The 144,179-nt window shown below is 42.8% G+C and overlaps 3 protein-coding genes across 10 annotated transcripts in view; 1 reads left to right on the top strand and 2 right to left on the bottom strand.

Annotated features, from left to right (window-relative positions):
- LOC132866826 (zinc finger protein 239-like) overlaps positions 1–15,717 on the bottom strand; it is a 23,128-nt gene extending 7,411 nt beyond the window's left edge. The window contains exons 1-3 of one of the 6 annotated variants that reach the window (XM_060899598.1): positions 15,425–15,511; positions 12,119–12,206; positions 957–1,392 (exon numbers count right to left, since the gene is read on the bottom strand). In XM_060899598.1, coding sequence (XP_060755581.1) covers positions 957–1,392; positions 12,119–12,206; positions 15,425–15,429 — 529 coding nt within the window. In that variant the 5' untranslated portion in view covers positions 15,430–15,511. Of the gene's footprint in view, positions 1–956; positions 1,393–11,899; positions 11,980–12,118; positions 12,207–15,424 lie in introns of those variants that run through there. The other 5 variants (XM_060899599.1, XM_060899602.1, XM_060899603.1 and 2 more) reach the window with 5 other exon arrangements.
- A 9,676-nt stretch (positions 15,718–25,393) lies between these two features.
- LOC132866478 (NACHT, LRR and PYD domains-containing protein 12-like) lies at positions 25,394–73,339 on the bottom strand. Of its 3 annotated transcripts, none has more exons than XM_060899267.1 (13): positions 73,162–73,339; positions 55,369–55,479; positions 54,208–54,267; positions 53,697–53,798; positions 46,382–46,516; positions 44,389–44,424; positions 41,669–43,481; positions 41,390–41,563; positions 33,738–33,911; positions 33,392–33,553; positions 33,136–33,312; positions 31,706–31,752; positions 25,394–26,304 (listed from the first exon to the last, which is right to left on the bottom strand). In XM_060899267.1, exons 1-13 carry the CDS (start codon positions 73,172–73,174, stop codon positions 25,757–25,759), a joined length of 3,552 nt encoding a protein of 1,183 aa, XP_060755250.1. In that variant the 5' UTR covers positions 73,175–73,339; the 3' UTR covers positions 25,394–25,756. The 3 variants fall into 3 exon arrangements, with proteins under 3 accessions (XP_060755250.1, XP_060755251.1, XP_060755252.1); XM_060899268.1 differs by having other exon boundaries at positions 44,389–44,421; XM_060899269.1 differs by having other exon boundaries at positions 53,718–53,798.
- A 42,277-nt stretch (positions 73,340–115,616) lies between these two features.
- Positions 115,617–143,283, top strand: LOC132866477 (CMRF35-like molecule 5). The gene is made up of 7 exons (XM_060899266.1): positions 115,617–115,730; positions 135,557–135,880; positions 137,363–137,461; positions 137,598–137,648; positions 139,914–140,012; positions 140,407–140,438; positions 140,521–143,283. The coding sequence occupies exons 1-7, from the start codon at positions 115,691–115,693 to the stop codon at positions 140,665–140,667; spliced, it is 792 nt and encodes a 263-aa protein (XP_060755249.1). The 5' UTR covers positions 115,617–115,690; the 3' UTR covers positions 140,668–143,283.
- The last annotated feature ends 896 nt before the right edge of the window (positions 143,284–144,179 follow it).

The following is a 144,179-nucleotide window of genomic DNA, read 5'->3' as shown; positions in this document are numbered from 1 at the left end:
GGGTACTGAACTGGCCAGCCTGCAGTCCAGATCTTTCACCCAGAGAAAACATTTGGCGCATCATAAAACGGAAGATACGACAAAAAAGACCTGAGACAGTTGAGCAACTAGAATCCTACATTAGACAAGAATGGGTTAACATTCCTCTCCCTAAACTTGAGCAACTTGTCTCCTCAGTCCCCAGACGTTTACAGACTGTTGTAAAGAGAAAAGGGGATGTCTCACAGTGGGAAACATGGCCTTGTCCCAACTTTTTTGAGATGTGTTGTTGTCATGAAATTTAAAATCACCTAATTTTTCTCTTTAAATGATACATTTTCTCAGTTTAAACATTTGATATGTCATCTATGTTCTATTCTGAATAAAATATGGAATTTTGAAACTTCCACATCATTGCATTCCGTTTTTATTTACAATTTGTACTTTGTCCCAACTTCTTTGGAATCGGGGTTGTAGAACAAAACAGTTTAACTTGCATGTTGAACTTTAAGGTGAAATTTCAAAATGTGTTTACATTAATACTATTGAGGTCAGAAATCACTGAAACACTGGGAAAATCTATCCTATAAATCATCATGGATCTAAAACCTCTCAGAGACCCTGAAAATGCACCTGAGAGCATCTATTTTCAAAAAATTTTCTGGGGGGGCATGCTCCCGGACCCCCCAGTTTCGCTTCATGCCTTTGCCGCTCACTTTTGCGCTGTTGGCGCTCAACTGTCTGTGTATTATCATGCCAGAATTTAGGGCTTTCATTTTTTTCTGGGGAAAACGCTGCACGCACACAGAAAACAGTGATTCAAATGTTATGTCACCAAATAGAACAAGGAAGTGAGGCACGAGTTATAAAACAAAACCCACTTATTTATATCCCTCTTAAAGGGTTAATCAGACCACATCTGGTCAGCATGATGGAGATACAGACAGGAGTCTGGCTGCAGAATTTATCCGACGTACCTGTCATGGTTACTTCGGTTTCCTCCAATAATGTGTCACATACTACTTCTTCCTCTTCGCTATTAGATAGTTCTATTGATTCACTTTTACAGTTTGACTGCAGCTCACCACAGAAACTCAGTTCTTCTTCAGTCAGCTCCTTTTTGATAATTGTTAAAGTGCTGCATTCGTCGTCGCACTGCTCGAGGGTGAACTCGTTCTCCTGTTCAGATTCACAATCCCATCCGTCTTTAGACGTCGAGAAATCTTCATGCTCATCGTTGTAGACAAATGCGTCGATATCCAACAGATCGGGTTCCGTTTTAATATCAAGTATCAAACTGTTCATGTCCTCCTGGGGTCTGTGGATCTCTCCAGCACCGTCTTCATGGTGCTGCATCAGCGTGGGCCGCATTGTAGGCAGAAACGAGTCAGGAAAAAAATCCTGGAATTCCTGCTGCAACACATGGAAAAGCATGATCATTAAAAAGGACATTTCTTTTTCTGTAGCCAGTTTGCTCCTCAAAATCACTCAAGGCACCAGAGTTCAGATTCATGCTCAAAAGTTACAGCCACCTGGAACAAGGAGATGAAGCAGGTGTGAACTTGCTGCTCAAGTCAATGGCTCGGTTCTTTCTGATGCTGTACGTGAACATCACTGTACAATCACCCTCAGCTCTCGAGTGTATGGTGGAGATTTAAGAAGTCTACACACCCCTGTTAAAATGGCAGGTTTTTGGGATGTAAAAGAAATTCAAGTAAGCTAAACTATTTCCCCCTTTATTGTGAAATTGCAACACGTAAAAATCGGTCTCCTATGGGTCCATGTGGCTGCTGCTTATATACAAGTTCTGAGCCCATGTCCATACTGTAAATATAGCATACAGTTGTGTTCAAAATAATAGCAGTGTGTTTAAAAACGTGAGTAAAGCTCAAAATCCTTAAAATAGTTTTTATTTCCATGCATTGGGAACACTGCACATTATATTCTACATCAAAACATGAAGAAAAATGTATCAATATTTTAATTACTTTACAGAAAATGAAGAAAAATGAACATTGGGCTGTTCAAAAAAATAGCAGTGTCTGCATTTTTCATTACAAACTCCAAATATTTACTGTATAAACTGAAAAAATCTTAAGGATTTAGTATTCCTGTGAATCACTAAACTAATATTTAGTTGTATAACCACGGTTTCTGAGAACTTCTGGCACCTGTGAACAGGTATTCCAGCCCAGGATGATTTGACAACATTCCACAATTCCTCTGCATTTCTTGGTTTTGCCTCAGAAACAGCATTTTTGATGTCACCCCACAAGTTTTCTATCGGATTAAGGTCCGGGGATTGGGCTGGCCGCTCCATAACCTTCATTTTGTTGGTCTTGAACCCTGATGCTGCTCGCTTACTGGTGTGTTTGGGGTCGTTGTCTTGTTGAAACACCCATTTCAAGGGCATTTCCTCTTCAGCATAAGGCAACATGACCTCCTCAAGTATTTTGATATATGCAAACTGATCCATGATCCCTGGTATGCGATAAATGGGCCCAACACCACAGTAAGAGAAACATTCCCATATCATGATGCTTGCTCCACCATGCTTCACTGTCTTCAGAGTGTACTGTGGCTTGAATTCAGTGTTTGGGGGTCGTCTGAAAAACTGTCTGCGGCTCTTGGACCCAAAAAGAACAATTTTACTTTCATCAGTCCACAAAATGTTTTTCCATTTCTCTTTAGGCCAGTCGATGTGTTCTTTGGCAAATAGTATCCTCTTCAGCACGTCTTTTTTTTAACAGTGGAACTTTGCGGGAGCTTCTTGCCGATAGATTAGCTTCACACAGGCGTCTTCTAATTGTCACAGTACTCACAGGTAACTTCAGACCGTCTTTGATCACCCTGGAGCTGATCATTGGCTGAGTCTTTGCCATTCTGGCTATTCTTCGATCCATTCGAATGGTAGTCTTCTGTTTTCTTCCACGTCTCTCTGGCTTTGCTGTCCATTTTAAAGCACTGGAGATCATTTTAGCCGAGCAGCCCATCATTTTCTGCACTTCTTTACAGTATACGTTTTACCTCTCCAATCAACGTTTTAATCAAAGCACGCTGTTCTTCTGAACAATGTCTGGAACGGCCCGTTTCTCAGGTTTTCAGAGAGAAATGGATGTACAACATGTGCCGGCTTCATCCTTAAATTAGGGCCACCTGACTGACATCTGTTTTTTCACAGAATGAATGATCTCACTAATTAAACTCCACACTGCTATTATTTTGAACACGTCCCTTTCACTTAATTATTTGATTACACAGACTCAGGAGCATGCATATCATGAATGTTGGGTCTGTTGGTTTTCTATGACTCTACTACACCTACTGGTAAATTATTTGCCATGTAGTAATAGAATTTCCACCAAAAACAGTGATTGATCTGGTTAGTCGTGTTGGACTGCTATTATTTTGAACACAAGTGTATATATTTACTCTATGAGGCAGTAGCCACAAAAATGAAGCGTAATTCAAAAATGAACAATTTAAAAGGTCACAGAAGTAAAATATACCAAGTGTCTGTACTTTATATTATTCTACTCTTACTGCTTACAGTTTTTGAAAACTGAAACCTCCGAACCGAGGCTGACCCTCACATGCTGTCGCCATGACCCAAACTCTTATTTCCCGGAAATGGCTCGGTGCTAGAGCTCAGTGGTCTCAATACTCTGACAACTTCCTGTAACAACTCAAAAGTGCGTCACATCTACAATCACACATGGGACCACTGGCCGAAGAAGGCGAGGAAAGGGGGACGACCTGGAAGAGATTTTAAAATAGGAACGCTTTTCCTTGGTAATAAACATAAGCATGCCTGAAAGCGATTTCTTTAGCCTAGTCCATTTATTTTGAATGGTGAACTGAATTGTATCCACTCACCGGCCATTTTAATTGGGCGGCACGGTGGTGTAGTGGTTAGCGCTGTTGCCTCACAGTAAGAAGGTTCTGGGTTTGAACCCAGCGGCCGGCGAGGGCCTTTCTGTGCGGAGTTTGCATGTTCTCCCCGTGTCTGCATGGGTTTCCTCCAGGTGCTCCAGTTTCCCCCAAAGACATGCAGTTAGGTTAACGTGGGGCGGCCTTGGGCTGAGGTGCCCTTGAGCGAGGTACCGAACCCCTGACTGCTCCCTGGGCGCTCTGGTGTGGCTGCCCACTGCTCTGGGTGTGTGTGTTCGTTCACTGCTTCAGATGGGTTCAAATGCAGAGATTGAATTTCACTGTGCTTGAAGTGTGCATGTGACAAATAAAGGTTGTTTCTTCTTCTTTAATCGGAACATGCATATGCGCGATTGTTACGCATTCTTACAACACGACGTAGTGGCCAACGCCTCTATATGAATCAGTAGCCACAAAAATTAAGTGACAAGCAACCGGGGGGAGAACCCAAATAATTCCAATACCCACCTTGCGCATGTGTACACCCTTTTAAAACTGCCAGTGTGACAGTGCTCCGAATCAACCAACCAATCACATTCAAACTCATGTTAAATACTAGTTAGTACACACCTACCATCCATAGAAGTAACTGATTAATCCCAAATTAAAGGGATTACAGCTGTTTCTATCAGATTTACCAAGAAGGAAATGTTACAGCTTTACAATCCCGTACTAAGGCTACATCTCCATGGGAACATCCAGCTGGAAAAACAAAGCAAGTACGAGATCTCACTGTGGAGAGGGTTACTAAAATAAAATCCATGGAAATGGATATGGAACAGTGTAAAGACAATTTAAAATAAATTTTAAAAAAAGTAGAGGAAACATGGCACAACAGGGAGATTCCTAAGAACAGGGCGTCCTTCTGAAATTGATCAGAAGACCAGGAGAAAACTGGTGAGGGAGGCTGCTGACTACAGCAACATTAAAAAAATGGCTGCACTTTCTGGCAAGTTCTGGTTGTTCCATGTGCGTGACAACAATCGCCCGAATTCTTCATATGTCTGGGCTGTGGGGCAAGATAGAAGCATTTAACCCAAAAAACGAGAACTGAGGAAACCTCACTATAGACCCCCTGCCACCCCACTTATGAGCTTGTCATCACACAGTTGTGGTCAGAAGTTTACATACAGTGACATGAATGTCATGGCAATATTTGGGCTTTCAGTAATTTCTCCGAACTGTTTATTTTCTGTGGCAGAATGTACAGCATACATTTTTCAATTTAAAAAAAAAAACTAGAATTTGGTGCACAAGTTAACTTTCTCTGGGTTTTCCGAAATCAACACAGGGTCAAAATATACATACAGCACACCTAATGTTTGGGTAAAATGTCTCTTCAAAAGAGTGTGAATGGTTTTTTTTTTAATTTATTTTTATTGTCAGATAGCATTGCATACATTTTGTATAAAAAAAAAAAAAAAAAAAAAATACATAACAGTCTGCCAGGGGTTACGGCATGGAAATAATAGTAAAAATAAAAATAAAAAAAAAATAAACAGAAACAGGAAAATAAATAAATTTACATGAATGCATTGTACAGCACAAAAAGGGAATAAGACTTCACAGCTTTCTTATTAAGAGAGCAAGAAATGGACGCTATATAATGATTTACATAAATGGAGAATTCAATAAAGGTTGGCTTTACATTTTGAAATTTTGACTTGTGTATATAATGTTTGGCTAAAATGATAATGAGGTTAATTAAGTAAAACTCAGAAGTGGCATTCCTGTCTTGAGTAACAAAACCAAAGAGTACATTTTCCCACTTCATAGCAAAATCAGGGTAGACAGAATCTATAATATATCTTGATAGTTTAGACCAAAATGTCTTTGTATGAGAGCATGACCAAAATAAGTGTACAAGTGTTTCTCTGTGACCCCTACAAAAGGTGCAGTTTACATCAATATCTTTAAGTTTCTGTAAATAGTGGTTGGTTGGGTAAAACCTATGTATCAACTTAAAAGAAAAATCTCTCTGACCTTATTAGTCAAGCAGAATTTATGTGGTAGCAGCCACACTTTATCCCAGCAAATGTCCCCTACATAACTGGACCAGAATGATAAAGAAGGTGGCGCAGTGGTGATTTCTTGTTGGAAAAGTTGACGGATTGTTTTGTTTGAATTCTTATGATTTGAAAAGCAACTTCTTCCAACATTAGTCTCAGCAACATCACGCACGACAGGGTCATATAACTGACCCTTAAAGCCTCTAAATAAAGAAATTATGCCCGCAGGGATGGCATCAAAAACAACAGAAAAGTCCTTCGGGGTGACAGGGATACCATATTTAAGAAGAAACTCAGAATAGGAATAAAGATGACCATCTTGATTGAAGAGTTGATTAACTAAAATGATAATCAAACCAATGCTTTAAAAAGAGTGATATTTTTAAATAAAATATGCTTATTGTTCCAAATATAAAATCTTTGTGGGCTAAAGTTGTGTTTATATATCAGTGACCAGGCCAACAGGATTTGTTTATGGTAAGAAGCAAGTTTTACAGGAATTTTATCAATATTATAATTGCACATTAGGACAAAGTTCAGACCCCCCAAAGAAGAAAAAATGTAATTGGGAATAAAGTTCCACAGTGATGTTGGATGCCTTAAAAAAAAAAAAACGCTTAACCCAATTTATTTTAAACGTGTAATTCAATGTGGAAAAATCTAGAAAGTTAAGGCCACCCTTACAGTATTCATTCATTATGACAGATTTTTTAACAAAGTGAGTACGGTTTTTCCAGACAAAGTCATATAAAATTGTCTATAGCTTTACATGTTTGTGTATCTACGCTCAAGGAGAGAGCAGCATACGTTAACCTGGAGAAGAGTGTGAATGGTTGGGTCAGTCCTGTGATGACCTGGTGACTTGTCCAGGGTGTACCCCGCTTCTCGTCTATAGTCAGCTGGGATAGGCTCCAGCTTGCCTGTGACCCTGTAGAACAGGATAAGCAGCTAGAGATAACGGATGGATGGTCTCTTTGCAAGATTCACTTTGATCAAACATTTTTTGTTTACCATGAACAAGCTTCTGGCAGGATTCTGGTTGGATATTTGATGACTCTTCATGGTAGAATTGTTAGAGTTTGATTTTTTTTTCTCGGCATGAACTCTGCTTATAAGCACGGTCCATATATTTTCAATAGGGTTGAAGTCAGGACTTGTTTTAAGCTTAATGTTAGCCTGCTTTATCCTCCACAACCAGCTCTGATGCGTGATTGGGTTCATTGTTCTGTTGCAACTCCCAAGTCGTGATGCTGCTACCACCATCACCAGCTGGTACAGTGTCCCTCTGTACATGGTGGTCATTGTGGCCAAACAACTCAATCTTTGTCTCATCTGACCATACAGCTTTCCTCCAGAAGGCTTTTTTTTCCCTTTGTCCGTGTGGTCAGCTTCAAACTTTAGTTAAGCTTAAAAAGGTGTCAATTTTGGAGCAGGGGGTTATTTCTTGGAAAGCAGCCTCTTAGTCCATGGTGAGATAAAACTCACTGAACTGTAGACAGTGATCCATCAGCTTCCTGTTCATGGCAGGGCTGTGCCATGGTGGTTCCCAGGTTGTTCCTGACCATCCAAACCAATTTCCTTTCAGTTGAGGGTGACAGTTTGGGTTTTCTTGAAGCAAAGTGGCTTTGCAAAGTGACTCCACCTCAATAACTTGCAGACAATTGTTTGAACTGATCTTGGAATTTGCAGTTGTTTAGAAATGGCTCCAAGAGACATTCTGGAGTTGTGTACATCTGCGATCCTCTTTCTCAGATCTGCACTGAGCTCCTTGGACTTTCCCATTTTACTGGGTGTTGGTCAATCCAATGAGTGCTGTAAACAAACCCTTTTTAAGAAGGCACAGAGAAGCTACCAGCTGTAGTCAATCATCATCACTAACAGGAAGTTAAGAGACCTCGGCCTTGGCAAGATAAGAGGCATTTTGGAAGTTTCAGCACCTCTGAATTAATAATCTAAGTGAGTGTATGTAAATTTGACCATGCATGGATAATTTTGACCCTGTGTTGATTTTGGAAAACCCAAAGAAAATTAAAACTTTTGCACCAAATTCTAGTGGTCCTTTTATTTATTTTTAAATTAAAGATGTATGCTTTATATTCTGCCACAGAAAAAGAACAGTTCAGAGAAATTACTGAAAGCCCAAATATTGCCATGACATTCATATCCAAGATGACACTCATGTCGCTGTATGTAAACTTCTGACCACAAATGTATGTTGCCATATGTAAAGGAATAAGTTGAATTATCTCCCCTTTGAAACATCGGACAGGGATTATTTTCCTTCATGTACATCTTCAGGTGGTATACTGCAACTATCAAAATCCATCAAACCGTTTAGGAGTCACCACGCTTACAAGACACATGGACAGACGGACGGGCAAATGGACAAGGTGATTCCTATATAACCCCCGAAACTTTGTTTGCAGGGGGTGTATTTAAAGGAGACATGCAGAACCATGGCATCACTTTCATTTATAAATGCCCTGAGACCTCAAGAATGGCACAGGAATAGTTAACAAATCTAATAATATTTTTTACGATTAAAATGACTTACAGGTAGCGGTCTGAGCAATGACCTTGACATCTGTGACATCACAGCAGGAAGTCTATTGGTCTCGTCGCCATTTCCGCTATACTAAAACACAGAGCGGACTGCAACTCCGATCCTCCATTTTGAGCTAATTTATCGCCATGCCACGTAGATGTGTTGCTGGTGGGTGCAGCAACACGACAGAAGGTGGATTTATGTTGCATTCACGGCCCAAGAATGTTCAAACTGCAAAGATTCGGACACGTTTTGCGAGAAGTTCACGGGCACATTGGGCGCCTACAAAGTGGTCTCTCCTCTGCTCTGTACATTTTACTGAAGACTCATACAAGACCTCTGATCTGTTGAGGAGCGTTGGCTACAAGTCCGTATTGAAAGAGACTGCAGTACCAACAATTAAAGAAAACTACAAGAAAAGGAAAGTATTTATTTTATTTAAAAGGAAAGCAAGTTCTGTTGCACCAGTTCTCCCGGAGTTTGAGCCAAAGGTTGTTGGTAAAACCCGGGACAGAACAGGACATACTATCGCTCGGGCAGTGACCTCCCCGTGGTTGTTGCTAAAACCAGTGACATCCTGTCCTGGGTTTTAGTAATTGCCTGAGCTAAGCAGTAATGGCGAAATACACAGTATGCAAAAAAATGGAGAATGAGTGGACCAGCCATCTGATTTCTCCGCTGGATATGCTCGCCTCAGCAGCAATCTCGCCCTTGCGTGGAAGAAGCAAATGAACGGAGAACTGAAAGTCAGACTGTTTCAAAACAATTGGCCACAAGGTTGGCCTTCAAGAAGCGAGAACAGACGGGCTACGCTCCGACTCTCATTTGGATACAAAACACGTTTGCCTGCATTTAGATTAATCCAGATAACTTGTATTGTGTGTTTAAGTTACCGGCGTGAGATTATTTAATTTGCTTCAGAATGTGATTGTCTCAGTTCATCTGATTATTTAATGAGCCTTTTACGTTTTATCAGTGAAAATACACGCCTGTACATGTATGTTGCATAAGTTATAACACCATCCTGTTTTAATGAGAGTCAACCCACAATCAATGAAGTCAAATCAGTTGAGCAAGTCGATAACGTTATTTCTTATTTTCACCATTTAAAAAAAAAAAAATTACTACTTGTCTATAGCTGTAAAAGGCCTCGGTCTTAAAACCGGTTCCTGCTGTGACATCACGCGATCAGGGCTGGCTGGCTCAGCGGGGCAGCTCCAATCACAACTTTGCGGTCAATTTTAACTTTTTTTTTTTTTATTCCCCATTTATGCAGCATACAAGAGACATGGATAGAGAGACTATCCACTCAAATTTATTTAAAAATGAAAAGGTTCTGCGTATATCCTTTAACCTCCTAAGGCCCAAGCTGTTTTTTTACATGCATTTTATTTCTCTTTGCTATTTGGGCTTATTAGAACCTGATTAGAATAAAAACTAAGCATCATCTTTTGATAAGATGTACTTTTAGAGAAAAAGTATGTCCACGTATGTGGATTCTTGTTCCGAATTTCCATAAAGTGCTGTCCACGCATGTGACCGCTAAGCCCTAGGAGGTTAAGAAAAGAAAAGGAAAAATCTCTCTCTCAACCAAATGGAATGCGTTATGGTCTGACATGAAAGATTTTGTTTAAAAAAAAAAACTCCCAACCAAAAAAACCCCAGAACATCAGCGATGCAGTAGCTCACACGGCCGTACCATGAGAAACCAGACTCCTTTAGAATTAGCCAAGTCGCTCTTCATGAGAACAATCAAAATCCATTGAAAACTGAGGGAGTAGCAGTTTGTGAATTGTGGATGGACTGCTGCCGCGTGATGGCAATAGCTCATCGGCTTATGGCTGTGCGCTAATAAACAAAACAAGCACACGCCACCAAAAGAACACCATCCTGAAACTGAAGCAGAAAGTGGCGATGTCATCATGCTTTGGAGCTGCTTTTCTTCAGTTCGACCTGTGGCTTTAATCAGGGAATCACAAACGGCTCCAAATACCAGTCAGTCAATATTAGCACAAAACTTGAAGGTTTCAATTTTAAAAACTTTTAGCATGCCAATGACCTGAAGCACACCTCAGGAACAGCTTCACTGAAACAAGATCAAGGTTTTGGATTGGCCAAGTCAGAGCGTAAATCCAACTGAAAATCTGTGGGGTGACCTGTGTACAGAGACGCCCAGCCAGTTTAACAGAGTGAGAATGCTTTGGCAAGGAAGAATGGGAAAATATTACAAGGTCAAGAAGTTCCAAATCGACTGACTCTTCGGCAGGGACCACACTGGGAGGTTGGCAGCAGAAGCGGGTAACGATGCTCAGACCCTAACAAGTCCGTGACTCAAATGAAGCTCGATCTTTCTGTACAGAAATGAAACTAGAGACCGGAGCTCAGCCTTTTACATCAACACCAGGATTTGAACCGATGTTGCAAAAGCTGCTCGTTTCCGAGACAGCACTCTAGACTGCTCAGCCATGGAGGATTACATCATGAACTGAGGTTACGGAACATGGCGCTTACATAGCCAGTACGCAGTGGTGCCACACCACGACTGTGGAATCGCTACCTGCGGCTGGCACACCAATTACATTCTTACACACGCTTGAACTCAGTTAAACACACATACAGACAGATGCCTTCAGCCAAAGGCTGAGCCAAAAAGGACTTTGGAAAAACAGATTCCAGTAAACCAGAGTTTTACCCTTTATAGCTTTGGGACTGGAGCATGAGGAAGCCAAAAAGAGATCGTAAGAGACACTGAAGCTCGATCAATTTGGCTCCAGGAGACACTGCTTTCAGGCACCCAGCCCCCATCAGAATGCTACTGCTTTGATTGATCAAAACACCTGAAGGGTTCCTACGATGCACTAAACGGACATTGATGAGCATTGTGTCACGCTCAGAAAGTTGAATCAAGTTCAGCTTGATATCCCATCAACACTCTGCTCCTACATGACTGGCGTAACGTTAGCGGCATCAACAGTTCCACCGCTGAACCACAGAACACCTGTTGCATCTTCCGGTACTCCCTGTGGTCCCGGTGATCCTGACCTTACTCCAAAACACTGACTACTGAGATAAGGTCTACAGGTGCTTCAATGAAGAACGAGTTTAGGAATAAGGACACTTATGCAACCAGGTCAATGATTTCCCCCCCAACATGATTTCTCTGTTTCTTTACATCACAGAAACCTGCCATTTTAACAGGGGTGTGCAGACTTTTTTTTTTAAATAGCCACTGAATATTCTACACTCTGGTCAAATGGTGTTGATTAATTTTCTGTAACAGCATCTCTAACAGTAGTGTAGCTGCAAATCACAGTTATATAGTAAATCTGCTCGTTCTAATATGCAGAGTGTCACTGGGGGTTAAATTACACAAATGTGATTTTGTATGCATTAATAATTTTCACTTAGTTTTGTATTCATATGTTGATACTCTCACCGTTTCCTGACTTTTTGGACACCCGACAGAGTGCATCACTCACATGGTGGACACTTCACATGATGTAAAGGTAATAAAGACTAATTAAAAAAAAAAAAAAAAAAATTACTTAATACATAGAAATGTATAAACCTTGATACAAAGTTCTCAATCAGGAGACATTTATGTAAAGAGTCTCCAGTGTCGAAGCTTTAAATCAGTAAGAGTGAAAGCACTAACTATTTTTTTTCTGATACACGAAGTCTTCAGGTCAGAGGAGTTTATACTCTGCAGGTTTGTGGTTTGACAGCTTGCGGTTTTTTTCTCCCTTTAACAACAAGAGAGAAAACAGCTCAGAAACTAACCTGATTATATACAACTATAAATGATTTTTTTTTAAAGTGACAGTCTTTAATAAATATGAAAATATAACTTGGGGAAACAACTGTAGTATAAAGAGGAATAGAACACTTGGGTATGCAGTTATAGAAAAATAATCAACATTGGGGTAGTAACAATGGCTCCACCTCATTACATCAAGTCAGCTTTGGTTTTATAATCAAGGGGAATGAAGAGTTTAGTAAATCAGAAAATCAGTGTTCCAATTCAGTACACCGAGATAAAACATGCTTATGGAGGAGATGGACAGGATCTTTTAAAAAAAAAAAAAAAACCGCTAGCATGTGCATCAAGCATGCTTACTTCTTATAGCTCATTCTCATCTGCGCGTCACATCAGCAGACACAAATTAACCCATCTGTGACACGGACATTGCGTCACAGCCCTAAAACAGATTCCTTGCCCTTGTACAGCATGTGTTCAGTTTGAGATTTTCCTGGGGCGATAAACAAAACCACTTCTTAACTCATATGAGCAACTTTTACTATATAAAAAGGAGGAAATTACAGCCTGTAGATGGATAATTTCACAAAAAAAAAAATCTATGATGTTTTAAAACGGTTTGACCTATCCCACTGAGCTGAGCTGTAAAATACTTCAGAAGCAAATAAACAGATGGGAAACTCATCAACATTCTGCTGAAAAGATCAGTGAAGCTCACAATAATCAGAATGATGTGATGAACATAACTAAATACCCCCCCGTCCCTGAAACCCAGTACGATGCCCCCCCCGTCCCTGAAACCCAGTACGATGCCCCCCCCCGTCCCTGAAACCCAGTACGATGCCCCCCCCGTCCCTGAAACCCAGTACGATGCCCCCCCCCGTCCCTGAAACCCAGTACGATGCCCCCCCGTCCCTGAAACCCAGTACGATGCCCCCCCGTCCCTGAAACCCAGTACGATGCCCCCCCGTCCCTGAAACCCAGTACGATGCCCCCCCCGTCCCTGAAACCCAGTACGATGCCCCCCCCGTCCCTGAAACCCAGTACGATGCCCCCCCGTCCCTGAAACCCAGTACGATGCCCCCCCCGTCCCTGAAACCCAGTACGATGCCCCCCCCGTCCCTGAAACCCAGTACGATGCCCCCCCCGTCCCTGAAACCCAGTACGATGCCCCCCCCGTCCCTGAAACCCAGTACGATGCCCCCCCCGTCCCTGAAACCCAGTACGATGCCCCCCCGTCCCTGAAACCCAGTACGATGCCCCCCCGTCCCTGAAACCCAGTACGATGCCCCCCCCGTCCCTGAAACCCAGTACGATGCCCCCCCCGTCCCTGAAACCCAGTACGATGCCCCCCCCGTCCCTGAAACCCAGTACGATGCCCCCCCCGTCCCTGAAACCCAGTACGATGCCCCCCCCGTCCCTGAAACCCAGTACGATGCCCCCCCCGTCCCTGAAACCCAGTACGATGCCCCCCCGTCCCTGAAACCCAGTACGATGCCCCCCCCGTCCCTGAAACCCAGTACGATTCCCCCCCCGTCCCTGAAACCCAGTACGATGCCCCCCCGTCCCTGAAACCCAGTACGATGCCCCCCCGTCCCTGAAACCCAGTACGATGCCCCCCCCGTCCCTGAAACCCAGTACGATGCCCCCCCCGTCCCTGAAACCCAGTACGATGCCCCCCCGTCCCTGAAACCCAGTACGATGCCCCCCCCGTCCCTGAAACCCAGTACGATGCCCCCCCCGTCCCTGAAACCCAGTACGATGCCCCCCCCGTCCCTGAAACCCAGTACGATGCCCCCCCCGTCCCTGAAACCCAGTACGATGCCCCCCCCGTCCCTGAAACCCAGTACGATGCCCCCCCCGTCCCTGAAACCCAGTACGATGCCCCCCCCGTCCCTGAAACCCAGTACGATGCCCCCCCCGTCCCTGAAACCCAGTACGATGCCCCCCCCGTCCCTGAAACCCAGTACGATGCCCCCCCCGTCCCTGAAACCCAGTACGATGCCCCCCCGTCCCTGAAACCCAGTACGATGCCCCCCCCGTCCCTGAAACCCAGTACGATGCCCCCCCGTCCCTGAAACCCAGTACGATGCCCCCCCCCGTCCCTGAAACCCAGTACGATGCCCCCCCCGTCCCTGAAACCCAGTACGATGCCCCCCCGTCCCTGAAACTCAGTACGATACCCCCCCGTCCCTGAAACTCAGTACGATACCCCCCGTCCCTGAAACTCAGTACAATATCCCCCCGTCCCTGAAACTCAGTACAATATCCCCCCGTCCCTGAAACTCAGTACAATACCCCCCATCCCTGAAACTCAGTACAATACCCCCCATCCCTGAAACTCAGTACAATATCCCCCCGTCCCTGAAACTCAGTACAATATCCCCCCGTCCCTGAAACTCAGTACAATACCCCCCCGTCCCTGAAACTCAGTACAATATCCCCCCGTCCCTGAAACTCAGTACAATATCCCCCCGTCCCTGAAACTCAGTACAATACCCCCCGTCCCTGAAACTCAGTACAATACCCCCCGTCCCTGAAACTCAGTACAATATCCCCCCGTCCCTGAAACTCAGTACAATATCCCCCCGTCCCTGAAACTCAGTACAATACCCCCCCGTCCCTGAAACTCAGTACAATATCCCCCCGTCCCTGAAACTCAGTACAATATCCCCCCGTCCCTGAAACTCAGTACAATACCCCCCATCCCTGAAACTCAGTACAATACCCCCCATCCCTGAAACTCAGTACAATATCCCCCCCGTCCCTGAAACTCAGTACAATATCCCCCCGTCCCTGAAACTCAGTACAATATCCCCCCGTCCCTGAAACTCAGTACAATATCCCCCCGTCCCTGAAACTCAGTACAATACCCCCCCCGTCCCTGAAACTCAGTACAATATCCCCCCGTCCCTGAAACTCAGTACAATATCCCCCCGTCCCTGAAACTCAGTACAATACCCCCCATCCCTGAAACTCAGTACAATATCCCCCATCCCTGAAACTCAGTACAATACCCCCCATCCCTGAAACTCAGTACAATACCCCCCATCCCTGAAACTCAGTACAATATCCCCCATCCCTGAAACTCAGTACAATACCCCCCATCCCTGAAACTCAGTACAATACCCCCCATCCCTGAAACTCAGTATAATAAAGCTCTGGATGGTCTCTTTGTCCCTGAATTAAAATGGGTTTCCAAACCTCATGCCCTTCTTCCTGCTTCAGCTGGACTGTGGGGTCCTGCAGGGACACATCCGCCACTGCACCCGGGCACAGCACGTCCATTACTCACACTGCACAGAGAAAACAAACAAACAAACAAACAAACAGCTCTCAGTAAAGCGGGGGACAGGAACACCCCAGCGGTCTGAGGAGCCGCCCGGAGCTGCAGGCAAAGTGTCACAGGTGCGAATCAATATATATATATATATATCTCTCTCTCTCTCTCTCTCTCTCTCTCTCTCTCTGCCCGGCTCCCTGATGGCGGCTCGCGCCGCTCCATTCGCCAAAACAACGCTTCCGCTTTTATGGCACTGTGACGTCATGTACAGAACGTTAGAGACTCCTTATTGGTTAGGCTGTGCGTCAATCAGAGATCTGGCCCAATCAGATCGCCCGTTCCTGACACCCAGGAGCCGCCGCTGTCCCTGAGATGGAGAGGTTTGATCACAGAAACATCTTTGGGACCAGATATTATTCCGAGATCAGACTCCACCAGAGCTGCCATTTTGGAGAAGCCCTGAGCCAGACATCTCCCCTTCACAGCGTGGCCCTGTCACTCAAAGTCACTCAGATCCTGACACGCCTATTTTTCCTGCTTACAGTACAACACATCGACTTCAGGAACTGACTCTTCTCTTTCTTGTTGCCTAATAAACTCCAGCCCTCAACAACTCTAATGATATATATATATATATATATATATATATATATATATATATATATACTACCGTTCAAAAGTTTAGGGTCACCCAGACAATTTAGTGTTTTCCATGAAAAGTCACACTTTTATTTCCCACCATAAGTTGTAAAATGAATAGAAAATATAGTCGAGACATTTTTCTGGCCATTTTGAGCATTTAATCGACCCCACAAATGTGATGCTCCAGAAACTCAATCTGCTCAAAGGAAGGTCAGTTTTATAGCTTCTCTAAAGAGCTCAACTGTTTTCAGCTGTGCTAACATGATTGTACAAGGGTTTTCTAATCATCCATTAGCCTTCTGAGGCAATGAGCAAACACATTGTACCATTAGAACACTGGAGTGAGAGTTGCTGGAAATGGGCCTCTATACACCTATGGAGATATTGCACCAAAAACCAGACATTTGCAGCTAGAATAGTCATTTACCGCATTAGCAATGTATAGAGTGGATTTCTGATTAGTTTAAAGTGATCTTCATTGAAAAGAACAGTGCTTTTCTTTCAAAAATAAGCACATTTCAGAGTGACCCCAAACTTTTGAACGGTAATATATATATATATATATATATATATATATATATATATATATATAGTGCTGAGCGTAAATGAGTACACCCCCTTTGAAAAGTAACATTTTAAACAATATCTCAGTGAACACAAACAATTTCCAAAATGTTAACAAGACAAAGTTTAATGTAGCATCTGTTTAACTTATAACATGAAAGTAAGGTTAATAACATAAACTTAGATTACACATTTTTCAGTTTTACTCAAATTTGGGTGGTGCAAAAATGAGTACACCCCACAACAAAAACTACTACATCTAGTACTTTTTATGGCCTCCATGATTTTTAATGACAGCACCAAGTCTTCTAGGCATGGAATGAACAAGTTGGCGGCATTTTGCAACATCAATCTTTTTCCATTCTTCAACAACGACCTCTTTTAGTGACTGGATGCTGGATGGAGAGTGATGCTCAACTTGTCTCTTCAGAATTCCCCAAAGAAAATAATGTCTTTACACCACAACGGTGAAGGCTACAAGATCATCAGCAAAGCTTTACTTATCAGTCAGAATACTGTAGCAAAAGTGGTACAAAAATTTAAGAAAGATGGAACTGCAACCATCTCACAGAGACGTCCAGGTCGTCCACGGAAGTTAACACCTCGACAGGAGCATCAATCGGCATGCAAGTTCACTGCAGTTATCTAAAGAAGTAGAAAGCCAAACTGGGGTGACTATTTCCCGTGACAATACGGCGTACGCTGCAGAGGAATGGCATGCGTGGATGCCGTCCACAAAAGAAGTCTCTCCTAAAGCCCAGGCACAAAAAAGCCCACCTAGAGTTTGCCAAGGCCCATGCTGACAAAGATGAAGACTACTGGGACTCCACACTCCGGAGTGATGAGACCAAGATAAATGTTTTTGGAACTGATGGCTTCAAAATTGTATGGCATCGCAAGGTGAGGAATACAAAGAAAATTGCATGGTGCCTACAGTGAAACATGGTGGTGGCAGCATCCTTATGTGGGGCTGCATGAGTGCTGCTGGTGTCGGGGAGCTACATTTCATTGATGGCATCATGAATTCACAGATGTATTGCTCTATACTGAAAGAGAAGATGCTACCATCACTCTGTGCCCTTGGTCGTTGTGCACTTTTCCAACATGACTAAACACACATCTAAGGCCACTGTTGGATTTCTGAAGACGAACAGGGTGAAAGTGATTCAGTGGCCAAGTACGTCTCCTGATCTGAACCCAATCGAACACCTATGGGGAATTCTGAAGAGACAAGTTGAGCATCACTCTCCATCCAGCATCCAGTCACTAAAAGAGGTCATTGTTGAAGAATGGAAAAAGATTGATGTTGCAAAATGTCGCCAACTTGTTCATTCCATGCCTAGAAGACTTGGTGCTGTCATTAAAAATCATGGAGGCCATAAAAAGTACTAGATGTAGTAGTTTTTGTTGTGGGGTGTACTCATTTTTGCACCACCCTAATTTGAGTAAAACTGAAAAATGTGTAATCTAAGTTATATTATTAACCTTACTTTCACGTTATAAGTTAAACAGATGTTATATTAAACTTTGTCTTGTCACCATTTTGGAAATTGTTTGTGTTCATTGAGATATTGTTTAAAATGTTACTTTTCAAAGGGGGTGTACTCATTTACGCTGAGCAATATATATATATATATCTATATATATATATATATATATCAGGGTGGTGTAGTGGTTAGCACTGTCACCTCAGAGCAAGAAGATCCTGGGTTCGAGCCCAGCAGCCAACAAGGACCTTTCTGTGTGGAGTTTGCGTGCTGTCTGTGCAGGTTTCCCCCACAGTCCAAAGACATGTAGGTTAGGTTAACTGGTGACTCTAAATTGAGTGTAGGTGTGAATGGTTGTCTGTGTCTATGTGTCAGCCCTGTGATGACCTGGAGACTTGTCCAGGGTATACCCCGCCTTTCGCCCGTAGTCAGCTGGGATAGGCTCCAGCTTGCCTGCAACCCTGTAGAACAGGATAAAGCGGCTAGAGATAATGAGATGAGATATTTTATTTATCAGGGTGGCACGGTGGTGTAGTGGTTAGCACTATCACCTCAGAGCAAAAAGGTCCTGGGTTCAAGCCCAGTGGCCAACAAGGGCCTTTCTGTGTGGAGTTTGCATGCTGTCTGTGTGGGTTTCCTCCCACAGTCTAAAGACATGCAGGTTAGGTTAACTAGTAGCTCTAAATTGACCGTAGATGTGAATGGTTGTCTGTGTCTATGTGGATAACCTGGTGACTTGTCCAGGGTGAACCCCACCTCTCGCCCATAGTTAGCTGGGATAGGCTCCAGCTTGCCTGTGACCCAGTAGGACAGGATAAATGGCTACAGATAGTGGATGGATGGATATTATTTACCAGCTTAAGGTCAGTCCGTATCATGAAATACCGTGACCGGGGTCTTGAAAATACTGACCTGGGCCTCAGTCAGTATTTTCAAGACCTCGGTCACGGTATTTCACAATACGGACCAACCTTAAGCTGGTAAATAATATATTTATTTTTTTCTTTACCAAATTCTAACAGAAAATGAGAGCGCCCGAAAGGGAAACCATATTTAGAACAAACCTGCTACTCAGCTTTCTCCTAAAATGTTTTCTTTTATTTCGTCTTCAACAGGGTAGTAAAACTCACTTTCGCTGTGAACACAGTCGTTATCGCTATCTATGCTGTAAAATTAATGCTATTATACTATGTTTGTTGTTGTTGTGAACAAATGAGTCGCCAAAGGTCCATAACCGGGGTCCAGAGCGTAGGATTCCGGACTGCTCGCGAGCCAATGAGAGTGCGCAATTTGATGGAAACCGGACTGCGAAAAAAAAGTTAAATAATATTGGCTGGCTTTTTTTTTTCCCGTGGTATATCAGATATATTCCATTCAGCTAGCATGATACTGAATGAGTCAAAGACAGGTGGCTGAATGGAATATATCTGATATACCACAGGGAAAAAAAAAAAAGCCAGCCATTATTATTTAAAATTTTTTATTGAATTTTTTTGCCATTTTTTATAATGGCTGGCAGGTTTTTTTCATGGTATATCAGATATATTCCATTCAGCTAGCATGATACTGAATAAGTCAAAGACAAGTGGCTGAATGGAATATATCTGATATACCATGAAAAAAACCTGCCAGCCATTATTATTATTATTATTATTATTATACATACACACTCTTCCAGTTTTTCGATGTCCATTGGTATGTTTTTCCCTTGTAGATATGCATGAAGACTCTCTAATGAAGTTTTGGTAGCCTTTCGGGTGTTCAACATGTCTTTCTCTTTCCTGGCGAACAAAGAAATGCTTCTGCGCATGCACATCAGAAAACTTTCTCAGTGGATATTTGCATCAGCTCCGACGTGTGACGTCATGTTGCCTTGACAATCATCTAAAAAAAAGTCTAAAGTCCTTCCCGTGCCATACGGCGCATCGGGCGGCGCCAATCTCCGTTTCTGCAGCCCTCAGCCTCTCACATAGCTAGGGTTACAGTGGGGGGCGAGTCCTCTGGTAACCACAAGAGTTTAACTCCCCTACTCGCATCTGTATTGCAGCATGCCTTGCCAGATGGTAGTAGGTACCATTTTTATGATGGTCTTTGGTATGACCTGACTGTGAATAGAACTCATGGTCTCCCAATCGAGAGGCAGACACGCTACCACTAAGCCACTAGCCAGTCCTTGGCAATTATACAATATCATAAAACATATTCAACGCTCATTCTCCATTGAGCAGAGTGACGTAATACACATCGGATAAGCGATATGCTAACAATATTGCATGCTATCGAAGCAAATGAATGAAACCCGCTAGAAGGGAATAGAACACGTTTTTATTCCATCAAAAAAGTGTCCTGTATGGATAATACTCAATGTTATTCACTATCCTTTGCTTTCATGTGTGTGGGAAGCCATAGCACAATGTTTAGAGAAGCAGCTTTGGGACCAAAAGGTTGCTGGTTCAATTCCCTGGGTCAGCAGGACTGACTGATGTGCCCTTGAACAAAGCATTTAATCCCCAACTGTTGTTCTGGATAAGTGTCTGTTAAATGCTTGTATTGTATTAGACAGACATCTAGTGGTCATTTACTGTAATAGTATTCTAAGGAACTGTCAGGTATTAGAGATAGACTACTGTACATTGGTATTGTGTCCATTTTTTCCTTTCTTTGAGAAACCATACAGCCACATGTGTTTATACCTGTCATGAACAAAAATAAACCATTTAGAGTGGCAATTCATCTGAAGTCTTTCAGATGAATTCACAAGTCACAGAAGGGCCCTCACCAGCCACGGGACTCAAACCCAGGACCTTCTTGCTGTGAGGCAACAGCGCTAACCACTACACCATCGTGCCGCCCACACAAAACTTACAACCACAAATCAGTAAGTTGGGACAGTGTATTGAAATTGATATTAAAAACAATGATTTGTAAATAATCTTCGACCTGTATTGCACTCAAAACAAAAAGCAGCACATTATTTGATGTTTTACCTCATTAACTTTTTTTTTTCAAAATAAACACATTTCAATTTAGACTCTTGCAACGCATTTCAATAAAGTTGTTACAGTAAAGCGTTTCCCACTTTATAATGTTCCCGTTCCTTCTCCCAACACTTCAGAGATGTTTATGGACTGAAGACTCCAAGTGATGAAGTGTTTCAGGTGTTATTTTTGTCCCGTTCTTCCTGTAAACAGGTCTTAAGGTGTGTGACACTTCAGGGTCGTCACTGTCATATTTTTCATTTCTAAATTCTCCACACATTCTCTATTGGGGACAGAGGAGACACGCCCTCTTCTTCCACAGCCACGCCTTTGTAATATGAGCAGAATGTGGTTTTGCATTGTCTTGTTGAAATCTCCCTGGGAAAGACGTCGTCTTGAAGGCAGCATACTCACTCATGGCGACCTCAGCCAAGTCACACGCCTGGAGCCCCAGTCCTGTCAATCAGCCATGCAGTTGGCTAGCTCAGCAGTACTGGCTGTACCCACATCCCTTTTCAGGGTTTCGATGAAGGTTGTGGGGGGGCAACCTTGACTTCTGCAACTGTGGAGAGGCTCCCACAGCACAAGCTCACCAGCAGGCAGATTATTGTGCCTGCAAACCAAAGTCTCTGCCAGTCCACCTTGTCAGAAATTCTGGGGAGGGTACTATATAAATCTTCATTTGGTACATAGCTCTGCCAGCTGATGTTCAGGGCCACACGTAACATTCAAGTGTAGGAGCCGTCAAGAGATCTTTCTCAGGTAGAGGTAAGGGACCAGCATTTGCATCCGTACAGGAGGACAGACTTGACGGTGGCCACAAAGAACCTACGCTTCAGCTCGTGAGAGACACCTGATTTCCAGATTTTACTCATATCATTCAGTGCCTGCCAGGCTAGTGCCTTGTGGACTTTGATATCCTGCTCAGTTGAATTAACCCACGAGCCTAGATAGTTGAAATTGTCTACTTGATCAAGCACCATCCCATCACTTGTGGAGAGAAGTGCTGGAGATGTAATATTGCAAGACATCGCCTTGGTCTTCTTGTCATTTAGAACAAGCCTGATGTGATTACACTCTTTCTCAATGCTAGCAAGCAATGTCTGTGCCTGTTGGACATCATTAGATAGCAATGCAACGTCGTTGGTGAAGTCCATGTCCGTGATTACCTTTTCCGGGTGTCTACGAGAGCGTCCAGGCATTAACGTGAACTTGAGGTCGGATTCTCTGCCACAAATAGCCTTCCGAAGAGCATAATCAAGCACTATCACAAACAGAAAAGGGGCAAGAGTATCTCCTTGCAGCACGCCCACTGTGATTTCAAATTCCTCTGTATCACCGTCTGGGGTCACAACCTTTGCTCGGGTACCTGTGTACATCGCTTCAACTGCCCTTAGTAGCCTCAATGGAATGGCATAGGCCTTGAAGATCTGGATCATTTTTCCTCGATGGATAGAATCAAAGGCCTTCCTGAAGTCTAGAAATGTGACCGTGACAGATAGGTTGTTCTTTCGGGCCTCCTCTAGGATTCTCTGCAGAGCCAAAATGTGGCTAACTGTCATTCTGTTTTCCCGGAATCCATTTTGGTTGTCCCGAAGATGGGGGTCAATGGGGTCATGGATGTGGTTTAGTATCATGCGGTTGTAGATCTTTGCAATGACCAAAGTTAAAGTTATGCTACGATAGTTATCCATGTTTGTTAGATTCCCGATTTTGGCACAGGTAGGATGTTGGAGAGGGACCACTACTCTGGTCTGGAGCCATGCATGAGCGCCTGGTTACAGAAGGAAAATATAATATCATCCAGGTCACAGGTCTTTATGACTTCAGGAGGGATATTGTCAGGACCTGCACTCTTTCCTAGTTTCAGAGAGATCTCAGCATGCTTTAGTTCATCTCTGGAAAATGGGCCACCTTCGATGTCTAGATTTGTTAAGACATCGACTATGTCCTTCTAGGGATCATCCACAACTGGTGCATTCCCCAACAGATTCTTAAAGTGGGAAAACCAAGTGGATATTTGCTCCTCCAGGCTAGCCCCTGCTACATGTTCATGCTCCGATTTTTTCCTGTGACCACTGATTTCATTTATGACCACCCAGGCTTCACTGAACTGCTTGTTGTCATTCGTGGTCTCCACCCTACTGGCCTTCTCCTCCAGGTCTTCAGCTTGCAGTTTATAAAGAGTTTTCCTGGCAAGGTCCAGTGCTTGCTATCCCTCTCCTGTTCCACAGGACTGCAAGAATCGGATTTTACTAGGATCTTCCTCAGACTGTCCCTGGCAGCTACCACCTCAGGATGCAAAGAAGTTTTTAGATTACGTGATTTCTCTTTACATGGAACACAGGTGTTGATAGCAGCCACATTTGCATCTATAAATCTCTGGTAAATCGCAGTAGGATCTTCAGCATCGTCTGCCAAAAGATGAAAGTGGTTTCTGACTTCAATGCTGTAGGCTTGCAGGTCAGGTTTCGCTGCAAAACACTTCCAATCATAGCAGACACTTTTGAATCTCTAAACGATGGTCAGAGCCCAGGCTATCAAAGCTGCTGTATGCCTCAGCATTGAGGATGAATTTCTTTCTAACAAGAATGTAATCCAGTTGACACTTAACTTCAGAGGTCGGATCCAAGAAAGTCCATCTCTTGCTGAGACATTTTTTGAAGCTGGTGTTCGCTGCAATTAGGTTGTACTCTACCAAAAGTTCAGCCAGATATTTACCATTTCTGTTTGTGGCATCATGGAATGGAAAACGCGCATCCTCAGGACCGAGTCTAGCATTGAAGTTGCTGAGGATGATGAGAAAGTTATGAGCAGGTGTGCCTTGAAAAGCTGCGCGCAGCACGTTGTCGAACTGCTCAGTCTCACTAGCTTCTGAGACGTTTGTGGGAGAGTAAGCAACTATCACTGTAGTAGCCGGGTTGCCCACAGACTGAGAGAGTAGAACCCGTGGGGACTATGAGTGAGTATCACATAATGCTTTCTTTGCCCTACTACTAAGAAGGAAGCCTACCCCTCCCACCACAGCTTGCACTTCATTTCTCCAAGCGGACGAAGTGACAAGAAAGTGGTCTTCAATACCGCAAAATTTGAGCTCAGCTTGGTGAACTAGTCGATGTTGCTGAATTCCTAGTATCTCAATGCCAAGCAAGTGTGCACAATATGAAGCTCCTTTGCTCTAGATTCTTCTTGGATTGTGCATGCATTGAAGGTAGCCATATAATACGTTTTCCTACAACGTAGTAGTACCTCAGTTTTAGTGCTGGGATCAGATGAGCCCCTTCCCAAGGGATTTGAGGGTCCATCGTCATATGGTCGTACTGGAGGCTGACCAGCACTAACATCGATGGCTGGAGTCTTGTCCACTCCCAGGACTGGAAGTATAGGATTTGTAGTTGTTGCACCTTCCATAGCGTGTAACTTTACAATGCGAAAAAAAGGGTAAGGTGATGGGGTCGCAACTCCACACACTACCACTATCCAACTGAGTGTTGGGATTTTTTTTATCAGGGTAGTCTCCCTTAGATCCGCCACGATTCTGTGACACTGGGGTGGTGCTAAGAGACACTGCAGAGATCCTCGGCCCATCTATACCGGTAGTTATGTTGTTTGTTTATTTATTGTCTTAATTCACTGTTTTTTTTTTTATTTATGTAGTGTATTTTTATTGTTTTACATTATTCATTTATGTATTTTTTATATTCACCGTATAATCACTCAGTTGATTGCTTTTATTTATTTTTTCTGTTATTCTGTTTTTCATTTAATTGTTTCTCATTTTTAGCCTTTGTAACAAATATGGTGTTTGATTATTGTTTTCATTGGGTGAGGTTTTTATATAAGCCCTTTCGGGTTTCATACCTCTCCTTCGCACATTTTAATCATAATTGTTTACATTATTTGAAATGATATGCTTGTTGCTTGTGCATAAATAAATAAATAAATCTTTACCCCTCAAACACTCGGCCTTTCCTGGATACTGATTTTGTACCAAATCATGATTACAGTCATCTGTTTCAAATCACATCATTATTTAATTGTTTTACCTTATTACTAGGCCTAAATTGCCCCATACCAACTTTTTTTTTTTTTTTTGGAATGTGTTGCAGGACTGAAACGCAGGAATGGATGTATATTAACAAATGAAATGAAGTTGACCAACAAAACATGAAATATCTCGCGTTCATTCTGTCTGCAATGAAATACAAATCAAAGTACATTTACAAATCACCGCTTTCTTTTTTATTTGCATTTTCCACACCATCACAACTTTTTCTGATTTGTATAAAACTCTTACAATTGTACAGTAAAAATCCATCCATCCATTCATTATCTGTAACTGCTTATCCTGTACAGGGTCACAGGCAAGCTGGAGCCTGTCCCAGCTGACTATGGGCGAGAGGTGGACTACACCCTGGACACGTCGCCAGGTCATCACAGCAATTGTAAAAAAATGTTTGGCCAAATCATTTTAATTTGTAAACAGCAATAATGGCAGACTTTCATTTTAAAAAAATCAGCTACACAGTACATTAAAAAAAAATTAACACTGTCGCTATACTTCACTCCTTTATTTTGCCCTTTAATCCAGCTGGCACAAAGTCACAGAGCCATTTTCCACGCCAAACGCCGGATACACTGGGTTCTTAAACACTGTGCAGATTGTGTGCATGTGTGCAAGTGTGTGCGCATCTGGCGAAACTCTGTAAAAGGACAGTCGTCCAGCAGGCCAGTCCAGATACACACCTATCCTGTCTGAGGCTGGCATGTTGATGTCAAGAGCCTCTGAACTGTGCTGGACAGTGTAGCGTTTGTTGGTACACGTGAGCACCCAGGAGACCTCGTTTAACCCAAGCTTCACCTGATTGTCCAACACTGGTATGTCTTCCGATTTCCTCCCAATACTAGAATACGTGATGCCAATGTCTGATGAGGAGCTTTCACAATAGACTTCCCAGTAACAGCGATGGTTCAGACTCTCGTTACACAGAACCTGTTCGTACATCTCAAATCTCTCAGGGTGATCTGGGTACTGCTGGGCTTGGGCCGTGTATGAGACCTTCCTGTTCACCTCAGACAGACACAGGTGTTTGTTGGCTGTGTTTGGGTCGAATGTGAGCTCACAGGCATCTGCAGAAATGGAAAACATTTATTTATTTTATAAAAGTATCATATTTGACCAGGTACAGCCCAGCATGAGCATTAGTCTAACTGTAATAAGTCTTTTTCATGACAAGAGATTTTTTTTTTTCTGGATCAGCAATAAATATAAATACAGTGCCTTGCAAAAGTATTCATACCCCTTGAACTTTTTCACATTTTTCCACCTTACAACCACGAACTTAAAAGTTTTTTATTGAGATTTTATGTGATAGACCAACACAGAGTAGCACAGAATTGTGAAGTGAAACAAAAATGATAAATGGTCTTCAACATTTTAAACAAATAAAAATCTGAAAAAATGTGATGTGCATTAGTATTCAGCCCCCTGCGTCAATACTTTGTAGAGCCACCTTTTGCTGCAATTACAGCTGCAAGTCTTTTGTGGTATGTCTCTACCAGCTTTGCACATCTAGACACTGACATTTTTGCCCATTCTTCTTTGCAAAATAGCTCAAGCTCAGCCAGATCAGATGGAGAGCGTCTGTGAACAGCAATTTTCAAGTCTTGCCACAGATGCTGAATGGGATTTAGGTCTGGACTTTGACTGGGCCATTCCAACACATGAACATTCTTTGATCTAAACCATTCCAATGTAGGCGGCACGGTGGTGTAGTGGTTAGCGCTGTTGCCTCACAGCAAGAAGGTCCTGGGTTCGAGCCCCGGGGCCGGCGAGGGCCTTTCTGTGTGGAGTTTGCATGTTCTCCCCGTGTCCGCGTGGGTTTCCTCCGGGTGCTCCGGTTTCCCCCACAGTCCAAAGACATGCAGGTTAGGTTAACTGGTGACTCTAAATTGACCGTAGGTGTGAATGGTTGTCTGTGTCTATGTGTCAGCCCTGTGATGACCTGGCGACTTGTCCAGGGTGTACCCCGCCTTTCGCCCGTAGTCAGCTGGGATAGGCTCCTGCGACCCTGTAGAAGGATAAAGCGGCTAGAGATAATGAGATGAGATTCCAATGTAGCTCTGGCTGTATGTTTAGGGTCATTGTCTTGCTGGAAGGTGAATCTCCTTCCCAGTCTCAAGTCTTTTCCAGCCTCCAACAGATTTTCTTCCAGGATTGCCTTGTATTTAGCTCCATCCATCTTCCCATCAACTCTGACCAGCTTCCCTGTCCCTGCTGAAGAAAAGCATCCCCATAGCATGATGCTGCCACCACGTTTCACAGTGGGGATGGTGTGTGCAGGGTGATGAGCAGTGTTAGTTTTCCGCCACACATAGCGCTTTGCATTTAGGCCAGAAAGTTCAACTTTGGTCTCATCTGACCAAAGCACCTTCTTCCACATGTTTGCTGTGTCCCCTACATGGCTTCTTATGCCTGTCTTTCAACAATGGCTTTCTTCTTGCCACTCTTCCAAAAAGGCCAGATTTGTGGAGTGTATGACTTCTAGTTGTCCTGTGCACAGATTCTCCCACCTGAGCTGTGGATTTCTGCAGCTCCTCCAGAGTGATCATGGGCCTCTTGGCTGCTTCTCTGACCAGTGCTCTCCTTGCTCGCTCTGTCAGTTTAGGTGGACGGCCATGTCTTGGTAGGTTTGCAGTTGTGCCATATTTTTCCATTTTTGAATGATGGCTTGAACAGTGCTTCTTGAGATGTTCAGAGCTTGGGATATTTTTTTATAACCTAACCCTGCTTTAAACTTCTCCAGAACTTTATCCCTGACCTGTCTGGTGGCTCTAATGATCACACATTATCGTTTCGATAGTAACAGCTCATTCTCAGGTACATGTACTCTATGGCACATGTACTGTATGGAAGACGCTCCACATAAACAGAATAAAAAAAGTATGTAATTGTTGGTATGGTGAAGGCTTCTGGAAGGAGACATTTATTTCATATTTATGGAAGGAGTCTCCAGTGTCAGGGCTTTGTAAAAGTCAGAGGTAAAGCTGGAACTTTTAAGTTTTCCAACATCTTCAGGACAGAGGAGCTCACTCTTTATGGTCAGATGAGAAGCTGCTTTTTTGTCTTCACAAATTCAGAAGAAAGAAAAGATCAAGTTTAGGGTGGTATAACAATAATGCTGCTCCTCCACACCACCATATTATTCACTATTTTACTGTCAGACAAGGTTTTATTCCTTACAGTAAGATTTTCCCCAGTATTTTTAATTGCAAAATCCTCAATGCATATTTTAATTTTTGTTGTTTTTTACTTAGATGAAAAAATACTTTATAATGCATGTGGCAGCACTGGCATGGTTGAGCATCAGCTCCTGATGGAGAGGATTTGGCAGGTAACACATGATGAATCTCACCTGTGTGTGATCACAGCGAGTTATTACATGCGTGCTAGAGATAGAATGCTGTGAACCAGATCGAGAGAGTGGGACAGAGATGACAAAAATCACACAACACACACCAGCGCATGGGCTTGGAAAGTGTTAATATACTTAAAGGTGGAGTACGAGATTTTTTTCAGGAATATTTTTTACCATATTGCTTGAAAAGCTCCTCACACCCATGTTGCAAACAGTACAATAGAAGGTTTGACCCAAAAACGAAATATTTTAATCCAGTCTACAGTGTAAAATAAAGGAAAAACGCCATCCAATCATATCGAGGTACCACCTCAAAATGATTGGATAGTGACACGTCAATCAGACTGAAGCCCGCGAACAGCCCGGCCCTTCTCTCTGTGTGTGTGTGTGTGTATTAGAGCCCTGCACTCCCACGGGAGTCCTGCGGAACTTGCGGGACCTGCCGCAAAGCACTGCGGTGCGGGACAAATTTTGAAAGCTCATTGCGGGCGCGGGCGGGACCGGAAGTGCACATACGCGTGCGCGGGCGGGAGCAGGAGTGCACATATGCGGTGCGGGTGGGAGCGGTGATAAGCTGCAGTCCCGCCAACTAAAAACGTGCTTGAAATAAAATTTATAAATTATTAATTTATATCTATCATATATAATTTATGCTGCATATTTTATTTGGTATTAATAAAAACATTTTAAGATGCCTAAATTTGTAGAGAAAGTCAGGTTGCCAGATTGCGTGAGAAATGGCATCTTAAACTTGCCATTGATCACCCTAAGGGGAAATTCTTTGATCACTCTAACGACTCGCAGTTCACACCCAGCTAGCAAGAAAATCATGAGTGAATTGATTTACTTGTTGCGTTAGTCTACAACTTTAATCAGAGAGACAGGTTACACAGTGACGGTAGGCTTGACTCAATGCTATCCCAGAAATCCTTCCTGTAATATGCAAATTTGGCTGTCCAATCAGAGGCAGCCAAATTTGCATATTACAGGAAGGATTTCTGGGATAGCATTGAGTCAAGCCTACCGTCACTGTGTAACCTGTCTCTCTGATTAAAGTTATTAGACTAACGCAAGCAGTAAATCAATTCACTTCTTTTACTAGCTCTGCTTTGCAAAAAACAAAACAAAACATTGGTACAAAGCAAGCCCATTCACTTTTTTATGCTGATCAAAGAATTACAATGGTTTCTCATGTGATAATTTGCGATTAAATATTTTAATTGTTAGACAGCACTAATTATTATTATTAGAGATATTACATGCTGAATTCAGAAACAAGGTAAACAATAACAAACGTGAGCTGTAGATATTTATGCTCAAATCCACTCAAAGTAGGGGGCGGGGCACCATCACGCTGTGTCAAGACAAGAACTTTCCTGAGAAATAAGGCGAACGTCTGCATCATGCGGGATTTGCGGGCGGGAGCGGGACAAAATATGGCAGGCGCGGGCGGGACTGAAAATCATAATTCTTTGCGGGCGTTGGCGGGAGTGGGACTGCACAATGCGGGCGCGGGCGGGACTGAAAAATCCGACCTGCGCAGACCTCTAGTGTGTATGTGTGAGAGAGCGAGCAGCCCCTCCCCCACCCGCGCGCTGAGCAGGGAGAGACAGAAATGCACAGAAAAAGGTCCCTCCAAACTTAACGAGACGCGGGGGGTGGGAGCATGGCGAGGGCGGGCTTGTTTCTTTTCAAAATATGGCTTGCGGGAACCGTTATTCCAAAATCTCGTACTGCACCTTTAAGTGAGGTGAAAAACCTCAAAATATTGGGACGGTTTTTTATTTTGCTTTTTCTGTTGAGTGTCCAAAGTTTGCCTGAAGCTCTGTCAAAGTCTACCTGTCTCCCCCGAGTCCTCCTTCCTACTTACCTTCAATGCAGTATAACGCACTAAAGTGATGTTTGAGGAAGTTATGCTATTGTCGGTTTGATTTCTCTGTTTGTTTGTCTGTTAGCAAGACAACTCAAAGTAGTGAACAGCTTTTGATGAAAAAGTGAGCCATGGGCCAAGGAACAATTGATTAGATTTTGGTGCAAATCCAGATATGTATGTGGATCCAGGAATTTTTTAAAGCTAGACGGCCTTTCGATTTCATAAAACCGGTGAAATTTAGTTGCGTCTGAAATGTGGTGATTGTGATATCTGTTTATTTCTGTAATATCTCACAAAATATCAGGCCATTCTGTGGCTGGGAAGTTATTTAATTTGAGGGGATTAAAGCAAATAATGTGCATGAAATCGCTCGCTTGGCGCAGTCAAGCAGACAGAGGAAGTCCGTGTGCGCATGCGCAGGTTTACCTTCTTCTTCTTCTTTTGGGTTTTACGGCAGCTGGCATCCACAGTGTTGCATTACTGCCATCTACAGGTTTCCCTTTGAGCGTGCACTGACAGTTCCATCATTCTGTCGCTAAACGAACAGCTGATCATACCGAGGTGCTCGCTGAGCGCCCATATTTATTAGTTTGGTCCTGCGTTTCCTTTCCTTCGTATAGAACATAACGTCTTTTCTTCTCGCTTTCTTTCCGTCACTGTAGTCGCTCTTTCACGTTTCATTCGCACACTCACGTCCTCCATTTTTCTCTCCTGTTTCAAATTTGTATCCCACAATGCCTTGCGTGAACGGGGAAAGCCCACCACGTGATGCTACGTCATGCATCTTGAATTGGGACATCGTGACGCAGGAAAAAAAACAGTGGAGAATTTAGGGACACGTGGCCCAAAATTCATTAATTGCTCCATTTAAACAAAAAAACCTAATACATTTGGAAGTCTGTGATTCGAATTCAGTAGCTTTTGGTTACTAACCAAAAATAATTGGGTGTTGGGGAAAAGTCTTTTTATGACCTACACTTGAAAAATCTGAAAGGCAGTCTAGCTTTAATGGATTCTTTCCCATTGTGCATTAGGGTTAAGGCGGAGGTTTGCGCTCTCCAAGTGCTTCTAGTTTTTGTTTGGAAACACTCTCCAATGATTAAAATGAGGCACTTGAATTTTTGACCAGATTCAGATGTCACTAATGCTATAAAAGGTGAAGGTAAGCCAGAGAGGGACCAAAAGAGAGAATGAGAGAGGAAAAGAAGCAAACATAAAAAAAAAAGGCACAGGAACTTACACTTTTTGATCCCTGCTTTGATATACTGCTCACTTTTTGGTTCCATGCTGTAGAAAGAGAAGAATTTTAGAGTTACAATCCAATCAAAGAAGCACATTATTAAATGTACAATTATTTGAAATACACTTCTAACAGTGTATTATATTTACACCGTATGGCCAAAAGAATGTGGACACAACCATCACACCCATATGTGGCTCTTCCCCAAACTGTTCCTCCAAAGTTGGAAGCACACAATTATATAGAAAGACCAGGGATGTGATTTGGGGCTGGTGAAATTATCTGAAAATTTTAGGCGGGGGTCTGGGGGCCACAGGCCCCCAGCTGGTCCAGGGCAGCGCCCTGGTGGGGGGACAAGGGGGGAAGCCCCCCAAAGCTCCTGGGTTTTGGGGTTTTCTGACTTAAAAATTGTACTAAAATGGCAAGCAAAACACACAAGAAAAAACTTGTCATGATTAACAAATTCAAGCCAATTTAATGGTCAACATGCAACTCTGACACACACACTCACTCTCACACACACTCACTCACTCACCCCCCCCAAGAACCAGCGCGTTGCAGGGCCCGCTAGCCCCGCGCCTTGGGACGTAATTCGCCCCGAGGCGAGCCGCGGCGCTCCGCTTAGGTTTCGTTTCTATCCCGGGCTCCAGCCCGACTTTGGACGCTCGTAGCTCGGGCAGGGGAGGTCACAGTATCCCCAAACTTGACAGCCAGAGACCTCTGCCCTCTCCCCAAAGAACGAAATCGCTGAACAAATGTCTCACAGTCTTATGTCCAACGTCTGTAGCAACCTCTTTCCCCAACCATTCCCAGCGGAACTTGTTTTTCACTATTCTGTCGATTTCTTTAACTCGATTTGCATCTTTACGCTCGATCACGGAGGCTGCCATCTTTCAACTCTTTGTTTGAAGCGAGCTTACGTACAGCTAACAAGCGCGTTCATTGGTTGTTACAGAGTGATGGGCCAATCACGTACCTCGTTTCATCTCAATGACGTAATTGCGTAAATGACGTAATTACGTCAATGAGATGAAACGAGGTACGTGATTGGCCCATCGCTCTGTAACAACCAATGAACGCGCTCGCTTCAAACAAAGAGTTGAAAGATGGCAGCTTCCGTGATCGAGGCATAAAGATGCAAATCCGAGGCTGCTATCTTTCAAACAAAGTTGGAACGAATAGGATACGAATGTGGATTTGAGGGAAAAATCGGAAACATTTTTTTTTTCAAGTTTTGAGGTGAAAAAAGCGGAATTCCGCGAATTCGCGGAAAAATCACATCCCTGAAAGACTTTACACTTTGGATTACAATTTCCCTTCAATGGAACGAAGAGACGAAAACTTGTTCCAGCATGACAAAGCGAGCTCCATGAAGACATGGTTGGAATGGGAGAGCTAGAGTGTACTCGAGAACTTCAAGAAAATCTTACACGAGTGTCTCCAGTTTGCAGCTTGAGTTTTTCAGTAGATCAGAGAGCAGCCTTTCTCCTTCATCTCCTGGATTATTGTAGCTCAGATCCAGATCGCTCAGGACTGATAACGAGTTTGAACTCAGAGCAGATGCCAGGAAAGAAAATCCTTCTTGTGTCACTATGCAACCAGACAACCTAAAACAAACAAAGGAAGAAATGAAAGCGACATCCTGACGAACACAGTTTCGCTTTAGAGTGTCATTTGGAAACCAACCTCAGTATCTGCAGTTTGCACTGTTCATTGCTGAGTCCTTCAGAAAGGAGTTTCACTCCTGAATCCTGCAGGTCATTGTTACTCAGGTCCAACTCTCGTAAAGTGTTGAGAACGGAGGACAGGAATGAGCAGCTCTTCTCTGTGAGGTTACACCAGCTCAACCTGGATTTAGAACACAGCCGAAAACAAACATTTCAGAATTTACATTCGCGTACAAAACTCTGAAAGCAGCTCACAAAACGATCAAGAGATTAACATTAACAGTTTGTGTGCCAAGTGGATGGCTTTTCCTATAATAATGGAATTCCAGTAAATAAATGATTTTTGTAGTTAAATCAATACTTGCCTCAGAATTTGCAGTTTAGAGAATGAATTTTCGCATCCAGCAAAGAGCTGCTCCAGTCCTGTGTCCTGCAGGTCGTTGTTGCTCAGGTCCAGTTCACTCAGAGAAGATGAAACTGATGCGAGGGCTGAAGCGAGTTCAGCACAGCTGCTCTGGGAGAAATGGCAACTCGCTAACCTGAGGACAGAGATTAAAGGTAGCATAAATGTACAGTCAAAACCAAAACTACCCATCAATCTATCAGTTATCAGACAGTAATTTGATTCTAAGTCATATTCTTAAAACACATATCCCATATAAGAGTGTCCTAATTAAACCTCTATCATGTACTAGTATGTGTTACAGCCTAAATAAAATAGTAGCGCATCTCAAAATATTGGAATATTGTGGAAAAGTTATTTTTTTGTAAATTAATTAAAAAAGGTAAACTTTCATATATTCTATATTTGTTACATGTAAAGTGAATTATTGTATCCACATTCACTAGATACGAGCGATCGCACGCTCTGATTGGCTACTCTACTACTAGGCTATCAACTCATATACCATGAGTAGAGAAAAACAAAATGACAGCGCGTGTTGCTGAACCAACCAAGGACGGTATTTAAAAAAAAAACAAAAAAAAAACACCCACCTCTACTCGAAAACAAAACCCCAAAGCTGATCAAATATTTAAAATAAACAGAAATGGCTAAAAGAATATACTTTTTTGTCCCCCCCCATAACACCTGTTCTACACTCCAGCCCAGTCGGTGGCGGTAATGCACCTTTACATTGCCAAACTGCCAAAAACCCTAAAGATGATCACCCAAAAAATAAAATAAAAAATTATGGAATCAAAGTATTTTATGGTAAGAACATACCTTTTTTTTCCCCCAATAATTATTATTGCATTTTTCACAAATTGCTCCTATCATTTTGCTGGTTTGTTTCCTTTCTAAGTTTAAATAATTTTGTTGATGTTTTGTATAAAGTTTTTATTTCTAAATTTTTTATTTACTGAAAAAGAATAACCTGGATGTCTCAGTACTCAACAACTACAGGCCCATATCCAATTTGCCATTCATTGGTAAAATAATTGAAAAAATTGTTTTTAATCAATTAACTGCCTTCCTGACATCAAATGGATGTTTTGATAAGTTTCAGTCAGGTTTTTGTGCCAATCATAGCACTGAAACAGCTCTTACTAAAGTCATGAATGACCTACGTCTTAATTCTGATGCTAGTAAAACATCAGTCTTGGTGCTTTTAGACTTAAGTGCTGCATTTGACACGGTAGATCATTCCATACTGTTACATCGACTGGAGCATTGGGTTGGATTTACTGGTATAGTAATCAACTGGTTAAAATCTTACCTACAACAAAGATTTTTTTATGTGGCCATTGGAGGCCACAGTTCATCACCCGTGTCCTTGAACTGTGGGGTTCCCCAGGGCTCAATCCTGGGACCATTACTATTCAACCTTTATATGCTCCCACTTGGACAAATTATTAAGAATAACTCAATAAACTTCCATAGCTATGCAGATGACACTCAGCTTTACTTAGCTATGTCACCTAATGACTATGCTCCTCTTGAGTCTCTTCATAGATGCATTGACCAAATTAACAAATGGATGTCTCACAATTTTCTTCAGCAGAACGCAGATAAAACTGAAGTAATTATATTTGGCAAAAAGGAGGAAAGGCTTAGGATTGCCACTGTTCTTGAAACTAATGCCGCTTTTCCACTACAAACGCGGCTGAGTCGGGCTGAGCCGTGCCGTGCTGAGTCGAGCTGAGCGGGGCTGTTGGAGTTGCATTTCGACTACAACTGCGCTGAACCGTGCTGGCTGGAAGTGGGTGGACACATTGGGTGAAGTTAGCGAAAGTGGGTGGACGTCACGTGATGTCGTTAAGCAGCGCAAACAGTGACATCAGTGAGCTTTTAAGCGGTAGTCTCACGACCCGGATAGTAAACAATAAACATGGAGGACATGGAGTCGTTAGTGTTGCTGGTCTTGGTGCTGTGGCTTGTTGTCACCGACAACGCCAACAGATACTGGCAAGAGCGTATAGATGAGGCGAGGTGCATAAGGCTTCATAATTCTCGTAATTCTCCTTCTTCCGGGTTTACGGTGTTTACAGATCCCAGCGTGCTCGCGGGGCGTGTGTGGGCATGTGAGGACACTCCTCCTCACCAATCAGTGCACAGGGGAGTGTCTGCTCACGCCCCTAGCCTCACTCGGCTCGCTTTGGCTCGCTTCAGCCCTACTCCAAAACGGTGCGAGTTTTAGGGGCTAAGCAGGACTGAAGCGAGCTGAGTCGTGCTGTTTTTTGGTAGTCGAAACGCGAGCCGTGTCGGGCTGAAGTGAGCTGAAGCGAGCTGAAGTGAGCTGAAAAAGGGTAGTGGAAAAGGGCCATAAGGGGCTTAAAGCAAAGGATACTGTCAAAAACCTTGGTGTCCTTATTGACAGTGAACTTAACTTCAACAGTCATATGAAAGTGGTAAAAAAGTCTGCATTCTATCACCTAAAAAAACATTTCTAAACTCAGGGGTCTCATGTCAAAGCATGATCTAGAAAAACTTATTCATGCTTTCATCTCCAGTAGGGTTGATTACTGCAATAGCCTTTTCACAGGTCTTCCAAAAAAGACCATCAAAGAGCTTCAACTAATCCAAAATGCAGCAGCAAGGGTTCTTACAAGAACAGAAAGGGTCGTCCATATCACTCCAATCCTAAGGTCTCTGCACTGGCTCCCAGTGAGCTATAGAATTGACTTTAAAGCATTACTTCTTCTATTTAAAACATTAAATGGGATGGGACCCAGCTACCTACTGGATATGTTTCAATTATATGCACCAACTAGGTCTCTAAGATCACAGGAGAAAACCTTGCTAGTAATACCAGCTGTCAAAACGAAGTGTGGTGAAGCAGCCTTTAGTTGCTATGCTGCTAAGCTTTGGAAGCAACTTCCAGATGAGATCAAAAATGCTCCTACTGTTGTTAGTTTTAAATCCAGGCTCAAGACGAAGCTGTTTTCAGATGCTTTCACTTGATTAATTTTTACCTAAAGTGTAATTAATTTCCTTTAACATAATTTCTTTTAATTTTGATTTTAATGATTTTACTTTAATTCTTTATTTTAATTTCTTTTTAATTTTGATTTTAATGATTTCACTTTTACTTTAATTCTTTGTTACTGTTCTTATGCTTTTATTTTTTGTGAAGCACATTGAATTGCCTGTGTGTATGAAATGCGCTATACAAATAAACTTGCCTAGCCTATCAAATTTGCAAAAAAATAAAAATGCTCAGTTTCTCAAAACCCAGTGAATGTGGAGAGAATAAAACAGCAGCGGTCTCAAAAGTAGCCGGTCACCGGAGGCAAATCACCGTCTGTTGCTTGTTATGCCGCCGGCTATTGTCAGTCGAGTCACAAAATTTAATATTAAATATTTCTGACGGCAAAAAAAAGTTGTGAACGTAAATTACATCCACTATGTCATGTACAGTGGTGCTTGAAAGTTTGTGAACCCTTTAGAATTTTCTATATTTCTGCATAAATATGACCTAAAACATCATCAGATTTTCACACAAGTCCTAAAAGTAGATAAAGAGAACCCAGTTAAACAAATGAGACAAAAATATTATACTTGGTCATTTATTTATTGAGGAAAATGATCCAATATTACATATCTGTGAGTGGCAAAAGTATATGAACCTCTAGGATTAGATGTTAATTTGAAGGTGAAATTAGAGTCAGGTGTTTTCAATCAATGGGACGACAATCAGGTGTGAGTGGGCACCCTGTTTTATTTAAAGAACAGGGATCTATCAAAGTCTGATCTTCACAACACATGTTTGTGGAAGTGTATCATAGCATGAACAAAGGAGATTTCTGAGCACCTCAGAAAAAGCGTTGTTGACGCTCATCAGGCTGGAAAAGGTTACAAAACCATCTCTAAAGAGTTTGGACTCCACCAATCCACAGTCAGACAGATTGTGTACAAATGGAGGAAATTCAAGACCATTGTTACCCTCCCCAGGAGTGGTCGACCAACAAAGATCACTCCAAGAGCAAGGCGTGTAATAGTCGGCGAGGTCACAAAGGACCCCAGGGTAACTTCTAAACAACTGAAGGCCTCTCTCACATTGGCTAATGTTAATGTTCATGAGTCCACCATCAGGAGAACACTGAACAACAATGGTGTGCATGGCAGGGTTGCAAGGAGAAAGTCACTGCTCTCCAAAAACAGCATTTATGCTCGTCTGCAGTTTGCTAAAGATCACATGGACAAGCCAGAAGGCTATTGGAAAAAATGTTTTGTGGACGGATGAGACCAAAATAGAACTTTTTGGTTTAAATGAGAAGTGTTATGTTTGGAGAAAGGAAAACACTGCATTCCAGCATAAGAACCTTATCCCATCTGTGAAACATGGTGGTGGTAGTATCATGGTTTGGGCCTGTTTTGCTGCATCTGGGCCAGGACGGCTTGCCATCATTGATGGAACAATGAATTCTGAATTATACCAGCGAATTCTAAAGGAAAATGTCAGGACATCTGTCCATGAACTGAATCTCAAGAGAAGGTGAGTCATGCAGCAAGACAACGACCCTAAGCACACAAGTCGTTCTACCAAAGAATGGTTAAAGAAGAATAAAGTGAATGTTTTGGAATGGCCAAGTCAAAGTCCTGACCTTAATCCAATGGAAATGTTGTGGAAGGACCTGAAGCAAGCAGTTCATGTGAGGAAACCCACCAAAATCCCAGAGTTGAAGCTGTTCTGTACGGAGGAACGGGCTAAAATTCCTCCAAGCCGGTGTGCAGGACTGATCAACAGTTACCGCAAACGTTTAGTTGCAGTTATTGCTGCACAAGGGGGTCACACCAGATACTGAAAGCAAAGGTTCACATACTTTTGCCACTCACAGATATGTAATATTGGATCATTTTCCTCAATAAATAAATGACCAAGTATAATATTTTTGTCTCATTTGTTTAACTGGGTTCTCTTTATCTACTTTTAGGACATGTGTGAAAATCTGATGATGTTTTAGGTCATATTTATGTAGAAATAGAGAAAATTCTAAAGGGTTCGCAAACTTTCAAGCACCACTGTATGTCCGTTGCCGCGTCAACTTTGTTTACATCCTTGACATGAGTGCAGCCATTATTGCCCCTTGTGCCATATGTAAGCCGTACTCTGATTGGCTTAGAGTGTTCCATGGACTGTGAATGGTTCATACCATCATGTGACTCACAAATGGCGATGAAGAGAGTTGCGAGCGGCTCCATGCTGGATGCGTGGCTAAAAAGGTCTAGAGGGAAAGGTAAGTACGTTTTGAACGCAAATTTATTCTGTCATTGTGTTGATATAGAAAAATAAATACGTCTTAGTCCACCGTTTCTCAGCCTTGCTTAAGACATTATAATTGCAGATCGTAAAGTTGACTCTGCGTTTGACAGCTGCTCGAAAAAACAAACTGCGTGCGTAACAACGCTAATCAAGCTTAAGCTAGACGACCCGCCTCAAATACCCGTCCCGGGTAAATGTTATCCCAATTTTAGATGACCTGTTCCAAACCATCCCGCCCCATGAAAAATTCTTACTTGCATCTCTCTCTCTCATATATATATATATATATATATATATATATATATATATATATATACACACACACACACACACACACACAATATTTGTTGTGCCTAACCCGCACTAAATAACTAGATTTATATAATTTCTATTCAGTAGGCCCCTACATGTATATGTAAATTCAAGAAATATTTTTATATCATATAATCTTACTTTCTTTGATTTATTTTGGTATGAATCTGGAGAAACTTGTCACCTTAGCTTAGTCAAAGTGCACATCAGACTTAAAATTATTATATCATCCATATGTGGATTTCAATTGGACTACTTTTTATGTGTTTGTTTGCAAATATTTCTGAAATTTGATAAAACGACTGAGGTATGGTTTCATATTTCAAGTTTCCAAATGGTATTGATTTTCACTGTTAAAAGTTTTTTTGTTAAATAAACTGTTAAAAGTTTATTTTCACTGTTAAAAGTTACCAGAGGCCACCATTTCTCAGTGCATTTCATAAAATTTTCCGTGCCAAAGGGGGGCGCACCCCCCTTTGAACCCCCCCGCACGCTTTGCGTGCATTATGTCTGCCGCTGGCAGACATTTTACCATTTTGCACCCTGCTGTAAGTTATTTGTACCCTGCTATTCTCCCAAACTTTGAAGCCCCTGAACAGTTATTCCATTCAATCTCATCATGATGGCTTATAGCCAACTCAGTGCTACGTGCCTCGTCAGCTATCAGCTCATGTACGACTCGATTTTGCGCAATAACTTAAATATTTCAAGGCTTTGTGGTTTTTTTATGATTATGGCTTATAGCTCATGAAAATCAGAAATCCAGTATATCAAATGATTAGAATATTTCATTTCATGTTTGAATAAAACAGTATAAATACCATGTATCTCGGTCTCGTTCAGTACACGCAACCACAATCATGGGGAAGACTGCAGACTTGACAGTTGTCCAGAAGATGATCATTGACACCTTCCACAAGGAGGGTAAGCCGCAGAAGGTCATTGCTGAAAAGGCTGGCTGGAAAAGGGATGAGCGCAGCCTTGAGAGGATTGTCAAGAAAACTTGATTCAAGAACTTGGGAGAGCTTCACAAGGAGTGAAACGAGGCTGGTGTCAGTGCATCAAGAGCCACAACGCACAGCCGTCTTCAGGAAAGGGACTACAACTATCATTCTTAATATGAAGCCCCTCCTGAACCAGAGACAACGTCAGAAGCTTCTTACCTGGGCTAAGGAGAGAAAGAACTGGACTGTTGCTCAGTGGACTTGATAAAACACAGTGGACCAACACCAGCAGATGACATGGCATCCCAAATCATCACAGACTGCAGAAAGTTCACACTGGACTTCAAACACCTTGGATTCTGTGCCTCTCCACTCTTCCTCCAGACTCTCAGAACTTGATTTCCAAATAAAATGATAAATTTACTGAAAAGAGGACTTTGGACCACTGAGCAACAGTCCAGTTCTTTCTCTCCTTAGCCCAGGTAAGACGATAATGACATTGTCTCTGGTTCAGGAGGGATTTGATATTAGGAATGCGACAGTTGTAATCCCTTTCCTTAAGACGTCTGTGCATGGTGGCTCTTGATGCACTGACACCAGCCTCAGGCCACTCCTTGTGAAGCTCTCCCAAGTTCTTGAATCAGGTTTCTTGACAATCTTCTCAAGCCTGAGCTCATCCCTTGTGCTTGTGCACATTTTCCAGCCAGACCTTTTCAGCAATGACCTTCCGTGGCTTACTCTCCTTGTGGACGGTGTCGATGATCGTCTTCCGGACCACTGTCAAGTCAGCAGTCTTCCCCATGATTGTGGTTGTGCGTACTGAACTAGACCGAGAGATATACAGGATTTATAAGGTTTTACTCAAACTTGAAATGAAATACTGTAATATTTTGAGATGCACTAGTATTTGGTGTCATGACAAACTTAGAGAAAAAAAAAAAGCAGTGAACATGACATTCAGTTTCAGTTTTATACAAAGATTTCTCATGTTGAATTTTGGACCTGACTGTCGTAACAGTGTTGTATTCTGGATGTAAACTAACGGACATGGCTGACCTCAGGACCTCCAGTTTACAGTGTGAACTCCTCAGTCCATCAGAAAGCAGCTTTGCTCCCTTCTCCACTCTGTAATTATCGCTCAGGTCCAGCTCTGTCAGAACGGAGTTTTCTGCCTCTAGAGCTGAAACCACGGTCTCCCAGCACATTTCCGTGAGCTCACAACCAGCAAGGCTGAAGCACAGCATGCATGCAATTAAGGTGCATTGTATGGATTATGATGAGAGTGATGGCAACATCAGGTGGAACCAACAAGTATTTGACAGGAATTTAACTCACCGAGCTTTTCTGCAGCACCTCACAGCCGGGATGAGTCTCCTGCAGGCATTATTCGACGAGTTGAATTTTTTCAGGTCGAGTTCTTCCAAAATGTCCTCAGACATTAGTATTAAGTAGGCCAGAGCTGAGCAATTTGATGGGGATAACTCTCTATCAGGAAACTTGTCTGTGTACAGATAGTTCTTGATTTGGTTGTACAGGGAGCTATCTTTCAATTCCATCAGACAGAAGAAGTGATTGATCGATGTCTCAGGGGGCAAACCATGATCGTTGTTCTGCTTTTGCCTGATGAACTGGATCACTTTGTTAATGCTCTTTTTGGTTACCTGTGTGTGTGTAAGAACACCTTGAAGGAGTTTCTGATTGGTCTCAGGTGAAATGCCTAACAAGAATCGAAGAAAGAGGTCCAAATGTCCATTCTCACACTCTGTGGCTTTATCAACAGCCTTCTTCAGTAAAACTTCCAGCTGAGTATCTTTAGGAGGGCGATCATTGAAGAAAAACTGTAACTCCTCCATGTTTTTGTTCAGGTAGGAGTTGAAAACATGGAGTGCAGCCAGAAACTCCTGAATGCTCAAATGTATGAAACAGTAAACCTTCCTCTCGTGAAGCACAGATTCTTTTTTGAAGATCTCAGCACACATGCCAGTGTACTCAGAATCTCCACTGACCTCAATACCACACTCCATCAGGTCATCTTCATAGAACAAGATGTTACCCTTCTTCAGCTGTTCAAATGCCAGCTTGGCCAGTTTCAGGATCATTTCTCTGTTCATTTCCAGAAGCTTCTTCAAATCTCGCTCTACTTTGCCATCATACTTCTGGCTTTTCCTATGTATCTGTATAAGCAGGAAATGGATGTACATTTCAGTCAGCGTAGTGGGAATTTCTTCATCAGTATTTTCCTGTAGCATTTCCTGAAGGACCCGAGCAGTGATCCAGCAGAAAATGGGAATGTGACACATGATATACAGGCTCCGAGATGTCTTAACCTGTGAGATGATTTTAGAGGCACAATTCACATCCGGTATTCTCTTTTTAAAATACTCTTCCTTTTGTTTATCTGTGAATCCTCGCACTTCGGTAAACAAGCCCACATGCTGAGAAGGGATCTGATTGGCTGCTGCTGGCCGAGAGGTGATCCAGATCAGAGCAGAAGGAAGCAGATTTCCTTTAATCATGTTTGTGATGAGAGCGTTCACAGGTGCTTTCTTTTGTTCACTGCTCACCATACAGTCACTGAACTCCAAAGGAGGGCGACTCTCATCAAGCCCATCGAAGACAAATGCAAGCTTGAGATTTTTGTACAAATTTGTTTCACTGAGTTTTTCCAGTTCAGGGTAAAATTCCTGCAGTAATTCATGAAGACTGCATTCTTTAACTTTAATCAAATTAATCTCTCGGAATGGAAGGAAGAAAATGCAGTCTATGTCTTTGTTAGCTTCTCCTTCAGCCCAATCAAGAATAAACTTCTGCACAGATACCGTTTTTCCAATTCCTGCAATTCCTTTGGTGAGCACAACTTTATTTTCTTCATTTTCCTCCAGACGACTGAAAATCTCATTGCAGTTGATTGGTTTTTCTTGAGATTTTTGCACTCTAAAAGCTTCATCAATTTTCATTATCTCATGTTCCTTGTTAACTTCTTTGAAATCTCCTTCAGTGATGTACAGCTGTGTGTAGACCGTCTCCAGAAGTATTTTAGTTTCTGTATCTTTGCCCTCAGCGATGTATTTGATTTTCTTCTTCAAGTTGTCTTTGTGACTCACCAGAAATTCCTTTAGAAATCTTTGGTTGCTCAATTTTAAACATGCTAAAAAAACAACAACAAAAACACAAGTGTTTGGACCCTAAAACAGTTTTGTAGGTACATAATCATCATCAAGCTCTCACTGGAGATCAATGTGGATTTGTGTCCTAATTTGTTGCAATACATGTTTGTTTATTTGAAATATATTAGTGCTGTCAAAAATGTCGCGTTATTAATGCGTTAACTTGACTCAATTTTAATGGCGATAATTTTTTTTATCGCGAGATTAACGCTCTGTGACATGATGCCACGCCCCGCACAGCCAGAGTCCTCTGCCCTCCCCCAAAGAGCCACGGTGCTCGGCTTAGGTTTCGTTTTCCCATCGGCGGCTCCAGCCCCACTTTGCAGTGGCTGTGACAAGACGTGTTATGCTCTGCAATAAAAAAAAAAAAAAAACATTGGTACAACCAGTGTTCGAACTATGCCGATATTTTCGGGGGGTCCCTTTTTTCCCTTGGGGGGGGGGGGTGCTTGCGCTTGTCTCAGAGCGCGGATCTCCATCACGCGCTCACTTCGGATATGCAAATGCTTCCCGTTACACACGATTGCTATGTCAATAAACATCATTTTGCCAATATTTTAGAGACCCCCCAACATTTCCCAAATCATGTTTTCAAGGGATCTCATGTCTGTTTCAGGGTATCTCGGATCCCCCGAGTACCCCCGTAGTTCGAACGGTGAGCAAGCCCATTCACTTTTTTATGCTGATAAGAGAATTACAATGGTTTTTCAGGTGACAAAAATGTGCGATTAAATTGCGATTAATCGCGAGTTAACTATGACAGTCGCGACATTAATTGCGATTAAATATTTTAATCGCTTGACAGCACTAATATATATATATATATATATATATATATATATATATATATATATATATATATATATAAAGTTCAAGTCGCATATTTACCCAAATTCTCCTTTTCAGTTTCTGTTCGCAAAGCTTCTGTGGAACAGGAGACACAGAGAAACACCGTCAGAGAAATTTTAAACATATGAACTCAAATTTACCATTTTAAATAGCAGTTATATTTATGTTTCTAGTTTTCCACAAGTTGTTTCCATGGTTAGGTTTTTGCAAGTGTTGCAGGGCTTAACATACTGTATAACGTATTTTGTTGTATTTATTATGCAAGTCAATATTACCTTTCTGACAGCGAGGTAACTTATCTTTTTAGATCTTAATCACGTTAATTACCTTTAGTCATACTAATCATGTCAATGGGTGGTTGGTTTATCAGTTTGCTCTTTAATACAAGAGCACACAGTATCTAGAGTCATGACCTTATCTAAGCTGAAAAGAGAAACCGGTTCATTTAGGGTAAAACTGTTGAGCAACGATAACAGGTACAGCACTGTGATCAAACATTACACAGTAATCATGCGATGAAAATAAATTAACATATGCTGACAAATTAATGACTGATTTCCTTATTGTATCAGCTGTCTATCTATCTATCAGCAATCAGAAGTTTGTATCCAGTCATGCACATGAATGTCATGGTAATATTGGGCTTTCAGTGATTGATTTGAACTGTTCTTTTTATCTTTAATAAAAAAATGAATTTGGTGAACAAGTTTTAATTTATTTTGGATTTTCTGAAATCAACACAGGGTCAAAATTATACATACAGTACACTTAATATTTGATTAAATGTCTCTTAACAAGTTTCACCTTGACGAGATGCTTCTGGAAGCCATCTACAAGCTTCTGCCTGAATTCTGGTTGGATATTTGATCATTCTTCTTGGCAGAACTGGTGGAGTTCAAGTAAATTTGTGTGCTTCCTGGCATGGACCCAACGTTTAAGCTCAGTCCACACATTTTCTCCAGGGTTGAGGTCAGGACTTTGGGAAGGCTGTTCCAAAAGCTTAATGTTAGCCTGCTTTATTTATTCCACAACCAGCATTGATGAGTCTGGAGTCATTGTTCTATTAGAACACAGAATTGTCTCCAAGTTTCAACTGTCTAGCTGATGGTATGAGGTTATGCTGAAGAATTCTGAGGTTGTCCTCCTTCTTCATCATTTCATCCATGTTGTGGAATGCACCAGTTCCACTACCTGGAAAACAGCCCCAAAGCATGATGCTACCACCACCATGTATAATAGTTGGTACAGTGTTCCTCTGGTCATTGTGGCCAAACAACAATCTTTGTCTCATCTAACCATAAAACTTTCCTCTAGAATGCTTTTCTTTGCCCATTTGGTCAGGTGCAAACTTTAGTCGGAGCTTGGTGTCAGTTTTGGAGCAGAGGCTTCTTTCTTGGATGGCAGCCTCTCAGTCCATAATGATGTAAAACTTGCATGACTGTAGACAGTGACACTGGTGTTCCAGCAGCTTCTAATTCATGGCAGGCCTGTGCCCTTGTGGTTCCTGACCATCCAAACCAATTTCCTCTCAGCTGAGGGTGACAGATTGAGTCTTCTTCCAGACCTTGGCAAAGTGGATGCACATCCCAATAACTTGTACTTGTTAACAAACCCTTTTTATGTTGTGCACAGGGAAGCTCCCAGCTGGAGTCAATCATCATCAGTAACAGGAAGTTAAGAGGCCTTGGCAAATTAGGAGATGTTTTGGAACTTTCAGCACCACTGAATTAATAACCTAAGTATAATCTATATACATACAGTACATAGTTTTGACCCTGTGTTGATTTCAGAACACCCAAAATAAATTACAACTTGTGCACCAAATTCTTGCCTTTTCTTCTTTTCTTTTTCTGTTAAATATGCATGTTGTACAATCATTCTGCCACAGAAAAAGAACAATTCAAAGAAAATCATTGAAAGGCCAATATTACCACGACATTCATGTCCATGATGATTGCATGTAAACTTCTGACTGCAACTGCAGATTATAGTTTACTGTATTTTCTTCATAAATATATTAAAATTTACATACGAGTGCAATCAGTGCTGAAGTCAACATCGGAGGCTGTGCTGTTAATAACCGCAAGAACATTAACAACACTGCTAGATTCAGCCTTCACAACAACAGAGGCTCCAGCAGAAGCAGAGACAGGGGATGGAGCGGTTTCTATAATAAATAATAATAATAATAAATACATACATACAAAACCAAACATAAAATTAAAAAAGAATGATATTAAAGATTATATTAAAGAATCAGCACAGTAATAAAACAACCTACAAGTGTATCAGTAATTCTTAAAAAAATTAAATAATAACTAAATGAAATATTTTAAATAATATTATATTTACACCCATTGTAAACACGATAATCAATAATTAAATTACTTACTCCATTTCCTGAATGTCAGTAATAGCACTGAAAACCTGAGCAGCTTCCAAACATGACAGGATATTTCACCAGCAATGGACGCAGCAGAGGAAGCAAAGCAAACTGCTATCAGTGCTCAGGGGTGATTGTTGGGAGAGCAACAGCAAATGTAAAGTGAACTGTGGCAGCGGGGGCGTGGTCAAGGGCTGGCTTGTGAATGGAGAGTGAAGCCAGGGAAGGTGAGTGGCAAAGTGGAAGCACCTGTGGTGAATTAATGTGCTGTGTCTGTGTGTTTGTACACAGTGACAGGGAGAAGATAAAAGGGGAAGAGGAGCAGAGAGGGACGGCACGGTGGTGTAGTGGTTAGCACTGTCACCTCACAGCAAGGTCTGGGTTCGAGCCCCGTGGCCAGTGAGGGCTTTTCTGTGCGGAGTTTGCATGTTCTCCCCGTGTCCGCGTGGGTTTCCTCCAGGTGCTTCGGTTTCCCCCACAGTCGAAAGACATGCAGGTTAGGTTAACTGGTGACTCTAAATTGACCGTGAGTGTGAATGGTTGTCTGTGTCCACGTGTCAGCCCTGTGATGGCCGGGCGACTTGTCCAGGGTGTACCCTGCCTTTCGCCCGTAGTCAGCTGGGATAGGCTCCAGCTTGCCTGCAACCCTGTAGAACAGGATAAAGCGGCTAGAGATAATGAGATGAGATGAGGAGCAGAGAGGTGTTGGTCTTCCCCGGGTTGAAATCATGTCCATACAGTGGCACACAGGAGTTTATCTGAAGCCACTGAAAAGCATGTGTGTTTTGTTTAATTGTGTGCAAGTTGTGGTTTTCAATAAAACCTGAAAGTGAACCTGATCCCGCCTGCCTGTTATTCAGCTTCCACCGAATGTAGGGAAGTGTTACATGAACTAAACACCAGAATGTCACAGTTAACAGCTGTTGTCTCGCAGCCCATCTTAACATGCCCCTCATCCTCTGCCAGTGCAGCTATGATGGTTCCTCGACCCGAGAAGTGCTCTGGAGAAGTTTCAGTTTGTAAGGGGTTTCTTCTTCAGTGTTTGTGATACTTCACGACCCTCAATGGAGCTACAGAAAAGCAGAAGGTTGCTCAATTCCTCAATCTCCTCACAGTAAAGGCTATGAAGTGGGCTAGTGCTGTTTGGGAGCATGGGAGTGAACACACCATTTCCTATGACCGATTTATCAAACTGTTCAAGCAAGTCTTTGATCATCAGCTTGAGGGTGTCAAAGTAGGGGAGAAACTACTCACCATTAGGCAGGGAGATAGGAGAGTGGCCAAATATGCTTTGGAATATCGCATGCTGGCAGCAGTAAGTTGGTGGAATGAGCCAGCCCTAAAGGCTACCTTTGGCCAGGGACTGCACCCCGAGGTTCTCAATGAACTGGCATACCATGATGAGCAACTCACTCTCGACTCCCTCATTGACCTGGCCATCCGCCTAGATCACCTTCTTCGAAACGGACCCTCATTACAATCATTGCCTGTGCTTCCACCTGCTCCACAATCCCCGACTCCTGTGGAGGTCTCCCATGCTCGCTTACAATGCTCTGAGAGAGACAGGAGGTGTTATCAAGGGTTGTGTTTTTGCTGCAGTGAATCAGGCCATCTGACAGCCGAGTGTCCCTTTCGCCCATCTAACCCTAGAAGGGAGATTCTCACCAGCCAGGAAACCTGTCCACCCAGCCTGGTGAGTCATGAACCCATCCACACACTGCATTCTCTCAAGATTCAAGTACTGTTAAAGCTCTCAGACTCAACCCATATTCTCTCTGCCTTCATAGACTCAGGGGCAGAGGGCAACTTCATAAGTCTTAAGATTGTCCAAAGGTACAACCTGCCCATGGAAGAACTCCTGCGACCAGTGAACCTCAAAGCCATTGATGGATGCCCCATTGGTGACGGGGCTCATTACAACAGTGCACATCACCTCTTGAAATACAGGTTAGGGCTCTCCATGTTGGACACATCACCCTGCTAGTCACTCACACAGCACAGCATGCTCTAGTCTTGGGGTTCCTATAATAATAAATAATAAGTTCAATTTATATAGCGCCTTTCACAAACCCAAGGACGCTTTACACAGAAGTTACCAAAAAAAAAAACCCACTAGAAAGAGTAGTGTGAGGTAAAGAGAAAAGTTTTCAAGTTAGCTTTGAAGGAAGAGAGAGTGGAACAGTCACGAAGCGATTGTGGTAACAAGTTCCAAAGTTTAGGAGCAGCAACACTGAATGATCTGCCACCCATAGATGCCAGTTAAAAATGTGGAACAGTCAGAAGTCCACAGACAGAAGATCTGAGGGAGCGGGAGGGAGCTCACAGAGATAGGAAGGAGCGAAACCATATTCACAGGATGTAACATCGTGAAAAACAATCTCTTTAAGTTTCAAACCACATTGGAAAACTGCAGCTAGACCTCCACCCTTCCCTGTGAGACGTGGCTTTGATATATGTGTGTATCCAGCAGGTGAAGACATATTTAAATGTAGATAGTCCTCAGCCTGTTTCCATAACAGCTCCAGCTTTACGACCCCCTAATCTCCTGGCAGCACAGAGAAATTCTGCAATGGTCCCCATCCTGCTTCCAGAACTGCTTGAAACTTCCACAAGTTACCGTTTCATCCACCTCTGTAGATTGCCTGGTAACATCGACACTGTTCCCTCCTGTTATCATGACCTCAAAGAAGTTTTCAGCAAGGATAAGGCAAGTGACCTACCTCGTCACCAAACCTACGACTGTGCCATAGACCTTCTCCCAGGTACAACCCCACCTCGTAACCACATATATCCTGTGTCTATCACTGAACAAGCCACCATGGAGGAGTATGTACAGGAGGCACTACAACAGGGGTACATTAGACCATCCATGTCCCCAGTCTCAGCCAGCTTCTTCTTCATGGAAAAGAAAGGGTGGGGCCTTTGCCCATGCATCAATTACCGAGGTCTTAACCAGATCACAGTCAAATATCTTTATCCGCTTCTCCTGGTGCCATCGGCCTTGGAACAGTTAAGGTCAGCTAGAATCTTTACCAAGTTGGCCCTTCGAAGCACCTACAACCGGGTCAGAATTCAAGAGGGTGATGAGTGGAAGACCGCCTTTAACACAACATCTGGGCACTTCAAATATTTGGTAACGCCCTATGGACTTTCTTGAGTTTCACGTTCACCAGATCTCGGTCCTTTGGTACATCATCAGTGCAGAGGGAATAAGCATGGACCATAGTAAAGTCTCTGCAGTCACCTTCTGGCCGAGGCCAACTACTGTAAAGGAGCTGCAATGCTTCCTGGGGTTTGCTAACTTCTATCGTCACTTCATCTGTAGGTTCAGCATGATAACCACTCCTCTCACCTCCTTGCTGAGGAAGGGTCCATGATGTCTCCAGTGGAACCTAGCCACCAATTAAGTCTTTAACCAGCTTAAGGCCACCTTCATGTCAGCCCCCATTCTCCGGCACCTGGACCCTACTCAGCCGTTCACCATAGAGGCAGACGCCTCTGAGACAGGAGTTGGAGGGGTGCTATCTCAGCATTTAGGAGATAAGTCAAAGCTACATCCCGTGGTCTTTGTTTCAAAGAAACTCACCCCAGCCAAACAGAATTATGACATTGGTAATTGGGAACTTCTAGCAATCGAATGAATGAATGAACCCTTTATTATCATCACTGTTACCAGCGAAATTGACCATCAACCTGTCCTTACATACACACATACACACACTTGACAGAGGGAGAGTAGACAGGACAGGAAGACAGGGATAAAAGAAAATATAGAGTGACATGAGGAGAGGGGAGGAGAAAAAAAGTAACCCACACACTATGCTCCTGTAAGGAGTACAGTGAGGGAACATAAAAAAAAACCCTCAGCACATAAGCACAAAAAGTACACTTTACAACATGAAAACTCGGGACTTGGGGGGAGGGCGATCGGGGGGGTAAAAAAGGGGTGGGGGGGTGGGGGGAGGTAGAGGTAACCCAGTGCAAGCAAGCAGCCGTCCGCTCCTGCAGCCATGGTGGCGCTGGTCACGCACCCGCTTGTCACACTGGGGGTGAAGCAGTGACCGCGGGAAGAGGGGGGAGGAATACGAGAGAGTCTAACAGCAGTGACCTCTGGGGTGAATTGTTGCCCCAGCAACGGCCTTGGCCAAGGCCAGTGCTGTCTGGGAGAGCCGAAAACAGATAAGATTGTTTGGTCTTTGGGTCGAGCAGAAGCATTCCTTTATGCCTACTCTGATAGTCCAGACTGGTCTCTCAAATCCATTTTCCTTTGCAGAGCCGAAAGCTTCTCCAAGATGTTGTCCATATTGCGGTTCAAGTTCTGAATAGCCACAATCTGAGTGCCGACAGCTCTGCCCACCACTTCAATCATGTCAGGCAGCTTTATGGGGCTTTGAACAGCTGTCACCGTTTTCTGATTTCCTCGATAAACCAGGGCAATGCCTAATCCAATCAGCAAAAGTCCTGTAATCATGGTTCCGAATCGGTAGATATCTTCAATGTTCTCCACAGAAAGAACTGCCAGGCACACAACCCGCCACTTCTCCCACACGTCCATCGTGTAGCCAGCTGCGAACGTTCCGGCAGGACAGGCTGGTTCCCCCGAACCCAGGCTTCTCGTCGAGAAGATTGTGTCAATTGCATGAAGAGACCAGTTTATCAATTCCATGGTTTTTAGTTTGGAGAGCAGTGCGGAGAGAGTCTTTCAAAAGTGTAGACACTAGACAAACGAGACAGCAGAAGCAGGAAAGATAAGGAAAGGGAGAGACAGAGAATGCAACCGCCTTCTGCGAGAGCACGGAGAAAAAGCCTAACTCTTGATACTACTTCAGCTGCTCAACAGTCTGTGGTCGCCATTGTCTGAATTTTCTGTTCATGATGTGCAATACATTCTCAATAGGAGACAGATTTGGACTGGCAGCAGGCCAGTCATGCACATGCACTTTGAGTCTATGAAGCCATGCTGTTATAGCCCATGCAGAATGAGACCTGGCATTGTCCTGCTGAAATAAGCATGGACTTCCTGGGAAGAAACTTCAGCTTAATGAACATGTCTCTCTAAAATCCCAATATATCAACGGCACCTTCACACACATGTAACTCATCCATACCATGGGCACTGATGCCCCCCATACCATCACAGATGCTGGTTTTGGCACTTTTCTCGGATAACAAAATGGATGGTCGTGTTCACCTTTGGCACTGAGAACTCGACGTCTGGTTTTCCTGAAAACAAGCTGATATGTGACTCATCTGACCACAGCACATGTTTCTACTGTCTCTCGGTCCATCAGAGAGGAGTTTGGGCCCAGAGGAATCAGCAGTGTTTCTGCACAGAATTGATGAATGGCTTCCTCCTTGTGTAATACAGCTTGAGGTTGCATTTCTGGATGCAGCGGTGGACTGTGTTAAGTAACAACAGCTTTCCAAAGTCCTCCCGAGCCCTTGTGGCTATATTTGTCACATGTGCATGACAGTTTCTCAGGCAGTACCACCTGAGGGCTCGAAGGTCACGCCCATTCAACAGTGGTTTCTGACCTCATCCTTTACACACTGAGATGTCTCTGAATTCCCTGACTCTTTTCACAATATTATGGACTGTAGATTTTGAAAGACCTAAAATCTTGCACTGAGAAATGTTCTTTTTGAATTGACGAACAATTCTCTCATGACTTTTGGCACAAAGCAGTGAGCCACGCCCCATCCTTGCTTGCAAAGACTGAGCCTTTGGTGCGGTTTCTTCTAGACCCAATCATGTGATCAATTAACCTGCTGATTGTGGAATCTTCCAAAATGGTGTTACTTGAATATCCTATAAACTTTTTTAGTCTTATTCTGCCTCTGTCAAATTCTAATTTCATTTATATTTACAAAACACAATTAAGTTGTTCAGTAAAACTATTGAAAATCTTTCCTTTGTAGATTGTCAGCTAAATAAAGATTCACATGAATTAACAAATCACATATTTTTGTTTTTATTGCATTTTGGAAAATATCCCAACTTTTCTGGAAATGGAATGAGTAAAATAATTAAAAGACATGCTGTTATGCCATCATCTGAGAGAAACAAAAAGGTAGCTTGAGAAAAAATATATATAAACAAAATCAATCACTTCATGTTATGCGTTATTATAATGAACTTATGATAATGATCAGTGTTGGGCACGCTACTTTCAAAAAGTAATTAGTTATAGTTACGAGTTACTTTTCCCAAAAAATAACTGAGTTAGTAACGGAGTTACTTTGTCATAAAAGTAACTAATTACCAGGGAAAGTAATTATTCTGTTACATTTTGTGTCTCCCCCCCCCCCAAAAAAAAAATCAAATTCAGTTAGTGTAATCATAATAAAAGTGAATGTTAAATGTGTTTAATGACTGAAATGGACACTTAACAAAACCAATTAGTAACGTTATCTACACTATATTAATATTTTTGTGGGACAATGTGAGATAAGACATCTATCAAAATTAATATATTTTTGTAGTTATTAAAATTGTTATGTTACTAATTACTGGCCACTGATGAGGACAAACGCTTTGTTCCTCGACATAATGTGCATTGCACGTAGACATTTTTGCTTTTTATTTCAAGTAATGAAAAGTAATGGCTGTATTTCCAATGTGAAAACGCAGTGCTGGGCTGACCGCTCTCCATCGTTGTGTCTTCTGCAGGGGCGCCGCCAGAAATTTTGGGCTCCATGAAAGATTAGAATTTTGGGCCCCCCAACTTTGCCCACCCTCGTCACAATTGCACTATTGTCATTATTTGACTTTTGATAGCCCGTGGACCATGAGTTTGTGACTTTGTTATTACATTTTATGTATTAACCTAGCAGGGACTAGATGAAAACTGGTCAGTGACTAATTCTGGTGCATTTACAATCACAAATGAAAATTCAAGATTTTGCCAAATGCCTTCTTGTGCTAGAACAATTGGTAGTGAAATGTGTTCCTGCTCTTCCTTACTCTCTGCTGCTTCTTCCTCACCGCCTGTGCTGCTGGTACTCCTCCTGTTCTCTTCCTGTACTTCAACACTTCTGGTGTCCTCCTTGGCTGCTGCATCATGGCCTGATGAGGGGTTAGTTAATGCATGAAAAAGTTTGATGCATTCAAGTTTGATGCATTTAAATGGACTCCATACTCAGTAGCCTTACAAATGTTACCCATAAAAGACAGGAAACATCTTATTATAAATTTATTTCAAAGTGACACGGAGTGACATTTCAATTTGATCAATTACGTACGCATTTCTTCATATGTTGTAACCTCTATCCCTCTTTTATGTGTGCTGCGCTTTCTCCAGCTCCTCAATTTGAAACCAATGGTTTAGAACGTGTGAACATTCCACACACGTAACCATGTCAAACACTTGACTGGTGTCCGTTATTAGCAACACTTTAATCTAGCAAACTGTATATGGTGCTCGCTCATTAAAAACTTCAATCCTAAAGCATTTATGGGTTGTATTGCTGCTTACCTCCTTCTCCAAAGGGGGGTTCAGTGGTTTGGTAGGGCGGAGGTCCCCCTGAGGCTGAATCTGTGCATATTTAGGGCACCCCATTAGTTATGAAACTAGTTATTAGCACCAGCATAACGTAATATTTCATCTTGTTTATCACACAAGTCAGTTCAGTTATTAAAATGGAAAAAATGTCACTGTACAAACTGTAAAAGTGTTCTCTTGATAGGCTAATCCAACCACGTTCATACTGTTCATTTACCATTCGCTAATATTTTGAACACATGTGAGCGATAGCTACCTTTCTTTGGGAAAAACTGAGTGACCAGTTGCCTGCCTCTCCGGTCCCTCTCAGCTTTCAGCTGGCTTTCTTTACGTTTTTGACAGCCGCGCTTCATATTTAGCGATCATAGACTGTACGCACTCCACTGCTGGCTGGCTGGCTGCTGCACTGCGACACAGCAGCAAGTAGCGTTGCACTGATCAGCACACAGATTTAACGCATCGCGCTTCGACCAGAACTGGACCGTACCATTTCGCAAAAGGGGGAGGGTTAAATGACAATATGTTGAAGAACTCAAGAAATAGACAACCTTGTTCAATTAGCTCATTTTACCAGATGGAATACTGCATTGTTGTTATTTCAAAAGTCTTATTAAAATCATTAAAAGCATATTATCAGCCCCTTAAAGGGCCCCATGGCAGTGCTGGGCCCCTAGAATTGTTCTAACCTTTACCCCCCTGGCGGCGCCCATGGTCTTCTGATTGAAACTGTGCGCAGTAGTGCAGTAGGCGGAGCCTACCTACAGTACGTATGCTGTCCAAATCTACTCTGATTGGCTTACTATGCCGTTGTCTCGCATCTCCCCGCCCCACACTAAAGCAGAGGAAAGAAAGGCTGAATGAGCAGCGTGCCAGATGAGAACAGCTTTAATAAAGTAACGCATAGTATTTTATTGTAAGTAACGGGAACAGCGTTATAACGATGTAAAAAGTAATTAGTTAGATTACTCATTACTAAAAAAAAGTGACGCCGTTAGTAACGCCGTTTATTTCTAACGCCGTTATTCCCAGCACTGATAATGATGCACAATTTCCTCTGTTGGTTCAGTGGTGCAGTGACAATAAGCACAGGAATACAGGAAGGAAAAAAGGAAGAAGATAAAATCTTCATATTACCAGTGCTGTGCTGAGAGCTGCTGGTGTGAGTCAATGATCTCTTTTTCCAGATCCAAACAGAGAAAACAATCATCAGGCGAAGGAACAGCAGCTCTGTGCAATCTTCACTCACTGAGGACACAAGACATGAAAAATCAGTTACATGGAGATAAATAAGTGTTTATATATGTGTATATGTGTGTACAGCTAATCTGTAGAAATAAAGACAGGTCAAGGGTAATGCTTAACATGATGCTCCCACCACCATGCTTCACAGTGAGGATGGTGTTCTCAAGGTAGTTGGGTTTCTGAAAAACATAGCACTTTGTGACTAATGTTCCTTTTGGCATCATGATCTCAGACAACATTTTTCACATTTGCCAAGTCCCTGATGTGTCTTTTGGCAAACTCCTAGCACACGGCTCGCTACTCCTGAATGACGTTCAGCTGTGTCGAGTGTGGTGCGTCCAGGCTGTGGCTGCGAACAGCTTAAATTTAAGCAGATGTGTGATATTGACCGTGTTATCTTCTTTCTACAAAAGTTCAGATGTTCCATGAGTCTGATCCCCTCTATTGGAGTGTGTTCAGATGACATGCTGATGGATTTTATCTAAAATGGATCATCAGGTTTTACACAAACATGTGAGTTCTGTGCCAGCTCGAGTGCACACTGTCATTCAAACGAAAAGGGGAAAATACCAAAGACGAGGAAATTCTGAAATGCATGTCAATATTTTCTACTAAGGTTCTACTTTCACTCAAGTTAGATTAGATTAGATTAGATTAGATTAGATTAGATAGAACTTTATTGATCCCTTGGGGCGGGCTCCCTCAGGGAAATTAAAATTCCAGCATCATCATTACAGGATAAACAGAGAATAGAAAATTGAGAAAACTTCTAGATAAATTAAATTAAATTAAGTATTTACATATACAAATCTTCTTTTTCTTCTTCTTCTGGCTGCTCCCGATTAGGGGTCGCCACAGCAGATCTTTCGTCTCCATTGCTCCTTGTCTTCCACATCCTTCTCTACCACACCTGCCACTTTCATGTCCTCTCTCACCACATCCATGTATCTCCTCTTTGGCCTTCCTCGTTTCCGTGTGCCTGGCAGCTCCATCCTCAACATTCTCCTTCCCACATGCTCTGCATCTCTTCTCAGGATGTGCCCGTACCATCTCAGTCTCATCTCTCTTAGCTCAATTCCCAAGCTCTCCACATGTGCTGTCCCTCTGATGTGCTCGTTCGGTACCCTGTCCAACCTCCCATCGCAAACCTTAACATCCTCAACTCCGCCACCTCCAACTTTGCCTCCTGTCTCTTCGTTAAGGGTACGGTCTCCAATCCATACATCACAGCTGGTCTCACTACTGTCTTATACAGCTTACCTTTCACTTTTGCTGGGACCTTCCTATCACAAATGACTCCCGAAATCCTTCTCCAACTGCTCCACCCTGCCTTTTTTTTTTTTTATTTAACCCTTGTTTAACCAGGAAAGGTCCCGTTGAGTCTCAGTGACTCTTCTTCCAGGGAGTCCTGGCCAAGTGGCAGCAAGTCAAAAGTTAAAAAACACAAAGACAGAGGACAACACTACCAAAACACTAAAGACTAAATCAGACTACAAAGCACACAAAACAGTGGAATATGTGCTGTAACTAGGGCTGCTCGATATTGGAAAAAATCAATATCACGATTTTTTCAGTAAATATCGATATCGCGATTTTTAAAACGATATTTATACACCTTTTTTTAAAGCCCTGATCATCAACACCCGAGGCACCGGGCCACATTTTTATAGTACAGGCCTCATAGGCTACCTGTCAACCCTTCCCGTTGTACCCTGAAACGCCTTTTACTTAAACTATTTACTGTGCAAGCGCGTACTTTGCATAGGTCCTATAGCCTGCACAAGGCTCACGTTCTCCTCACTCAACATTTCCGATCACAGAGTTTGGAGCCAGCGCTGGGATTACCAGTGATTACTGCGTAACGTCCACACTGGCTCGTAGCCAGCCAAGGATAAAATCTCTCTCTCACACACACACACACTACAACGTAAGCTTGTGTGTTGTTAAGACACCAACATTAAACACACGCACACACACGGACTGGCCATTGGGAGTAGCGGGAGTTTGTGGGCCGGCGGAGAAAAAAAAAAAAAAAAAAGTTGCGCGCTGGTCTTTAATATGATAAGCAATGTTAACAGTTTCTTTAAGAAACTGTTAACATTGCTTATCATATTAAAGGCCAGCGCGCAACTGTAATAAACAATGTTAACAATTTCTTAAAGAAACTTAACATTGCTTATCATATTAAAGGCCAGCGCGCAACTGTTTTGTTTTTTTCTCCGCCGGCCCACACTGAACCACCGGGAAAACTCCCGCTACTCCCGATGGCCAGTCCGTGTGTGAACACGCACAATATAGAGACAAGTCCTTAAGAATTAACATACATGAAAATAGCTCAGCGGCATGTAAACATTCCCTGAAAGTGTAGGTGGCACTGCGGCTAGATGCTACGTGAAATGGCACAAGGCAAACACCATGCTTCGCTCAGTCAACAGACAAAATCCACGAACCCAGTAGTCCTCCTACTACTGTGGGTTAGTGTTCTGTGGCCAAAAACACCCCATGCACAGTCATTCCAAAACATCCCCACTAGTTGCAGGTTATGTCTCAAATACAGATATGCGTTGTGGATTAAGCGATCTATTTTCAAGCATCAGGCTTCTCTTCCTTCATCTTCCAAATGTGGACTCCGCTATCTTTTTGGCATGTCAGCATTGAAATACCATTTGCAGAGATATTTCACTCGAAAAGTAAAAGCAACACATGATTAGGGCTACATGATTAGCAGGGGGACACCGTTTTAAGCGCACGGAATTTTAAAAACAATGTAATTACATCTGAGTCCGTCTACATCGCGCAATAAACCCGTCCTTAGCAGAACCTACTTCAAAGCATGATGCTAGCTGCAGATGCACAAGTCAAAATCAAATGAACCCAAGTAAACATGCCGCGGCGGGCAACATTAATAACCAAATTGCCTTACCTTAAAACGCTGCCTTGACCACAGGACGACTCGCAATTATTCCACTTAAATCCACACGGTTTAACACATCTAACACAGCTAGCAAGCTGGATATGTGCTAATATTGTTGTGCTTGTTTTCTTCCGTAGATGCCATTTTTACATTACCCAGTCCCACATCCAAAAATATGACGTAAATATATGTTAATTGTATTATTATAACTATTAGCAAGCAAATCAAACAACATATTAACAAATCAATATATCAAATCACCCGACACGTATGAAAACAGAAGAATTGATTTTTTTACTGTTGCGGAGATATCGCGGGAGTAGAATGGATGACGTATGCAAGGCTACGGTGTGCCTTAGGGGACAGAAGGGTTCGTTTTACCTTACTGTCACGTCAATGTTATTGTTGTTTTATTGCCATTGTAGAAATATTGTGCACGTCCCTTTCGACAAATGACAAAAAATCGTTTCATATCGATATTATGAATTTTGATATCGTTTGACACCAATATCGATATCGCGATAAAAATACGATATATTGCACAGCTCTAGCTGTAACTAAACATGTAACATACACTAAATACACCAAGTCAAAGGAACACAACTAAAACAAGACAAATCTCATAAACATAACAAAAACAATTGACAACACAGCCAAGGACACTAAAGACAAGAGACTGCAAGAAGACAAGACAACAATAAAAGGATTAAAAACAAACGTAGACACATGGGCACCATATTTAAAAGCAATGGCGCTGCTCTGTAAGAGCTGTTTTTAAAAGATTTTTAAAAGTATTAACAGAAGGAAGTGTCTCTAGGTGTAGTGTGTTCTGAAGTTCGTTCCAAACGTATGGTGCATAGAAGGAAAAAGAGGTCTTACCCAGTTCAGTTCTTATTGAGGGTGTGATTAATAATATCTTATTTGTAGACCTTGTTCTATAAATACTAGTGTGATAAGGAAGCAGATTTGAGATGTACTGTGGTAATTTACCCATTAATGCTTTCACAGTAAAAATCAACAAGTGAAACTTTCTCCCGAGAGAGAGAGAGAGAGAGAGAGAGAGAGAGGACCATTGAACCATTTCATATAGCAAGCAGTGGTGAGTCCTATTTGCTGTTCCTGTGATAAAACGCAAGGCAGAATGATATAAAACATCCAATTTTTTCAATAGCAATTGTGAGGAATGCATATAAATCATATCACCATAGTCTAATACTGATAAGAAGGTGCTCTCTACCAACCTTTTTCTTGCTTTGTATGGAAAACACTTTCTTTGTCTAAAATAAAATCCTAATTTGGGTCTGAGTTTTTTTAAGAGACACTCAATATGTGTACTAAACGACAGTTTATCATCCAACCATATTCCTAGGTATTTATAGGAGGATACTTTTTCTAACTGTGTTCCATTCATAGTACAAATAGTGTCATTATAAGCAGGGATGTGATTTTTCCGCGAATTCGCGGAATTCCGCTTTTTTCACCTCAAAATTTGAAAAAAAATTTTTTTCCGATTTTTCGCTCAAAAATCCGTATTCATATCCTATTCGTTCCGACTTTCAGCATTTCCGTCATTGAGATGAAACGAGGTACGTGATTGGCCCATCACTCTGTAACAACCAATGAACGCGCTTGTTAGATAGCTGTACGCAGTGGTTGCGTTAGACTTTTTCATTGTCCGTCATTTTGACGGACAGGGTCGTAAAAATTCCGTCACTGTCCATAATTATCTGTCATTTTATTTTTACTTTTAAATGACAATGTATATAGGCTATAAATGCTATATATTTAATAACTTGTGTTTTCATGGACTCATTTTCATTTAAAAATTAATTCACAGAACAAGCTTGTATTATTTAATCATTTATTTATGATGCAAAAAGATGAACAGAGATTCTGACGTTCGGTCACTTGTGAACCCATTTTCCCTCCGCTAAAAACATTGCGGCTGTTGAGCCTTAACGGGCATATGAACAATGTTATTTTACAACGTAGCAAGACAATTGCAGTTCAAATATGAACAGTCCACTACAACGATTTAAGTGACAATCTAATCTGACCTGTTTGCGTGAGCTCAAACCTTCCTTCTGGCCCGCATGGATTTAAATTGGGAGCTCGCTTGTGCATAATCAAAGTCGTCAATGGAGACTGCTGCCGAGGCAATTGTCATTAAATTTTGCATCTTTGCCTCGGACAGACGACTTCTCATTGACGTTTTAATTTTATTCTGAAGGCTGAACCCGCGCTCTGCTGCGACACTGGAGACTGGAATAACCAGCGCCACTTCAGCCAAAGTTCTGAAGTCGGGAAACATTTCTCCCAGGGAAGTGATCAGAAGCCGGCAAGAGCCTCTGAAAGTTGGATTTCCCGACCCTGCTAGTCCTCTCTTCATAGGGAGGAAATCCTGCAGCATGCCGTCTTTCTGCACCAGTGGTGCAGCTGCACCCCGCGGCTCGGCTCGGCGGAGCCTGGAACCTGACACGGAAGGTCTTAAATAAAACGAAGTTATGTTTAAATGTTAGTTTGTCTACCCGTGCTCTCATTAAAATGATAGTTTAGCAGATATTCGAGCAGTGATGTTCCTAAGCTTGCTGGGGAAGAATACAATAAATCGGCATTTGTTTTATTTTAAAAACAAGAAAACAACTAGCCTAAATGAGCGCTATTGTACAGGCAGGGAAACGACACAAACAACCAAATGCATCTCTTTTTTTAATAGCAAAAATGACGTGTGTTCTGCAGAGAAGGGAAACATTAATCCATCTCACTGTGCTAGTGGTTAGAAAAGTGAGAGCGCGGTCAGGAGCGCGATGGGCGGAACAGCCTTGCGCAGTGCCTACAATGTATACATGAGCAGCCGATGCACTGAACATCAAGACTGCCGCAACGTCGGCTCAGATTGAAAGTGACGGCAGTGAAGACTATGTATACTGTATGTAAGAAAACTCTGCCACAACTTGCCAATCATTTCAATTGTGTGTTTCATTGTGTTTTATTATTGTTATTATTAGGCTATTATTGTTATTGGTAATGGTAACGGTAAACATCCGTCAAAATGACCGACGGCCTTCAGATTTTTCCGTCATAGCTAAAAAAAAATCCGTCAATGACGGACAATTGTCGGTTAACGCGACCTATGGCTGTACGTAAGCTCGCTTCAAACAAAGAGTTGAAAGATGGCAGCCTCCGTGATCGAGCGTAAAGATAAAAATCGAGTTAAAGAAATCGACAGAATAGTGAAAAACAAGTTCCGCTGGGAATGGTTAGAGAAAGAGGTTGCTACAGACGTTGGACATAAGACTGTGAGACATTTGTTCAGCGATTTCGTTCTTTGGGGGGAGGGCAGAGGTCTCTGGCTGTCAAGTTTGGGGATGCTGGGACCTCCCCTGCCCGAGCTACGAGCGTCCAAAGTTGGGCTGGAGCCCGGGATAGAAACGAAACCTAAGCGGAGCGCCGCGGCTCGCCTCGGGGCGAATTACGTCCCGAGGCGCGGGGCTAGCGTGCCCTGCCCGCGCTGGTTCTTTGGGGTGTGTGAGTGAGTGTGTGTGTGAGTGAGAGAGAGCGAGAGAGAGAGAGTGCGTGTGTGTGTCAGAGTTGCATGTTGACCATTAAATTGGCTTAATCATGGCAAGTTTTTTCTTGTGTGTTTGCTTGCCATTTTAGTACAATTTTTAAGTCAGAAAACCCCAAAACCCCGGCTAAAATTTTCAGATAATTTCACCAGCCCCAAATCACATCCCTGTTATAAGGTGTGTGTGAACGTGTGAAGACCATGAATTTAGGTTTTTTAGCATTTAGCACCAACTTAAGTCCTTCAAGGGAATTTTGTACCTTGTTAAAAGCAGACTGTAAGTAGTTCACAGCCTCCTGCACTGATGAAGCAAAAGTGTATAATATTGTGTCGTTCAAATTCTGTAAAGCTGCTTTGCGACAATGTTTATTGTTAAAAGCGCTATACAAATAAACTTGACTTGACTTGTCGTCTGCATAAAGATGTACTTTTGTGGGACTTAGTCCCGCACCCAAGTTATTTATATAGATAGAAAAAAAAGAAAGAGAATGCCTGCACTCTCTTTCTCACCTCACTATCGCAGCCCCCATTTTCCTGCACAGTTGACCCCAGGTACTTGAATTCACCAACTTTCTTTACGTCTACTCCTTGCATCTTCACTACACTCTCATCCCCATTCTCATTGATGCACATGTATTCTGTTTTGCTCCTGCTCACCTTCATTCCTCTTCGTTCCAATGCATCCCTCCATCTCTCCAAACCCAGCTCAACCTCCTTTCTACTTTCACCACATATCACTATCATCCGCAAACATCATGTTCCATGGTGACTCTCGCCTCACTTCGTCCATCAAGCTGTCCATCACTATGGCAAACAAGAACGGACTCAAAGCAGATCCTTGATGGAGTCCCACCTTCACCTTGAACCATTCAGTCGTTCCAACTGCACACCTCACTGCTGTTTCACTGTTCTCATACATGTCTTGCACCGCTCTAATATACTTCTCATTCACTCCACTCTTTCTCATACAATATCATAACTCATCTCTCGGCACTCTATCGTATGCCTTCTCCAGGTCTACAAACACACAATGTAGCTTTCTCTGGCCTTCCCTGTACTTCTCCATTAATGTTCTTAAAGCAAAAATTGCACCCGACGTGCTCTTCCTTGGCATAAACCCGTACTGCTGTTCACAGATTGCTACCTCTCTTCTCAATACATATACAGATATAAAAAAAAAAAGATATGGGAAAAGGAAGAAGAAAAAAAGGCCAGCAGGAGAGGTATTGCACATGATACCGTCATTTGTCATAAAAACATTTAATATCATTAGTAGTGAAAAAGAATGCATTTCCACTCAAGCTCTCAGACCTTTGGAGCCCACTGTACATTCCAGAAGGTTCTCCACAGGGTGTGTGAGCACACAGAGACAAATCACCACAACATGGACAAACAAGTCACATTTCTCTTCTTCATCTCTAAAGCTGGTGGTGCAAATACAAACAAACAAATAGAACATGCAACATTCTCCTGCGTTTGTAAAGACACAAATCTATATTTAATACACTTTCACTTTCTCACGTCTGTCCAAAACCGGAAGAGGAGGTGCTGACAGCTGCAGCTTTTATTTGGGCAGCCGTCAGCACTTCTAAAAAAGAATAAAATAAAATTAAAAACGCATTCTTTTTTTTTTACTCATTCACCATTGTATATTTTACAGTTTATGAGTTGATGTATGTAATGTAATCTGTTTTTTATACCAAAAAAACCCCAAAACAACCCTGAACAGTTCTGAGCAGGGTATCTGCACATTTTTCAAGTACAAATTTAAAGACTTTTAAGACCTTTTCAAGACCTCTAAATGGAAAAATTAAGACTGTACCTTGACAAAGAAAATGATAAATACGACAACTTAAAACTTTTCTGCAATTTTTTTTATGAACTTTAAGAAGAATGCACACAATTGGTGAACAACAGGGTGCATCAACGGCAACAGTTAGACATGCAAACAGCTGAAGCAAAGTCGTGCGTTCTGGGCTGCAGAACTACTGTAGCAGCGAGGAGAAGACTGGGGTTTACTGGAGAAAACACCAGGAATCATTTCAAAAACCAAAACAATAAACGGCAAGTAGAACCAGCTGAACAACCTTAGCCGGCATTATTTCAACCCCCAAAGATTATCTTTGATGATGTGTGATTTTGTGTCCGACAGCAAAATCAGTGTGAGTGTGGTACAGTATACAGCTGGCTGAGGAAGTTCTCGAGTATCTTCTGCATTATAGCAGGTAACAGCGTAAACCTGTTTATGCAGTCATACAATCATCAGAGCGTTACATTAAACACAGAAAAACAACCGTCACCTTTCATAACCATTATTATCAATATTAATCAATGTGTTGTAAATTAAACAAATTATCAGTGCAATTGTTATATCAATGTTCAATATTCAAAAATAATCATTAATTATTATCTATAATCCATGAATAATTGTTTGTATTACAACTACTACTACTACTACTACTAATAATAATAATAATAATAACTACTTTTTTAATAATAATTTTTAAAATTAACTCAACTTTATAACATTTTAATAATCACTACTTATTAGCTATATTAATTAATAATTAATAGTGTAGCAATTATTATAATTCAGTATTATTACTCCTTAATTAATAAGCAGTGATTATCAAAATGTAATTTAATAATAAGTAGTAATTATCATCAACTACTAAATTATACTAATAAATAATAAGTAGTAATTATTAAAATGCTATAAAATTGAGTTATAAGATTAGTTAAAATTATTATTAAAAAAAGTAGTTATTATTATTATTATTATTATTAGTAGTAGTAGTAGTAGTAGTGATACAAACAATTATTCATGGATTATAGATAATTTGTTTTTAATAGAGAACATTGATAACAACTGAACTGATAAAAATAACATTAACAACAAGTATTACTAGTAGTATTATCGTTTATTATTAGTAGTAGTACAGTTATTTTATATCAATGTTCACTATTTTAAAAAAATCTATAATTCATGAGTATTTGTTTGTATTCTACCAATTACTACTTTTTAATAATTATTTGTAATAATTTTTAATAACTTAATTTTATAACATTTAATAATCCCTAGTACTTATTAATTACTAATTCATAAGTAGTAATGATTAATAATCAATAATAATTACTACTACTACTAATTATTATTAGTGGTTGTTAATATTATTCTTATTATTATTATATTAAAAACACTGTAGTAGACGATAAGTAATAAAACAAAAACTTTTTGTATAAATTATTTATATTGTACTATATTTAGAATTATTGTATTTTCTGGAGTTCTTTTTAATTGAGTTTTGAAATAAAGGTTGTTTATATATTTATATTAAACTTAGTACAATAAACAATGTTAATTATGTAAAAAATGATGCTAATCATTATTATTAGTAGTATTATGTCCTACAAGTCCCATTTTCCACCTGACTCTTGTGCGCATGCGCGAACCCCCCTGCGTTTCACTCCGGAGCACTTGACCTCTAACACACGCGCGCGCGCGCCTCGTGTCCGTGAAAAACCAGTTTCCCAGTGGGCGTGTCCCCAGCGCTGCGGTACCGGCTTTAAACACATTTGTGCGATCCAGTAGCCTAGTAAACTAGACCCACCCGCCTAGCGGCCAAAAATATTTTTGCCTACGAGTGGGTCTAGCCTCGCACCATATAAACAAAACACCCCGGGCATCAAATCGTCCCCGCCAATCACAACGCAAGGTTTTTGTTTGGATTCTTTGGGCGGGCTTTTGCAGGAGTGACGACAAAGCTGCGCGACGCTGGAGAAAGCACAGCAGGAAAGATGGCTACGGCTAGTGAACAGCGCGCGTTTGACTCCGCTTTGGAATCAGTTTTAGAAGAATTAGACTTGGAGTTTTCGTTGAAACATGAGCAGGAAGAGGCTCTCCGCTCATTCCTTTTCAAGAAGGACGTTTTCGCTGTTTTGCCGACCGGCTATGGCAAAAGTCTGATCTACCAGCTGGCTCCGCCCATAGCCAAAAGGATGGGGCTAGTTTGTGCAGTACGAAGAATTAATAAACAGCTTTGAAACATTGCTTTTTGATTGTTTCTTATTTTCCCGTTATTTTAAATTTAAGGGAAATTATTTCACCAAACACCACTAAATAAAAACTCTCAAAAACAGTTTAAGCAAACCCTTGAAAAACACTTGAAAAAAATAAGAGTGTATGTTAAGTATGTGGTACAGACTCCAAACCTGTGGTCATTATCTCCAAACTTCTTAATATCTAGAACCTGTTTATTAATTAATACGCATTTTGAAAAATTATTTATTTCAAGGCCTCCCCCACTGCTTTCTGTCGCTCTGACTACGTCACAGTCACTGTTGCGCTGATTGGTCAGAGCGTTGGCCTATACGCACAGAGACAGTTTGAAAGACAGCGGGTTGTTCCTCCCACACCCTTCAGAAATGTGTACGGATCGAGGCCAGACTAAATATTCACATTTAGTCTGGCTTGCCAGGCTAGCGATCCAGCGCTTTTTATCGCAAACGATTCTTCTCCTTATTTTGGGGGTATTTGTCATCCCCCAACCACTTGTCGTTAAACAGACATCTTCCCATAATTATCAACGCTTTCTAGAGCCCACGTACAAGCCCGGCGCCGTGGGGGGGCGAAAGGGGGCGTCGCCCCCTCATGGCTACAGCCCCGCCCCCTCAATGGAGACTCAGATCACTTAATTGTTTTCTTATGAAAATATAATGTATTATAGACGTATTAATAATTTGCATTTTCAAATACGAAATATTAAGTGGTTGCGCATTGCACAAAAATACATTTCACATAAATCACTACTAAAACTGGCACGGTAGAACAAATCTGATTGGTTGTTATGATTCGCGGATTAAGTGGTTAGCGTTGACTCGGTGCGAGTCAGGAAGGCTATTACTGGTGCAGCCGCGGGGTCTGTTGATTTTTTTAAATTTTAAATGTAAAGGACTTGCCTGTAGGTTTGTGTGTGTGTTTTATGTTTGGCATCTTTCCGGTTGTAATGCGTGTCTGTGAGAAAATTGGCGGGGAGGGTTAACAGGTGGGCACGGGTGTTGATAAAGCACAACTGCCCTGGTAATACGTCACATGATTTTCCCGGACTAAAGCAACCTTCGGGGCAGTGGTTTTGTGGTTGGTGCAGTTGTTTGAAACACGTTGTCAGACCGCCATCACTACTACACACTATATGAAAAATATTTGCCCCCTTGCGATTTCTAATTGCCCCCTTAGTAAACTGTTCCTGGCGCCGGGCCTGCCCACGTAAGCTACCTGCGCATCTCTCACTCTTCACAACCACCACACGTCCTCCCACGGCCGGCCCAAGGCATAAGCGAATTAAGCGCCCGCTTAGGGCCCCACACACCACCAGGGGGCCCCCAAGAGCAGTTGGAATGTCCACCTGTGAAAATATTTTTAATTAAAAAAACGTAATATCAACACTGGCGTAAAGTATACCCCCGCAGCCCCCGCCAGGCGGGGGGTCCGACCGCTAGGGGGGGCCCGTCGCCCGATGTGATTCAATGCACAAAAAAGTCCGATGAAACATGAAAATAATAAACACAACAATGAAGCGTACCAGAGAAAAAAGTGGTGCTCAAAAGCGGCAAATCAAAAAGAAAAAAGAAGAATTTACATCCACACTGCCCAAAATTTCATCCGTTTTTGGGAGAGTTAGGCCTTATCCTCCAGTTCATGATGCGCTAACAGGTAGGGCCATGGGGGGGGGGGGACTAGTGCAGTTAAAATGAGGCTAATGAGTGAAAAAGTACCTGATTTAAAATGGGATTTGAATAAAAGTTACTTTTTATTATCTTTCTTCTCAATAATTCAATGTTTCTTTTTCTTGAATATTGTTCTCCATGACCACCAGCCATCATCCAACACATTGATCCAAGATAGGTTGGTTATGTAAAATAGTTCATCTCATCTCATTATCTGTAGCCGCTTTATCCTGTCCGACAGGGTCGCAGGCAAGCTGGAGCCTATCCCAGCTGACTACGGGCGAAAGGCGGGGTACACCCTGGACAAGTCGCCAGGTTGTAAAATAGTTAAAAAAAAAAAAAAACTGCACACAAGGTAGCGTAATTTTCTTTAATTTCCGCCAGATTGTTTTATTATTGTGCTGCATTTCATTTTTACTCAGTAGGCCTTTTCAGGTCTGGTTCCATTGTAATTGAATAAGATACCTAGGTCAAAATTTACTTGAGTAAAATTAAAATTACTCATTTTTATATTACTCATAAAACTTCTCATAACAGTAACGTGAGTAAATGTTAGTTGCTTGCACCCCTGTGTTTGACAGATTTATTCTTTATGCAAACTTTTACTTAAACTTATGATGTATTTTATTTAACCATACTCTGGCTTTTAAAACAGTTTGATTTTTATTTTCCTAAACCTTATTGAACCTTATGTAATTATCATTATTATTAATGTTACTGTTATCGTTACTGCTTACTGAGCTGTATGAACTGTGAGCTTTGTCACATCATACACCATTTTTATTGTTGGATTTATTTGTAATAAATGGATAGCCTACTCTGCTGGTGTACTGAATATGAATGAATTAACAAAACATCTAGGCCTATGGGTTAGGCAGTCCTATACGTGTTTAAATGGGCCTGGGCTGTCAGGGGCTGAGCCCTGGCACTTTTTTCACACTTTTCAGCAATCAAAAGAGAGATATACAGAGAGAGAGAGAGAGAGAGAGAGAGAGAGAGAGAGGAGGCCGTGGCAGGGTGGCCTTGGGGGGGGCCCACACTTTTAGTAGCTGCAGGGGGGCCCCAAGTACTTGTGTTACGCCAGTGAATATCAATGACATGATATAGCAGAAACAAAAGACACAAAAATAATGTTTTTTGTATCATTTTCATAGTTGGTACATTAGGTTAACTAATCCTTGCTGCTGGTTGCTGCCACTGCGCTCCTGCACAACCAGACGCACGTGACGTGACGTGACAGGAGTTATTCACTTCGGAAGATAGGTGGACTAGATGGCTAAGCCATGTCTCAAAAAAGAAATTATCCATCTGGGGCAGAGAAGAGGAAGAGACAAGAGGAAGAAAAAAAAGCAGCAAGGAAAAGGTAAATTGGAATGTCCAATGTTACTATTTTTGTGTCATTAAGGTTGTCTATGTTCTGGCTAGGTTGGCTGGATTAGCTAACAGAATGTCTGTCATAGTAGCTAATGTTATGCTACCCAACACAACAAAATGTGGCCTCGGATATCATCTTTAGTTCTAAGCTGAGAGCCGTCGCTTTACTTACAAACTCCAACCTAAATGTCATGACCGATATTAGCTCAAGCGGACAAAGTCATTATGACTTTGAGTTTGTTTTGCACATTAGTGCAAAATAAACTGGTTAACTTGTTTATGTAGCAGATTTAATATGAGCTTTAAAATGCATGTTATCCCCTCGGGGACTTTCCATAGGACTGCCATGTATTAATGCTCTCGCGAGATCTGTGTGTGCGAGTTGGAATGGTGGGAAAGTGTTCTAATAAACGGATGAAGATCTGTGTCTCCCTCCGAACGTGTGTCTCCTCAGTTATTACAATACTCTGTTTATAAGATAAGTACCAAAGCTCGGTTACATTTACATATACAGTGTCTTGTCTACTGATTTGTTGTTTTACTTACAAATATGCCACACATCACTCTGAATATTTTATATTGCAATAGAGGTTTTCAACTTGACGTCATAGGGTCACGTGATACTGTTTACGCCGCCATTTTGGAGGCACAAAGCCATGCTTATCAGCAAACAACGCTTGTAATATCCATCTTCATCGCTTACTTTTATCGTAGAATGCCTGATACGTGTTGTGCAGTTAGCTGCCACAACAGAAGAGGGGATAAACCTGGATTAACATTCCATAGGTTCCTGGCCGATCAACAGTGTCGCGAAAAGTGGTGATCAGGCGAGAGAATTGGCAGCCCACCGAACACATGCGTTTGTGTGGCGAACATTTTGTCTCGGGTAACTTTCCAGAAGTTTAAAGATATCGTATGCGAGATAAATGACAAATTATACATGTAGCTTAGCACCTAGCCTACACGTAAGCTCTGTTAGGCGGTGTTCAGGCTACCTGGCACCGAGCCCCACTAGTCAGGCTACGATGGTTTTAGATACGTGAGACGGGGACCGCTCGGCCTCATCAATGGGGCGACCTGGCACCGGGCTTCTTACTAGTGTTTGGGCGGCTTACGTGTGGTCTAGGTTTAACATACACGGTGCCCTCAGGCGAGGCAGAGCCATGCTGTTGGGTGGGTTGTACTTTTTAGATGTGAATATGCAATGGACAAAACTAGAATTCGATACTAGATGTATTAATTATTATGTGTTTTTCTATATGATTAATGTAACTCTCTCTCAACCTGGACACTATTTTTCTAACTGCAATGAATTTACTTTTATTTGGTATCACGTTGAAGTAGACTGTTATGGAATTTTTTTTTGCCACAAAATGTTGTTGGAAATCTTTGCATATGTTGTCATGGCAACCATTCAAACAATGCATGGTGTGAAAAGGGAAAATACATATTTTTTGACAAATCTCTGACATGGGGGCGGCACGGTGGTGTAGTGGTTAGCGCTGTCGCCTCACAGCAAGAAGGTCCGGGTTCGAGCCCCGGGGCCGGCGAGGGCCTTTCTGTGTGGAGTTTGCATGTTCTCCCCGTGTCCGCGTGGGTTTCCTCCGGGTGCTCCGGTTTCCCCCACAGTCCAAAGACATGCAGGTTAGGTTGACAGGTGACTCTAAATTGACCGTAGGTGTGAATGTGAGTGTGAATGGTTGTCTGTGTCTATGTGTCAGCCCTGTGATGACCTGGCGACTTGTCCAGGGTGTAGCCCGCCTTTCGCCCGTAGGCAGCTGGGATAGGCTCCAGCTTGCCTGTGACCCTGTAGAAGGATAAAGCGGCTAGAGATAATGAGATGAGATGAGATCTCTGACATGTTGGGCTAGCGGGAGTCGCCATTGTTGTGACCGCCAAAATGGCGCCATCTATTTGTCGACATGGCAATGGTCACGTGGGTCGAAAACCTCTATGGACCCTTTTCACGTGACGTCACGACAAACGCGGCCGCCATTTTGGACATGTACTACCAGTAGTTTAGCACAACCAGCATTGAGGAACGGCAGCAAAGAAAGTGTTTATTTTCAGCAAGACTTCCATCATGCCACTATATAGTTGTGCACCTGGATGTAGTAACCATCAACAAACAAGGCAAGGTTTATCATTTTATCGGATCCCGACGGAGAAGATGGATAGCGGCCATTAACAGATTGGCAGCCCTCGGCATACCAGCGCTTGTGTAGTGACCACTTTGTTGGAGGTAAGACGAATAAAATTAGCCAGAAAAGGCATTACATTGCTGTTAACATTCTGTGGCGGCGAGTGTGTAACCAAATAGGCTAAAATAACCCATTGTAACCTCTTTGTTCTTCTGTAGTAGCTATTAGCTAACGACATTAGCTAGCGTTGTGTTCCTTTGCTGTTGGTAGACTGTAGGACAGATCAAAGGCAGTGTCCTACAAACAGCGCTTAATTTGAGGGGGAGCAAGCCGGAGTGCGCTCCGGAACCTCGGGCGTTGGCTCCGGCAGCTATTTACACTGGATCCAGTGATCCGACACCTCTCTTGACTATGTAACAAAAAAAAAAAAAGATTGTCTTTAGGCTTGCCATCCTTCCACTTGCGAGTGGTAAGTGATCTGCGCTGGGATCACACGCACAGCGGCTCAGTCCCGAATCGTGGCTCGCGCACTTCACTCGCGCGCTGTGTGAGCTGCGCAGGGCCGGAGTGCGCACCCTCCAGAGGGCACTCGCTGTTCAGGGCGGAGTGATTTGGAGCGCAGGATGCCTGCGGAGCCGAGCGTATCCGTGTATTGGTGTTGCTGTGTGCAGACGAATCGTGTATTGGTGTTGCTGTGTGCACACTAATCGCTTTTAAAAACGTTAATCTGATGATCCGCTGATACGGTCTAATGTAAACATGGGCTAAGTGTTCAAAACAAGAGGAACATGTATTTGTCTCTTAAATCCAGGCCGTTCCCTGTAATCTCTAACAACGGTTGGAGAAAGTAATGGCAAATAGTGAGTGCACAAACCATAGAAGGTAAACTGTACACAGCGCCAGGGCAGTGTGATGGTATGTCTACTTTTAGATTGTGTTAGCTTATCAATGAACACACTCGTCACTCGATGAGTTTCACGTCTTTACGACGGATACTTAAATGTGTGTTAGGTATTATTGTTGCAGTCTAAGCAGTCATTGTAGCAGCTAGATGAGCGAGAACCGAAAGGGTCCGTGCCATAAACCGTTATTTCTGTACGGCGTTGCTAATGTGTCGTTACTGTTGTTATTTCTCCCTCTGCTCGCCCTGTAAATGCCCTACGTCGCTGGATAGCGAAGGTGTTTTCTGCATCTCGCTCCTTTTTCTTGTATGTTCTCTGTTTGTCGCCTTCCTTGCATTCAAACCGATTCGAGCCGAAGTCCGCTACATGTCCAAAATGGTGGTCGCGTTTACGAAGGTCACGTGACTGAAAAGGGTCTATAGCCACAAGTTGCAGTATAATGTAAACCAACTAAAAACGCAGATTATGGTGGGTGGCTAGACTAGACTAACCGTGTAGCCTAAGAAATAATAAGGCAGCTAGTAGTGTAGTTTTGGTGGTGTGGGGGGCCCCAAATCAAATTCTGCTTAGGACCCCTTAAAGGCTTGGGCCGGCCCTGCTTCCTCCACACCACATTTCCTCTACACCACACTTCCTCTACACCACACCACACTTCCTGCAGCAGCCTCCGAGCGTTAGCTCTTAATCTCCGGAACGCACAGAACCGATGCTGCCCCCAAAAGGTCCGCTGGTCACTTTTAAAATTACGGTTAAAAAAAAAAAAATACCCCAAACCGGATGGAGACATTTCACTCGTTCGGCCCAATATTAAATGTAATACCTCCCTTTCGAAAATTCCACTCATTCCAAACAATTTTAAATTTTTAGGCCTTGAAAACCGAAAGTTGTATTTAAGAGTTTTTAAGGACCCGCAGGAACCCTGTCTGAACTCTTCCTGGTACCCAGGATCATTTGAATAAATTTCTGCTTGTACTGTAAAAACACACTTCTGGTATTTTCTCCTATTTTTACACACATTCCTCTTGTCTGGGGTAAATATTTTATTTCTGTTTTACTCACCGTTTGGAAACATCCCGACTCTGATCACTTACAAGCAAAAATATCTTTTTACAAGGAACTCCTGCATCCTGTATCTCCTGAAGGCATGGAGGTTACAGAACAGCATCCGAATAAACACTTCTGCATTTTTGTTTCACTGTGCAGAATGGATTACTTCCCGCTCACTGTCGGAACAGAAAAACACTCACAGGAAACAGAAACCTAAATATGGAGAGCCAATAGGGTCATCATACCGTAAAGTGACATGGAAAGCCACTGGAGCCAATATATTATTGAGTAAAGTCAAGTTTATTTGTATCGCGCTTTTAACAATAAACATCGTCGCAAAGCAGCTTTACAGAATTTGAACGACTTAAAATATGAGCTAACTTTATCCCTAATCTATCCCCAGTGATGAAGCCTGTGGCGACAGTGCCAAGGAAAAACTCCCTCAGACGACATGAGGAAGAAACCTCGAGAGGAACCAGACTCAAAAAGGAACCCATCCTCATTTGGGCAACAACAGACAACATGACTATAACATTAACAGTCCTAACATAAAGCCAGCTTCGTTGATGCTATAAACCCCCCACCGACGGAAACCCGAGCGCAAAACCGTTCACGACAACCATAGTCCCAAAGTCAGCAAGTCAACTGCAGTCCTCGAATCAAATCAAGTCAGCAAGTCAACTGCAGTCCCCAGCCACAAAAGGACCACTGCAAGAGTCCAGAGCGTCCTCCAGGCGCGACCCCCAACTGTCCACATGGGGCCACCCTCCACAGGAGCGATGTGATGAGATTCCAACCAGACACAGGGCACCAGGCTGGATCAGGCAGGTCCGAGGAGCAGAAAAGGTTCAGCATCTCGATCCCAGGACAAACATGTAAATCAGAGGGACAGATTTTTTTTTTTTGGGGGGGGGAGAAAACACAGGTTGTTAGGTATGCCCAATGTCACCTGAATAAGTAGGAACAGTATACATATTGCACTGAGTACAAGCAGGGACTCTGGCAACTAACTATGACAGCATAACTAAAAGGGGAGAGCTAGAAGGTAACAGGCATGAGGGAGCCCCAGGACATAAAGCAGATGTTAGGATTTTGCTGGGATTCGAACCTGGTTCCTTGGTGTGATAATCCAGCAAACCCCCACTAAGCCACCAGGGGGACGACTCAAATGCAGAGGCATGAGGCGGAAGTAGAAGAGTATCAAAAAGTTTTACAATATTAACAGTCCAAACAAAAATATAATCCAAAAAATGCTCAGAAGATGAAGGGAAAAATAAAATATCCAAAAGATCAAAGTTAAATACAAAAGCAAAAAACTAGAAAAGAAAAGGCAAAATACCAACGCTCAGAAGATCAAAAAACAGTAAGCACAAAGTCCAAAAAGAAAAGCAAAGTGCAAAACCAAAGCGCCAACGGCAAGGAACACAGAACAGAGGTAACTGGAGCTAAACATAACAGCACAAAGACTCTGTGACAAGAGGACTGAACTCAGGGGGTATAAATACACAAAATAAATTGGAAACAGGTGACACTAATGAAAACAGGCAATCAACACCAACACAAAACACAGGACACAGTGGCGACCTCTAGAGGCCAAAACAAACATAGACAAAAAACAGGAAATAACAGCGGCCTCTAGAGGCCAAAACAGTCCCAGTCCTAACAGCAGCAGCCACTACACCGTCAACAAACTCGAGTGAGCAAGCGAGTGGGGACTGACAGCATCCATACATCCCAGTTTACCAAAACACTCTGTCTGAGGACCCTCCAGATCTACACCTTTACCTCATAAACACCATTAACAAAAGGCTTGACTAAACAGATATGTTTTCAGCCGAGACTTAAATGCTGAGACTGTGTCTGATTCCCGAACATTACTTGGAAGGCTGTTCCATAACTGTGGGGCTTTGTAAGAAAAGGCTCTGCCCCCTGATGTAGCCTTCACTATACGAGGTACCAGCAGATAGCCTGCACCTTTTGATCTAAGTAGGCGTGGCGGGTCATAGAGGAGGAGCAGTTTTCTCAGGTACTGTGGTGCGAGACCATTTAGTGCTTTAAAATGTCAATAGTAGTATTTTATAATCAATACAAAATTTGATTGGGAGCCAATGCAGTGTGGATAAGACAGGGGTGGTCATATTTTCTAGTTCTAGTTATTATTATTATTATTATTATTATTACCTCCACCGAGGAGGTTATGTTTTCGGTAGCGTTGGTTTGTTTGTTTGTTGGTTGGTTGGTTTGTTTGTCTGTTAGCAACATTACGGAAAAAGTAATGAACGGATTTCTCTGAAATTTTTTCCAGAGGTGTGACTGGGCACAAGTAACAATCCATTAAATTTTTGTGGTGATCCGGATCACCTTCTGGATCCCGGATTTTTTTAAAGGATTCTTGGCGGAGGTCTGCGCTCTCCGAGTGCTTTTCTAGTTATTATTATTATTTACAACCCTGATTCCAAAAAAGTTGGAATGCCATGTAAACTGTCAATATAAACAGAATGCAATAACTTGCAAGTCATGGAAACTCTATATTTCATCAAAAATAGCACAAAGACAACATATCAAATGTTAAAACTGAGACATTTTATTGTTTTTTTTAAATATAAGATAAGATCACCTTTTATTATCCCACAAATAATAATAATAATAATAATAATAATAATAATAATAATAATACATTTTATTTACTGTATAAGCACCTTTCATGACACTCAAGGACACTTTACAAGATTAAAACAGATAAAATAAACAACAGATAAAAACTACACAATATAAAATGGAAAGAAGAGAAAAAAGGGGGAAATGTACATTGTTACAGCAGCAAAATATATACAGTGCCTTGAAAAAGTATTCATACCCCTTGAACTTTTTCACATTTTTCCACCTTACAACCATGAACTTAAAAGTTTTTTATTGAGATTTTATGTGATAGACCAACACAGAGTAGCACATAATTGTGAAGTGAAACGAAAATGATAAATGGTCTTCAAAATTTTAAACAAATAAAAATCTGAAAAATGTGGTGTGCATTAGTATTCAGCCCCCTGTACTCTGATACCTCTAAATACAATCCAGTGCAATCAATTGCCTTCAGAAGTCATCTAATTAGTTAATAGAGTCCTACTGTGTGTAATTTACTCTCAGCATAAATACACTTGTTCTGTGAAGGCCTCAGTGGTTTGTTAGAGAACACTGAAGAACAAACAGCATCATGAAGACCAAAGAACTCACCAGACAGGTCAGGGATAAAGTTCTGGAGAAGTTTAAAGCAGGGTTAGGTTATAAAAAAATATCCCAAGCTCTGAACATCTCAAGAAGCACTGTTCAATCCATCATTCAAAAATGGAAAAAGTATGGCACAACTGCAAACCTACCAAGACATGGCCGTCCACCTAAACTGACCGAGCGAGCAAGGAGAGCACTGGTCAGAGAAGCAGCCAAGAGGCCCATGATCACTCTGGAGGAGCTGCAGAAATCCACAGCTCAGGTGGGAGAATCTGTGCACAGGACAACTATAAGTCGTACACTCCACAAATCTGGCCTTTTTGGAAGAGTGGCAAGAAGAAAGCCATTGTTGAAAGACAGGCATAAGAAGCCATGTAGGGGACACAGCAAACATGTGGAAGAAGGTGCTTTGGTCAGATGAGACCAAAGTTGAACTTTTTGGCCTAAATGCAAAGCGCTATGTGTGGCGGAAAACTAACACTGCTCATCACCCTCAGGCCCGGCGCCGTGGGGGGGCGAAAGGGGGCGTCGCCCCCTCATGGATACAGCCCCGCCCCCTCAACGGAGACTCAGATCACTTAATTGTTTTCTTATGAAAATATAATGTATTATAGACGTATTAATAATTTGCATTTTCAAATACGAAATATTAAGTGGTTGCGCATAGCACAAAAATACATTTCACATAAATCACTACTAAAACTGGCATGGTAGAACAAATCTGATTGGTTGTTATGATTCGCGGATTAAGTGGTTAGCGTTGACTCGGTGCAAGTCAGGAAGGCTATTACTGGTGCAGCTGCGGGGTCTGTTGATTTTTTTAAATTATGATTTTGGCCGCCGAGCCAAGTACCTTAGACTTGCATTGATGTTTTGTTTTCATGCCGCGGAGCTATTTGTATGTATTTTAAATGTAAAGGACTTGCCTGTAGGTTTGTGTGTGTTGTTTTATGTTTGGCATCTTTCCGGTTGTAACGCGTCTGTGAGAAAATTGGAGGGGAGGGTTAACAGGTGGGCACGGGTGTTGATAAAGCGCAACTGCCCTGGTAATATGTCACATGATTTTCCCGTACTAAAGCAAACTTCGGGGCCGTGGTTTTGTGGTTGGCGCAGTTAATTGTTTGAAACATGTTGTCAGACCGCCATCACTAATACACACTATATGAAAAATATTTGCCCCCTTGCGATTTCTAATTGCCCCCTTAGTAAACTGTTCCTGGCGCCGGGCCTGTCACCCTGCACACACCATCCCCACTGTGAAACATGGTGGTGGCAGCATCATGCTATGGGGATGCTTTTCTTCAGCAGGGACAGGGAAGCTGGTCAGAGTTGATGGGAAGATGGATGGAGCTAAATACAGGGCAATCCTGGAAGAAAACCTGTTGGAGGCTGCAAAAGACTTGAGACTGGGAAGGAGAGTCACCTTCCAGCAAGACAATGACCCTAAACATACAGCCAGAGCTACAATGGAATGGTTTAGATCAAAAAATATTCATGTGTTAGAATGGCCCAGTCCAAGTCCAGACCTAAATCCCATTGAGCATCTGTGGCAAGACTTGAAAATTGCTGTTCAGAGGCGCTCTCCATCCAATCTGGCTGAGCTTGAGCTATTTTGCAAAGAACAATGGGCAAAAATTTCAGTGTCTAGATGTGCAAAGCTGGTAGAGACATACCACAAAAGACTTGCAGCTGTAATTGCAGCAAAAGGTGGCTCTACAAAGTATTGACGCAGGGGGGCTGAATACTAATGCACATCACATTTTTCAGATTTTTATTTGTTTAAAATTTTGAAGACCATTTATCATTTTCGTTTCACTTCACAATTATGTGCTACTCTGTGTTGGTCTATCACATAAAATCTCAATTAAAAACTTTTAAGTTCGTGGTTGTAAGGTGGAAAAATGTGAAAAAGTTCAAGGGGTATGAATACGTTTTCAAGACACTGTAAAGAGAAAAAGATACGTGTGGCAGCGGGGGCGTGGTCAAGCACCGGTCTGTGACAGGAGGGCGGAGTTGGGGAAGGTAAGTGGCAGAATCGCTTCACCTGAGTTTAATTAACCTGTGTTTGTGTGTGTTCTCCCCAGTAAACCGTGCCCTATTTAAGGAGGGATAGTGAGAGCGGAGGGGAGCTCACCGAGAGGAGATTCACGAGTGTGCGTGTGTGTGAATCTCAGAGTGTTGCTTGGTGTGTGCCCGACTGAAAAGTGCGGCAATAAAAGCACAATATTTAATCCTGATCTCTGTCCTGCCGTCTTCTGTGCTCCACCCACACGTTAAACCCGCTACAGTGGTGCCAAAACCCGGGACGGTGGAGCACCTGTCCTGCAGCCCCATGGAATCCTCCCCGTTCGCGGACTTGGTCCACGCCCTCGCCACAGCTCAGCAGAGCCAGCACCAGGCACTTGTCACGCTCCGGAAGGAGCAGGAGCGCCGCTTTGAAGCCCTGGTGCTGGCTCAACAGGAAGACCGAGAGGCGTTCCAGCGCCTCCTCGCGTCGGCGGGGTCCACCAGCACCCCGGCCGCGGGCCCATCTCCCCTCACCTTGACCAAGATGGGCCCGCAGGACGACCCCGAGGCTTTCATCGCATTGTTCGAGCAGGTCGCCGAAGCCTCGGGGTGGCCGATGTTGCAGCACGCGGCGCGCCTCCTCCCCCTCCTGATGGGAGAGGCGCAGTTAGCCGCACTACAGCTCCCCGCCGACCGCCGGCTGGCCTACGCCGACCTTCGCCGGGCTGTCCTCCAGCACGTGGGGTGAACGCCGGAGCAGCAGCGCCAGCGCTTCCGCGCGCTGCAAATGGAGGAAGTCGGCAGCCCGTTCGCGTTCGGCCAGCAGCTCCAGGACGCCTGCTGGCGGTGGCTGAGGGCCGAAGATCGCGACGCCGAGGGAATCATCGACCAGGTGTTGCTGGAACAGTTCATCGCCCGCCTACCCACCGGAACCGCGGAGTGGGTCCAGTGCCACCGCCCGGCGTCGCTGGATCAGGCCGTGGGACTGGCGGAGGATCATCTGGCGGCTGTCCCGGCGGCAGGACAACGGATGACGTCGTCTTCTCTCTCCTCTTCTCTCTCTCTCTCTCTTCCCCCTCCTCCCATGTCCCGTCCTCGCCCCATTCCCCCACCACAGAGGCGGGGGCCGGCTCCACCCCAGCTGGCCCGCCGCACCCGTCGTGCCCTCCCGTTTCTCCCTTCTGTGTCTGTCTCCCCCCCCCCTCAGGTGAGTGACCCTCAAACCACAGCTGCAGAGGGGAGGCCCGCGCCGGTTTGCTGGCGCTGTGGGGAACTGGGCCACCTGCAGCATCAGTGTGCAGCGATGGAGGTGGGGGCGGTGGTGCAGATCCCCGATGCACCAGAGGCTGCCCTCGATCAGGCCGGAGCGTATCGCATACCGGTAAGTGTACAAGGGGCGACATATCAGGTGTTGGTGGATTCGGGTTGCAATCAGACCTCGATCTGCCAAAGCCTGGTGCAAGACGAGGCATTGGGGGGAGCACAAGGGGTGAAGGTGTTGTGTGTGCACGGGGATATTCACAGCTACCCGTTGGTGTCGGTCCACATACATTTCAGAGGGGAAAAATCGATAGTGAAGGCAGTGGTTAATCCTCGCCTTACCCACTCTTTGATCTTGGGGACTGATTGGCTGGGATTTCGGGGGTTGATGGCACGCCTAGTAAAGAGTGGGTCCTGCCGGTTGTCAGGGGAGGGTCCCGGTGTCGCTTTGGCTGGAGCTGTGGTCGCAGAGCCGTCTACGTCATCTCTGCGACAGAGTGAGGAGCCCCTGGCCCCTCCTCTTTCTATTGGGGAATCCCTCGAGGATTTCCCACTGGAACAATCGCGACACGAGACTCTGCGACACGCGTTTGACCAAGTGAGAGTAATCGATGGTCAAACGCTCCAGCCGAACGCCACCCCGTCCTTCCCCTATTTTTCCATTTTGAAGGATAGGTTATACCGAGTGACGCAGGACACTCAGACGAAGGAGCAAGTCACCCAGTTGTTAATTCCAAAGAGCCGCCGGGAATTGGTATTACAGGCGGCTCACTTTAATCCCATGGCGGGACACCTCGGGCAGGATAAGACACTCGCCCAGATAATGGCCCGATTCTATTGGCCGGGGATTCGCGGCGACTTCTGTAAGTGGTGTACGGCGTGCCGCGAATGCCAATTAGTAGATCCAGCGGCCATTCTAAAAGCGCCCTTGTGCCCCCTACCATTAATCGAGACCCCGTTTGAAAGAATTGGGATGGATCTCGTCGGGCCATTAGATCGGTCAACACGAGGGTACCACTTTATATTGGTTCTGGTGGACTATGCAACACGATACTCGGAAGCGGTGCCTCTCCGCAATATCTCCGCACGTAGTATTGCAGAGGCCCTCTTCCACGTCATCTCCCGGGTTGGAATCCCGAAAGAGATTCTGACTGACCAAGGCACCTCGTTTATGTCACGAACACTGAGCGAACTGTATGGGCTATTGGGTATTAAGCTGATCCGCACCAGCGTGTATCACCCACAGACGGACGGTTTAGTTGAACGGTTCAATCGCACCCTCAAGAATATTATCAAAAAATTCGTAAGTGAGGACGCACGTAACTGGGATAAATGGCTCGAACCCTTGTTGCTTGCAGTGCGAGAGGTCCCCCAAGCCTCCACGGGGTTCTCCCTGTTTGAATTATTGTATGGGCGTAAGCCGCGCGGCATCTTAGATGTACTGCGGGAAAATTGGGAGGAGGGACCTTCACAGAGCAAAAATGAAATTCAGTACGTTATGGATCTGCGCGCAAAACTCCACACGCTCACCCACCTAACTCAGGAGAATTTGCGGCAGGCCCAGGAATGGCAAACCCGCCTGTACAACAGGGGCACACGCCTTAGAGAGTTCACTCCGGGAGATAAGGTACTCGTCCTGTTGCCCACGTCGAGCTCCAAATTAGTCGCCAAGTGGCAAGGGCCCTTTGAGGTCACACGGCGAGTCGGGGACGTCAACTATGAGGTTAGGCGAACGGACAGGGAGGGGGCGCTACAGATCTACCACCTCAATCTGCTGAAACTCTGGAATGAGGAGGTCCCCGTGGCGTTGGTGTCGGTAGTTCTGGAGAAGGCGGAGCTGGGGCCGGAGGTCCAAAAAGGGTCATTGGCATCTCGCACCTCTCTGGTCCCCTGTGGAGACCACCTCTCCCCGACCCAACTCACGGAGGTCGCCCAGTTGCAGACCGAGTTTTCGGATGTGTTCTTGCCCCTGCCCGGTCGCAGCAACCTCATAGAACACCACATAGAGATGCCCCCGGGGGTGGTAGTGCGTAGCCGTCCTTATAGATTACCCGAACACAAAAAAAAGGTGGTTCGGGAAGAACTTCAGGCCATGCTCGAAATGGGCATCGTCGAGGAGTCCCACAGTGACTGGAGCAGCCCGGTGGTCTTGGTTCCCAAGGCCGACGGCGTGGTCTGGTTCTGTGTGGACTATAGAAAAGTCAATGCGGTGTCTAAATTCGACGCGTACCCAATGCCTCGTATTGATGAGCTGCTCGATCGACTAGGCACGGCTCGTTTTTACTCGACACTGTATTTAACGAAGGGATATTGGCAGATCCCCTTGACTCCATTATCCCGGGAAAAAACGGCCTTCTCCACACCGTTCGGCTTACACCAGTTCGTCACACTTCCGTTTGGGCTGTTTGGGGCGCCCGCTACGTTTCAGCGGCTGATGGACCGGGTCCTCCGCCCCACACCACCTATGCGGCCGCTTACTTAGATGACATCATCATTTATAGTAATGACTGGCAGTGGCACCTGCAACACCTGAGGGCCGTCCTTAGGTCGCTGAGGCGGGCGGGGCTCACTGCCAACCCAAAGAAGTGTGCGATTGGGCGGGTGGAAGTACGGTATCTGGGCTTCCACTTGGGTAACGGGCAGGTGCGTCCCCAAATTAATAAGACAGCAGCGATTGCGGCCTGCCCGAGGCCCAAGACCAAAAAGGGGGTGAGACAGTTCCTGGGGCTGGCTGGCTATTATTGTAGGTTTATACCTAATTATTCGGACGTCACCAGCCCGCTGACTGACCTCACTAAAAAGGGGGCGCCAGATCCGGTCCAGTGGACGGAGCAGTGCCAGCGGGCTTTCTCTGAGGTAAAGGCTGCACTGTGTGGGGGGCCACTTTTGCACTCCCCTGACTTCTCTCTCCCTTTTTTGTTACAGACGGATGCGTCGGACAGAGGGCTGGGGGCCATTTTGTCCCAGCAGGTAGGGGGAGAGGACCGCCCAGTGTTATACATCAGCCAAAAGCTGTCAGTGCGTGAGGGGCGCTACAGTACCATCGAGAAAGAGTGCCTGGCGATCAAGTGGGCGGTCCTCGCCCTCCGGTACTACCTGCTGGGGCGCTCTTTCACCCTCTGTTCGGACCACGCGCCCCTCCAGTGGCTCCACCGCATGAAGGATGCCAACGCGCGGATCACCCGTTGGTATCTGGCGCTTCAACCTTTCAACTTCAAGGTGGTCTACAGGCCGGGGGTGCAGATGGTCGTGGCAGACTTCCTCTCCCATCAAGGGGGGGGGGGGGGGGGAGTTGGCTGCGGGCCGGACGGGCGCCCGGCCTGAGTCGGGCGGTGGGGGTATGTGGCAGCGGGGGCGTGGTCAAGCGCCGGTCTGTGACAAGAGGGCGGAGTTGGGGAAGGTAAGTGGCAGAATCGCTTCACCTGAGTGTAATTAACCTGTGTTTGTGTGTGTTCTCCCCAGTAAACCGCGCCCTATTTAAGGAGGGAGAGTGAGAGCGGAGGGGAGCTCGCCGAGAGGAGATTCACAAGTATGCGTGTGTGTGAATCTCAGAGTGTTGCTTGGTGTGTGCCCGACTGAAAAGTGCGGCAATAAAAGCACGATATTTAATCCTGATCTCTGTCCTGCCGTCTTCTGTGCTCCACCCACACGTTAAACCCGCTATAATATGGCAGTGAAGGAGTAGTGGAAAAGTACTAAGTATACAAAAAAAGGATTTTATATATATATATATATATATATATATATATATATATATATATATATATATATAAGAAATAATCTACAAATTTAGAGATAAAAAATAACAAGTTTGCATAAATTAACAGGTTTGCAGATATAGTTAACATAAGTGTATTACAAAGGTAATATTGCATGTGTAAGTATTGCACAGGTATTATTACCAGTATTACCCAGACAGTATTACACAAGCATCTGTGTTTGGTCAGAGTTTTATCGCATCGCTCCTGTGGAGGACGGCCTCATGTGGACAGTTGAAAGTTTAATGTATTTGTTGATGCAATTAATTCATATTTTTAATGGAAAGAAACTGATATAGCGTGCTTTTATGTTTCATGTCCCATGTCCTTTAAGCAATCGTTGACGATCACGTCCAGATCACCTGTAAATGAAACACCAGGGTTACTGTTGGTCCAAGGGGTTGGGAATGGTCCACCCATAATTACCTCAAGAGGAGACAATTTGGATCTCAAATGCCTGCAGGAACTGAAGAACATCGCCACTCAACAATTGGTAAACACCTTGAGTCTGAGCACGGCCTCCTAGACTTTCCTGATTTCAGCAATCAATTTATCCTTCTATGAAAATGCACTGGGAAGCAGCTGGACGGTCTGATTCATGAGATGTTGCTCATTCAAGCAAAAAAGCCTAAATTAAACATCCAATGTGATTCCGTAAGTGCCAGCGTTTTTACTTGATGCTCTTCCTTCATCTCATCTCATCATCTCTAGCTGCTTTATCCTTCTACAGGGTCGCAGGCAAGCTGGAGCCTATCCCAGCTGACTACGGGTGAAAGGCGGGGTTCACCCTGGACAAGTCGCCAGGTCATCACAGGGCTGACACATAGACACAGACAACCATTCACACTCACATTCACACCTACGCTCAATTTAGAGTCACCAGTTAACCTAACCTGCATGTCTTTGGACTGTGGGGGAAACCGGAGCACCCGGAGGAAACCCACGCGGACACGGGGAGAACATGCAAACTCCGCACAGAAAGGCCCTTGCCGGCCACGGGGCTCAAACCCGGACCTTCTTGCTGTGAGGCGACAGCGCTAACCACTACACCACCGTGCCGCCCATGCTCTTCCTTGGGACTTTTTTTTTTTTATAAAAAGTTGAACTAACTCTTAATCACCTTAAACACTTTATTTTACTCTGATGATGATGTCAGTGATGTTGAAATGTCAGTTTATGATCTCGCCAGCTTTTATTATTAAATGTATAACAAAAGTTGGCTTAATTAAGGAATTGTTCCCATACTTTTTTGAAATGAATTTCACTCGACATATTTTCAGTGTACCTCATGAGTTTACAAGACGAAATATCAGTTTATTAAATGTAAATATTTGATCAAGTGCAGAATTAATTATTCAAGACGTTAATATGTAAATGGACCATTTTTATAAATTCATAAGCATAATCTTCAGTCAGTGCAATTTAATGAGGCTAACAAAGAAAATGCTGAGTCAAATATTGAATTACAAATTGTCTACTAATTGAAAGATGCACAATATCTTTTTTGGCATTTATTTATTTATTTAGCATTTGTCATGCAGCTGAGTCAGAAACAGATGCAAATATAGTAATAAAAACTGGCAAACATCCAGAATGCAAGGCAAAATAATATAAAAAGGGACAGGCAAATAGTCAGGCAATCAACAAGCAACAATCTCATCTCATCTCATTATCTCTAGCCGCTTTATCCTGTTCTACAGGGGCGCAGGCGAGCTGGAGCCTATCCCAGCTGACTACGGGTGAAAGGCGGGGTACACCCTGGACAAGTCGCCAGGTCATCACAGGGCTGACACATAGACACAGACAACCATTCACACTCACATTCACACCTACGCTCAATTTAGAGTCACCAGTTAACCTAACCTGCATGTCTTTGGACTGTGGGGGAAACCGGAGCACCCGGAGGAAACCCACGCGGACACGGGGAGAACATGCAAACTCCACACAGAAAGGCCCTCGCCGGCCACGGGGCTCGAACCTGGACCTTCTTGCTGTGAGGCGACAGCGCTAACCACTACACCACCGTGCCGCCTAACAGTGCACACGTTTTTGATAATTTCTTTGAGATGTGTCCGGATCCTGTTTCTTTCTTTTGGAAGATGTTTGTCTTTATGGTTTGTTTGTTTTGAGTCGAAATACCTTTTGAATTTTGATGGTTTCATGCTTTCCATAGCCAGTAATTCACTGCAAAAACACACTGTGGGTCTGCACAAACCATACTTATCTCCTGTGCACATACTGTAAAGCCATATGCATAGTTTTTTTCCCCCATTCTTTTTGAAAAAGAAGGGATAAATGGTATGACATTCATGGTCGTACCAATTGTTTACAGATGAATTATGATCTAAACTGACAGAATTTGATTGGATGCAGACCATGGCATGAGTGATTTTTTTTTTTCATTGGCTAGAGCAACAGATACAGGAAGCAATAGTTTATTTTATTTTATTTATTTACTTTTTTGAAACTAGAATTTGATTTATTGTCATATTTTCTATGGTGTTTTGTTTCACTATGTTTTATCATTTGCACATAGCAACATTTCTTTTTTATTTCCAGCAGCCTGGAACCCACTACTGGGTCAACAACCCACTTTTGGGTGGCGACCCACCAGTGGAGAAGCACTGTTTTTTTGTTAAATTCTTATTAAAGCTAATTTGTGTACATATACACTCACCATCCTCTTTATTTGGAACACCTACATCCATGCAGCACGATGCATACATTCGAGGTCAATCAGGAAAAATCTCAATGACTGACTGTGGTACGGTTGTTCGTGCCAAATGAGCTGGTCTGAGTCTTTCAGAAACTGGTATTTTCACCCACACACACACAAAAATTCTCTTGACTTTATACAGAATGGGGAAAATATTAATGCTTTTCATGAGATCAGTCAGTGGGGAATGATTAGACTGATTCGAAGCATCTCAGAAGACACAAACACTGGACCTTGAGGTGGATGAACTACAACAGCAGAAGACCACATCTTCACATCCCGTCATCCAAGAACAGGAAACTGAGGCTACAGTGGGCACACGCTCACCAAAACTGGACCGTTGATGACCAGAAAAAAAACATCACTGTTTCTTTTCCAATCCTCAACTCTCCAATTTTGATGAGTGTAAGCTTTTTTTTTTCAAATGAACAGATCAAACCTTTTTTTTCAGTTTTCTCCAAATGATGTGAAAACTATAACGTTGCACAACTATCACCATATTATAACTCTTTAAAAAAATGTATAAATGCTCAACAGAACAGATATTAACTTATTCAGAGCAGTGTAGCCAGACTTTTTTAAAAGATCATATTACATAAAAATAGTGTTTTATTTCATCATTTAAAGTCAAGGCTTTTTTATTGTTATTTCAACCATATACAGTTGGTACAGTACACAGTTAAAACGAAACAACATTTCTCCAGGACCATGGTGCTACACACAAGACAACAAATCTACACATAAACAACATAAAGTGCAGACATCAAGGACAATGCAAAAAAAAAAAAAAGATACCTAGCACTAACAGACAGTGCAGGGCCAACCAGTACCTGTTACTGATAATGTGTGGAAAGTTGAGTGGTATGAAGTAGTATATGTAAAAAAGACATAAATAGATGTAAACATTGTGCGATAGGCATTGTAAATATTATAAAAAGTGATAGTGCATTATTGTTCACTGTGCAAAGATTGCAGTGTGAGTGGTGTGATCAACAATCTGTAAGCACCAGTCCAGTCCCTCAGAACTGAGGAGTCTGATGGCATGTGGGAAGAAACTGGGATATGGAGGGCCAATGGGAACGAGATGCTGAACCTTTTCTGCTCCTCGGACCTGCCTGATCCATCCTGGTGCCCTGTGTCTGGTTGGAGTCTCATTGCATCACTCCTGTGGAGGACGGCCCCATGTGGACAGTTGGGGCTCATGCCTGGAGGATGCTTTGGACTCTTGCAGAGGTGCTTTGTGGCTGGGGACTGCAGTTGACTTGCTAACTTTAAGACTGCAGTTGACTTGCTGACTTTGGGACTATGGTTGTCATGAACGGTTTTGCACTCAGGTTTCCATCGGTGGGGGGTTTATAGCATCAACGAAGCTGACTTTATGTTAGGACTGTTAATGTTATAGTCATGTTGTCTGTTGTTGCCCAAATGAGAATGGGTTCCCTTTTGAGTCTGGTTCCTCTGGAGGTTTCTTCCTCATGTCGTCTGAGGGAGTTTTTCCTTGCCACCGTCGCCACAGGCTTGCTCGTTGGGGATAGATTAGGGATAAAATTAGCTCATGTTTTAAGTCGTTCAAATTCTGTAAAGCTGCTTTGCGGCAATGTTTATTGTTAAAAGCGCGATACAAATAAACTTGAGTTGACTTGACAATGGGGTCATCACACCTAGAGTTGTAATAGTGACATGGAAAGCCACTAGCACCAATATATTATTATTTAGTTTTATTCTTTAGATCAGTTGGTCTCAAGGGTGGCACGACGATGTAGTAGCTAGCACTGTTGCCCCAGAGTAAGAAAGTTCTGGGCTCGAGCCCAGTGGCTGATGGAGACCTTTCTGTGTGGAGTTTGCATGTTCTCCTCTTGTCTGCATGGGTTTCCTCTGGGTGCTCCTGTTTTTCCCACACTCTAAAGACATCCAGTTAGGTTAACTATACTCTAAATTGTCCATAGGTGTGAATGGTTGTTTCCCAAGAACAAAAATGGAAGGGTTGCAGCAGGAAGGGCATCCGGTGTAAAACTAAGCTCCAATTAATATGACATGGATCAAAAGAGTCCACATGGACCCCAACTTGGCAACAGTGCTAGACAAAAGGGGTAGAAGAAGATGATGATCCGTTGTTGTCAACTCGTTTTGCTTTCAAAACCCAAATTTTACACTGGATATCAAGTACAGGTGCTGGTCATATAATTAGAATATCATGAAAAAGTTGATTTATTTCAGTAATTCCATTCAAAAAGTGAAACTTGTATATTATATTAATTCATTACACACTGACTGATATATTTCAAGTGTTTATTTCTTTTAATTTTGATGATTATAACTGACAACTAATGAAAACCCCAAATTCAGTATCTCAGAAAATTAGAATATTGTGAAAAGGTTTACTATTGAAGACACCTGGTGCCACACTCTAATCAGCTAATTAACTCAAAACACCTGCAAAGGCCTTTAAATGGTCTCTCAGTCTCGTTCTGTAGGCGACACAATCATGGGGAAGACTGCTGACTTGACAGTTATCCAAAAGATGACCATTGACACCTTGCACAAGGAGGGCAAGACACAAAAGGTCATTGCTAAAGAGGCTGGCAGTTCACAGTGCTCTGTGTCCAAGCACATTAATAGAGAGGCGAAGGGAAGGAAAAGATGTGGTAGAAAAAAGTGTACAAGCAATAGGGATAAGCGCACCCTGGAGAGGATTGTGGAACAAAACCCATTCAAAAATGTGGGTGAGATTCACAAAGAGTGGACTGCAGCTGGAGTCAATGCTTCAAGAACCACCACGCACAGACGTATGCAAGACATGGGTTTCAGCTGTCACATTCCATGTGTCAAGCCACTCTTGAACAAGAGACAGCGTCAGAAGCATCTTGCCTGGGCTAAAGACAAAAAGGACTGGGCTGCTGCTGAGTGGTCCAAAGTTATGTTCTCTGTTGAAAGTAAATTTTGCATTTCCTTTGGAAATCAAGGTCCCAGAGTCTGGAGGAAGAGAGGAGAGGCACATAATCCATGTTGCTTGAGGTCCAGTGTAAAGTTTCCACAGTCAGTGATGGTTTGGGGTGCCATGTCATCTGCTGGTGTTGGTCCACTGTGTTTTCTGAGGTCCAAGGTCAACTCAGCCGTCTACCAAGAAGTTTTAGAGCACTTCATGCTTCCTGCTGCTGACCAACTTTATGGAGATGCAGATTTCATTTTCCAACAGGACTTGGCACCTGCACACAGTGCCAAAGCTACCAGTACCTGGTTTAAGGACCATGGTATCCCTGTTCTTAATTGGCCAGCAAACTCGCCTGACCGTAACCCCATAGAAAATCTATGGGGTATTGTGAAGAGGAAGATGCGATACGCCAGACCCAACAATGCAGAAGAGCTGAAGGCCACTATCAGAGCAACCTGGGCTCTCATAATACCTGAGCAGTGCCACAGACCGATCGACTCCATGCCACACCGCATTGCTGCAGTAATTCGGGCAAAAGGAGCCCCAACTAAGTATTGAGTGCTGTACATGCTCACACTTTTCATGTTCATACTTTTCAGTTGGCCAACATTTCTAAAAATCCTTTTTTTGTATTGGTCTTAAGTAATATTCTAATTCATTCTCATCTCATTATCTCTAGCCGCTTTATCCTTCTACAGGGTCGCAGGCAAGCTGGAGCCTATCCCAGCTGACTACGGGCGAAAGGCGGGGTACACCCTGGACAAGTCGCCAGGTCATCACAGGGCTGACACATAGACACAGACAACCATTCACACTCACATTCACACCTACGCTTAATTTAGAGTCACCAGTTAACCTAACCTGCATGTCTTTGGACTGTGGGGGAAACCGGAGCACCCAGAGGAAACCCACGTGGACACGGGGAGAACATGCAAACTCCACACAGAAAGGCCCTCGCCGGCCACGGGGCTCGAACCCAGACCTTCTTGCTGTGAGGCGACAGTGCTAACCACTACACCACCGCGCCGCCCTCAGTTATAATCATCAAAATTAAAAGAAATAAACATTTGAAATATATCAGTCGGTGTGTAATGAATTAATATAATATACAAGTTTCACTTTTTGAATGGAATTACTGAAATAAATCAACTTTTTCATGATATTCTAATTATATGACCAGCACCTGTAACTATCCAAGTTGTTTATCAAATGGAAGTGGTTGAAGAAATGTGCATAAATGTTGCATATGAAGTTTATTAATAATACTACTACTTAACAATTATTCACCGAAGGCAAAGTGAATATCGATGAATAATAATTGAGACAATTATTATTATTCACTAAAAGGTTCATTACTGGAAATCTCATTCAACAGAGTTCACTAGCGACACCTGCTGCTCAGAGACATGTACAGCACGTTTTAATTTCTACACCACAGCAGCGTTCTGACACTTTACAGGATTGTTTGCATGGACTTTATACAATGTTCAATTTTAAATTAAAGGGTGATGTAATAAGTTTTTATGTGCCTTTTTGCTATTTGGTGTCAACTCTTCTTATCCCCCCCCCCCACACACACCATTTCACACAGGCACATCCTGAGCGGTTTTCCATCATCAGCTCAAATGTGGAAGTGGAAATGCTGCTGCTTTCGACTTACACCACACAAAAAGACTTTATTCCCAGAGACAGCGTCAGTGAGGGAAAGTAAAATAACATTTTTATTTGTAAAGCATTTTCATTTTTATTTTCTGAGCAGGAGTTTGTGAGTCTGGACTGAGAATGAAGATCCTCCTCATCTTCACCTTCTGCCTGATGATCGGTGAGTAAAAGCACTTTGAAATAATCAGCAGTATCAGGGTCACATTAAAGCTTTGCACTGATGGACATTTAGTTCAGAACTTTTATCGATCGCTTCCAGTGTTTTAAAGTAGTGAAGTTCTCAGGGCTGCTGGACTTCCTGGTTATCTTCAAAAGCACACAGAGGAGGTTCGGGTTCACTGACTGCATGAGGAAACGTCTGTGTTCAAGTGACCTGCACATGGGAACATTATCTCTACTTATATTCACTGTAGAACTGACTTTGAAGAGTTTTGTATCTGTATATTAGCTGAACAACAGTCAGTATCTTCACTTTATCTGTTTAAAGATCAGGGCTACTGCTTTATCAGTGCAGACGCCTGTTACGTCGTCTCTCTTGTTCTTGGTGTTCAGCCCAAAATGTGAATTTCATATTTTCTACTGAATACAGCTGGGAGTGGATAGCCCTGGCTTATTAAAAATGTATGATTTAGATTATTAGTCGGAGTGTTTGTTATTTAAAATATCTTTATTGGTTATGGCAAATTATACCACAACACACACACACACACACACACACAGTATAGATACTTTAGATAATTTACTTTTCAGACTTACTTTCTTGCGCTGCAGCGATGTATATCTTTAATTCCTGGCTTTTTCCTTACTCTTGTCACAATGTTTACAACTGAACCCTTTTTACCAGAGGAGGTGCCCATGTTCAGCACTGAATTTGTCAGGTCACAATCCCCAGTTGTGGTTAACAGCTCACATGACACACACACACACACACAGGGATTTAAGAATCCGCAGTTGTTGATAAGAATTTATGTTTTTACCCAGCTTACTAGGGACAATATATTCAGAGAAAAGTTTAAAAAAGAAAAAAAGGTTGTTTTTTTCATACAAATCAGGGCTTTCCCCAGAAGAAACATCAGTCAAGTCAAGTCAAGTTTATTTGTATAGCGCTTTTAACAATAAACATAGTTGCAAAGCAGCTTTACAGAATTTGAACGACTTAAAACATGAGCTAATTTTATCCCTAATCTATCCCCAATGAGCACGCCTGTGGTGATGGTGGCAAGGAAAAACTCCCTCAGATGACATGAGGAAGAAACCTCGAGAGGAACCAGACTCAAAAGGGAACCCATCCTCATTTGGGCAACAACAGACAACATGACTATAACATTAACAGTTTTAACATGAAGACAGTTTCGTTGATGTTATAAACTCTTCATTGATGGAAACTTGAGTGAAAAACTGTTCATGATAACTGCAGTCCTAAAGTTAGCAAGTCAACCGTAGTCCTCAGCCATAAAAGCATTACTGTAAGAGTCCAGAGCGTCCTCCAGGTGTGACTTTCAACTGTCCACATGGGGCCGTCCTCTACAGGAGCGATGTGATGAGACTCCGACCAGACACAGGGCACCAGGATGGATCAGGCAGGTCTGAGGAGCAGAAGAGGTTCAGCATCTCAATCTCAGGATTGACATGTAACTCGGAGAGACAGGTGGGTGGGGGGGGCACAGGTTGTTAGGTATGCCCAATGTCACCTGAATAAGTAGGAGCAGTATACATATTGCACTGAGTACAAGCAGGGACTCTGGCAAAACTAACTTTGACAGCATAACTAAAAGGGGAGAGCCAGAAGGGAACACAGGCATGAGGGAGCCCCGGGACATAAAGCAGCAGCCACTACACCGTCAACAAACTCGAGTGAGCAAGCGAGTGGGGAATGACAGCATCCATACATCCCAGTTTACCAAAACACTCTGTCTGAGGATCCTCCAGATCTACACCTTTACCTCATAAACACCATTAACACAAGGCTTGACTAAACAGATATGCTTTCAGCCGAGACTTAAATGCAGAGACTGTGTCTGATTCCCGAACATTACTTGGAAAGCATCAGAGTGGTGCTACTGATGTGGAGCCCAGCCTGGAGGGCCCCGAAGGCTGCTAGTGGGGTCCGGGGCATGCTCTGCCAGAAAATTTAGAAATTAGAGACTTCAAATTGTGCTTTCTGGTGGCATTTAGGGCTGATTTATGCACAGTTCAACATTATTAAATTTGCTGTGTTTTTTTTTTTTTGCCTTGCCAAATATACAAGGGGCAATATTAAAGGGCAAAATTAGATTTGAAATGAAAACACTTCATAGCACGCCTCTTCATTTTCCAATTCCAGGAACATGAACAGAATTGAGGTTAAATCATGGAACAGCGCAATCTAGTGACCAGTGCCTAGAACATGGTTTAATGTATGATTGTGAATGGCAGTCAGTGCATGAAGCGAAACCCTTTTATTTTCACTTCTGGGTTGAGTATCAGAATAGTCTAGACCTATATATTACAATAACTTCCTATTTCTATCATTATTACTCCTTTTCAGAGGGAAATAGGAGATTTTTAGGTGCAGAAAGTACTCTTCATTGTTCAATTTAGGGTATTGATTGTTTTTTAGTGTGCAAGTGACAGTGTGGAGCTGATGTCACGCAGTGTGGTGGAGTGCTGCGTATCCATGCTTTAGGGAAAGCCCTGCAAACATTTATGTCTTCAGAGTAAACAGTGGTATCAATCCCACTCCTGCTCTCTGAGATGCCCCAAGTGCTCCATAAGCATCCAGAGTTTGAAGAAGCAACCTTCACCCACTAAAATTTTGTGTAATGATATCCAGAGGAAAAAAAAAACATCTCCAAATGGCACCACATGACACCACACCTCTCCCATTCACATAATGCCTTTAGGAATGGCACAAAGCCTTCAAGAAATAACAGATAACTTCTAGAAATATCAAGCATTGTTAAAAATGACACAAACATGTTCAAATGCCACAAACCACAAACAAATATCAGAGAAAATCTCTCCAAATGGCTCTCATTGGCATACTGCCACCAGAAATGGCACAAAACCTCAAAAAAGCAATTTCTAGAAATAGCAAGAATTGTCCAATTTTACAAATAAAAACTCTCAAACTTACTCATCTCATTTAGACTTTGTGAAACTGGCACCATCAGCAATCAGCAAATATCCTTCAGCAAAATACACTTCAGTATGTTTCCTTCCTTATTTTACATTCCTAAGCATAGCTGGGAGGTGGGGAATCTGACTCGCTCGCTTAGCCACTCACATGGATTTCACAATCCTTCTGGATTCTATCAGGTCTATGAGTCAGGACACACACAGCGTCGGTCTGAACAAAGTAGCATCTTCATACGAAGAAGAAGCCTTTATTTGTCACATGCCCACTCAAGCACAGTGAAATTCCTTCTCTGCGTTTAACCCATCTGAAGCAGTGAACACACACATGCACACACACACACACAAGTGAGCAATGATCAAACACACATACCCAGAGCAATGGGCAGCTACACTACAGTGCCTGGGGAGTAGTTGGGGGTTAGGTGCCTTGCTCAAGGGCACTTCAGCCCAAGGCTGCCCCATGTTAACCTAACTGCATATCTTTGAACTGTGGGGAAATCAGCGCACCCGGAGGAAACCCACACAGACACGGGGAGAACATGCAAACTCCACACAGAAAGGCCCCTGTGGGCCGCTGGGCTTGAACCCAGAACCTTCTTGCTGTGAGGCAAAAGTGCTAATCACTACACCACCGTGCAAAACAGTCATCATCACTGTCATGGTGTACAAAATGCCATCTTCACTCAATAACAAGCAAAACATTGGGTGTTTCTCAATGTCAAGAATGTTTCCTTGGTAAGACGGGTCCTTCCAAGTTGGATCCTTCAGAGACCAGGCAAGACTCCTTCCTAACATTCAGAGAACACATAATGGAACAGTCTAGCGAGTGTGCAGGTGTGTAGCAGCTTCCTCTGTTAAGTTGCTGGCAGCTTGCAATCTTAGTACATTAGTACATCTGTAGGACTGAGGTGTAAGTACTTTTGGGAATATGAATGCTTTTCAAGAAAGAAAGAAAGAAAGAAAGAAAGAAAGAAAATAAAATTTTATTTGCAAGACCAGTCATTCTGAGAATTATGAGAACAGCTTTAGTTGTGAGTTGTGTCCCAGAGGCTAAACTGCAGGCTATTTAATGCCAGCTCACATTTTGCCACTTTAGTAAGATCCTTTGGTTTGTTTTTTCCCCCTGCATATTCCCTGCATTCAAAAAGGGCAGCACAGTGGTGTAGTGGTTAGTGCTGTCGCCTCACAGCAAGAAGGTCTGGGTTCGAGCCCAGTGGCCAGCAAGGGCCTTTCTGTGTGGAGTTTGCATGTTCTCCTCATGTCCGTGTGGGTTTCCTCCGGGTGCTCCGGTTTCCCCCACAGTCCAAAGACATGCAGGTTAGGTTAACTGGTGACTCTAAATTGAGCGTAGGTGTGAATGTGAGTGTGAATGGTTGTCTGTGTCTATGTGTCAGCCCTGTGATGACCTGGCGACTTGTCCAGGGTGTACCCCGCCTTTCGCCCGTAGTCAGCTGGGATAGGATCCAGCTCGCCTGCGGCCCTGTAGAACAGAATAAAGCGGCTACAGATAATGAGATGAGATGAGATATTCCCTGCATTCAAAAAGGGCAGCACAGTGGTGTAGTGGTTAGCACTATTGCCTCATAACAAAAATGTTCTGAGTTCAAGCCCTGCAGCCGACAGGGGCCTTTCTGTGTGGAGTTTGCATGTTCTCCCTGTGCTTGCGTGGGTTTCCTCCGGGTGCTCTGGTTTCCCCCACAGTTCAAAGATAGGTTAACATGGGGCAGCTATGAAGGTTGAGCTGAAGTGCCCTTGAGCAAGGCACTGAACCCCCAACTGCTTCCTGGGCGCTGTAGCATGGCTGCCCACTGCTCTGATTACTGTATGTGTGTGTGCTCATTGCTCACTTGTGTGTGCATGTGTGTGTTCACTGCTTCAGATGGGTTAAATGCAGATGAGGAATTTCACTGTGTGCTTGAGTGTGTGCGTGTTGTCGTCTTCTTGTCAAAAATTGCACTTCCCCACAGAAAAAAAAATATGCCCCAGACTAATGTTTTCCTATTACGTAATATTAGACCACAATTTGGCTTACATGCAGTTTTTTGTGTGCATCACTGAAAAGGTTCCAACTTGTCAAATCAGGTCAGTTTATTTGTATAGCACCTTTAACACCAGACATAGTTGCAAAGCAGCTTCACAGAAAATAAAAAACTTTAAGCATATAATAATAATAATAATAATAATAATAATAATAATAATAATAATAAATGTTATTTGTAGAGCGCTTTTCATGATACTCAAAGATGCTTAACAAGCATAAAATAATCAGTAAAAGAATCATAATCATAAGAAAAATTATAAGAAAATATAAGAACAATAAAATAAGAATAAGAGTCAGAGGCACTTGACTAAGGAGAGAAAAGTCATAAAATCAATGCAGTAAAAAGGTATAAGACACAGTGTTAGAGGGATTTGAAGACTGATGGTTCAGTGCAGTCTCGGATGTGTTGGGGAGGGAATTCCAGAGGGAGGGGGCAGCAATGGAGAAGGCTCTATCGCCCCAGGTCCGGTGCTTGGTCTTGCATGGTACAGACAGGAGTTTCACATCAGAGGAACAGAGGCTGCGGGAAGGAGCATGAAGATGGAGCAGGTCAGTAAGATAGGAGGGGGCCTGGTTATAGAGGACTTTGAAGGTGAAAAGGAGAACTTTGAATTGGATCCATTGAAGGACAGGAAGCCAGTGGAGTTTCTGAAGGACCAGGGTGATGCGATCACGGGAACGAGAGTGAGTGAGCAAGCGAGCAACAGAGTTCTGAATGTATTGAAGTTTATTTAGGACTTTGGTTGATGAGCCATGAAGAATGCTGTTGCAGTAGTCAATCCTGGATGTAATGAAAGCATGGATCAGAGTTTCTGCAGCAGAAAAGGAGAGTGATGAACAGAGACGTGCAATGTTCTTTAGGTGGAAGAAAGCAGTTCTGGTGATGTAGTTAACATGGTGTTAAAAAAACAACAACACACACACACACACACACACACAAATATGAGCTAATTTTATCCCTATTAAATTTATTTATCCCTAATGATCAAGCCTGAGCTGATGCTGGTGAGGAAAAACTCCCTCAAACGACCTGAGGAGGAAACCTTGAGAGGAACCAGACTCAAAAGGGAAAACCCATCCTCATCTGGCTGATAACAGATAGTGTAATTATAAATAATTCACTTCTATAACTGTGTTTTATTTGGTCAAAAAGTACAACTGTGTAACCAGGAAATTCATGATAGTTTTAACATGAAGTTTATTTTGTTGATGCTATCAATTGTTCATTGATGGAGACTTGAGTGCAAAACTGTTCATGACTGCAGTGTGCTAAAGTTATCATGGTAACTGTAGTCCTAAGCCATCACTGGAAAACTAAGTATCCAGAGCCATCTTCCAAGTGTGACTTTCAACTGTCTGTATGGGGCCGTCCTCTGCAGGAGCGAAGTGATGAGACTCCAGCCAGGAGTAGGGCATCAGGATGGATCAGGCAGGTCCAAAGAGCAGGAGAGGTCAGCATCAGTTGTATCTCAGGGTTGACGTGTAATGTGACAGAGAGAGACAGAGGGAGAGACAGACAGAAAACAGGTTATTATGTATGCCCGATGTCACCTAACGGTTAAGAACATTATGTGTCTTGTATGTGTGCATAGGATTTAGGGTGATTTAAGAAGCCAAGGATCCACAGATACATCCTTGAAAAATTCTCTGAAAGAAGAATGCGGTCCTTGGTAGAATTGAAAGGATTCTATACATTGCAAGAGTCCTTCGGTGGGATTCGATAATATGGCATCATAAAGGATACATCCTGGACATTGAGAAACACCGAGCAACAGAGTTGGGGCTAACTCCATATATCTTTTGCAGAGGAGCAACACCACAAGTCACGTACCAAAAAAAACCCAACAATAACAACAACACACACACAAACAAACAAACAAACAAACAAACAAACAAACAAACAAACAAACAAACAAACAAACAAACAAACAGCATTTGGCAATCCCCCACATGTCATAGCCCCTCTTAAAGCTAATCTGCATCTGTGTTGTCTTCCTCCTAAACCCCCTCACAATTCCCCACCGGAGTCATGCCCAAATAACTCTTCCAAAACCTCTAACAAATTCAGGCTTTTTCAGGAACACAAGAACATAAACACTGCAGCCAGTACATGCCAAAACTTATCAACTTTTTTCTCCAAAACAACCAGGTACGTACGTGAATAATCAAGCTTGCGTGCACAAGCACCGTCTCATACTGCAAGCTCCCTGACTGCACTAGCCAATTTCTGGGTTGCATCCGATGTCACATCTGCCTCATTAGATATGCAAGACATGAAGTGGTGGTCAGCGAAGCTCACTGTTCACAAAGTCACTGGAGCGCCTTGCAAATCATTAAAATGCCCTACACTTGCATTGTTTTGGGCTGCTTGAATCGAACAAACCATGAAACTGATACGTTTCTTCTGGGTTTCCCTTGAAGTTATAAAAAAAGGGTGAAAGAGCAAAGGATTTTACCAAAAGACGATGAGAAGGGTGGTAATTGAACTTTTCGCTGCGATCAAATGGAGCCGAGTCAAAGAACGTTCGAGTTTGCAATGATCACTTTGTGAAAGGGGGCGGCACGGTGGTGTAGTGGTTAGTGCTGTCGCCTCACAGCAAGAAGGTCCAGGTTCGAGCCCTGTGGCCGGCGAGGGCCTTTCTGTGCGGAGTTTGCATGTTCTCCCCGTGTCCGCGTGGGTTTCCTCCGGGTGCTCCGGTTTCCCCCACAGTCCAAAGACATGCAGGTTAGGTTAAATGGTGACTCTAAATTGAGCGTAGGTGTGAATGTGAGTGTGAATGGTTGTCTGTGTCTATGTGTCAGCCCTGTGATGACCTGGCGACTTGTCCAGGGTGTACCCCGCCTTTCGCCCGTAGTCAGCTGGGATAGGCTCCAGCTTGCCTGCGACCCTGTAGAAGGATAAAGCGGCTAGAGATAATGAGATGAGACTTTGTGAAAGGTTTGTAAATTCCTCTGATTTATTTCGTTTGGATTCACAAATCACCTTTCTTGCCATTTTCCATTATTTCATGATGTTTTGAAGTTCAGAAAATGCTCAAGTTCTCAGATGTGTTTTTGTTTGTTGTTTAATCATGTTTGCTATATTGTAAACTAATGCATACATAATATGCATAATACCCAGGTCTTTAAAGGGGCTTCTGTGGATCTTTGTGAATGATTTACGTACCTGGAGGAGAAGAGCAGGGAGGATTGAGAATCGAGCGGCTGTGGTTTGTTTACACTTGATACTAAAACTTGTAGTGTCCTAGTAATCATCTCAAAGATGTGTACAAAAAGCCCAAAAATGCCAACTTTCCCAGGCAAAATGATACAGGATTTATCTTGTAGTGTCCTGATCCCCAGATCTTTAACCCTCTGGGGTCGAGAGCTTCTCTGGCGAAGGTTGGCAGATTTAGAATGAGTAGGTCATGTATTGAGATAAATATCTTTGCAAGTTTTTTTTTTATCATACAAAGCATGATAAAAAAAACTCGCAAAGATATTTATCTCAATACATGACCTACTCATTCTAAATCTGCCAAGCTTCACCAGAGAAGCTCTCGACCCCAGAGGGTTAAAGATCTGGGGATCAGGACACTACAAGATAAATCCTGTATCATTTTGCCTGGGAAAGTAATCCATTAGCATGGACGCATACAACCTTATAAAAAGTTGTATGCCTCCATGCTCTTCCAGGTTTTCATCGGTTTGTCCATGTAGAATCATGTCTGCAGCACCAGGTAGTTTGAGATATTGGAACACCCAGCTAATGGATAATTTTCCGACTCATAGGAAAAATGCTTCTTTGATAATGTGTAAGGATCTATTCCATTGCAAAGAGCAACTTTCTGAAGACATCTTGACAATGCACTGGACTCTAAACTGAAAAAGTAGTCAGAGACTGTTTTACTAGCTCTTTGCATAACGGAGGTCAAATTGGTTTGCCTGACCACCACTTCATTCATCGGAAATAAACTCGCAAGCAAAAATCATGTGACTGAATCCAACTTATAGCATGTATAAAAGTGGATGGGGAAGTTTTATGCATTGCTGTAACACTGTGTGTATGGTCAGTATTCACCAATTAGATCTTGTTTTAAAGCTAAAAGCGTCTCCAATTGGTCCATGTGGGTGTCAATCAAATAAGATCAACCTGTAAAAATTGATTAGGTGATTTCTTGAGTGTAGTCAAAGAAGTACATGCTATTTTAGAATGTGTCAATAAACTATATGCCTAAATTTCAGAGTATTGAAAAAGCACTTAATGCATTTCAACGATTACATCTGTGACCAAATGTGGAAATTTTGCAAAAAAAGTTTGCCATTTTTTTTTCCTTCAATAATGCTGTTGGACCATATCTGATAGAAATGTGCATGGTTTATAAAACCAGAAACAAACTGGATTTGTGTCTTTGCAGGTAAGCAAGGAAGTTAACATTTATAAAAAATCTGTTATTTGGATTAAATGCTATTATATGATTGTGGAAGTTGTATATGATATTTTACTATCAAAAAGCTTTAGTTCTGCTCTCTGTTTTATCTCTACACCAGTGTATTTTGGAGAGGTGCGAACTGAAAATCTACACAATTAAAGCCATGAGTCTCCTAACTAATCTTATAACAGACTTGTGGTGATGAAATATTTCATCTGCTTATAATGATTACAAATGTTCCTTAAATGAATTTCCATTCTGCCGGTGGAATGGAACACCTGTACTGGTACAAAGGGTTAATATTCTGGGATACTGAGCTTCATTTTGGTTTTGTATGTTGCACCGTGGTCCTGAATCTGATTTCATTCCACTGTATATTATTCTCCAGCTGATGATACTGATGCTGTAACTACAATAACTGGATACCGAGGAAGATCAGTTCAGATTCAATGCCCCTATGAACCTGGATATGAAGAGTACAAAAAGTATCTCTGCAGAGGTAAATGTCCCATTTTGGGGTATAGAGACATTCCTGTTGAGTCTGGATCTCCTGCTAAAGACCCCAGATTCTCTCTGTATGACGACACAACAGCCAAAATCTTCACCGTCACCATCACTGATCTGAGACCAGAGGATGAAGGCACTTACTGGTGTGCAATAGAGCGGACAATAGTGCTTGATATTTACACAGAGATTCGATTGCTGGTTAAAACAGGTGAGTGTGACACAAAGGAGACTAAAAACCCTCACACATTAATTCACTGATGATGAACATTGACTGAAGCAGATGATTAAAGCACCATGTACAGTGTAGAACGGGTCTCATTTATCAGGTTTGTAAACTCAAAGATTATAATTGAGACTCAATGCATTGATTTTTAAGCTCGAAAATGTGAACTGTGTGGAATTTAAAAGTGGACAGTTTCTATTCTTTCAGCTGATCCTGCCATCAGTACTGTCTCCCAGTCCACACACACCACTTCAACACATGCCATGAGTCCATCAGTCCGTGCTGAGATCCCACATTCAACAACAGGTTTGAACTTTTTGCCTGAACTCTTCAGTATATTTCTGTCACTTCATTCAATTCAGTTTAATATGAAGGCTCCAGTTTGCAAGTTAATTTTAAGTGTAAGTAATAGCGCAGAAGGTCTAAATTCAGAACGGCCTCCAAACATGCCCACTATGGACTACAGTTCCCAAGTGCCACAGCGCCCCTCCTCTCCAGAATACTACATAACACCTGTTTCCCATTTCCCAGTAATCAGCTTCCCTATTTAAGCACTCCAAACACAAACACACCTTGCAAAGTGTTTTCCACCTGACTGTACCAAGCCGTTATTCCTCATTCCTGTGTTCCCATGACTTTGACCTCATTTCTGTTTGTTTCTGACCTCGACCTTTGCCTAGTCTCTGATAAACTGTTTGTATATCAACCAACCTATGCCTGACCCTCACTTTGTTTTTTGGCTCACGATTTGGATTTGGCTGCCAGTTTGTGATGCACCTGCTCTCCCCTATGCCAGCATCCATAAGTGCCTGCACCTTGACAGGATACTTCACCACTATATGGATGTAGCAGAAGATAACTGGCATACCCCTCAAGGCCATGCCTGGGTTTCCGTGCCTCAACCCCTGGCCATATTTTTCTGGCAGCGACTTGAGACAGACACCCCAACACCCTATGATGGAGTGGAATATCACCTTAAAGGGTTCACAATGCCATTTTTTTATGCTAACCTGGAGGAGCCCGAGCATCCAGAAGCAGTCAGGGTCAGCTGTATGATTCATTGGCTCATGGGATGAGCACGCCGATGGGCCGAGTACCTAGTCAAAGGGGAACACCCTTGCCTCCATAAATTCCACTCATTTCACGTCTTGCTCTGGTACCTATTTGAGGCTCTGTAGAAGGAGGACCCCCATGAAATTTTTTGGGAGAGCTACGATGTTAGATGATGACACAGCGGCAGTGGAAGAGGCAGTTACTCCAGAGTTCCTTCCTATGGCTGATGCAGCAGTAGTGGAGGAGGCCACCACTCCAGAGCTTCTTCCTATGGTTAACACAGTGGCAGTGGAGGAGGCTGTCACTCCAGAGCCCCTTCCAGAGGCCTCAGTTTCAGAAGCAGTTCCTGAGTCAATGCCAGCACCAGTGCAAGAACCAGAGCAAGAGCCAGCACCAGTGCCCAAGCCAGCACCAGAGCCCACACCAGAACAAGACCAAGTGCCAGAGACAGTGCCAGAACCAGCACCAGAACCTGTGCCGGAGCCAGCACCAGAACCAATGCCTGCCAAGTGCAAGAGCCTGAGCCAGAGCCAGTCACAGAGACAGCATCAGAGCCAGTTCCAGAACTGGCACCAGAGGCTGACAGGACGACTTCTGCCACAAATTTCAGTGAAGATGAGCTTGCTGTCCTGCTACCACCCAGCTTTGAAGATGTCGTTCCACTGCTGGGTCTTGAGGACATCGCTGCCGTGTTGCCTGGTTTTGACAAGGACAAGAGGGGTGCTCAGACAGAGCCCTGTCTAGAGTCCATGTCCTGTTTAGAGCTTGAGCCTGTGTCCATGTCCTATCCAGAGCTTGAGCCCATGTCCAGTCCAGAGCTTGAGCCCAACCCCCCCACCTGAGCTGAGAATCCAGTGCCACGTCTGCCCAGAATGGAGCACCGATGGCACGGCGTCCAGTACCAGGCCCCCATCCCTAGGGCCATTGAAGATGGGTTTAAGCTCCCAGAGGAAGCTCTTTAGGGGAGTGTTTGTCACATCCCCATGCATTGGCACATGCAACAGACTGATTCTCACACACAGTCTGGACAGCATGCACTATGAAGTGACTCTCGCACGTGTGTCACTAATGACATACCTGCATTGGATTAAGGTGCAATCAGTGCACCTATACAAGGATGCTAAATACTCATGCAGGTTATGAAGTATTGAGTTGTTAGTGACAAATACCGAGCCGTATTTTTGTATAGTTCTCCTGATTCCTGTTCCTGGTCTTTTGGATTCTGCTTTTATCTCAAGTCAAGTCAAGTCAAGTTTATTTGTATAGCGCTTTTAACAATAAACATTGTCGCAATGTATCCAAATGGAAAACGCCTACCTGGTCCATAAACAGAAGAGAGAGAAAGGCCAGGTCAGATATGACCTCACAAGGCTCACAACTGACCCCACCACCCAAGTACAATATAGGGAAGACCTACAAAATCAAGTGGCCAACGCACACTATGACAACAACCCAAATAAAGCATCGGATACCTTATTGAAGTGCATGCATATATCTGCTGCCAACAGCCTAGGAGTGCTTAAGAGCAACAAGCACAGACAACATACTGAAGACCCCCAAGTTGCAGAGCTGTCAGAGAAGCAAAAAGCCCTAAGACTATGCATATACCAAACAGGGAAGAGCAAAGACCAAAGTGTCCTGAGAAAGGAACGTAACACCATCCTTCGGCAGATAAACAAACAACTGAAAGAACTTGAGATAAAAAGAGCAGATGGCTTAGTAGACGAGATTTCTTCCACAAATGACTACAGCAAAATGTTCAGGGCAACCCGTGCCCTCAGAGTTGGAACTTCTCCATCACTCTCAGTTCACAATGCTGAAGGTCACTTTATTGCCACGGACAAGGGCAAGGCAGATGCAATAAGAGACTGGTTCCTACAGCAATTCACTGACCCAAATGGAGGAAAACTAGAACCTTTCCAAGGTAACCCTAGGCCTCTTGTAGCCCCAATTACAGAGGACGAAGTCAAGAAGGCCATAAAATCCTTGAGAAATGGGTGTTCACCAGGACCTGATGGAGTCATCAATGAATTACTCAAATATGGGAGCGACATTATATCCCCAGTTCTCACATCCATCTTGAACTATGCCTTCATACACCACCATCCAGTAGAAGCCATCGGTGAAGGAACACTCATTGCTCTGCCCAAACCCAAAAAACCACCTGGTCCACCTGCAAACCTGTGTCCTATTGCCCTCTTGAACAGTATCCGGAATATTTTGTCCACTGTCACACTCCACTGCATCAGAGATAAAATTGACAACTTCACCGGGCCATATCAGAGTGGATTCAAAAGGGGACGTAGCTGTGCAGACATTGTGTGGGCCCAACGCATGCTCATCTCTGTTGTCATGTCCAAACACTGGAACTTCCACAAAATGGGCATAGACATGTCATGTGCCTTTGACACTATAAAATGTTCGAAAATCCTAGAAGTGTTAAACCAGGCTGGGTGCAGCAACGATGAAGTGTGACTGGTAAGGCTACTGCTGTCAGGTACTAAGCTGAAGGTACGAGTCAGACCAACACACTCATCAGACTTTGAAACAACCATCGGTTCGCCACAAGGAGACAGTCTGTCCCCAGTGCTGTTCACCTGTTACCTTGCAGCTGCACTAGAAATTGTACGGAGATCTTCTACGAGACCTAATCCACCCTTCTCAAAACTGGGCATGCCCCTAGAAATGGAGTATGCAGACGATGTGGATTCCCTAGATGAAGAAAAAGATCCACTAGAAAGACTTCTACCTGTTGCTGCCAAAAACCTAAAGGACTCAAACCTGTTCATGAATGAAGGTAAAACAGAGTTCACTCATGTCTACCTGGCTGATACATCAGAGAAGGATGAGAACGACAAATCACTACAAGGAGAAGAGGAATGGAGGTAAAGTAAAATCCTGGGTTCCCTCCTCTGTAGCTCTGCTGATGTAGAGACACGTTGCATCATGGGTAACATTGCATTTCGATCATTCTGGAAGATTTGGATCCGAAGATCTAGGATTCCTTTGGCAAAGAAACTACAACTATACAATGCTTGTTGTGTCTCCATCATGCTATATAACTGAAACAGCTGGGCAACACCAAAGGCAGTTATAGAGAAGCTTAACATCTGCCACCGTAAACACCTGCATGCTATCACAGGTCATCAGTGGCCTAAGAGTATGGTAACAAACGACACCTTATACAGAATCTGCAACACAACACCTCTCTCCGTAAAAGTCGATCAACTCAGGTGGTCTATGCTTGGACACATCCTTAGAATGCCACAAGACACACCTGCGCAAAAAGCTTTGGAATTTGCAGTATTAGGCTCCAGCAGATACAAGGCCCGTAAAGGAAGGCATTGTGTAAATCTGCTCAACATGCTGCAGGCAGACCTCAAGCACAGAGGACAAGGTCCCCCTACAACAGAAAAGAAACTCCGAGAGCTAAGGGAGCTTGCAGGATGCGAGACGCAGTGGAAGAAGATGAAGAAAGACTGAATGCAGCTGCAAGACGCTTCCATGACTGTAGATGCAGAAAACCAGTGAATGATGTTGATTAGATTAGATTAGATTAGATTAGATTAGATTAGATTAGATTAGATTAGATTAGATAAAACTTTATTGATCCCTTTGGGCAGGTTCCCTCAGGGAAATTAAGATTCCAGCAGCATCATTACAGGATAAACAGAGAAAAGAAATAGAGAAAACTTCTATATAAATTAAAATACACTAGGTATTTACATATACAAATATATAAAATGAATACAATATGGGGACGAGAGGAAGGGGGAGTGGGAAGGAGGGGAAGAGGAAAAAAAGGTGGGGGGGCGGCAGTAGGAGAGATATTACACTTTATATTGCACATTGTCCAGTATTGCTTATTGTTGCGCTAGGCTACTGCTCCTTCCTGTCCTCTATCCTCCTGTTCCCCCTCCTCCCCCCCAGAGAGGAGTTGTACAGTCAGATGGCGTGAGGGACAAAGCAGTTTTTGAGTCTGTTCATACTGCACTTGGGAAGGAGCATTCTGTCACTGAACAGGCTCCTCTGGTTGCTGATGACGGTGTGCAGAGGGTGACTGGCATCATCCATGATGTTCAATAGTTTGTCCATAGTCCTCTTCTCTGCCACTGTCACCAGAGAGTCCAGCTTCATGCCGACCACAGAGCCAGCCCGCCTGATCAGTTTGTCCAGCCTGGATGTGTCCTTCTTGGATGTGCTGCCCCCCCAGCACACCACGGTGTAAAACAGGACACTGGCGACCACAGACTGATAGAACATCCACAGGAGATTCTTGCAGATGTTAAAGGAGCTCAGCCTCCTAAGGAAGTATAGCCTGTTCTGTCCCTTCCTGCATAAGTGATTGGTGTTGCAAGTCCAGTCCAGCTTGCTGTCCAGCCACAGCCTGAGGTACTTGTAGGAATCCACAGCCTCCACCTCAACTCCCTTGATCAGAACTGGTCGTGACCTTGGTCTGGACCTCCCAAAGTCAATGACCAGCTCCTTGGTCTTCGAGGTGTTGAGCTGCAGATGGTCCCTGTTGCACCACACAGCAAAGTCCCTCACCAGGTTCCTATACTCCTCCTCTCTGTCGTCACTGATACACCCAACGATGGCTGTATCATCGGCGAACTTCTGAATGTGACACAGCTCCGAGTTGTAGCAGAAGTCCGTGGTGTACAGGGTGAAGAGAAGAGGGGCCAGCACCGTGCCCTGGGGTGCTCCGGTGCTGCTAATCACAGTGTCAGACGTGATGTCCTTCAGCCTGACGTACTGCAGCCTGTCACTGAGGTAGCTGGAGATCCAGGTGACCAGGCAGGGGTCCACTCGCATCCTGTTCAGTTTGTCCTGAAGCAATAGGGGCTGGATGGTGTTGAAGGCACTCGAGAAGTCCAAGAAGAGGATCCTCACTGTGCCATTTCCCTTATCCAGATGCGACTGGGCTCAGTGTAGCAGGTAGAGGATGGCGTCTTCCACACCGACACCTGCCCGGTATGCAAACTGTAGACAGTCCTGGGCATGTTGTACCTGGGGTCTGAGGAGGCTGAGGAAGAGCTGCTCCAATGTTTTCATCAGATGTGAAATGAGTGCCATCGGTCGGAAGTTGTTCAGCTAGCTGGGCCGATTCTTTTTGGGAACTGGAATGATGCATGATGTCTTCCAGAGGGTGGGCACTCTCCTCAGCTGCAGGCTAAGGTTGAAGATGCGTTGGAATGGTTCACCCAGTTCAGCAGCACAGGTCTTCAGTAGTGGGGGACACACCTTGTCTGGGCCTGCTGCTTTCCTGGGGTGAAGCTTCCTCAGTTGACCTCTGACCTGGTTTGCAGTAATGCATGGAGGAGTCTGTGTTAAGGTGGGGGAGGAGGGGGCTGCTGTGATGACTGGGGGGAGGTGTGTTGAGGGAAGAAGGAGAGATGGCTGCAGTGAGGGAGAGGGTGGGGGGACATGGGCTGGTTGAACTGATTAAAAAAGTCATTCAACTCATTTGACCTCTCCACTGTCTCCTCAACGACTCTGGTCTTTGTATTGTGGCCTGTGATGGTTTTCACACCTTCCCAGACCTCCCTCATGCTGTTCTCCTTCAGCTTCTGTTCCACCTTCCTCCTGTAGCTGTCCTTAGCTTCCCTCATGCAGTGTTTTACCTCTTGCTGTGCTGCTTTCATTGCCTCCCTATCCCTGCTCCTGAAGGCGGCCTTCTTCCTGTTGAGGACAACTTTGACTTCCTGTGTTACCCATGGCTTGTTATTAGGGTAACGCCGTACAGTCTTAGTGGGGGAGACCATGTCTGCACAGAAATTAAGGTATCTGTCAGACAGTGTGTCAGCCCCTCTATGTCCTCACAGTGTGGGCTAAGCAGCACATCCCAGTCTGTGATGTCATAACAGTCCCTGAGGGCATCTTACATTTCAGGGGACCACCTCCTGATGGAGGTGTTGCAGGCTGCCTTTGAACCAGGGGGCTGTACTTCGGCTGTAGAAGAACCAGGTTCTGGTCAGACTTCCCTAGTGGGGGGAGGGGTGTGGCTCTGTATGCATCCCTCACATTAGCATACAGCAAGTCAATTGTCCTGTTGTTCCTTGTTGGACAATCCACAGCCTGGTAAAAAGCAGCCAAAGTAGAGTCCAAAGTAGCATGATTAAAGTCCCCAGAAATGATGATAAATGCCTCAGGGTGCTGTGTCTGCAGCCTTGCTGTGACAGAGTGAATCCTCTCACATGCAGCGGCTGTGGCTGCCCTCGGAGGGATGTAAACACAGATGGTGATGATGATGATGATGATGATTGTCGCAAAGCAGCTTTACAGAATTTGAATGACTTAAAATATAAGCTAATTTTATCCCTAATCTATCCCCAGTGAGCACGCCTGTGGCGATGGTAGCAAGGAAAAACTCCCTCAGATGAGATGAGGAAGAAACCTCGAGAGGAACCAGACTCAAAAGGGAACCCATCCCCATCCGGGCAACAACATACAACATGACAATAACATTAACAGTCCTAACGTAAAGTCAGCTTCGTTAATGCTATAAACCCCCCCACCGATGGAAACCTGAGTGCAAACCTGTTCATGACAACCGTAGTCCCAAAGTCAGCAAGTCAGCTGCAGCCCTAAAGTCAGCAAGTCAGCTGCAGCCCTAAAGTCAGCAAGTCAGCTGCAGCCCTAAAGTCAGCAAGTCAGCTGCAGCCCTAAAGTCAGCAAGTCAGCTGTGGTCCCCAGCCACAAAAGCACCACTTCAAGAGTCCAGAGCGTCCTCCAGGCGCGACCCCCAACTGTCCACATGGGGCCGCCCTCCACAGTAGCGATGCGATGAAACTCCAACCAGACACAGGGCACCAGGATGGCATTTTATCTATGCCTTGGATAGTCTGTTTGTGCCTTGCTTGACCTATTGCTTGTTCACTGTTTATGATTTCTGCCTGCCGTTTTGAATTGTATGCCTGATTGCTATTTTTATAATAAAACTCTTCTGCACATACATCTGCCTTCACCACCCATCTTTGACAAATAGGAAATACAGATTTCACAAAGCACTTTGTATTTCTGTAACCACAAGGTCCAAGTTGCTCTCATACTTTACTTCTCTCATTATTAATGGCTTCTTCATAATATAAAAACATTCTTTATGGTAAAACTTATAGAAATTTGTATAAATCAAGTGGCAGGTTGTCCAGTCCCACATATCCCTTCTTCTTCTACACTCCTCCACTCCACGTTTCCTGTGACATGACCATTATCACTTTTACGTGGTTTAAACGTTGATGTTTCTGTGTCACACATTTATGTCCTGTACGGGGAATCCAGGTATAGCGAAGTACGTCATGATCAGTACAGTGTTGTTCGCTGTTGGTGTGATTATAGCAATCTACTGCAAAAGAAAGCATCAAGGTAAAACCCACTTTCAGTGTCTTTTTCTGGTTAATTTATAATGTTTTAATCTCATGATGGGCTGCTTTACTGTCATTGACATGTCCCAGTGTTAAAGACACCAGTTATTCACCTGTGGATCTTTGGTTAGCGATTTTATACACAGTGAAGCTTGAAGGTGATACTGGAGTCACTGCATGAAACTACAGTCTGGCCTAGAAAGAAATCAGCCTGAGCTTCACTCCATCATACAATTCTGTGTATTTTTCTTATGACTGTGTGGTACTGTTGCACTCCGTTCCACAATCATCCAAAATATTGAGATTTGTTAGCAAATGAGAGATTTGTTAACAGCAAATGATCTGATGTGGATGCTGAAATTATATTTTGAGAAATATGGGCTGGGTTTAGCCCTGTTAGCACATTTATACCAGCCACTGGTGCTTTTACATAAACTAATGTGACAATGACACACACTGGGCCAAGAACTGATTTTCTATCAAGTATTGCTGCAATTTCAGCATTTAAAATTTCACCCAGTTCAACTGTACACATGTGTAAATTAAAGCTGACAGTCTTTCTGATAAACTCCATGCTTCATTTCAAATTCGATACATTGAAGTTCACAATCAAACATATGAAACTTGTCACTGTCCCAAAACTCAATTTGGACTGTATACAGTGTCTTGCAAAAGTATTCATCTCGCTTGGTGTTTGTCCTGTTTTGTCACATTACAAGCTGGAATTAAAATAGATATTTTGGGGGTTGGGCGGCACGGTGGTGTAGTGGTTAGCGCTGTCGCCTCACAGCAAGAAGGTCCTGGGTTCGAGCCCCGGGGCTGGCGAGGGCCTTTCTGTGTGGAGTTTGCATGTTCTCCCCGTGTCCGCATGGGTTTCCTCCAGGTGCTCCGGTTTCCCCCACAGTCCAAAGACATGCAGGTTAGGTTAACTGGTGACTCTAAATTGACCGTGAGTGTGAATGGTTGTCTGTGTCTATGTGTCAGCCCTGTGATGACCTGGCGACTTGTCCAGGGTGTACCCCGCCTTTCGCCTGTAGTCAGCTGGGATAGGCTCCAGCTTGCCTGCGACCCTGTAGAAGGATAAAGTGGCTAGAGATAATGAGATGAGATGAGATTTTGGGGGTTAGCACCATTTGATTTACACAACATGCCTACCACTTTAAAGGTGCAAACTGTTTCTTTATTGTGACACAAATAATAATTGAGATGAAAAAAACAGAAATCTGGAGTCTACATAGGTATTCAACCCCCCAAAGACAATCCTTTGTCTAGCCACCTTTTACTGCAATTACAGCTGCAAGTGTCTTGGGGTATGTGTCTATTAGCTTAGCACATCTAGCCACTGGGATTTTTGCCCATTCCTCAAGGCAAAACTGCTCCAACTCCTTCAAGTTAGATGGGCTGTGTTGGTGTACAGCGATCTTCACATTAAGCCACAGATTCTCAATTGGATTGAGGTCTGGGCTTTGATTAGGCCATTCCAAGATGTTTAAATCTTTTCCTTTAAACCACTCCAATGTAGCTTTAGTGGTATGTTTAGGGTCATTGTCCAGCTGGAATGTGAACCTTTGTCCACCTCTGGCTGACTCAAGCAGGTTTTCCTCCAGAATTGCCCTGTATTTAGTGCCATCCATCTTTCCTTCAGTCCTGAGCAGCTTTCCTGTCCCTGCAGATGGAAAACATTCCCACAGCATGATGCTGCCACCACCATGCTTCACTGTAGGAATGGTGTTCTCAGGGTGTTGGGTTTGTGCCACACATGGCATTTCCTATGATGGCCAAAAAGATCAATTTTAGTCTCATTTGACCAGAGAGTCTTCTTCCATGTGTTTGGGGAGTCGGTCACATGCTGTTGGACAAACTCCAAATGAGCTTTCTTAAACAATGGCTTCTCTTTGGCCAGTCTTCCATAAAGCCCCACTCTGTGGAATGTATGGCTTAGACCCCGTTCACACATAGCCAGGTATCTATAAAAATGGATATTTATTTATGCAGTTGCACCCATCATTTACATGTAAATGGAGGTTTCAGTCACTGAAAACAGCTGCTTTCGAAAACTCCGGGCAAAGTGGAGATTTGTGAAAACTCCGTTTTCATGCCTGCGTGTAAATAGTGGAAAACGGAGTTTTCTCCGTGTTATGGGGAAAACAGAGTTTTAGCATTGTGATCTGACGGTCCCTCCTCCTTGGCTTTCAGATCTTTGGTTGGCTTTCTATTTGTTTGATATGTTTTTGACAGCCTTCCCTGGCTGTTTTTGAGCATTGTGTAAACTGAGTTATTTTCTACTACGGGGAGGAGAAGATACCCGTTTTCATAAATACCCAGCTACATGTAAATGAAGTATTAAAGCGGTCCTATGGACAGATACTCCCATCTCCGCTGTGGATCTTTGCAGCTCCCTCAGTGTTATCTTTGGTGTCTTTGTTGCATCTCTGATTAATGCCCTCCTTGCCCGGTCTGTGAGTTTTGGTGGGCAGAGCCTTCTCTTGTCAGGTTTGTAGTGGTGCCATATTCTTTCTATTTTGCTATAATGGATTTAATGGTGCTCCCTGGGATATTCAAAGGTTGGGATATTTTTTATAACCCAACCCTGATCTATACTTCTCCACAACTTTGACCTGTTGGGAGGCTCCTTGGTTTTCATGTTGCTTGCTTAGTAGTGTTGCAGAGTCAATGTCCTTCCAGAACAGGTTGATTTATACAGACATCATGTGACAGATCATGTGACACTTTGATTGTACACAGGTGGATCTTAATCAACTAATTATATGACTTATGAAGGTAATTTGTTGGACCAGCTCTTATTTAGGGGTTTCATATAAAAGGGGGTGAATACCTATGCACAATCCAGATTTCTGGTTTTTTTTCCATCTTAATTACTATTTGTGTCACAATAAAAAAAAAGCACTTTTAAAGTGGTACACATGTTGTGTAAATCAAATGGTGCTAAGCGCCCAAAAATACATTTTAATTCCAGCTTGTAAACCAACAAAACAGGACAAACACCAAGGGGGATTAATACTTTTGCAAGACACCATAATTACTTTATGTTAAATCAAACATTGATGACCTTCTCATCTCTCTTCAGGCTCTGAAACAGTGACACAATCTCCCAGAGAGGTACAGGCCAATGATCTGATTCAGGTATTACTTTCACAAACACTTTACTTACAAACAGTTTAATGATTTGATTTTCCTTTTCAGACAAATGGCGATCATGAAAATGACCAAAATGTACTTCCTCTCCAAGCAAGAGAAAACGCCAAACCTGAATCTGTCTATCAGAGTCTCGATCCAACTACCAGGCAATCAGACTCAGTCTACCAGGATCTGACCTTCACTCGTAAGCAATCAGACTCAGTCTACCAGGATCTGACCTTCACTCGTAAGCAATCAGACTCAGTCTACCAGGATCTGACCTTCACTTATAAGCAATCAGACTCAGTGTACCAGGGTCTGACCTTCACTCGTAACCAATCAGACTCAGACTACCAGGATCTGACCTTCACTTGTAACCAATCAGAGTCAGCCTGCCAGGATCTGACCTTCACTATTAACCAATAAGAGTCAGTCTACCAGGTTATGTTCTGATACGACTGTTCACCATCCAAGTGGACTGAACTTAATCCAAAGCAAACTGTCACAATGTTTATAGTTTCCCCAACAGACATTTGTCTTGCCTGTGGATTCCTCAATTACTGTTAGTTTTTTCTGTTTCTGAATGAAACTCTGTTACTTCAGCTGTCTGTTTCTTCAACTGGAAATCATTTCTGATAAATCTACCAACGTCTGATACCAAATCTGCAAGTAAGGATGCTGTACATAAAATCTTTTTTTTTTTATTTTAAACCTTATCATTTGTGGTTTGTTTAAAAAAAATATCCATCCATTAACTGCTTATCCTGTGGAGGGTCACAGGCAAGCTGGAGCCTATCCCAGCTGACTATGGGTGAGAGGCGGGGTACACCCTGGACAAGTCACCAGATCATCACAGGGCTGACACACAGAGACAGACAACCATTCACACTCACATTCACCACTATGGTCAATTTAGAGCCACCAGTTAACCTAACCTGCATGTCTTTGGACTTTGGGGGAAACCAGAGCACCCAGAAGAAACCCACACAGACACAGGGAGAACATGCAAACTCCACACAAAAAGGTCCTCGTCGGCCACTGGGCTCAAACCCAGAACCTTCTTGCTGTGAGGCGACAGTGCTAACCACTATGCTACTGTGCCACCACATGCAAGAAATATCCATCCATCTATTATATGTAGCTGCTTATCCTGTTCTACAGGGTCGCAGGTGAGCTGGATCCTATCCCAGCTGACTATGGGTGAGAGGCGGGGTACACCCTGGACAAGTCACCAGATCATCACAGGGCTGACACACAGAGACAGACAACCATTCACACTCACATTCACCACTATGGTCAATTTAGAGCCACCAGTTAACCTAACCTGCATGTCTTTGGACTTTGGGGGAAACCAGAGCACCCAGAGGAAACCCACACAGACACGGGGAGAACATGCAAACTCCACACAGAAATGCCCTTGTCAGCCACTGGGCTCAAACCCAGAACCTTCTTGCTGTGAGGCAACAGTGCTAACCACTACAGCACCATGCCACCACATGCAAGAAATATATATTTTTAAATTATTTTTAATTCCTATAAAAATTAAATTCATAATTAAAAAAAATATATTCATTGAACTTCTCTGTAAATGTTAAATATGACTTGTGAATGATTATACTAGTTAGCTAGAACAGTGAGGTTAGTACAATATATTACACTTTAACACTTGAAATGTAGTGGATAATCGAGTGGTCCATCGTTTCTCTATTTCTCCATTATCTATTTCTGGCTATTGTCATAACCAATGTCTAATTAATATAAAAAGTTTGAATAACACCATCCACCATCCATATAAGATACCTTCATCAGTCACTGGTGGCCTCTGCCTAATGTCATCAATTCAGCTACCCATGATAATGTCACTGTCAGCAGCAGACATGCGAGTCACTCCGACTTGCCACTGTAGTAATGGCACTGGCACAAGATGGCGGAACACACAAATCAGTTGGCGGATTCATCTATAGCCTCCTCTCCATGGCCTAAACCATCTCTCTAGTGTCCTGGTTTTACAACAGTTATATGTAAAGGACATAGGCTGCTGAGCTCAGAACTTTAGAATATATGAGTATGTGAAGGGGCGGCACGGTTGTGTAGTGGTTTGCGCTGTCGCCTCACAGCAAGAAGGTCCGGGTTCGAGCCCCGTGGCCGGCGAGGGCCTTTCTGTGTGGAGTTTGCATGTTCTCCCCGTGTCCACGTGGGTTTCCTCCGGGTGCTCCGGTTTCCCCCACAGTCCAAAGACATGCAGGTTAGGTTAACTGGTGACTTGTCTATGTGTCAGCCCTGTGATGACCTGGCAACTTGTCCAGGGTGTACCCCACCTTTCGCCCGTAGTCAGCTGGGATAGGCTCCGGCTTGCCTGCGACCCTGTAGAACAGGATAAAGCGGCTAGAGATAATGAGATGAGTATGTGAAGGTTTTTTTTTTTTCTCAGAGTAGCATCAGAAGCATCTACAATCCTGTCAAAATCTTCCTCTTTCTGCCCCTTATGAACTATGTTTGTATTCTTTCTTGCACTGCACACTGCAGGGTCCACCCATGATCTGTCCAGTAGGGCAGTAGGGGACTTCTGACAAAGATTATTAAACAGTGAAAGGAAGCCGTTCATGTAAGGCATATGGTGATACACTTCGCCTCACTAACACTCCAGTTAGTGATGGCCAAAGAAGGCTCCTGAGTGCATGTGGAGTATAAGGGGGTGTGGCAGATGAAGCCCTGCTGAGAGGCATGTATCATTTAGCAGAAAACCACATGACCAATGACACATGAGGCCTTGGTTATGATTCTCTCAAATGTTCATTACTTGAAATCACATTCAACAGAGTCCACTAGCAACACGGACTGCTCAAAGACACATACAGCATGTTTTAATTTCTACACCACAGCAGTGTTCGGACTGTTTGGACCCCCACCCCACCACACCCCACCCACACACTCAATGTTTTACACAGGCACTTCCTGAGTGGTTTTCCGTCACCAGCTCAAAAGTGGAAGTGGACAGAATGCTGCTTTTTATTCACGCCACACAAAAAGACAATGTACAGTCCCTGAGACAGAGACAGTGAGGGAGCGTGAGAGAACATTTTTATTTTTATTTTCTGAGCAGGAGTTTGTGAGTCTGGACTGAGAATGAAGATCCTCCTCATCTTCACCTTCTGCCTGATGATCGGTGAGTAAAAGCACTTTGAAATAATCAGCAGTATCAGGGTCACATTAAAGCTTTGCACTGATGGACATTTAGTTCAGAACTTTTATCGATCGCTTCCAGTGTTTTAAAGTAGTGAAGTTCTCAGGGCTGCTGGACTTCCTGGTTATCTTCAAAAGCACACAGAGGAGGTTCGGGTTCACTGACTGCATGAGGAAACGTCTGTGTTCAAGTGACCTGCACATGGGAACATTATCTCTACTTATATTCAGTGTAGAACTGACTTTGAAGAGTTTTTGTATCTGTATATTAGCTGAACAACAGTCAGTATCTTCACTTTATCTGTTTAAAGATCAGGGCTACTGCTTTATCAGTGCAGACGCCTGTCACGTCATCTCTCTTGTTCCTGTTCTTGAGCACAAAATGTGAGTTTTGTATTTTCTATTGAGTACAGCTGAGAGCAGATAGCCCTGGTGTATGAAACGTATGATTAAGATGAGTGTTTCTCAGCCCTGGACTTCCTGGTTATCTTCAAAAGCACACAGAGGAGGGCTGTGGCCCTTTAGTGGGCTGCGAAGTGCCATCTAGTGGGCTGCAATTTTTTTTTTTTAAGTGAAAGCTCATTTTTACTCGGGTACAATTTCTGGGTTGCATCCGATGTAATATCTGCCTCATTAGATATGCAAGAAATGAAGTGATCGTCAGCAAAACTCACTGTTCACAAAGTGTTACTATCACTGGGGTGCTTTGTCAGTCTTTAAAATCCCCTACGCTTGTGTTGTTTTGGGCTGCTCAAATCGAACAAACCATACAACTGATAACATTTCTTCCGGGTTCCCCATAAAGTTGTAAAAAAAGGGTGAAAGTGCAAAGGATTTTACCAAAAGACGTGATGAGAAATATGGCTCTTGAAACTTTCACTGCGATCAAATGGAGCCGAGCCGAAGAACGCTTGAGGTTGCAGTGATTGCTTTGTGAAAGGTTTGTAATTCCTCTGATTTATTTCGTTTGGTTTTGCAAATCACTTTTCTCACCATTTTCCATTATATCGTGATGTTTTGAAGCTCAGGAGATGCTTCAGTCCTCGGATGTGTTTTTTGTTTACTGTTTGATCGTCATCACTATATTGTAAACTAACGTGTATTTAATATGCGTAATATCCAGGTCTTTAAAGGTGTTTCTGTGGACCTTTGTGAATTATTTACCTGGAAGAGAAGAGCAGGGAGGGGCGGCACGGTGGTGTAGTGGTTAGCGCTGTCGCCTCACAGCAAGAAGGTCCGGGTTCGAGCCCCGGGGCCGGCGAGGGCCTTTCTGTGCGGAGTTTGCATGTTCTCCCCGTGTCTGCGTGGGTTTCCTCCGGGTGCTCCAGTTTCCCCCACAGTCCAAAGACATGCAGGTTAGGTTAACTGGTGACTCTAAATTGACCGTAGGTGTGAGTGTGAATGGTTGTCTGTGTCTATGTGTCAGCCCTGTGATGACCTGGCGACTTGTCCAGGGTGTACCCCGCCTTTCACCCGTAGTCAGCTGGGATAGGCTCCAGCTTGCCTGCGACCCTGTAGAAGGATAAAGCGGCTAGAGATAATGAGATGAGGTGAGAAGAGCAGGGAGGATTGAGAATTGAGGGGCTATGGTTTGTTTTCACCCGATACTAAAACTTGTAGCGTCCTAGCAACCATTGTGAATACGCCTACAAAGCCCAGAAATTCCTCCTTACCTGGGCAAAAACGATACAGGATTTATCTTGTAGTGTCCTGAGCCCCAGATCTTTAACCCAGCCACATATAAAAAGTTGTTCTCCTCCAGACTCTTCCAGGTTTCCATCTGTGTGTCCGTGTAGAACAATGTCTGCAGCACCAGGTAGTTTGAGATGTCCGGGAACTCAACGGATGGATACTTTTCCAACTCGTAGGAAAAATCCTTCTTCCTTAGCGTGTAAGGATCTAATCCCATTGAACAGTTTCTATACCCACTTCTTTTGAGTGAATGTATTGGTTTTAATAACTTGCTTGCTTGCTGAACACAAACATGGCAATAAGTTCTTGTGTTAATGGACCAGACTCCACTTTTGGATCATTAATCCCTTTTGACTGAGAATGACCTGCATGCATGGGTTTGGCTTCTGTCACATCCATACAGTTTTAAATACAACACCTACAGTTAAAAACAGTTTGTTTTAATTGCATTTATTTAATTCCTGGGCTCCTATCTGTAACAGGGAGTGATGTTGCATCCCACTACAGTATGTTTCCTTCCTGATTTTATGTTCCTAACTGTAGTGTGGATGTGGGGAATCCGGCTCGCTTGCTTAGCCACTTGCATGGATTTCGCAATGCTGCTGGATTCTACCAGGTCTATGAGTCAGGAGACACACACAGCGTTGGTCTGAACAAAGTCACATCTTCATATGAAAATAGTGGTCATCACTGTCATGGTGTACAAAATGCCATCTTCACTCAATAACAAGCAAAACAGTGGGTGTTTCTCAAAGTCAAGGATGTTTCCTTGGTACGGTAGGACGGGTCCTTCCAAGTCGGATTCTTCAGAGGCCAGGAAAGAGTCCTTCCTAACCTCCAGAGAACACATAATGGAACAGTCAAGTGAGTGTGCAGGTGTGTGGCTGCTTCCTCTGTTAAGTTGTTGGCAGTTTGCAATCTTAGTACATTAAAGAAAGAAAATTATTATTGTACTTGCAAGACCAGTCATTCTGAGAATTATGAGAACACCCTTCATCATGGATTGTGTCCCAGGGGCTAAACTGCAGACTATTTAATACCAACCCACATTTTGCCACTTTAGCAAGATCCTTTGCATACATGCCAACCTTTTCACAAGAAAAAGAGGTAGATTTTACTCGCGCACGGTACCGTTGCACAAATTGGCAATTTCAAATTTTGGCGGACAATTGTAGATGTTGCTACTAATTCACTTTAAACAAAGCATAAAACACAACTAAACATAAATAGGAATCAAATAAGTACATTTTATTTCAGAGATTTGATCATCTGATCTAATGTAATGCTTTATATGTTGCAGATTTAGCATTTATCACAAGTTTTTCATTTTCACATTTCACAAGTTTTTCATTTCATTTTCATTGCATTTTATTCTTGCCAACAAAGTCCGTCACTTTCTTAACTGCATCCCCTCCAATACACATGCTCATGTGTGTTGTTTTTGTATGATCACATGAGTACTGTTTCGCAATATTGCTATCTGGACACAGTTTTGGTAATAATTTTGTGAAATGATCACTCAGAGTCAAAGGCAGGTTATGTTCCATTAAAAATCCCGTAAATAAAACTTCAGCGTGTGTTGCGCCTGTAGTTTTGCTGTTTGGTAGGAACATAAATTTTGATGTGTTACTCACTGCTCTGGAGTTACTTTTATGCTTTTCTGTTCCAATATGCCGAGTTAGGTCATTATATCCGCCATGTGAGATTGCGAAATCTACTCGACAATGCTCACAGAAAGCATGGTTTTCTCCTTTGCGTGATGCTTTTATAAAGGGATGACTATCTGTCCACTTTGTCTTAAACTTATTCTGATATCTAGTTTGTGACTTTTTCTTCTCTGGTGTAGCCATATTCCACGTTTTATCCTTACTAGAATCTAAGCAATTTTATCACGAACACACCACATGCACACTGCCAACAAAACCGGAAATAGAGAAGTGAGCAAACGGCACTGAACGAATAAATGGTTGGTCTTGCGCATTTCCGGTATTCGTGATGCCAAAATAATGCATAAAGCACGTTCAGAACTTAGTGTGGGATTTTTTTTCTGAGAAATCTAAAAAACGTTGACATTATGTACAAAAGCAGTAGGTGTTGACAGAAGTTAAAAACCGGTAGTTTACCGCACAAATCGGTAGTGTTGGTGTGTCTGCCTTTGTTTTTTCTGCATATTCCCTGCACTCAAAAAGTGCTCTTCCCCACAGGAAAAAAAGAAAAGAAAAAATGCCCAGACTGATGGTTCCCTGCTAATAATACACCACAGTTTAGGCCTGTGTGCCCTACATGCAGTCGTGTTTGTGTGCATCACTGAAAAGGCCCCGCTTTGACAAATCAACTAAATCAGTTTATTTACATCTCATTTTTAACAATAGACATTGTTGCAAAGCAGCTTAACAGAAAAAAAAGACTTTAAACAGATGAACTAATTGTATCCCTAATAAATGTATCCCTGATGATCAAGCCTGAGCTGACAGTGGTGAGGAAAAACTCCCTCAGACACTATGAGGAAGAAACCTTCAGGGGAACCAGACTCAAAGGGAACCCATCCTCATTTGGGTGATAACAGATCACAAGACTACAAGAAGACAGAGTCATCTATATCCCCCGCCCTATATACAAACTATATACCAAGTTTCAAGATATTATTTATCACATTTTTCAAGTTCTGCTGCAGAAAACCAACCCGACCTCCTTACACTGACCTCAGCAGCCCATGGCATAAACCCACCAGACCTTTGGTCCAGCTGAGCTAAAAATTTAAATTTCTCACATTTCTTCGTATCAAAAGGCACATATACATTACTTAATCAGCACATCAGTGGCGGCTGGTAGTCTTTCAAACAGGGGAGGCTGGTCGGTTACGACATTTCCAGATTTTAAAAGAAAAAACACATCAATTTTGCCCATACTCTTGCCTCTGATCTGGCTGATTGTTGGCAGGGTCACAAACTGTGAAATAACAGGTTCTTTTGGCCCATTAGCCTACTGTCCAATATACATGATGGTGGTGTTGGGGGGGGGTATATTTTAACATTTTATATTTTAAAATTGTGGCATGTTGTTTAAAAACTGATCATTATTGAAAGCAGCTCTTTGTCAGGAACCTCAGCAGTAACAGCAGAGTGTTCTGGAATAGGCACAAGCACTGACCTTGGGGAGCCAAACATAGAGCTGGGGGCCACACATTTCATTCAATGACACTTTCCCTATATTTTACTTATTTTGACTGAGAAATGTTTTATTGACAATTTTGATAACCCTTCACTTTTAATCCAGGTCTGTAGTGTGAAATGTTCTCGGCTGTGTTTTTGTTTAAAAATGTTTTCCAAATTGTAGCTGTGTTTAATTCATATCCAGAAAAATATATATTCCAATATAATATACTCAGCATAAACATTTTAAATAGATTCTATATTTTTGGTCCATCCATGACATATTACTAAAGTAGCCTATTTACTGTTGTTGATGTGGGTCACTTGCTGTTAGCCAATTCACTTTCTCGTACCAGGAGAGCTGAAAGGAATGAGTATTATTCCCTACCTTTTTCACCAAGTCAGTTTGAGGCGTTGGTCTACCCTGCTCTTTAATTTTAATTTTTTCCTCGAAAGGAAGACTGGCAAATGGCTTCACCAAAATTAAATCAGCAATGCTTGGCATCCGTGCGCAGCTTTCTTGCTAGCTGACTAGCCCCTTCAAGTTCAAGTTCAGTCACTCAAATAAACGAGATTTCTGGAACTAAGATAGCAAACTTGACAACACTATATTTACACTTTATTTACAATGAAAATATATACAAACTAAAAAAGCTGGTAGAAACCATATGTAATGAATGAAATTGAAATGTAAGCTGATCTCTTACAATACACCACAGCACTTGCGAATCCGCATGGGACTGAACTGAAATTCACCACTGCCTGTCTATATTTGAAACGAGCTGTCAATCAAAGAAAATATCCGGCCGCTTTCACCAATCACCAGTCTCCTCGCGGAAACTGCCATGTCCCTCCCATGTGAGGCTCGGAGTCCGTAGGTGGGCATTTTCGCAGTATTTGTCCAATAACCGTCTTGCATTTTGATATTGAAAAGCGCATAGCTCCCAAATGCCATTGAAGTGCACTGAGTCTGCGCTGCATCGCGCTGTCACAAGGGGGAAAAACTCACGCACACATTAAAGTTATAAGGGCATTTTTAGAGGAGGCTCAGCCTCCCTCGTTGTCTTAGAGCAATCGCCCGTGCAGCACATATACCAACTTTCAAGACCAAACCACTCATAGCTTTTAAGTTCTGCTCCGGAAACAAAACCTACCCCTAAGACTAACCTGAGAGACTAAGTTTGAAATTGTTTCCATGGAAACATGAAAAATTAAAATTTCTCAAATTTCTTAGTATGAAAAGGCACATCTACATCACCTGTATCATAACATATCATAACATGTATACCTAGTTTCAAATCTGTATCATGAATAGTTTTGGATATATGCTCTGGAAACAAACAAAAACTCTTACAAACTAAAGGCCCGGTCCCACTGCACTTACGGATGCAAAGAGGATGTAAAACGTAAAAAAATCTTTGCCATCCGTTGGAAAACGCTATGCATCCGTTGTGTACTCATTGCATACGTGCTTCATACGCTCTATCCATCGAGCATCCGTCCACTGTGATTTCATCCGCGCAAAAAGTTTTGAGCTGCACAAAACTTTTAGAACGGATGAACTTTCCGCCGTGTACGATGTAAATCCGCGACATATACGAGCAACAAACGTTCTATGTCCGTTATCATCCGTTAAACGTCTGCTGTATCCTCTCTGCATCCTCTGGGCATCCTCGCAACTCGCATCCACTGCAGCTGAAAACGGAAAGAGGGAGGAAAGATAAGGTACATGAAACGTCTATTCATCGTTAGTAGCATGGAAATAGAAAGGATGTAAGCGTATGCATCTCGTATATAAAGTATTCAAAACGGACAAAGCGTTTATATCTGGGATGTATCTCATATATTTAGGATGTCTGGAGTATGTCTAGAGTATGTAGAAGAACACCTAGCGCAGTGAACAGTCTGCATCCGATATACATCCGCGCAACATCCCCTTTGTTTCCGTTAGGCGTACGTGATGCATCCCCTTCATCCGCTATGCATCCACTCTTTCTGCTATGCGTCCGCTTTTCAGTTATCACCGGTAACCCCTTCGGAGCTGTCATCCACTTCCATCCGCTTTCATCCGCTAGGCTTCCTATGAACATGCGTTTAACATCCCCGCTATATACTACCCATGTCTGTTCTTTTCCGTTCTGTTTTCGCAAATTTTCGCCAATTTTGTCCATTTCTGGAGCGAATGAAAACGGATAGAGCCACCCCCGAAATTTTGCTCGTCCGCTGTGTCCTTTTTGCATACGTTTTGTGTCCATCGGCCAGTGGGACCGGGCCTTAAGTCAAAATCTATATTTTATGTAAAAATGTGAAAAATACTTTTAAAAAAATCCAAAATAGCAAAAGGCACCAGTTCACATGTTGCTTGATATGCATACAAAGTTTCATGAAGATATCTTCTGTAGTTTTAAAGATATGGCCCGGAAACGAAAACGTGACCGGACGGAGAGTCGGATGGAACCCGTTTCTATATCCCCCGCCAAATTTCATTTGGGTGAGGGATAATAAATAACTCACTTCAATAAGTGGGTCCAATATGATGAAAAAGTGCAATTGTGCAATCAGGAAATTCATGAAGATTTGAGTGTAAAACTGTTCATGATGACTGCAGTCCTTTTTTTTTTTTAAATCCTTTATTTAGCCAGGATTGTCCCATTGAGACTAAGTGTCTCTTCTGCCAGGGAGTCCTGGTCAAAATGGCAGCCAACAAAAAGTTCCAGATGCAGACAAACACATTAACACATAATAAAGAAAATAAACTTACATAAAACACAGTGGCAGCTAAAAGTTTTGTGGAGTAACTCTAAAAGCAATGACATTCCTTAGTGTATACGGTACAGTATTAATTGCTCTCCTAAAAATCTCTATTGAAGGCAGCGAGTCCATACTCAATGTATTCTGCAACTCATTCCAGAGATGTGGAGCAAAAAAAGAAAAGCCTGTTTTCCCTAATTCAGTACGAGGGGTGAAAGACTGTAGTAATAACTTGTGTGAGGAACGTGTACTATATGAAGAAGTGCAAAGAGTCAGAAGATTACAGATATAATGGGGAAGTTTGCCCAACAATGCCTTAGCAATAAAAAGTAACGTGCAATTTCCGTCTTAAATACAAAGATGGCCATTGCACTTTAGAGTATAGATCACAGTGGTGAGTTCTTGAGGGGGCCCCTGTTACAAACCGCAATGCAGAATGATAAACTGCATCCAGCTTCTTGAGGAAACATAAAGGTGCATGCATATAAATTGTATCACCATAATCCAACACTGAGAGAAAAGTACTCTGGACCAGCCTTTTTCTTGTTAAAAATGAGAAGCATTTTTTTAAATGAAAATAAAAACCGACCTTGGGTCTTAGCTTTCTTAAAAGATTATTGATATGTACTTCAAATGTGAGCTTTTGGTCAAGCCAAATGCCAAGATATTTGTAGGACGTAACCCTCTCCAAGAAGGTACCATCAAGTGTTGTTAAGTTACCATCAGGACATGATCTTGACCGTGTGAAAATCATATACTTAGTTTTATTTATGTTTAATGCTAATTTTAACTGCAACAATGCATTTTGAATGGATATGAAGACAGTTTGTAAAGAATCCAGGGCGTCTTGCACTGAGGAACCAACAGGGTATAAGATGGTATCATCAGCATACAGATGTACTTTGGCTGGATTTAGGCCTTTATCTATATCATTAATATACAAAGAAAACAGGATTGGGCCGAGAACTGACCCTTGAGGGACACCTGCTTTTATGGTAAGTAAGGGTGACTGATAGTTCTATGGCAACACACTGTGTCCTGCCTACTAAATAATTAGAAAACCATTGTAACACTGGATTACTAAAACCTACTGCCTTTAGTCTATGCAACAGTATTTTAAAGTCAACTGTATCAAACGCCTTGGATAGGTCAACAAAAAGTGCACAACAGGATTTTTTAGTGTTTAAGGCAGAAATAAAATCATTTAAACAGATGTTACAGCAGTTATAATGCTATGACCTTGTCTGAAGCCTGATTGAGTTGAATTTAATATATTATTTTCAGCTAAGTAGTGTTTTATTTGATCACTGACAAGAGATTCAAACACTTTAGCTAAAGTTGACAACCTAGAAATGGGCCGGTAGTTATCTAAGATAGACGGGTCACCCCCTTTTAAAAGTGGTAGTACTTGAGCCGACTTCCAAGATTCTGGGATAGACCCACTTGTTAAACTAAGGTTAAAAATAGCAGCAATGGCATCAGAAGTTAAAAGTGCAGCAGTTTTATAAAAGAATGGTTCAATTTGATCAGGACCTGCTGATTTTTTACAATCCAAGTTTGTCAATGCCTTGCGTACCTGTAAGGTGGAGATATGAGTAAAATGAAAAGGACAAATGTTAGATGAAGTACATATGTGGTCAGTGTTTGTTACAGCAGTACTGGTCTGAGTCATAACCCCTGCATTTATAAAATGTTCATTAAAAGCATTCACAATGTTTTGTTTCCCTATAATTCCCCCCTTGCTACATGTAAGAGAGTTTGGAAGTTTGGTGGCGTAATTGTACCTTCAGTAGATTTGATCAGCTTCCAAAACTTTTTAGGATCATTTAAATTTTCATTTATCATTTCAAGGTAATAACCACTTTTTGCGTTCTTCACTAATCTTGTGCAGCGGTTTCTAAGAGTCCTGTAGTCCAACCACAGCTTGGGGTCATTATGTTTCTTAGCATTTGCCCAAGCCCTGTCCCTTTCTCTAATGGCCACAGCAATGTCATCTTTAAACCAAGGATTGTTTTTACCACTTATTCTAAAAGATCTCATTGGGGCATGTTTGTTAATTAAAGAAAGAAAAGTTGATTTTAAAAAGTCCCAAACCTGTTCAACATCAGTCATATTGCACACATAATGCAAATCACTATGAAAAACATCGTGCAGGAAAGCCTGTTCATTGAAATGTTTGTAGTCCTGTTTGAAGACATATCTTGGAATAGTTTTTGGAGGCTTACAATTCCTGACACAAGCAATTGTGCAATGGTCACTGATATCATTACAAAATATACCAACAACAGTATATTTATGCGGGGTGTTTGTAAGAATGACGTCTAACAGAGTCGACTTGTTCATGTCCTTTGTATTAATGCCAGTGGGCACATGCGTTAATTGCGTGAGGTGGGGCGTGTCACAAATGTCCTTAAGTGCGTTTGATGTTGTGGACAACCAGTCCCAGTTTAAATCTCCCAGCAGTAGACACTCGTTGTCAGTGAATTTTTGCAGCACTTCCGACAGTGCGGTTGCAGCCACAGCTGAAGCAGATGGTGGACAATAACACCCGATTACTGTAAGACCGGCGCTGTTTAGCATAATAAGTTTTACTGCCGACAATTCAAAAAATCTCGGTCTTGTGATTGACTCGATGAAGGAGCAGTCCAGTGATGTTTTGGTGTAGATTGCAACGCCCCCTCCTCTTTTCAAGCGATCCGACCGGAAGATGGTGTAGCCATCAATGTGTATCATTTGATTTGTGATTGAAGAATTTAGCCATGTCTCTGTTAAAACCATAATGTCACAGTCAGTAGACTTTGCCCATAGACGCACAGGCTCTATTTTGTTAATTAGACTGCGCACGTTTGTGTGAATAACACACAGCCCATTGGAGTTTTTGAGGTCGATTGGAGTCTCAAGTTCAGTTTGACCAGGGCCTGGGTTAGGGTGGATATTACCTGACAGCAGTAGCAGAATAAACATCCAGGCTTTCACAGCCAGCGGGCAATCCTGCCGGGATTTTCGAGCCGCAGGTGTTGTCAACCGCAGGGGAGAAAGTCTGGACACCCGTACTCCCTGTGATATTTGAGCCTCGCACTCCGAAAAAGTCCATCAGAGAGGTGAAAGATGAAAACCGACCATGTACAGCATCGTAATTGTCCTTGCAGGAGTATTCCAAAAGTCCAGGCCATCATCAGCGTTGATGTCAGCCCCTGATTTGAAAGTCGGGACGAACGCCAACAGGTAGAACAGACTAATCCACATAGTTATATTGCTGGTTTACAATAAACTCTTCAGTGAATTCTGTGCATCAACTGTAACGGAATGGTTTAAAGTAGCGAGCGAGCGCGAGCAAACACAAGTTATTTAACACGTTATACACATTGAGAACTGAGACAGGGACAAAACAAACACCTGTGCTGCCATCTTGACTACATGAATGACCCTAAAGTTATCCTAAAGTTATCATGGCGATTGTCATCTTCAGCCATCAAAGCAAAACTAAGTGTCCAGAGCATCTTCCAAGTGTAACTTTAGACTGTCCATATGGGGGCCGTCCTCCACAGGAGCAATGTGATGAGACTCCAGCCAGAAGTAGGGCATCAGAAGTACACTTGACGGAATTTATCTTGCCAGATGCTGATGAAATTCGCTCAACTGTCATGAGATCGCCTTCTAAATCCTGTAGTTTGGATCCTGTGCCTACCGTGTTGTTAAAGGAATGCATTGATGTTTTGCTTCCTATTATAATGTCTATCATCAACAGTTCTCTGGCCTCTGGATCTGTTCCTAATGCCTTCAAGTCTGCTTTGGTTACTCCCTGCATTAAGAAGCCGAAATTGGATGCTAACATACTGAATAACTATAGACCTATCTCCAATTTACGTTTTCTCTCGAAAGTTCTTGAATGCGCTGTTCTTCCTCAACTGCTGTCCTGTCTGTATGAGAATAATCTGTATCCTGAATTTCAATCTGCTTATCATTCTTGCCATAGTACCGAAACTGCACTACTCCGCGTACAAAATGATCTTCTTAGAATTCTGGATGAGGGCAATGAGGCATTCCTGATTTTGCTAGACTTTTCAGCTGCATTTGATACGATCGATCATTGTCTACTTCTCCAACGTCTTGAAAAGCATTTTGGGTTCTCTGGCACTGTTATCTCTTGGTTTCATTCTTATCTTAACAATCGGACTCAGTGCGTCAAGATTGATAGTTTCTTATCACCCAACTATCTACTGGAATCTGGCGTCCCACAGGGTTCTGTTCTTGGACCAATCTTATTCTGCCTTTACGTTGCACCATTGGAAGACATATTTACATCTCATGGAATATCGTCTATGATGCATGCTGATGATACACAACTGTATTGTGTTATCCAGAAGCATCAGCAAGACTCTGCACAATCTACTCTTGAGAACTGCATATGTGATATCAAATCCTGGTGTTCTGCTAACAAGCTTGTTTTGAATGATTGCAAAACTGAACTCTTGCATATTCACTCAAAGTTTGCCCGGTCACTCTCTACCTTACCTGGAATTGCTGTCGGCGATAAAATTATAGCACCCAAGCCTGAGGCCCGCAACCTTGGTGTTGTCTTCAATCACAATCTATCTCTAAAGGGTCAGATTACTAATTGTTGCAAAGCGTCTTTTATGGCTTTGAGTAACATTGCTAAGATTCGACGATATCTGGATCAAGACCAAGCTGAAAAGTTGGTCCATGCTTTTGTCACCTCTAGAGTGGACCACTGTAACAGCCTTTTGTATGGCTTACCTGTTTATGAGATCAACAAGCTTCAACGGGTCCTGAATGCTGCTGCCAGATTTGTCGCAAGACCAAAGCCTGATGATAATATCCAAGATATTCTGAGGAGGTTACACTGGCTTCCAGTTCAAGATCGAATAATCTACAAGATCCTGTTAATGACGTATAAAATACGTAATGGCCTTGCACCTCAATACCTAACTTGTCTCTTGAATGATTACTCTACATCTCGATGTCTGAGGTCCACTACGAAGAATCTCTTGGCTGTTCCACGCACATACACAAAAACTTATGAAGATCATGCTTTCTCTGTAATAGCACCGAAGCTCTGGAATGCTTTCCCTGCTGAGCTTAAAGACTCTCCTTCAATAGATAGTTTTAAATCTAAGTTAAAGACATTTTTGTTTAAGTGATTAACCACCATGATTATTATTTTTTTATTAGCTATTCGTACCATTTTTTTAGTAGTTTTTATGATTCTTACTGTAAAAAGCATTGAGATTTCTATGTGAATATGCATTTTTAGGAAATTTATTATTATTATTATTATTATTATTATTATTATTATTAACTAGGGCATCAGAAGGATCAGGCAGGTCCGAACAGCATGAGAGGTCAGCATGAATTATATCTCACGATTGGGGTGTAACTCGACAGAGAAACAGACACAGAGGGAGAGAGAGAGAGAGAGACAGACAGAAAACACAGGTTATTTGGTTACCCATTGTCACCTAATGGTTAAGAACAGTATGTGCCTTGTATGCGCACATAGGATTGTGGGTGATTTAAGAAAGCCGAGGATCCGCAGATGCATCCTTGAAAAATCCTCTGAAATTAGGATGCGGTCCTTGGTAGAAATCAAAGTATCCAATACATCAGAAGAGTCCTTTGGTGCGATTCGATGATGTGGTATTCATGAAATGCAACATTTAAAGGACACATCCTGGACATTGAGAAACACCGACCAACAAAGTTGGTGCTAACTTCATATAACTTTTGGATAGCAACAACACCACAAGTTGTGTACCAAACACACACACACACACACACACACACACATAGAGCTTCTGGCAATCCTCCTTCTGTCAAAGCCCCTCTTAAAACATGTCTGAATCCATGTTGTCTTGCTCCTAAAACAACACCAGAGTCACTCCTGAATAACGCTTTCAAAACCTCTGACAAGTTCACGTGAACACTTCAGCCAGTACATGTCAAAACTTTTTTCTCCAAAACAACCAGGCACATGAACAGTCAAGCTTGCCAGCATGTGTAAAAGTGTGCGAGGGAGTTTTATGCATTGCTATAACACTGTGTATGGTCAGTCTTCACCAGTGAGCTCTTGTTTAAAAGCTAAAAACTTCTACAATTGGTTCATGTGGGTGTCAATCAAATAAGACTGACCTGTAAATATTTATTCAGTGATTTCTTAAGCGTAGCCAATGTAGAACATGCCATTTTCAAATGTGTGTCACATTACTAAATTTCAGAGTGTTTGAAAAACAATGCATTTTGAACATTACGTCTGTGACTCAAGGGCGGCACGGTGGTGTAGTGGTTATCACTGTCGCCGCACAGCAAGAAGGTTCTGGGTTTGAGCCCCGTGGCCAGCGAGGGCCTTTCTGTGCGGAGTTTGCATGTTCTCCCCGTGTCCGCGTGGGTTTCCTCCGGGTGCTCCGGTTTCCCCCACAGTCCAAAGACATGCAGGTTAGGTTGACTGGTGACTCTAAATTGACCGTAGGTGTGAATGTGAGTGTGAATGGTTGTGTGTCTCTGTGTGTCACCCTGTGATGACCTGGTGACTCGTCCAGGGTGAACCCAGCCTCTCACCCAGAGCCGGTTCAGACCTCCATGGGGCCCTAGGCAAAATTCTGCTAAGGGGCCCTCTTAACTGAACCCCAAAATGTTCACCAGTCGCACCTGACACCCAGTGCTTCCACTCATCCCCCCTTTAGACATATTGCACTAGTGTCGCCACCTGTTGTTCTAACTCCAAATAAATACAGACCAAATCAGACCAAATCAAATCGAAGTAAATGTGTAACAAATTACTCACCATTAAAAATGTCCCTTTCTGCACTTTCTGGATGCAAAATCATCAATAATATCGTCATATGATATAACACATATTGCTTGTGTGTTCAGGAATACCCTCATGCTGCTTCAGAATGGAGTTGGTATTTGACTAGTCATTAACACCTTCTCCTATTATTTTGTGTTTTTTTTGTGGAAAAGAGCTTAAAGCAAAAACAATACACAGCATTGTTTTTCACTGAGTATGAAAACTAGCTTCTGGTAATCTTTTCACCATTTGACAGCCGTCTCTGTAATAATCCTGGATGGAACCCTCTTCTGGACTTGTCTTTGGGGTAAGAAAAATCTACTCCTGGCTTGAATGGACCTCTGCGCACTAACTCAGTCTGCATACAGTCCGTTAAGACTGGGGGCCAGTCTGCTGGATCATTTGGTGGAGCAGAGACTGTTGCTTTAGGGTCTGAGCTGGCTTCTGATGCTTGCTGTGCACACGTGGTTGTGTGAATAGTGGCCGACGCTGCCTGTTCTTCCCCTGTGTCTGTACTTGACAACGGTGGCTGTACTGGACCTGTGCTGCTGCTTGTACTGGCTGAGGCAGCTGCATATGACTCATCTGTGCTGGTTGAAGGTGGCTCATCTGTGCCTGTCCTATCTGGTTCTGTCCCTCCACTGGCTGACTGGCTGGACTCTGTGCTGCTTGTTAGAAACTTAAGCATAGCACCTGTAAAATATAGATAAGGCTACTATTAATTCAGCTCCATCAAATTGGCTGCACTTGTTTTACCTTCAGATACTGTACTTAAAATGTAGGTGATTTAGATTATTATGTAGCCTATTTAGCACCATTGTCATAATATTTCACGAGTTTTATTTATTCAATAATATCTGCATCTATATTTGCCTGTGGGCTATCCAAGCAAACAAAATTCAATCTTAGTAAATATTTATCCATTACTTTCCATTTTGTATAAGTGCAGTTGTAACTACACTCAGAACGATTGATATAACACTTAAATTGTAGAAGCCAGCAAGACGCACACGGAGACCGTCCGGGGTTCAGGCAGGACTCACCGCCCTGTTATGTAGGTCAAACACCGACTAGCCCCGTCCCTCCCACTCTCCCACCCAGAGAGGAGAGTTACCTGACTGCTGTTCCCACTGTTCATTTTCATGCAGTTTCTTTTTCCTTTTTTCACTCCCCGAGGGATAACTCCGCTTCATCTTGCTAGGTTGATGCACATGCAGGCTTTCGTCTAAACCGGGGAACAGGGGCGCTGCGCCCTCTTACTCTCGGCGTGCGCCCTCTTACTGAAATGCCAATTGAACCCCAAGTCACACTCAGGCCATGCACTTGTATGCTACTGCACAACATGCAATCTTTCTCCAAACGATCGTTTCTCCGTGAAAACATCCCAGCAACACCACGTGACAATATGTCTGATCATCAAATACGTTATAATTACTCCAAAAATATTCCATTCATAGTAGATACACCGCCAGACAGTGCAAAAACAATCTGAATTGGCGTTTTCCAGACTGAGGCGCCATGTTGTTTGTTTACTTGTCGCGGCTGCTCTCGCGAGATTTGACATAGACAAGGTCAGCTGACTTGTAGAGCGAGATTTCTCGAGACTGAATGATCTTTCACCCACCGGCGCGGAAGCTTTTGACAGAAGTAGTTCGCGAGTTGTTTTTGTTGACACTTGGGCATTTAAAGATGTCATCCCGCAGCACGAAACGGAAGAAAGCCAAAGACTGTCCGGGACAACCATAGCTCTTTTAAATCTACCATGATGAATTATTACTTTTCTGTTTTCAATAATGATGATTGCAATGACTCTCGCACTTTTAAATCTATATGTCTGAAATGTAATTCAGTCCATAGTCTTGCACGTCCCGTCTTATGTTGTCTGGAGACTACTTTGTTTATAATATAGGTGGGTTTTTTTTGTTTTGTTTTGTTAAATACCTTGGGCCTACAGTAATTGGCTAACGATGTTGTGGTTATCCTGCCATCACTCACTCACTATCTGTTTATGTCAATGTTTCCACCAAAGTGGGTTTGATGGCACATGCTATTTATTCTTTCCCTCCACAAATCGCGATTGGCAACATCTCTGGTATCTAGTCCAGATAACTTAAGATCTTCTCGCAACACCTCTTGCCAGCTCTTTCGTGGCCTTCCATGTGTCCTACGTCCATGCACCTGGAGGGAACAGATCTTCTTGGTCCAAGACACACTCCACTGGACATGGCCAAACCATCTAAGACGGTTCCACCTGAGGACGAGATCAAGATCTTTTATGTTTAGCCTCAGGCGGAGGTCATGTGTACTGATGTTATTTGTAGGCTTGATAGCACACATCCAACAGAGCATGGCCCTCTTATTCCTCTGGAGACATGCCAGGTCAGATTTTTTCAAGGGCCAGCTTTTACAAGCATAAAGCAAGGCCCCCCTAACACAGCTATCGTAGACTTTGCCACGGGTGTGCAGGGACAGACTCTTAGCGCAGAGTATCGTCATCAGCTCCCTGAACTTTCCCCAGGCAGCTCTGACTCTGGTTATTGTGGCAGCCTCACAGCCACCACCCGCAGACATGCTGTCTCCCAGATAGCAAAAATAATCGACAACTGCAAGCTGATGGTCATCGACTGTCAAGGAGTCAAGTGGTCTGCCATTGATGGGATGGACTTTACCAAGACATCTCTTGCACTTGAAAGAGGGATTTAGCCTTAATCTACCACTACACTTCTTGTGAATCCAGTGGGCACAGCCAGTGCAGTGGATGGAATTAACACCAACCCCCTTCCTGCACACACCACAAGGATGTTCACCAGAGTCCTTCAGTGTTTCCAGGTTTGGTCCGGAGATCATGATATTAGTCTTCTGCATGTTAACACGGAGGCCTCTTGACTCCATTCCAGCTTTCCAAGAACTCAATTTCTGCTCTAGTCCCTCTAAGGAATCTGATGCAAGTACAAGGTTGTCAGCATACAGCAGCTCCCAAGGGCACCCAGAACGAAAATCACGAGACAAGGCCTAAAGAACAATGATGAACAACAGAGGACTCAATACTGAGCCCTGGTGGACCCCGACTTGGACATCAAAACTGTCACTGAAGGAGTTGTCAACCCTGCTGTACATTTATATATATATATATATATATATATATATATATATATATATATATATATACACACACACACACATACATACACACAGTTAGGTCCATATATATTTGGACACACACAAATTTTGTTTTTTTACCTGTTTACTGAAAGATATTCAAGTTATAGTTATATAATGGACATGGATATAAAGTGCAGACTTTCAGCTTTCATTTGAGGGTATCCACATTATAATTGGATGAAGGGTTTAGGAGTTTCAGCTCCTTAACATGTGCCACCCTGTTTTTAAAGGGACCAAAATTAATTGGACAATTGACTCAAAGGCTATTTCATGGGCAGATGTGGGCAATTCCTTCGTTATGTCATTCGCAATTAAGCAGATAAAAGGCCTGGAGTTGATTTGAGGTGTGGTGCTTGCATTTGGAAGATTTTGCTGTGAAGAAAACATGCGGTCAAAGGAGCTCTCCATGCAGGTGAAACAAGCCATCCTTAAGCTGCGAAAACAGAAAAATCCCATCCGAGAAATTGCTACAATATCAGGAGTGGCAAAATCTACAGTTTGGTACATCCTGAGAAAGAAAGAAAGCACTGGTGAACTCATCAATGCAAAAAGACCTGGATGCCCACAGAAGACAACAGTGGTGGATGATCGCAGAATAATTTCCAAGGTGAAGAGAAACCCCTTCACAACAGCCAACCAAGTGAACAACACTCTCCAGGAGGTAGGTGTATCAATATCCAAATCTACCATAAAGAGAAGACTGCATGAAAGTAAATACAGAGGGTTCACTGCACGGTGCAAGCCACTCATAAGCCTCAAGAATAAAAAGGCTAGATTGGACTTTGCTAAAAACATCTAAAAAAGCCAGCACAGTTCTGGAAGAACATTCTTTGGACAGATGAAACCAAGATCAACCTCAACCAGAATGATGGAAAGAAAAAAGTATGGCGAAGGCGTGGTACAGCTCATGATCCAAAGCATACCACATCATCTGTAAAACACGGCGGAGGCAGTGTGATGGTTTGGGCATGCATGGCTGCCAGTGGCACTGGGTCACTAGTGTTTATTGATGATGTGACACAGGACAGAAGCAGCCGGATGAATTCTGAGGTATTCAGAGACATACTGTGTGCTCAAATCCAGCCAAATGCAGCCAAACTGATTGATCGGCGTTTCATAATACAGATGGACAATGACCCAAAACATAAAGCCAAAGCAACCCAGGAGTTTATTAAAGCAAAGAAGTGGAATATTCTTGAATGGCCAAGTCAGTCACCTGATCTCAACCCAATTGAGCAGCATTTCACTTGTTAAAGACTAAACTTCAGACAGAAAGGCCCACAAACAAACAGCAACTGAAAACCGCTGCAGTAAAGGCCTGGCAGAGCATTAAAAAGGAGGAAACACAACGTCTGGTGATGTCCATGAGTTCAAGACTTCAGGCAGTCATTGCCAACAAAGGGTTTTCAACCAAGTATTAGAAATGAACATTTTATTTACAATTATTTAATTTGTCCAATTACTTTTGAGCCCCTGAAATGAAGGGATTGTGTTTAAAAATGCTTTAGTTCCTCACATTTTTATGCAATCATTTTGTTCAACCCACTGAATTAAAGCTGAAAGTCTGAACTTCAACTGCATCTGAATTGTTTTGTTCAAAATTCATTGTGGTAATGTACAGAACCAAAATTAGAAAAATGTTGTCTCATCTCATCTCATTATCTGTAGCCACTTTATCCTGTTCTACAGGGTCGCAGGCAAGCTGGAGCCTATCCCAGCTGACTACGGGTGAAAGGCGGGGTGCACCCTGGACAAGTCGCCAGGTCATCACAGGGCTTAGAAAAATGTTGTCTCTGTCCAAATATTTATGGACCGAACTGTAGTGGATGGGAATGTTATGGTGCAAATGACCTGTAGGTGGAATCAGAGGCTTTAAGTAGCAGAGCAGGGAAGGTTTGTTATGTCGATGTAGAGTGCAGAAGTTCCTGTGTGCTTGTGTTTTGAGCTGACTTACGTTCACTAAAAAGAAGTTACTACAACCTGTTGTCTGCGTGTCCTTCACTGACAAGGATATTACAGTTTGTTAAATGAATTTCCATTCTGCCAGTGGAATGGAACGCCAGTGTACTGGTATAAAGGGTTAATAATGTACTGGTACAAAGGGTTAACAATGTACTGGTATAAAGGGTTAATAATGTACTGGTATAAAAGGTTAATATTCTGGGATACTGAGCTTCATTTTGGTTTTGTATGTTGCACCGTGGTCCTGAATCTTATTTCATTCCACTGTATATTATTCTCCAGCTGATGATACTGATGCTGTAACTACAATAACTGGATACAGAGGAAGATCAGTTCAGATTCAATGCCCCTATGAACCTGGATATGAAGAGAACAAAAAGTTTCTCTGCAGAGGTGAATGTCCCTATGTGGGGTATAATGACATTCCTGTTGAGTCTGGATCTCCTGCTAAAGACCCCAGATTCTCTCTGTATGACGACACAACAACCAAAATCTTCACCATCACCATCACTGATCTGAGACCAGAGGATGAAGGCACTTACTGGTGTGTGATAGAGCGGCCAGGGACAAATATTTACACAGAGCTTCGACTGCTGGTTGAAACAGGTGAGTGTGACACAGAGGAGACTAAAAACCCTCACACATTAATTCACTGATGATGAACATTGACTGAAGCAGATGATTAAAGCACCATGTACAGTGTAGAACGGGTCTCATTTGAGAATTACACACTGTAGGAATTTAGGCTCAATTTAAGGGAATTTCATGAGAACACAAAAAATTGACACGACTTCATCTGACCATCTGTCCACTGAATTAGTTTAATCAGTATATTGTAACAATACTGCAGTGAAATTCTTTTTACTGCACTGTTTAGTTGAAAGCTAGACAGCAGAAACACAGTTAGCGACCTGGATGTAAGCAAAATAATATGAAGTCATGAATTTTTATAATAGAAGTAGGATTTATTTCTAACAGCTATAACTGTCAGTAATGGTGCTGAGAGTCAAAACTCTAACCGAACTACAAACATGGCTTCCAAAGACTACAACGCCCAAAGTTCACAGCGATTAACTTTGGGCAATGCTACTTAAGCCTCTCTCTCACTCACCTTCAGTGCGAAGTATTGTTCTGTGTTTAACCATAAACATAGACCCAGCCCTCCCTCCCTCCCTCCAGTTTCTTTGCTACATTTACCTGTTTCACTCTCTAGTCTGTTCTCTACTATTCTGTTTGCTGATTGACCGACCCCTGCCTGCTTTCTGCAATACAACACGTTTTTATTCCATGGAAAAAAGTGGCCCATATCTATAATAATAAAACATATTTAAAAAATATATATCTCATATTAAAAATATTTCACTTTATTCAGTTTAACACCCTGCTGTTTATTTGAACACAACTGTCGAGAGCAGGACAGTGTCTGGGCTGTAAAACTTTATGTTGAAGTGAGGAGCTCAGGATTGCCTGGATGCCAGGATGTCTGGACTTCTGGTATATGATCACACCACTCAGAACATGAAGCATGGCTGATCTTCTGTGTGTCTGAGTTTGGCCTTGGAACAGAAAGAATCTGCTGGTTAAAGAGTCTTCATTTCATAAAATAAACATTTGACATGGCGAGGTTTGATCCGACAACGCCAATTTAATCAACAGTTTATGAAACCCAGTCACATCATACTGATAACTTGAAAAGATGTGATTCCAAAACTAATCCATAAATGAAGTCAACTAAGACTGGCCATGCCAACAGGACAAAAGTAATGGCATCCTATTACAGTAGGTAGAATTAGTGAGCCAACACACTGCAAAGGCTGCATTGAATTATGAGAAGATTTAATGCACACTGCGTAGAAGACACACTTTCTCTGTCATTTATTCTTTTCAGCTTTGTGTTTTATAAAGTTTTTGACCATGGTTAGAAGAGCATGCTTAATAAGTTATGCTTGATTGGCATTTATCAACATATGCAGACAAAAAACTGCATTATCCAATCTTCTGTAAATCTGATGAGCATTTTTATTTTAGCTTGTCCATGAGAACATTTACAGTCATCTATAATGAGTGAATCTGTTTCTATTCTCTCAGCTGATCCTGCCATCACTACTGTCTTCCACACTACACACACCACTTCAACACATGCCATGAGTCCACCCGTAAATGCAGAGACCACACATTCAACAAGAGGTATGAAACTTTTGCCTGAACTCTTTTATTAAATTTCTCTCACATCATTCATTAAGTTTTGGACTTTTTGCCTGAACTCTTCTTTATTACATTTCTGTCATGTCATTCATTAAGTCTCACTTTTCTTTTATTCCAGCTAAACCATTAATTGATGCTACTCACCCAGTGAGCGCTCCCTCAGATCAGGGTATGGAGAACACCAAATATTTTATTTGAGCTTTTATTTAAAATCTTCTACATGAGAGAGAGAGAACACGGATCAAACCACCACAGGACAGATTACTTTTTTCAGCAAATCAATTTAATGATGTTACTCACCAAAACATCCCACTCCCCTCCCCTGGTACATACACCCTCCATCCACACTGGAAGGGAGGCTAAGATCAGATAAAATCTCTGTCCTGCTCAGCACTTCAGCTTTATAAAATATTCTTTTCTCCTCGAAAAATTACATGTACAACCCCAATTCCAAAAAAATTGGGACAAAGTACAAATTGTAAATAAAAATGGAATGCGATAATTTACTAATCTCAAAAACTGATATTGTATTCACAATAGAACATAGACAACAAATTAAATGTCGAAAGTGAGACATTTTGAAATTTCATGCCAAATATTGGCTCATTTGAAATTTCATGACAGCAACACATCTCAAAAAAGTTGGGACGGGGCAATAAGAGGCTGGAAAAGTTAAAGTTACAAAAAAGGAACAGCTGGAGGACCAAATTGCAACTCATTAGGTCAATTGGCAATAGGTCATTAACATGACTGGGTATAAAAAGAGCATCTTGGAGTGGCAGCGGCTCTCAGAAGTAAAGATGGGAAGAGGATCACCAATCCCCCTAATTCTGCGCCAACAAATAGTGGAGCAATATCAGAAAGGAGTTCGACAGTGTAAAATTGCAAAGAGTTTGAACATATCATCATCTACAGTGCATAATATCATTAAAAGATTCAGAGAATCTGGAAGAATCTCTGTGCGTAAGGGTCAAGGCCGGAAAACCATACTGGGTGCCCGTGATCTTCAGGCCCTTAGACGGCACTGCATCACATACAGGCATGCTTCTGTATTGGAAATCACAAAATGGGCTCAGGAATATTTCCAGAGAACATTATCTGTGAACGCAATTCACCGTGCCATCCGCCGTCGCCAGCTAAAACTCTATAGTTCAAAGAAGAAGCTGTATCTAAACATGATCCAGAAGTGCAGACGTCTTCTCTGGGCCAAGGCTCATTTAAAATGGACGGTGGCAAAGTGGAAAACTGTTCTGTGGTCAGACGAATCAAAATTTGAAGTTCTTTATGGAAATCAGGGACGCCGTGTCATTCGGACTAAAGAGGAGAAGGACAACCCAAGTTGTTATCAGTGCTCAGTTCAGAAGCCTGCATCTCTGATGGTATGGGGTTGCATTAGTGCGTGTGGCATGGGCAGCTTGCACATCTGGAAAGACACCATCAATGCTGAAAGGTATATCCAGGTTCTAGAGCAACATATGCTCCCATCCAGATGACGTCTCTTTCAGGGAAGACCTTGCATTTTCCAACATGACAATGCCAAACCACATACTGCATCAATTACAGCATCATGGCTGTGTAGAAGAAGGGTCCGGGTACTGAACTGGCCAGCCTGCAGTCCAGATCTTTCACCCATAGAAAACATTTGGCGCATCATAAACCGGAAGATACGACAAAAAAGACCTAAGACAGTTGAGCAACTAGAATCCTACATTAGACAAGAATGGGTTAACATTCCTATCCCTAAACTTGAGCAACTTGTCTCCTCAGTCCCCAGACGTTTACAGACTGTTGTAAAGAGAAAAGGGGATGTCTCACAGTGGTAAACATGGCCTTGTCCCAACTTTTTGAGATGTGTTGTTGTCATGAAACTTAATCACCTAATTTTTCTCTTTAAATGATACATTTTCTCAGTTTAAACATTTGATATGTCATCTATGTTCTATTCTGAATAAAATATGGAATTTTGACACTTCCACATCATTGCATTCCATTTTTATTTACAATTTGTTCTTTTTCCCAACTTTTTTGGAATCGGGGTTGTATATTTGATGTTAACAGTGGAAGATAAATGCCGTGTGTCCATGGTGTTTATTAACCCACTCAGTTGAACATGATGGCTGCAGTTTGCATGTTCATTTTAACAGGAAATACAGATTTCACAAAGCACTTCATATTTCTCTAACCACAGGGTTCAAGTTGCTCTCATACTTTACTTCTCTCATTATTAATGGCTTATTCATCATATAAAAACATTCTTTATGGTAAAATTTATAGAAATTTGTATAAATCGAGTGGCAGGTTGTCCAGTCCCACATGTCCCTTCTTCTACACTCCTCCACTACACACTCCACATGTTTCCTGTGACATGACCATTATCACTTTTATGTGGTTTAAACGTTGATGTTTCTGTGTCACACATTTATGTCCTGTACAGAGAATCCAGGTATAGCGGAGTACGTCATGATCAGTACAGGCGCAGTGTTGTTCGCTGTTGGTGTGATTATAGCAATCTACTGCAAAAGAAAGCATCAAGGTAAAACCCACTTTCAATGTCTGTCTCTGGTTAATTTATGGTGTTTTAACCTCATGATGCTTTACTTTCATTTCTGTCAGGACTTAGCCCTGCTAGTACTTTTTTTTTTAGCTGCTTATTCAGAAAGTAATGAGGCAATGACACAATGCCTTCTCCCCGTAAAATAAAAGGGATTTTTGTGAAGAACATTTAAAGGTTCACCCAGTACATCTGTACACACCTGTAAATGAAAGCTGACAGTCAGATTTATAATCTCAGTGCTTCATTTCAAATCTAATACAGTGAAGAACACAATCGAAAGAACAACAAATGTCACTGTTTTAATACTTAGGGATTGCACTGTTTATTTATTTCAATTAAATTAAATGCTGATGACCTTCTCGTCTCTCTTCAGGCTCTGAAACAGTGAGACAATCTCCCAGAGAGGTACAGGCCAATGATCTGATTCAGGTATTACTTTCACAAACACTTTACTTACAAACAGTTTAACAATTGTTTTCCATTTCAGACAAACGGAGATTATGAAAATGACCAAAATGTACTTCCTCTCCAAGCAAGAGAAAGCGCCAAACCTGAATCTGTCTATCAGAGTCTCGATCCAACTACCAGGCAATCCGACTCAGTCTACCAGGGTCTGAGCTTCACTCATAACTAATAAGATTCAGTCTGCAAGAGTGCAGTGTGGGAAATAAGGCCAGACTGGTGGACATTGACCGGTAATTTTTGCATTTGCCTGTCTGTATTTCAAAAGCATCAAACCGGATGGCCCATGAAAAATTGTAAAGATATGGATCTAATCTACTTCTAATTTTCTTCCAAATGATACACTTGGCGAATACATGATGTCGTAACACAGCCTGTGAAACGGGAGCTCCCGTGCGCCCGAATTTAAAAATTCATAACTCGGCCACCAATGGCCCTAGACCTGACAAAATTTACAGGCACATCCCTCTCCTTGAGCCCTTTCAAACCAGCCAGGCATGGCCCACTCTAATCATGGCTCGGCCCACTATTCACCACGGAGTCCCGGAAAAACTTTAACACGAGCCCTGGCTCGAGCCAGCCTTTAGAAATTCATAACCTGGCCACTGATGGTCCTAGTCACATCAAACTTTACAGGCACCTCCCTCTCCCAGAGTGGCACACTAAATATGACAATAATAATGCACCATATCTAGTGCCTTTCTCACACTCAAGGTCGCTTTACAGTTGGGGGGGGGAGAGAAAGTCCACCAAAAGAGGGTCATGATGTAATTCCAATGGAGTAGCGACCACAGTCCCACCAAAAGGTGCAGAAAGATAAATCCCACACTGCCTGCACAGCCGCTGGGCAACATCACTCAGAACACCGCACCATGGATCCACAAAGTGAGCACAAAAGCACCACCACACAGAGCGCCGGTACGTCCCAAACCACCTGCACAGCCACCAAGACATCACCAGGCAACATCGCTTGGAACACAGCACCAAGCACAAAAGCTCCACCACACAGAGTGCTGGATAACCCTGATGTTAAAAAGACCAACGAGCTCACTGCAATCTACAGCGAGGAGCACAGGCGTCACCCACTGTGAACCAAGGCCTGAAGGGAACTGACGTCAAAACTGGATCCAGAGCTACACCACAACCAGTGGACAAAACACTTAAACAAAAAACAAACATCAACTTACACAAACAGAAAAATGAAAAACAAAAGAAAAATGAAAAGCTCCGGTGAGATGCGGCAGCCAAAACGCGCATGGCGTACTCTCAACCAGAAACCGGAGTTCAGTTTACATGAAACTTTGCAGTACAGTATTATGTTCAGTGCCAAACTGCCAATGAATGGTTATGTTATTGTTATGTGCATTTTTTTTTTTCATTCATAAGAATATTAGTCATATGCTTTGGAGGGTGTAGATTTATATTCTAATAGAGTTTTTATTTTCTTCTATTTTCTAAGTTCTAGTCCAGCAGATTTTAGTCTGAATGCCAAATGATATGACTGTGTCTGTCACGTTGCAGCCACTTACAGATGTAATTGTAGAGGAGAGCGGGGATCAAAGAGCAACGAAGCCAAATTAAGAGACGTGAATTGTGGTCGGGGACAGGTGAGGGTTGGTCGATCAGCAAAGTGGACAACGTAGACAAGGCAGGAAGAATAAACAAGGAAAGATAGCGAGAATCTGAAGACCAGTAGGCAGTCAGGAAAACAAGGCTCGGTATGCACTGGAGAACACAGAACAATACTTCACAGTGAGTGCTTGTGTGAGAGGGGTTTAAATAGCGTGGTACTGATTAACGATGAGCTTCAGCTGTGCTCAATACTCCGGTGACAGGGGGCACTGTGGCTCATGGGTGTTGTAGTCTTGAGCGGCAATGTTTTTAGTTTGTTCGGTGTTGTCGTTCTCACTACTGACACTGACCGTGTCTAGTTTTGAATCATTTTAAAAGTCATTTTATTACAAAGTTACTTGGAATCTTGTATCAAAATTTTAACTATTATGTAAGAATCATTGTATTGTTAATGACTACATGTCTTATAGACTTATTATAAACATAGTATAAAATAGTCATTGTTGACATAATGTTTCATGAGTGTTATTATAGTACCAGTTAGTGTAGTTAGTATAGTGACAAGATCAGTAAGTTGTAACCAACTGGAACATCCTTGGGCCCCCCAGTGTCATGCTCTGCTCCGGACATCCACTCCGGAGATTACGAATCATGCCAGTGCCGATCTGAATCCGGAACGGGAATTCCTTCATGCCTGCATTCACTTCCTGGTTTTCTCTGCTGTTATAAATACGCCGTTCTCAGACAGGAACTTTGCCAGAACGTCTCGCTTTGCTTCTAGCTGTTTCTGTGCCTCTGTTATGTTTCATGGTTGTTTGCTCAAGCTCATTTTTCTATTTCATGGTTTTTTGCACTAGGGTTTTTTTCTTGTTTTTGGTTTCTTGTCCTAGCATTTTTTGTACTTGCCTGTTTCGTGTTTTTGTCTAGTTTTCTGTCTCTTGTTATCTAGATTATTTTTGCCATTTGTTTTTGTCCTGTTTGTTTATCCTTGTGCCACGCCCTTTTCCCTGGATTAAAACTCTCTATTTATTTGATTACCGTCTGTGTTCTGCTCTTGGATTCTACTCACCTCATCTCACCTCCCATAGCACCCAGACTTTTTTCTAGACATGGAACTGACCTGTGTGCTACTGTTTTCTTGGGTAGAACTTTACACATGTTTTTCTTTAACTTTTGACATTTTCTTGTAAATTATATTCAGTTTGTCGTGTAATTAGCAACTAATGTTGCATGTAATTTGGCCTTTAAAGATCACAATGTGCCTGGAAATAGCTGAGAAGCATCTCTAGGCATCTAAAGCTTCTGGGGCCTGCCTTAGCCCGTGTTGTTCCGGGCCTTTGGTCCGTCATTCGGACAGGCTGAAATTTGGACAAACAGACAACATTTCAGACTCGTCTGTCCTGTGACAGTCTGCTTAAAACTCCTTATTTCCCACACTGAGAGTGTGACCTTATTTTTTTTAATACGGGTTTTAACTGTTACAGTAATTATTGTTCCCCATATTTTGTTTTTATTGCAAGGTTTTTGACTTTTTGCCTGGCCTGTGAATTACTCTTTTGCTCTTTGTTTTGGACCATTTCAAAATGAACCTCTTCCTTTATTCCACTTGCAGTTATCTCTGCTCAGTTTTTCCTGCACGAGTCATGTAACAATGTACATAAAATATTTTTTCAGTGAATAAATTTTCATTTAGAGTTTGTCAAAAAGCTTTTTTGTTTGATTTATCATGGCTTCTACTTTTACAGTTAGCTTATTAATATAAAGCCTTTGATCATCTCCATGGTATTTAAAAAACAACAAGCAAGATACAGTATATACTTCATTAATGCCAATGTAATTGTAAATAAGATTATAAGTAAGATGATAAATATGTATTAATGACGTGAATTTGTCTTGAATTTCTCTCTTTTGCCTCACGTGTCTTTGGTAGCTCATAAATGTATAATTTGCATTTTTTACAGAAATGTTCATATTTGGTCTATTGGTTTATTATGATATTGCGGTGTTGGATAAATTTCTATAACAGCAGCCCTGACAGTCGTGCAGCTGCAAATGTGCTCATTCCAATATATTATTGTTTCTACTGTAACAGCTCATTCACACGGACTTGTA

Source organism: Neoarius graeffei, chromosome 18 (genome assembly GCF_027579695.1).
Source record: "Neoarius graeffei isolate fNeoGra1 chromosome 18, fNeoGra1.pri, whole genome shotgun sequence".
Lineage (NCBI taxonomy): Eukaryota > Metazoa > Chordata > Actinopteri > Siluriformes > Ariidae > Neoarius > Neoarius graeffei.
Note: the sequence above shows the minus strand (reverse complement) of the source record. Positions and strands in the feature narration are given on the sequence as shown.

Bases quoted from the DNA above. Each gene is read 5' to 3' on its own strand.
- LOC132866478 (XM_060899267.1), bottom strand. The intron at 33,554-33,737 runs GCAAGTATTGAT...TTCTAAATCCAG, and splicing joins TCTAAACTGCAAATTCTGAG to GTTGAGCTGGTGTAACCTCA. The intron at 31,753-33,135 runs GTAAGATTTTCT...CTCTTTCTACAG, and splicing joins TGCAAACTGGAGACACTCGT to CATGGAACCAAAAAGTGAGC.
- LOC132866477 (XM_060899266.1), top strand. From the start codon at position 115,691: ATGAAGATCCTCCTCATCTTCACCTTCTGCCTGATGATCG. The intron at 115,731-135,556 runs GTGAGTAAAAGC...ATTATTCTCCAG, and splicing joins CACCTTCTGCCTGATGATCG to CTGATGATACTGATGCTGTA. The intron at 135,881-137,362 runs GTGAGTGTGACA...CTATTCTCTCAG, and splicing joins TCGACTGCTGGTTGAAACAG to CTGATCCTGCCATCACTACT.